This window comes from Lepus europaeus, chromosome 18 (genome assembly GCF_033115175.1).
Source record: "Lepus europaeus isolate LE1 chromosome 18, mLepTim1.pri, whole genome shotgun sequence".
In the NCBI taxonomy this organism is placed as follows: Eukaryota; Metazoa; Chordata; class Mammalia; order Lagomorpha; family Leporidae; genus Lepus; species Lepus europaeus.
Window position 1 is genome coordinate 61097014 of NC_084844.1, and position 133871 is coordinate 61230884.

Here is a 133871-nt window from a genome sequence, read left to right on the forward strand (position 1 = left end):
TGGGAGACCTGGAAGAAGCTCTTGGCTCCTGGCTTCGGATCGGCGCAGCTCTGGCCGTTGCAGCCAACTGGGGAGTGAACCATAGGATGGAAGATCTCTCTCTCTCTCTCTCTCTCTCTCTCTCCTCTCTCTATGTAACTCTGACTTTCAAATAATTAAACAAATCTTTAAAAAAAAAGTCTCACTAGATTGTCTAAAATTTTTTTAAAAAGAAAGATTTATTTATTATTTATTTGAAAGTCAGAGTTAAAGAGAGAGAGAGAGAGAGGTCTTCCATCCACTTGTTCACTCCCCAATTGGCTGCAATGGCTGGAGCTGCGCCGATCCAAAGCCAAGAGCCAGGAGCTTCCTCCAGGTCTCCCACGAGGATGCAGGGGCCCAAGGACTTGGGCCCATCTACTGCTTTCTCAGGCCATAGCAGAGAGGTAGATCAGAAGTGGAGCAGCCGGGACTCGAACCAGCGCCCATATGGGATGCTGGCACTGCAGGCAGAGGATTACCTACTACACCACAGCGCCAGGCCCTCCCAATTAGTTTTATACCTTTACACTTTGGGAAAAAGCATCCACAAAATAATTTCTATTTTTCCATCTTGGGAAATTAAAACTCTGCCTTGACAATTTTGTTTTCTAGCAACTTCTTTTATTTGTCGAAGGGATGATTTCATTCCTTGGAAAGTACTAAGCCAACTAAATTAATGTTGCCATTGAGGCTCAAGGCCAAAAAGGAGTGAGTTTCTCCTAGTATCAATTGTTTTTTTTTAAAGGTTTAGTTTATTTTTTTTTTTAATTTTTGACAGGCAGAGTGGACAGTGAGAGAGAGACAGAGAGAAAGGTCTTCCTTTTGCCATTGGTTCACCCTCCAATGGCTGCCGCGGTAGGTGCGCTGCAGCTGGCGCACCGCGCTGATCCGATGGCAGGAGCCAGGTGCTTCTCCTGGTCTCCCATGGGGTGCAGGGCCCAAGCACTTGGGCCATCCTCCATTGCACTCCCTGGCCACAGCAGAGAGCTGGCCTGGAAGAGGGGCAGGATCAGTGCCCCGACCGGGACTAGAACCCGGTGTGCCGGCGCCGCAAGGCAGAGGATTAGCCTAGTGAGCAGCGGCGCCGGCCTAGTTTATTTATTTGAAAGTGTTAGAGAGGGAGGTAGAGCCAGAGAGAGAGAGAGATCTTCCATCTGTTGGTTCACTCCCAAGTGGCCGCAGTGGCCGGAGCTGAGCTGATCTGAAGCCAGGAGCCAGGAGCTTTTTCCGGGTCTCCCATGTGGGTGCAGGGGCCCAAGGACTAGGGCCATTCACTAACTGCTTTTCCAGGCACATTAGCAGAGAGCTAGATCAAAAGTGGAGCAGCTGGGAGTCAAACCGGCACCCATATGGGATGCCAACGCTGCAGGATGCAGCTTTAACCGACTGTGCCACAGCACCGGCCCCCCTAGTATCAATTATATTAAAGACAACTGAAACTTAAGAGGAAAATAGAAAACAGTCGTCATCCACTACTGGCTGTCTTGGCTAACATGGAACAAATTGTAGGAAAATGTGGAATTTGTTTCCTGATACTTTCTAAACAGGTAACTTTTGTACTAACATATCCCCCAATTCCCCAAATTCTTACATGTTGCTTTTAAGGGTAAAAAAATGAGTCTATATAAATCTGAAAGTACTGGGGCCAGTGTTTTGGCACAATGGGTTAAGCCAACGCTTGCAAAAACGATATCCCATATCAGAGCACCAGTTCAAGTCCTGGCTACTCCACTTCCAATCCAGCTCCCTGCTAATGTGCCTGAGAATGCCCAAAGCCCTTGGGCCCCTGCTACCCACGTGGGAGTGAACCACTGGATGAAAGAGTCTCTCTCTCTCTCTCTCTCTCTCTCTCTCTCTCTCTCTCTCCTCTGTCACTCTGCCTTTCAAATACATATTTTTTAAAAAAAAAAAACTTTCTTGTAAACACTCTCATCAAAGACTTCACACATCACCCAAATGAAACTGCTTCTTTTCACCCACGAAATGGAGAAGCCATGAAGTAATAGGGACTGATAAGAGATCTATCATGGAAAAGAAGACACGCAGAGAATGGCATAAAAATGTCCTTTTTTCTCGGTAGGCATTGGAAGTCGTTGCCTTAAGTCGACAACTGCATTATAGACCTTAGCGCCGTAGAACTTGGAACTATTTTAGTTGACTCAGATTTATGATCCGTGAGGCTTTGGCAGATCCGAGTGAGGAGGACAGGAAAGAAGAGTGTTGAGTCATGGGAGGAGCCCTCGATGCAAAACACTCGTGCGGCTTGGTGTGCAGGTGTTCAGAGCAGCAGGTGTGTGTAGTGTGAGCCCTGTGAATGCACGCGGGTCTCCTGGGATGTCCAGGACCGGGGGCGGGGGCCACATTCTGGAAAACTAACCTGCACTCCACAAGCTGAACTTTTATCTTAGAGATAGTCACATCTCTGTAGACACCAGTACCGCAAGCTGCTACATAGCCAACTCAGGTAACTCGGTTTTTGATGATGTGATTAATCTTATTTGCATAATTAAATAGTCTTTTTTAAGGGAATTAAGTTGACAGGAGCTCAAGTACTTGGACAATCTTCCATTGCTTCCTAAACATATTAGCAGAGAGCTGGATCATAAGTGGAGTAGGGAGGCCTGCGCTGTGGCGCAGCGGGTTAAAGCCCTAGCCTGCAGAGCCAGCATCCCATATGGGCGCCAGTTCAAGTCCCGGCTGCTCCACTTCTGATCCAGCTCTCTGCTATGGCCTGGGAAAGCAGTAGAGGATGGCCCAAGTCTTTGGGACCCTGCACCCGTGTAGGAGACCTGGAAGAAGCTCCTGGCTCCTGGCTTCGGATCGGCGTAGCTCTGACCATTGAGGTCATTTGGGGAGTGAACCAGTGGAATGGAAGACCTCTCTCTCTCTCTCTTGCTCTACCTCTCTCTGTAACTCTTTCAAATAAACAAAATTTTTAAAAAGGAAGTGGAGTAGGTGGGACTCAAATCTGTCCTCTGGTATGGATGCCAGCATTGCAAGTGCCGGCTTAACCCACTGTGTCACAACACTGGCCCCGAGCCAGTGGTTTATGCAATCCGATGAAAATGTTTTCCTTTACTAAAAAAGGTCAGGGGAAAATGTGATGACTTTTCCATCTGTTCCCAACAATACAAGGCTGTCTATGTCCTTCCATAGCTAAACCATGTAAACATGCGACCAAGCTGTGCGTCTTACCAGAAAGTGGCCACAAAGGTCAACCACAGGCCAGCCCAGAGAAGGGACCTCCTGGGACAGATGTCACCTTCCCTCACTTTGTCCACTGTGCAGTGGCCATCCACAGAGTGCTCAGTGGTGTTTTATTTCTGATCTTCAAGATGTGTTTATGTCTAGAAAGAGAAGCAAGCAAGATCTCTATTCATCTGTTTCTTAACTATGATGGGAGCAGAGGTTCTCAGGGCAGAATCTGCCTCTTCCATCTCCTTCCGCTCTGCACACAGCACAGGGAGTGGTGAGAGGGGCTCGACCAAGTGTGTGCCGAGCACAGCCTGGCCCAGGGAGGCCCAGAACAGCCTTGACAATGGCAGCAAGGAGCCATGACTGTGGAATGTGGAGGGTGTGCTGCACTCTGTATTTTAAAGACACCGCTGTTTTGAAAACCATTCATTCCTTTATTATCTATGTCTTGTTTAGTTCAAAAAGTATTTGCGGGACCGAAGAAAGGTTTTAAAGTGTATGACGGGGATGAGTGTTTGGTCTAGCAGTTAAGACACCCGTGTTCTACACTGGAGACCCGGGTTCAATACCCAGCCCTGGCTCCTGACTTCAGCTTCCTGCTAAAGCAGACTGCAGGAGGCAGTGTGGATGGTTCAAGTACTTCAGTCTCTGCCGCCTACAAGGGAGACCTGGACTGGGTCCCTGGCTCTTGGTTTCAGCCCTGGTTATAGGCATCTGGGGAGTGAACCAGAAGATTCTCTCTCTCTCTCTCCCTCTCCCTCTCCCTCTCCCTCTCCCTCTCCCTCTCCCTCTCCCTCTCCCTCTCCCTCTCCCTCTCCCTCACAAATTTTTTAAAATGCCTTGACTTATTGTGACTTCTAAAAATATTTATAGGGGGCTGGGCTAAGCTGCTGCCTACAATGCCATCATGTCAGTTTGTGTCCCAGCTGCTCAACTTCCAATCCAGTTCCCTGCTAATGGCCTGGGAAAAGCAGAAGATGGCCCAAGTATTTGGGTCCTGCACTTACATTGGGGATCAGGACGAAGCTCCTATCTCCTGTCTTCAGCCTGGTTCAGCCCTAGATTTTGTGGATTTTGAGAACCAGTGGACAGAAGATCTCTCTCTCGCTCGCTCGCTCTCTGGCTCTGGCTCTCCCTCTCTGTTCATAGCTGTGCCTTTCAAATAAATAAATCTTTAACTATATATATATTTATAAAATTTTCTTATTAAGAGATACAAAATATATGACCTTGGATCAAGGGGATTACTTTTCAGGCTCAGTTTTTTTTTTTGTTTTTCTGGGTTTTTTAAAGATTGATTTATTTAAGAGGTAGAGTTACAGACATAGAGAGGGAAAGACAGAGAGAGAGGTCTTCCATCTACTGGTTCACCCCCGAAATGGTCACAAAGGCCAGAGCTGCGTCAATCCAAAGCCAGGAACCTGGAGCTTCCTCAGGGTCTCCCACTTGGGTACAGGGGCCAGAGCACTTGTGCCATCTTCTGCTGTTTTCCTGGGCCACAGCAGAGAGCTGGATTGGAAGAGGAGCAGCTGGGACACAAACCAGCTCAGCCTACTGCACCACAGCACCGGCCCCGAAATTGCTGCTTTCAAGGCAGAGTAGTCACTGCATTTGTGCTCCGGGCTGAGAGGAGAGTGCACACAGTTGGCCACGTCTCCAGCGTATACTGCAGATCTGTCCACTGCTTCTTCCAAGGTCACTGCCACTCCCAGGACAGAGCCCTAGGTATTGAAGGTCATGGCTATGGCCTTGGCTGATTGGGCTCCCTGCTTCACAATGGCCTTGCCTTCCAACCATCATCTACTGACAGAACCAGGCATGACAAACACTGACATGACATGTTCAGCCCCATGGTGCAAAACCCTGCAGGGTAACATTGTGGACCCTCACCAGGGCCTACAGAGACCTGTGTGAGCAAGGCACTGAGCGCACCTTGGCCTGGAGGTCTGACATTGTGCCCTGAGCACGCCTTCAGACTTGCAAGCAATACAGTGTCCCCATGCACTGGGCTCCAGTCGCATCAGCTCTGCATGAAGCTCTCCCTCCAGAGGGCTCAGCTGTATCCTCATGAGGCATGCTGATCACTCAGCCAAGAATTCTGGGGATGCCAGTGTGGCAATGGCAGCTGCTTCTCATCCGTGAGGTTGAGTTGAAATGCCGTCATCTCAGGTCCTCTCCTGTGATGTCTCTCCACAATGTCCTGGCTTCTTCTCCATGAGGTGCCCTGTCTCTCTTATCTCAAACACTAAGCACAGCCTGCAGTTCCCTCTCTCTTATTCATCACATGTCTGTAAGCTCCCTACCTGTCCCGTTCTTGATTGTATTCTCTATGGGGGCACAGTGAAGAACGGGCCCTCCATAAAGAGTCAAAACAGTTGCAAAACAAAAAGAAAAGGGCCAGCACTGTGGCTTAGCAGGCAGTGCCAGCATCCCATATGGGCGCTGGTTCTAGTCCCGGTTGTTCCACTTCCAATCCAGCTCTCTGCTGTGGCCTGGGAAAGCAGTGGAAGATGGTCCAAGTGCTTGGGCCCCTGCACCCGTGTGGGAGACCCAGAAGAAGCTCCTGGCTCCTGGCTTCGAACTAGCCCAGCTCCAGCCATTGCAGCCATGTGGGGAGTGAACCAGCAGATGAAAGTTCTCTCTCACTCTCACTCTGTAACTCTGCCTTTCAAATAAATAAATATAACCTTTAAAAAAAGAAAAAAGCCACCTTTTATAGTAAGGGATAGTGAAAATACACTTTATGATACTCAGGAGAGGAAATGTTGGCTATACACTTGGTATTAGACCCCCATAATCAATTGCCGAGTGAGAAGAGAGGCAGAGGCACTGATTCTGCCTCCCCTAGCCTCTCTTGAGCTCCATGGGATCATGGATCAGCAGGGTGTGATTGACAACTTCCAATGATGCGATGTCCTCATCTTGGGCGTCCACCTCGGGAGAAAAGAGCTCTCCTGGTCTGCATCCAGCACCATGGAATGCTGCGTCAGTTGTCAAACGCAGGGTGGAGTTTTACACCAAATTTCAGGGATGCCAGAATGCCAAAAAAAAATTAATAAAGTAGTCTCAGTCACTCCAGCAGGTCATTCAGGAATCACAGAGTTATAGCTGTTCAAGCTGTTGAAGAAGTGCAATCACTCAGTTGGAGGGAAAACAGATTCAAGGTCAGAGCCTTGGAGCCAGGCAGCTCTAGGCAGTGGGATAAAGCAGGAAGCAGCAGAGTAGACCAAGAGCTGTCAGGGACGAAGGCCGTAAAGGCAAGGGCTGAAACCATCGTGCAAAGAAAGGCATCAGACGGATCCGGTGTTTCCGGCGACACTGAGAACTGACTGCTGGATCTGGTAACGTGGAGGTCCTTGGTGACCCAGAAAGAATAAGTGTGGTGGGATGGCAGCAATAAATGCCTGTTTAGAGGACTGTAGTAGATGGAGTGGCCTCCCTAAAGAACCTCCAGTCCTTATCCTATGTCCTGTGACCGTGTCGCTGGGCAGGAGAGCCTTAGCAGGTGTCACTGATGTCACGGCCATGGGCCTTCCCAGAGGCGCTGCCACACCAGTGGGCCCAGTCTGATGGCAGGAGTCAGAGAACTTAATCCGGGCTGAGTGAGAGAGGAGACACAGAAGGGCAGGTCAGAGAGAGCTGAGGGGGCGAGAGAGAGACGGAGCCCGTGTCTGTAGACAGGAGCCACGTGGAAACACGCCACCAGCCCGCAGGTGACAGACAGCAAAGGGGTCCTCAGTACCACACCCTTGAGGAACGAGTTCAGCCCAAAATCTGGATGAACTCAGCAGCCGCCTCCTCCCCAGAGTCTGTAGTGCAGGGATGCAGCCCTGCCCACACCTGAGCAGGCTTAAGGGACCCTACGCAAGGCCGCCCGGCCAGGACCACCTCCACTGCTACCTGCACAGCTCTAACGTAGGGAATTCCTGTTGCATTACGCCACAGGATTCATGGTGCTTTGTTATAGCTGCATTTTTGTAAGTAATTTTGAGGAGCGTGTGGTGGCACGGCAGTTTAAGCCTTTGCTTGGGATGCCCACACCCCATATCAGCAGTGCCCATTTGAGTCCCGGAAGCTCCACTTCTAATCCAGCTTCCTGCTATTGCTGCACTGGGTGATGCTCTCAAGTAGTTGAGTTCCACCCACGGGGGAGACCCAAGATGGAGTTCCAGGCTCCTGGCTTCAGCCTGGACAAGCCCTGGCTGCTGTGGCCATTTGGGGAGTGAGCCACAGGATGGAGGATTTCTTTCTCTCTGTTTCTCATTCTCTCTCTCTCTCTCTCTCTCTCTCTGTAACTCTGCCTCTCAAATAGGTTTTTAAAAAAAAAAAAAAAAAGAATGTGTTGCTTAAGTTTCACATACTTACTAATTTCCTCAATTTTTTACTGCTACTGGTTTTTCATTTCATTCCGTGTTGGAAATGAACTTTATACATTTCTATCTTTTACATTTGTTATGGCTTTTTATAATTCACTCTAAGGCTTAGTTGAGTCTCCGGTCTGCAGAATGTTGTATTTGCACTTGATAAGAAGGTATATTCTGCCGTCGTTGGATGAGGTGTTCCAGAGATGTCTGTTAGATATAATCGGTTTATAGTGTTGCTCTGACCTTCCACTTCCTTGTTGACCTTTGTTCTGTGCATTTCTGAAAGCAGGCTGTGGAAATCTCCAACCGTTTTGGTTGACTTGTCTATTTCTCCCTTCATTTTGTCAATGCTGTTCCACGTAGCTTGGTCCTCTGCCGTTGGCTGGATATTTATCTGGGACTGTTATATATTTTCCACAGTATTAAATGTCCCTGTTTCTCTCTAGTAACATTTTCGTGTTATTTATCTTGCTTGATAGCACAGCAGCCACTCCAGCTTTCTTGTGGTTGCTACATTTTTTTTTTTTCATTCTAAAAGGCCCAATGCAGGTCTCTTTCTGCTAAGTCCAACATCTGAGCCCTCTCACAGGCAGTTTCCTGGCCTGCTTTTTCCTCCCAGTGTGTGGGTCATGCCTTCCTGGATTTTTTGCTTACTTTTTTTTTTTTTTTTGAAAAGACATTGTAGATCGTAGCAATGCTGGGTGTGATTCTCCCCCGCTCAAAGGCTGGTTGGTTTTTATCTTCTCATTTATTTGCCTAGTGACCAGCTGAATATTTTAATAAAGTCTATTTCCTCCCTGCACCTCTTGATTTTGCTCCTCAGAGAGGCACAGCTTTTTGCGTGTCTACAGACACTCAGGACAGCAGTGCATGGGTAGGGCTCTCTTCCTCTCTTCCCCTGAACACACCCAGCTGTTGAACTCCATGAACCACTGGCTGGTTGCGTTATCATTTCCTACAATGTCCTGAGCTATAAATTTTGTGCCCCGCAAAACTAATCCAGTCAATAACGGCTCTCCTGAAGGGACAGTGTGTGACACCCACCGCGCGTGATGTCTCTTTTTTGACCTTTCGGCTTCTTTTGATGTGATAGAAATAGGCAGGAAGTTAGTTTAGGATTGCTGAGATGCAGGTCACAAGCCCCTGTGTGTAATTCTATCCTCTCACTTGTCAATCAAGACACCCCCTTTCCTGGGATGCTGCTGCTTCATCCAGGACCTATCAATATTTATAATGAGCTCCACATGGAACTCGTGAAGGTGCCGTATAATTCATTCCCAGGTAGCTCCGTGCCTGGAAAGGCACTGCCCAAGCTCATAAGAGACCATAAGAAGGGAGGGGGTCTCTCTTCCACCACAGACCACGGCTGGAGGGACTGCCCGCTGCCCTGTCTGTCTTCCTTCTCCCACCCCTTCTCCTCGCAGGCAAATCTTCTGGCCCATTGTATACTCATGACTGCTACTGATTCTCTACGTGGGGCAACCCATGTTCACATGTGTGTGTGTCCACTTTCTCACCTTCTAAATAAACTTTATCCGATTGTGCTGTTTATTTGTGTCAGTGCTTAGAATGTCTATCTTTGTACATAACCAGAGCCTGGAGTAAAAAAAAAAAAATTAATACTTCATCACCTACATCACTCTTATCTGTATTATTCACAATTCTCTCTTGCTAACTGGCTGACCCTACAGTTTGGCCTGATCTTGACTCTGTTCCTAATTGCCTTTCACCACAATCCCCATGGTTCTCCAGAGCACCTAAAAGCATGTGTGCCTTCATTCTCTATTGCCAATGAGGTCAATTCCTTTGGGAAGCAACTGGGAGACGTCCAGTAAGATGTCTGTTTCTATCATCCCAGGCAAAGTCTCTCTCTTCAGTGCCCTGGGGCTGAGGCTAGACATAGTGGTCTGGACAAAATGAGGGCAGTGGCCTGGGGTCCCCAGAACCAGGGCTAGGGGTAGCAAGGGCCCCTGTATGTGCTGTGAAATTGCACCCAAGGCAGAGTCTTCATTCCATGTGTAGAGGCCCTGCAAAGAAGGTTGCCTCCACCTCTTGGCTACAGCACCTTGAACACAGGTGCTAGATCAGGATGCTGGCATCCCATATGGACACCAGTTCCAGTCCTGGCTGCTCCACTTCCGATCCAGCTCCCTGCTAATGCGTCTGGAAAAGAAGTAGAAGATGGCCCGGGTGCTTGGGCCCCTGCACCCATGTGGGAGAACCGGAGGAATCTCCTGCCTCTTGACCCAGCTCCAACAATTTGCAGCCATCTGGGGAGTGAACCAGAAGACGAAGATCTCTCTCTCTCTTTCTCTCTGTCTTTCTCTGTCTCTCTCTCTCTCCCTTCCTCCCTCCCTCCTTCCTTCTCTCTGTAACTCTGCCTTTCAAATAAATAAATCTTTAAAAAAATAATAATAAGTAAGGGAGTGGTGCAGCTGGCCCTACAATATCTTTAATCACTGGACCCCCAAGGTCATTTGTTTCTCCAGTGGGTAACGTCTTGAAGTCTTGTCAAGGGATTTCCTTCCCAGGAACCCCAGGCCTCAAACAAAAAGTAACCACCACCTGCAGGCAGCCCCCAGACTACCTGGAGCCCACGTTGCCATCGCCCACATTCCCTAAATGACACCGTGTGGCTGACCAATCAGAAGAAGCTCACCAGCACTGCAGACCAAGCAGGGATCTGGCCCTGAGCTGAACGCGCACCTCTCAGTCCCAGGTTTGGTCTACGACAACCTTGGCCCTCACCCCTCGGGGATTCCAGGAATTGAGTGACAGCTGCCTGGTGCCTTGTTCTGTGCTTTGTGTTCTTCCTCTCCCACCAAGCCGTGTCAATGACTAGCTTCCTGTGCTTTAGGCCAGGGGGCCCAGTTTAGGGGATCCTATGGCAACTCCTCTAACCAGTTTTGGGGATTATTCTGTATCCAATGTCCTTGAATACATATTCTTCCCAAGCAAAGATGGTTCCCCTTGTAACTTGGAGGGGGGGCTTTACAGTGATGCAAATGCACTATGCACTCGGCGAGAACTGTACTCTGAGTTGTGACCTTGCATCATTTCCTGGGCTCAGGAGATGCCACCCTACCCTCTCTGGCAGCCACGTGCTCACGAGAGGAAACCACCGGTGCTCTACAGCAAGCTAGGACGTGTGGGCGGGAGGAGTCGGTGCATTCCCCAGTCGAGGTATTTTCAACTTGCACAGGGTTTACTGGGACATTGCCCCGTCCTGGGGGGAGGAGCATCTGGAGACGTGTCTCCGCCTTTTTGTTCACTCTGAGGAATATTTCCAGACGTCGTAAACGCCTGTCTGATTGTTTATGAGTTTTTATAAACAGCAGAGCCCTTCATGCTTGTTAGGTGTTGGGATTTGTAGGGTTCAGAGGAGGCGCAGAAGCACCTGGTAAAGGCAGAAAACACTTTATTTTGAGGAGGGACAGGATAGTGGGTAAAGAGAGTGGGCATGGGGCTGGGGCACTGCAGAGAAAGCCGCTGCCCGTGACGCCAGCATCTCATGCGGGCACCGGTTCGTGTCCCAGCTGCTCCACTTCTAATTCAGCTCCCTGCTAATGCGCCTGGAAAGCAGCAGAAGGTGGCCCAAGTGCTTGGGCCCCTGCTACTTACCTGGGAGACCTGGATGGAGCTCCTGGCTCCTAGCCCAGCCTTGGCCATTGCAGCCATATGGGGAGTGAACCAGCAGATGGAAGAGCTCTCTCTCTGTCTCTCCCTCTCCCTTCTCTGTAACTCTGACTTTCAAATATATAAGTAAATCTCTGAGAGAGAAAGAGAGTTCAGCCCACCTGGATAGAGGGCAAGGGGTTTGAAGTCAGGCTACATCCCCCTGGGGCAGCAGGCAGAGTGCCTTTTAAGCTGCTTCGTGGAAGGGATCGTCTTTGTATTTGCTGAGGCCCAGACCCGTACAATAAGGTACATCTGAACAGGCAGAAGACCCCCTGGATATCTGTTTATGAAGCCAGTTCTTTACAATGTAAGCTGGTGCTGGGCCGAGTTATCTACTTGGGCCTAATTCTATGAGGTTTGGAGTTAACCCTTTGGGTCCCAGTGGCTTCCAAGTCCTAACAGTGCCGTCATTCAGAGTTTATCTCTGAAGGTGGAAACTTGGGTCTGGTTGTCATTTGCACAAAACCTCACAGAGAGCCCAGCACAGAATTTAGGCTCAAGAAATATTTGGGTGGGTGGCGGGGGGAGGCGGGCATTGTGGTCGGTCTCCGGTCGGTCCACAGTGCTCGTGGCCTTCCTTTGATTGGTCAGTCGTAGGAGGCTGGCGTGTTTTTTTTGTGTTCTTTCCTGGGGGTCTCCGGTGGATTGGGTATTACTGGGCTTTGAGCAGGACCCGGGGTCCCAGGGAGGCTTCTCAGAACACAGTCTACATTTAGGGTGTTTGCTGCACAGTGATCATTGAGTCATAGTGATTTGGGGTTTTTGCAAAGCCAGTGGGACCCTGGCGCCACTCCCCTGTTTCCGTGAGCTAATCTTCAGCAGGGAGTTGACTACAACCATCAAAGCGAAGGCAGAGGCACTGCGAGCCAAGAAGAGGAACCTGGGCTCGAGAAAGTCTACATCAAAGACCCCGGGGGTTGGGGCCCCGTTTTCACTCTACAGTTCTGGAGCCAGCCGGGGAGTCCAAAGCCAGTTTCTCTGGGTTCAAAGTCAAGGTGTGGGCAGGGCTCCTTCCTTCTGCAGCATGCCAGGGGAGACCCGGCTCGTGTCCTCTTCCAAAGAAGAGCTGTCTTCCCCACAATCCTTGCCTTCAGGCTCCCTCCTCATCCTTCTACAGCCTCGGGGCTCCAACGTGACACTCCTTCTCCTCCACGTCGCACCTCCCTGGCATTTATGTAACCCAGTGTTCAGACATCTCCCACATTGGAGCACCTGGGTTCAGTGCCTGGCTCCAGCTCCTAATTCCAGCTTCCTACTGGTGCAGACCCTGGCATGCAGTGGTGATGGCTCCATGCCTGGATCCCTGCCACCCACACGGGGAGACCTGGATCCAGTTTTTAGTTCCTTCCCATCCTTCTACACCATTCCCAACCCCCCTCTGCCCATATATTGCAGGCATCTGAGCTAATGAGTGGATCCATCTCTCTCTCTCTCTCCCACCTCCCTCCCTCCCTTTGCCTCCTCCTTAAGTCTCAAGCTCCCACTTGCACCCCTGACTCCAAGCCTCAGAATCTACCTCTGTTGGAGGGCCTGCAACCCTTCGAGGGGTCCTCTCCTCCAAGCCCCATTGTGGGTTCCCACCTGGTCTCTGGGAATTAGGGTGCACCCACCCCCCACTGGAGCCTGGCCACGCGTGCCTTCCACAGCTCTCGGCCAGCACAGCCTGCACTGCCCACGCAGGAATTCTCTGGACTGAGTGCACGCGGAGCAGAGGTAAGGGCACGACTCTTAAGCCCAGGCTGTACCTAGTGAGCAAGCCTGGTAGCCCTGCCACTTAGTAAGCTGTGGGTCTTCAGCAGAGTGATTTACCTCTTTGCCCTGGGGGGCTGAGCACTAAACAAATGCCTTTAATAAATAAATAAATAAGTGAGGCAGGTGTGTGGGTGTGTGTGTGTGTGCGCGCGCGCGCAAGTGCTTCTCTGCCTTTCCAATAAATAAAGGGATAAATGTTTTCTAAAAATAAACAGAAATTAACACAGGTAGAGAATCCCCCTCCCACATTTGGCGGGAGGACACCCCAAGACTTGGGAGCGGGGGTGGATCCCAAACCCCAAGGGAATCGCTCTGAGGCTGTGAAACCTCAGCTGAACCAGAGCCGGAAAGAGATACCTTATAACTTCCTGCCCCACCCCACTGCACCCCACCCTGCAAGCAGAAGACTGGAGGGGCGGGGGGCAGGGGCAGCAGGGAAGCCTGAGGAGCCCCAGGAGCCGCCAGCACAGGCCACCAGCTTGGGGCAGCTCTCCTTTCTCTTCCAGTTTTTAAAAAAATATTTACTGATTTATTATTACCTTGAAAGGGAGAGTTGTAAAGAGAGATCTTCCATCCGCTGGTTCACTCCCCAAATGGCCACAATGGCCAGGAGCCAGGAGCTTCCTCTGGGTCTCTCACGTGAGTGCAGGGGCCCAAGCACTCGGGCCATCCTCTGCTGCTTTCCCAGATGCATTAGCAGGGAGCGGGATTAGAAGTGGAACAGCCGAGACTCGAACCTGTCACAAGCAGCTTAACCCACTGTGCCACAATACCAGCCCCTCGTCCAATTTTTTTTTTTTATAAAAAGTAAACCCTTTGTTTTGAGATAACTGTAGATTCACATACAGCTGATCAAAGCTTCAGAAAACCGTGAGAATGGCAGGATGACCCCCTTATCTGCAGCCACCAGTGGACACTGATGGAGTCCATGGCTTTGGTTTATCATCCACAGCTGTGTAGATATAGAAGTAAACTCAGAAACGTAGAGATACTCTGTCCGCTTGGAAGCATAACTCTCAAAACTCATATGCATGTCTAGGTATATGTACTTGATATATGTTATTAGATATGCATATGTATATATATATATATATATCAATGAGTTCATGGAAAAATGGTCTTCAAAGATAAATTTGCAGGGGCTGACTCTGTGGCATAGTGGGTAAAGCCACAGCCTGGGACGCCAGCATCCCATATGGGCGCCGGTTTGAGTCCCGGCTGCTCCACTTCCAATCCAGCTCTCTGCTGTGGCCTGGGAAAGCAGTGGAGGATGGCCCAAGTGCTTGGGGAGACCCGGAAGATGCTCCTGGCACCTGGCTTCGGGTCGGCACAGCTTGGACCATTGCGGCCATCTGCAGAGTGAACCAGCAGATGGAAGACCTCTCTCTTCCTCTGCCTCTCTGTAACCCTGCCTTTCAAATAAATAAATAAGCTTTAAAAAAAAAAAAAGCAGGTAAGTTTGCTAGGGCAGGCATTTTCATGCAGGGGTTAAGACGCCACGTGGGTCCCGCATCTCCCATATCAGAGTGTCTGGATTCGAATCCCAGCTCCACTCCTGATTCCAACTTCCTACTAATTCACACCCTGGGAAGCAGCAGGTGACGGCTGAAGTAATGGGGTTCCTGATAGCCACAAAGGAGGCCTGGAGAGAGTTCCAGGCCCTTAGCTTCAGCCTGGACCCCTCTCAGCTGTTGCAGGTATTTGGTGAGAGAACCACTGGTCTCTCTCTCTCTCTCCCTCTTTCTGTCTTTAAAGCAAATAAAATAAATAATTTTTTAAGATACAAGAATTTTGAAATATGTGCTTAGTTTTAAATGGTAATATATTTGTAGTTTTTATTTTATTTTATATATAGGAAATGTTTTACATGAAGGTACTTCAAAAAGCTTGTGGAAATGAAATTAAAAGATAAGCTTGTTTTTGATGTAAGAAAATATTGAGGGGCCAGCACTGTGGCGCAGCGGGTTAACACCCTGGCCTGAAGCGCTGGCATCCCATATGGGCGCTGGTTCGAGACCTGGCTGCTCCACTTCCGATCCAGCTCTCTGCTATGGCCTGGGAAAGCAGTAGAAGATGGCCCAAGTCCTTGAGCCCCTGCACCCACGTGGGAGACCCGGAAGAAGCTCCTGGCTCCTGACTTCGGATCAGCGCAGCTCCAGCCATTGTGGCCATCTGGGAAGTGAACCATTGGATGGAAGACTTGTCTGTCTCTCTCTCTTCCTGCCTCTCCTTCTCTCTCTGTGTAACTCTGACTTTCAAATAAATAAATAAATCTTTTAAAAAAAAATTGAAGCTCTGTGCACACAAGGGGTCTTTGAGAAGATTGGAATAAATGCCTGTTCATGGACTTCAAAAATATTTTACACCAAAAAATAAACTTTAAAAAGCTCTCTTTATTCATTTGAGAGATAAAGAGAGAGCAAGATGGAGAGAAAGAAGGAAAAGCTCCCTCCACAGCAGCCAGGCTGGGTGGGCTGAAGCCAGGTCTCCCATGTGGGTGACAGGGACCCAACCACTGGAGTCCCATCACCTGCTTTCCCCCAGGGCCCACACTGGCAGGAAGCCCGAGACAAAGATGGAACCCAGGTACTCAGATATGGAACATGGGCATCCTAACCTCTGGGCCTAACCCCCCTCCCCCTAAGTGTATCTTTTAATTCCATTTTTTCCACAAACTTTTGGAAGCACCCTCGTGTCTCCCACCAAAGGTGCCCAGTGTTTGAACCAGAAGGGGAACCTTTAGGGCCAGGCTTTGGGGGGTGAATAGGAGTCTTCTAGAAGGAGAAGGAGCGGCAGATGCACAGGGAAGAGGAATGGCAGGTGCCCAGCACCAGAGAGGGGGTGGGTGACATGGACGCACGGCGGGTTCCCTACTGAAGGTGGGGTTTGTGGGTTGCTTTAGGGTGAAGAGGATGTGTTTGTTGTGCAGGGGGTGACTCAGAAGGGCTTCAAATGCCAGACAAGGAGCTTAGGGTTGAGAGAGCATGTGCGGAGGAATCATGAGAGGCAGGCGGCCAGAGAGCAGGAAGATGCCTTTGTGGCGTGTCTCCTCCAGACACCTCAGTGTTACCATCTGTAGCATGGGTACAATGGGACTCTGCAGGCTGACTCCCCCGGGGCCATCCCTGGCCTCTGGGGTGCTGAGGTGGGGGCCAGGCCAGCTCACACACGAGCTCCCCGTTCCGCAACACGTCTCCACTTCCTTTTTCTCCCCCCAACCCCCCACCCCCAGGGGCAGTTTCGGTCTCAGCGTCAAAGAACAAACGCAGTGCACTCAAAACAAAGGAAGTCGGTCCTCGACTGCGGAGGAAGCAGGAAGCCCCTGCGCCCGCTCACAGCCCGGCTGCTGGAGCCCAGGGACGGCGGCATGGAGTCCGTGGCCCTGTACAGCTTCCAGGCCACGGAGAGCGACGAGCTGGCCTTCCACAAAGGGGACACACTGAAGGTAGGTGGGCCCGGGGGACCTGGGACAGCCCCACACGGACTCTGGTCCCTGGAAGACAAGGCCCAGCTCCTCCAGCTTCCTGGCCCTGTGACTCTGGACAAGCCGCCTCTTCTTCCTGAGCCTCAGTGTCCCTGTCTGGGAAATGGGGAGATTATTAGTGCTGTGGTCTTAAAGGGGGAGGAGGGCGGGGAGCGGTCATTGTAAGAATTTAAGGCCTTGGCAGCAGTTGGCTCAATCCTCAGTTTCCCAGGGAAAAAACTTAGAAAAGATGGTCAGTGAGGGGAGAGGTGAGTGGGAGAGAGAGAGAGAGAGAGAGAGAGAGAGAGAGAGAGAGAAGGGCCTAAGGAAAGAACTAAGTTTACCCACTTACCCAGTGAGACCAAAATAGCCATGATTTAATCACCAGGGATGAGCTTCCCAGTCGTTTAGAGAAAAGAGAAAAGAGACTCATATCACAACTGTTCCCCTGTCCCCCAGCCTGGGCTCCTTTTGATCGACAGCACAGCTTCCCAAGACATCTAGACAAATGAACCTGCGGGCTCTCTCTCTCTCCCTCTCTCTCTCTCTCTCTCTCCCCCTCCCTCTCTTTCTCATTCTCTCTCTCCCTCTCTCTCTCTTTCTCTCTCTCTCACCCTCCTCCTCTCTGGAAACGTCCCTACTTAAAAGTTTACAAGCAAAGCCAGGGAGCCGGGCCGAGGACTCGGGCAGTGACCCTGCCAAGCCCTGGGCCCCGGAGCTGCCACCCACTCACCCTGAGGAAGTCACTGCCCCTCCCCAGGCCTCGGTCTCGCCCCCGGAGCAATGGGCGGTACAACTGGCTCTCCCTCCACTCTGGGCCCCGGGCCTCCCTCTTGGCCCCAAACTTCAAGCCCTGAAGGGACCAGGACTGCCCTTTGTCAGGTCCCTAACAGCCACATCGGCCAGCGTCTCGGTGAAGCTCCTTGTCTAAGGTGTGAGTGGACGCCTGGTGCACCCACATCGCATGGAGGTGTTGGCTGCTAAGAAAGGAGTTGGAGCAGGGCCCCCCAACGCCACCTGACACCCCAGATGGCAGTCACCATGAAGGCAAGCCCCACCCGGGGGGTGACAGGGCACACGGCAGTGCCGGGCACACGGGGCGGGCTGTCTCGGCGAACGGGGAACGTTGGAGAACCGCAGGAAGGCAGGAAGGCAGCTGGAAATATCAGCAGAAGCTGGGCACCAGCCCTTCCGGGGGCAGCCTAGGGGTTGGGGGCTGCATTTTGCATCCTAGGAAGTGGGTGGCATGGGGCAGAGTGGGTGTTTCAAGCTCAAGGAATGATGGAGGAATGACAGGGCCTGCCTATTCCTCGCCTTGTTCAACACCTCTTTAAAAAAAAAAAAAAATTAATGGCCAGCGCCGCAGCTCACTAGGCTAATCCTCCGCCTGCGGCACCAGCACCCCGGGTTCTAGTCCCAGTTGGGGCACTGGTTCTGTCCCGGTTGCTCCTTTTCCAGGCCAGCTCTCTGCTATATCCCGGGAAGGCAGTGGAGGATGGCCCAAGTGCTTGGGCCCTGCACCTGCATGGGAGACCAGGAGGAGGCACCTGGCTCCTGGCTTCGGATTGGCGCAGCACCAGCCGTAGCGGCCATTTGGGGGGTGAACCAATGGAAGGAAGACCTTTCTCTCTGTCTCTCTCTCTCTCACTGTCTAACTCTGCCTGTCAAAAAAATTTATTTATTTATCTGAAAGTCAGAGTTACACAGAGAGAGAGAGAGATCTTCCATCTGCTGGTTCACTCCCCAAATCACTGCAACAGCCAGAGCTGGGCTGAACTGAAGCCAGGAGCCAGGAGCTTCTTCTGGGTTTCCCACAAAGGTACAGGGGCCCAAGAACTTGGACATTCTTCCACTGCTTTCCCAGGCCATAGTAGAGAGCTGGATCAGAAGTGGAGCAGCTGGGACTCAAACTGATGCCCATATGGGGTGCCGGCACTGCAAGCAGTGGCTTTACCCACTACGCCACAGCGCTGGTCCCTGTTCAGCACCTCTTGAGCTATGGAGCACCTGCTGAGGACATGTGATAAATAAAGCCAAGCCCTTGCTGCCTGGAGCTGACGTTCCAGAAGCCAAGAGATACCATTATTTCCCAATTTTTATTTTAAAATTCATTTATTTAGTTATTTACTTATTTAAAAGTCAGAGCCAGAGAGAGATCCTCCATCCACTGGTTCACTCCCCCTGATGGCCACAACCACCAGGACTGGGCTAGGCTGAAACCAGGGACCAGAAGCTTCATCCACATGGGTGCAGGGGCCCAAGCACTTGGGCCATCTTCCGCTGCTTTCCCAGGTGCATTAGCAGGGAGCTGGATCAGAAATGGAGCAGCAGTGGGACAGGAACCAGAGCCCATATGGGATGCTGGCATCGCAGGTGGCACAATGCCACCTCCCTCCCCCACCCCCACAAACTTCTGTGTTAACAAGAATCTCCAGATATGCTGAGCAGGTGGGGAAATGGGCACTCACTCTCCTGCGTAGGCAGAGGACAGGTAAAGCAACACCACCATTGCAAGGTGCATCTGGGAAACATATAGAAAGCCCTAAAGATCTGTACACCTGCGACCCAGACCTCCTCCTCCTGAGAGAACAAGGCCCCGGGGGAGCAGGTGTGTGGCCTAGTGGTTAAGCACCAGTTAATACACCTGTGTCCCACACCAGGCCTACCTGGCTTTGAGTCCTGGCCCCAACTCCTGACTGCAGCTTCCTGCTAAAGCAGAGACTCTGGGAGGCCGCAGGTGAGGACTCAAGTGGGTGGGTCCCTGCCATCCGCTTGGGAGACCTGGATGGAGCTCCTGGCTCCTGGCTTCAGCCTGGCCCAGCCCTGTTGAGTGTTTGAGGAGTAAACCAGCAGATGGGTGTACTTTCTGTCTCTCTCTCTCTCTCTCTCTCTCTCTCTCTCTTCTGCTCTGTCTCCCTCCTTCTCAAATAAAGAAAGAAAGAAGTAAAATCTTCAGAAGCACTCGGGCAGCACCCAGGGTGTCCCAGGGCCCATTCTCGGCCCCAGGAAGCCATCAGGGAAGAAAACAGCCCCAGGCTCTGCCTTCTGCAACACCTGATCCACAAGCAGGATGCAGGATCGGTTGGATGAGGAGAGCGCCAGAGACAAAGACAGCAAGCGGGAGTGGAGGGGTGGAGCAGTGGAGGAGGGGAGCAGTGGGGCAGTGGGGCAGTGGGGCAGTGGAGCAGTGTCTATGACAGTCTGTCTTGTCTGATCCGCGTGGTACGAGCCACGAGCCAGCCTCGGAGATGTTTTCTGGAGGGTGTCTCATGATGTAAAATCCTCCATCTACACTGCCACTTGGTCCTGTGTGGAGGATCATGGATACCAATCCATGTGCTGGATTTTTTTAAGATACTTATTTATGGAGCCGGCACTGTGGCATAGCAGGTAAAGTCGCTGCCTGCAGTGCCAGCATCCTATATGGGCGCCGGTTCGAGACCCGGCTACTCCACTCCCAATCCAGCTCTCTACTATGGCCTGGGAAACCAGCAGATAATGGCCCAAGTCCTTGGGCCCCTGCACCCACACGGGAGACCTAGAAGAAACTCCTGGCTCCTGGCTTCGGATCAGCACAGCAGCTCTGACAGTTGCTGCCAATTGGAGAGTGAACCATCAGATGGAAGACCTCTCTCTCTCTCTCTTTCTCTCTCTCTCTCTGCCTCACCTTCTCTTTGTGTGTAACTCTTTCAAATAAAAATAAGCAAATCTTTTTTTAGAAAGATATTTATTTATTTATTTATTTATTTATTTATTGGGGAGGTAGAGTTACAGGCAGAAAGAGAGAGAGAGGTCTTCCATCCACTGGTTTACTCCCCCAAATGGCCGCAATGGCCGGAGCTGTGCCAATCCGAAGCCAGGAGCCAGGAGCTTCTTCTGGGTCTCCCACGGGGGTGCAGGGGCCCAAGGACTTGGGCCATCTTCTACTGCTTTCCCAGGCCATAGCAGAGAGCTGGATGGGAAGAGGAGCAGCCAGGACATGGACCAGCACCCATATGGGATGCCACAGCGCCGGCCCTCACGTGCTGGAGTTTTATACACAGAGAAAGGACCAGAAACAATCATTCTGACAAGTGCAGTGGAGCATCCAGGAACTTGATTCTTTTTGTTAAGTTTATTTGAAAAGCAGAGAGAGAGAGATAGAGAATCTCCCACCTCTGGTTCACCCCTCAAACGGCTGCAATGACCAGGGCCGGACCAAACGGAAGCCAGGAGCCTGGAACTCTATCTGGGTCTCCCACAGGAGTGGCGGGGGCCCAAGCTCTTCCGCTACTTTCCCAGGCACATTAGCAGGGAGCTGGGTAGAAAGCAGAGCCACTGGACTCGAACCGTCAGTCCTATGGGACGCCAGCAAGACAGGCAGCCGCTTAAACCCCCTGCATCACAGCAGCAGCCCGGTCTGGGGCTTTTGAACCATATCAACAGTAAGGACTCAGCAAACAGAACCCGCGAGAACACTGCTGGGCCCTCAGAGCAGACATGACAGGAGAACAAGACAAAACAGAAGAGGCGGGAGACTGGCATCCACATATCCACTCAGAACACACTGTGGTACACGAGACACTGCCACCTTCCGTGCAGGCCACAAATGTGCCCATTGAACAGATGAGAACACTGAGCCCAAGGGCACGGAGAAAGTCAGCAGCAGGCAGAGCCGTCCAGAGCCCCCGGGCTTCAGCACATGTTAACATCCTTGGCTGTAGCAGGCGGCCCTACAGGCTCTTATTTGCTCATTAGGCTTGGGGGGCGGGGGGTTATGTTGAGCAACAATTTTCCTGCCTCAGCCACCTGCTTCCGTCTCTCACTGAGGCTGCTGACCTTCCCCGGGCTTCAGGGACAGGAAGGAAGGGACTCAACCCAGCGTGACCGAGTAAATCTCAGCTCCTCTTGGCAAAACATCAGCACCTGCCTTGGAGCCCTGGCGTCAGCAGCCCCAAGCCTTGGGGGTTCCGTACCCAGTCTCTCTCTCTCTCTCTCTCTCTCTCTCTCCCCCCACCCCCCCTGCGTTAGCAGCCCCGAGCCTTGGGGGTTCCGTAGCCAGTCTCTCTCTCTCTCTCTCTCTCTCTCTCTCTCTCTCTCTCCCCACCACCCCCTGCGTCAGCAGCCCCAAGCCTTGGGGGTTCCGTACCCAGTCTCTCTCTCTCTCTCTCTCTCTCTCTCTCTCTCTCTCTCTCTCCCCCCACCCCCCCTGCGTCAGCAGCCCCGAGCCTTGGGGGTTCCGTACCCAGTCTCTCTCTCTCTCTCTCTCTCTCTCTCTCTCTCTCTCTGCCTCTCTCTCTCTCCAAGTATCCCCCTGGAGACTGCTCTAGTACAGGCAACAGAAATGTCCACCCACACTTAGATCCAGAGACAAAAATGGGAGGCGAGTGGGGGGTGACACTGGTGGGCCAGGAGACCCCCACACACACCCACACACACACGAATCAACAAAGCCCCAGGCCTCAGGGTCCTCGCTGAACACATGGGCCCTGCCTCTCCCTTCCTCTCTCTCTCTGGGCCTCGGTTTCAGCATCTAGAAAATGACTTGTGAAGATGTCCACCTTGGAGGGCTGTGTAAGAAGCGGGTGACAGATGCAAAGGGGACCCAGGGAGGGCGGAGGAGGAGGAAGCCCAAGTTTCGTGCCATCTCCTCCCTAGGCCCAGCTGGCTCCTCCCCTCGGTTGCTCGCTTGGTCACTCCCCACGCCCACTCTGGCTATTTCGGTTCCTCTGGGCCCATCTGTGGGGCAGAGGGGGCTTTGGCGCCTGGCAGCCCAAGGCTAGGGCCTGAGACCCAGTCTTTTCCCAGCCCAAGCCTCCTGCCTTTGTTCCCCAGTGCCCAAGCCGCCCTGAGTGGTCCCCCAAGCCCAGCCTGTGAGGGAGGACCCCAGGTGGCCCCCTAGCTCCTGAGCTCAGCTTGGGGCTCCCGGCCTGCCGGGGTGGGGGGCATCCAACCTGCAGCCCAAAGCTTTGGGTGCATGGCATGCAACTGCTATGGGACCCCCAGTCTTGTGGACACGGCTCAGAATCTAAGGCCCCCCAGATCAGCCTCCCAGAATCCCCTGTGGTCTGCTGGGCATCTGGGTGACCCAGCCAGAGTCTACCTCCAGCTGCCCCAAAACCTTGACCCCAAGTTTCCCCTGGTCCCCAACTGCCCCACCCCTGGGACACCGTGAACCTTTCAAGAGACGCTGTCCTGAGGCCAGGGAGTGGCAGGATCGCAGAATCCAGCAGCTGATTCTAGCGGCCCCATGACCTTGGGATCATTCCCCCGGGGCTCCCAGCCCTGCATCCTGGCCAGAGGGGCCTGGAGCCGGAGGAGCCCATCTGGGGCCCAGGGCACAGCAGGAGCTCAGCAGGGGACAGTTGTCACTCCTCTGGGCCTGAATGGCTGTTTCTCTCCCACCCACAGATCCTGAACATGGAAGATGACCAGAACTGGTACAAGGCTGAGCTCCGGGGTGCCGAAGGCTTCGTGCCCAAGAACTACATCCACATCAAGCCCCACCCGTGAGTGTCCTCTGTCCCCAGCCCTGCAGCTCTGTGTCCCCACCTGGCCACAGCTCCAGGAGGGTCCAGCCGGGGTGATACTGAAGACACAGAGGGTATCAAGAGTAGCCCTACTGTGTGGCAGAGAGGACATGGGAAGACAGTCAGCGCTGAGCGATGAACCAGGGTCGGCTTCTTAGAAGAGGGGGCAGTAAGCGAGGTTTTGAAGGATGTGTAGGAGTTGGCTAAGCAGAAAAAGAGACAAGAAGGGGATGAGCAAAGGGAGTGCAAGGAGTGAGAACCCCAGGGCATATGGGAATTGGCAAGGGGGCCTCAAATAATACCAGGCTCAGGATAGCAGGGAGCCACGGAGGAGTTAGGGCAAGGTAGACAAGTGGCAGACAGGGAGGTGAGTGTGTGTGTGTGATGAGGAAGTGAGCGGGGGTGGGGGTGCAGGGAGGGCCGGGGGAGGCTCGAGGGATATTCTCTCTTTACCTCTCTCTGAGTTATTTCCAATGCTGCCACCGCCTCCAGCCTCCTCTCTGCTGGGGGCGGGGTGGGGGGCTCCACGTGTCCCAGCCTGTGTCACAGAGCCACGTCCACCAGGCCTCCTGGGACGGAGCCTGGGGTCCAGGCCTGCCCCGTCCCTCCTAGCTGTGTAACACTGGACTGCTCAGGGGTGCCCAAGGAGAGCGGGAGGTGGAGAGGGCCCCGGGCAGGGCTGGTGCCAGCCAGGGCAGGCACTCCAGTGTCCATAAGTCAGGGGCACAGCTGGGCAACCAAAGGACGTAATGGGGGTGGAGGGCGGGGCACAGCTGCTTGGGAAAGCTGAGCGGAGGTTTCTATTTGTTGAGGGGCCAGGCCTGCTGGGCCAATGCCAGTAGCTACGGCCAGACAGTAGGGGATTGGGGACCCCTGGGGGGACTCCAGCCTCAGATGCCCCCAGAGGCCGCTCTGACTATTTGTGTCTGGGATGGGGGTAGGGGCCGGGCTAGGCCCCCAACCTGTGTGCCTGAGGCCGTGCCCAGGTGCATTCTTGGCTAACCTCAGCACCTCCCCTGCTCCCCAGATAGCGACTGGGGAACTCCAGTTCCACCCTTGATTCAGCCTGTGAAAGCCCCAGAGTGAGGGGGAAGCGGGGGGGGGGGGGGGGGGTGCAGAAGGCCCGCTGCCTACACCAGCCCCCCACCTCCACCCCCACCCCCCCGGCCAGGAGAAGCACAAGGCAAACCCTGCAGTGACCCCAGAGGTACCTGAGCCGGCTGTGAGGCCAAGGAAGGCATCACGGAGGGCTTCCCAGAGGCAGCTCAGCGGGCCTGGGAAGTGCCTTCCACTCACCAGCCTCTCCCGCCCCCCCCCCCCCCGCCTCCCCACCTCCGCCCTCACCCCGCTCATCGCTCATCACTCATCACGACAAGTCCCACTGACATCCGCCACCCGTGACCAGCCCCATCCGGCTCCGGCTTTGCTCCTGGCCCCGCCCCACTCTGTCACTGTCCCACGGTGACACCTCCAGCTGCTCTGACCTCACTGTGGTCATCAACAACACAGTGGGGGTCAGAGCCAAAGCTGGGCTGAACCCCGGATGCCAGGAGACTGGCAGGGGGAGGGGGTTCACGCAGCCCTTCGGAGGGTGGGCGCCTGGCCATGTCCTCCCTGGGGAGGAAGAGTGAAGCCACGCTCTCTCCAGGGTCTTGGTGAATTTCTGTTGCTATCACTGAAGACCCAAGGTCGGGGGGGGGGGCGCTCCTGGACACCAAAACCCCAGCAGGGACATCCACAGCACAGCAGCAATGCGGGGGGGCTCCTTGCTGCTTTACTACATGGCTGAGGGTGAGCCACCGAAAACCCATCCCGTCTCCACCAACCCATGAACCCGAAGTTTGTCCATTCACGGGACCCCTAGAAGCCCCAGTGCAAGCCCCATGAGAGGTCCTCTCTCCCAGTCCTCCCACGCTGAGACCAAGTTTCTAACCGGGGGACTCAGGGACACATGCCCAGCCACAGCAGTCACCGCCTCCAGGCCTCACCTCTGCCTTCTGTCGCCCCGGAAATTCAGCTTCAATGTCAGAACTTGGGGGAGGGGACCTAGATAATTGGTCCACAGCCACCAATGAGGCCACAGCTGGACGGGCAGGACTGGGACAGAACTTGGAGCCCAGCCTTTTACGCCTGGGCCCTAAGGATCTGGCAAGAATCGAAGCATTTATCAGGCGCCTGCTGTCTACCCTACTCTGTGTGGTGGGCAAGACAAGGAGTTTGTCCAGCTCAGCTGAGTCTGCCTCTGTGGAATGGGTACAGGGAGAGAACTTTCTTTGCCAGATTGGTGCCACTGTTTACATTTTTGTCCTTTGCTTTTATGTTTTTTAATTGTATTTATTTTTTTATTATTTAAGAGGCAGAGAGAGAGAAAGCTCCCATTTGCTGGTTCACTTCCCAGCCAGGACTGGGCCAGCCCAAAGCCAGCAGCTGGAAGCTCAATCCAGGTCTCCCATAAGAACTCAACTCCCTGAGCCATCACACTGCCTCCCAGGGTCTGCATGAACATTTTATTTTATTTATTTTACTTTAAAGAAGCTAGTGTGGTGGGCATTTGCCATAGTGCTTAACGTGCTTCTTGGGACACTTGCATCCCATATCAGAGGACCAGGGTTCAAGTCCCAGCTCCACGTCCAAGTCCAGCCTCCTGCTAATGCACCCTGGGAGGCAGCAGTGACGGCTCAAGTACTTAGGTCCCTGCCACCCCCGTGGGAAACCAGGATGGAGCTCCTGGCTCCTGGCTCCTCCTGGCTCCTGGCTCTGGCTATTGCAGGCATCCGGAGGGTCAGTGGCCAAATATCTCCTCTCTCTCTCTCTCTCTCTCTCTCTCTCTCTGGTGGTGCTGGTGGGAGAGAGCGTGGCCTCCCCAGCGCCATCAGCAGCCCTCTCCCCACAGGTGGTACTCCGGCCGGATTTCCCGGCAGCTGGCCGAAGAGATCCTGATGAAGCGGAACCAGCTGGGAGCCTTCCTGATCCGGGAGAGCGAGAGCTCCCCGGGCGAGTTCTCTGTCTCCGTGAAGTGAGCTGGGGCACCCAGGGTGGGTGGGAAGTGGGGTCCCAGCCGAGCCTCCGGGCCGTGGACCGCCTGGCGGGCTCAGTGTCGCCGTCCAAGCACCCCAGGTTGCGGCCCAGAGCAAGAGGGGGCGTGCTGGACAGAGGCCCCGGGCTGAGGGCTTCCTCAGGGGAAGGAAGGGCCGTGTCGCCAGGGGGCGCCGTGAGAGAAGGCACCGAGGCGCTACGGGCGGGTGGCCAGGATGTGCACGAGAGAGGTCCCACTTCCTGGCTTGTGACCTGGGGGAAGGCACTTAACCTCTCTGTGCCTGCTTCCTGTCGTGTGACATAGGCAATTGCAGGGACTCAGCGAGCGGATGTGTCCAGTCAGCCTCATGCCTGGCATGGGAGCTGTGTGCCATCGTCCTAGAGTGGCAGGAATGGGGGGGGGGGGGGGGAGTCGGGCCCCTGGCTAGTGCCAGAACAGCAGGTTATGCAGGTGCACAAGTCCAAGGACAATGTAGGGAGCTCTGAGCCCCGTGCCACGGAGAAGGACACTGAACAGACCATGCACAAGGGACAGATGAACACAGAAGGAGCCGAGGTGGGCAGTCCAAGGCCTTCTCGGAGGAGGTGGCACTCGAACAATCGGAACTAGGAGGCGGAGGCTAAGGACCTGGGAGGAGAGACTTCTAGGCAAACAGCAGCAAGTGCAAAGGCCCTGGGGTGGGGGCTGCTCTTGGGATGTGCAGGCGCCCAGAGGTGGCCACAGCGCTAGAGCAGGGGCAGTGGGCAGCGTTGACCAAGAGCTGCCCAGGACCTGGCGCAGGGCTTTCAGAGCAATCGGGAGCCACGGAGGGTGAGCCAAGCATGCTCAGATTCCATTATTTTTCTTCTCAAATCTCTCTGGCTGCTATGAGGAAGGACTGTTGGGGGCCAACATGGCAGCAAGGAGGCCAGGGAGGTCTCTGGGACTGCCTTGGACAGCAGCAAGGGATCAGAAAGCAGTGGCCGGGTCCCGCGGTGGAATGGCTCTTTGCAGTCAGGGCCACCAGCTCTCCGTGTGGTTCCGGGCACCGGCACCCAGCCCGGCACAGACCAGCTGCTCACTGTGCCAGCTCACAGCTAGTGCTGGGCGGGCAGTGCCACACGGGAGCACGGATGAAAGGCAGGGGGGGTGAGCCCGGAGCTCGCTGTGTGTCCTCCGGGAGGCGGCAGCCGCCAGCCTGTGTGTTGTCGCAGCTCTGCGGGGACAGCAGCTTTCCTAGGACAGCCGGACCCACCACCAGTGGCTCTGTGATTTAAATAAACGCATAGGTCGGCTTGGAGGGCTAACCCGCCAGTGTGAGAGCGCACAGGATGAGGGGACCCCAAAGCAGCAGAGAAAGAAAAGTTCAGATGGGGACAGCTCCGTCAGGTGGGCCACGGTGGCCCCTGATGCCTTCTGGCCGGCCAGAGCCCTGCGCGGCGTGAGCACCCTTTGTAATGAGCGGATGGGTGCTGTGGTCAGCGCCTGCGCAGTGAGCCTTGTGAGCCGGCCTTCGCCCCCACTGGGCTTGCCGTTCTGGGGGCAGCGCTGACGTCACGGGGTTCACCCACCCACCTGCTCCGCCTCCAGCGGCCTCCAGCTCTGCTGACTTCCTTGCGTTTGCATCCGGGAAGGGGCTGGGTATCCGGAGGGGGCAGGAGCGCCCTCTCTGAGCCTCTACGTGCTTATCTAAAAAGTGGGAGAGCATCGCCCACCACGGAGCAGCGTGTCTGCGCGCTGGGCGGGGCGTCGCGGTGGGTTCCCCTGGGGACCATGGAGGGCACACCCTCACCTCCACTGCCCAGTCCCCGCCACCCCTCCCCGAGGGCCCTGCAGACCCCCAGGGAGTCGCAACTTCCGCAGAGGCAGGAAGCGGCTGCATTCCCGGAGCTGGCTGTCCAGGGTCCCGGTCATCATCTCCTGGGAACGGCGCCCGCCAGGCGGGCTGGTCCGGCTTTGAGAGGGCTCCTGGAACCAGTCCCAACGTCCGAGGTCACCCAGCAAAGCAGGGGCCCAGGGGACCTCCTGAGCTGGGCGGTCCCACCCAGGCTTCCCCATTCGAGCCTCGCCACACTGCCCTCTTCCGGCGGCTCTCTGTAACTGCACTCTTTAACTGCGGTCGTACAGCAGGTGCAGGACCAGAGAATCGGGCTGGTCTCCCAACCCTCCCAGGCCACCGCCTTGTCTCTCCACGGGCAGGACGCTGGAAGCAGCAGACTTCTGGGCCAAGGAGAACTTCTTAACCCCTTGCCAGACCTGAGCACCTCTGCCTCAGGCCAGAGCTTGGGCATCAGCTGTGCGTGGCGGACGGGGAGAGTTTTGGCTCCTCCCCAGCAGCGTGGTGGTGAAGGCGAAATAGGCACAACCAGATGCAGAGCTGAGCACTGACTGAAGGAGGGTCAGTGGATTCATCAGGGAGGAGGTGGCTTCAGAGCCGGGCCCTGTAGCATGAGCAGGAGTTTGGTGCACAGGAGAGGGGAGAGCGTACCAGGCCCAGGGACTATGCAGAGACCGACCCAGAGGTGGAGGGTGAGGGATGTGTTTGGATAGCAGCCAAGTCGTCTGGCCAGAAGAGCGGCGGTAGCGGGAACCAACACCAATGTGTCCTAGCAAGGGACCTGGAAATGTCCCTAGGGAAGTCCTGGCTCATGGTCCCCTGGCCCCTGCCTCAAGGGATCCCGGCCACTCCTGCTCCAAGCTCAGAAGCTGGAAAAGGCTTCCCTGGGCCCAGTCGGGTGCAGTTAGTGCATGCTACCAGCAGGTGGCGTGCTAGACCCGGGGTTTCTCCCAGGCAGGGCCTTGTTTCCTGCTACGGTTCAGCGTGGCCCTCAGATGACCATCCACTGGGACTCAGAGGAGGCCTATGGCTAGGCGTGTGGGATTCTGAGCAAGTCTCAAGCTCTGACACCTATGAGCCGTGTAATCCTGGGCAAGTTCTTTGCGCCTTAGTATGCTGACTAGCACACAGTAAGTGTTTGGAAAATGCCTGTTACAGTAATCACCATTACATTAACCCCCAAGGGCCATGCAATATGCTGGCAAGGGGTTAAGAAGCTCCTCCTGGCCCAAAAGACTCCTGGCCCAAAAGGCTCCTGCTCGTGGAGCAACAAGGTGGTGGCATGGGAGGGCTGGGAGACCAGCCCAGTTCTCACCCCGGCCCTGCACCTGCTGTGTGACCGCAAGCCGGCCCTGGCCCTCTCTCGGCTGTGCCGCCCTCATCGCTGACAGGGAGACAGCCACCTGACAGCCATCCGGGCCAGGGATGGCTCGGCGGCTTGGTGTGCGAGAGCTCTCCAGCCCTCACTGGCTTGGCTCTGGGAAACTCTGACTCTGCTGCGCGTGGCCATGTCCCACAAGCACAGGCCAAGCCCCATAAAGCTGTCAGAGGTGGGATTTATGGGCCCCGGGCTGCCTCACAGAGCCACAGTGGCCATTGCAAGCTGCTGTTTACGAGTTTACAAAGGGCTGTCCCTCCCCCCCTCCTCCCCACCCCACCACCACCAGGAAACACACCAGCACCAGCAGCCGGCAGGCCAGGGGCGGCCGCGCAATGCCTGGGCTGCGTAGCCTCTGCCCCACTCTGCACTCCAGGCCACCATGGGGCTCTTCCATCATCACGGACCCTTAGTCCTCCCCAGGGTGGTGTTTTGCTTCCTGCTATGCAAAGGTGTCCCGGAGCCCGGGCATGTGTGTTTGCTGTGACCCCTGAACAGCCACTGTGTGTGTGTGCACCAGGCCCTGTCCCAGGCACCGGGCAGCTCCACCATCAACGGAACCAAAGCAAGATCCCCTTCATTCCAAATGGGGTGAAAATGCCCAATGATTAGTCCAGTACACCAAGTCTCGGACAACGATAAAGACTGGGGCAAATGAAGCAGGTGGGGTGGGGGGTGTGTCTGGGAGCAGGGAGGGGCTCGCAGCCTGCAAAGGCGGGGAGGAAACGTGCCTGCTCCCCAAAAGTCCGGCTTTCAGATAAGGGAGCTGAAGCTCAGAGAGGTGCATTAACCTGCCCGGGTCACACAGCAGCTCTGGCACCCCCAACCGTGTACCCTGACAGAGCTTGTCTGCCTTCCCTTCTGCACACCTCCCCTGAGACCCAAAGACCCCACCCCCACCCCCGCCGCCACAGTCAGAGTCATTCTATTTCCTGTCTGCTTTGGGACAGGGTATTCTACCCCTCCCATTCTACAGATAGGCAAACTGAGGCCGGAGTGGGGGGATGGAGATCCCCTGGTGGCAGTTAGCACCCTGCCTCTGCCCAGGCGGGTCCAGGGGCCTTGGCTGCGGGCAAGGGGAGTCCCGGGGCTCCCACTCCCACCCCAGCCTTATTTTTCCTCCCTGGGCTCCTGCTGTCACCTTTGCTGCTACTGTTGCTGCTGCCACCGGTTGCCACCAGGCCAGAAAAACCCGCTGGGCAGGACCAGCTGCTAGGCCCAACTCGGTCCCCTGGTGGCCCAGAGGCCTGGGCCAGCCCCTCACCGCCTGGATAGGTGTGGGGGTCGCACAGAGATGAACATATCCAGGAGTGAAAGACACACACGCAGAGCAGGAGGCACAGGCACACGCCACTGTGCCAGGAGCTCCAGTGAGGGGCGAGGGGGGCTCGCCTGTGCCCTGGGGTCCTGCCCACCACAGTGCACAGACCCCAGGACAGTCCATACTCCCTCCCCAGAACTCACCCTGGGCCCTCCTGGGTCTCACTAGGACCCGGGCTCAGCTCCTGCGATTGGGGGTGGGGGGGGGTCTGCCTGGGAGGTGGGGTGGTTCCCAGAGGCCCCCAGGCTCCACTCAGGCCTCCAAGGTGGCTGGGGAAGGGGAGGGGGGGGCCGATGGGAGATGGGGGCGGGCCTGCCCCCCCCCAAGGCTGTAAGGCAGGAAGTCTGCAGCCCGCGGGCTGTGTGCAGCCTTCTCTTCTCGGCTGCTGACGTCACAGACGGGCAAGCAGAGGCTCGTTGGGCTAGGTCGAGGAGCAGCCAGGCAGAGGGTTCACAGCCCGCGCTGCCCTTGGTGCTGGCCGCATCCCCGGGAGCCCCCGGGCTGCCACCGTGAGAGAAAGGAGTGCATGGTCTTTCTCTTCCGCTCCCTGCCTGGGGTTAGGGAGCCCAGGGGCTCAGCGTGGAGCTGGGGCTCCATCCTGATGGCCTCATCAGGGTGGACCACCTCCCAGAGCTGGCCAACACCGGGTCGGGTCGCATTCAGCCTCTGCCCTCTGATGCCTGGCGGTGGGCGCTTTTTTTTTTTTTTTCTTGAGAAAGGAAGAAACCCAGCACTTCCTGAGCATCTACTGTGCCCCTCCCACCCCGTGCATGTTCCCAGATTTGAGAATTCTCAGAATCGCAGGGTGGAAAGTTCTAGAATTCCCGGATGCCTTCCCCTTTTTCCTTATCTCCTTTGTCCTGGGGAACTGTCCAGGTCATGAGATGTCTGCTTTGGGGTCAAAGCCACCCCACCCCTTTTCTGTCCCCTGACCTAGAGGCGCAGGTGCCACCTGTCCCCAAGACACACACAGAGCCCCTGGGGTCCCCATTGTCCAGCTTCTCGCCCACCCAGCCATGGGGCGCCATCTCTCCACTGTAAGGAGAAAGGACGCTTCTCGCTATGCGCTCCACCCAAAGGCCAGGAAAACCCCTGAGCTTGTGAGCACACAGCCTCAGAGGCTGCCTCCAGGAGGTGCCGTGGCCTCTGAAAGGCTGGGGCGGGCCAGACAGGGCGGAGGTCCTGTCTCCTGCCCGCCCTTCTCTCCTTTGTGGGCACATGGACACACATGCCCCAATGCCAGGACTCAGGGCCTTAGTCAGCAGGTGCAATGCGTACAGGCGGCACACAGCTGGCCTTGGTGGGACCCTTGTTCCACAGGTCCAGAGCCCCGTCCTAGGGGAGGACCAGCTCCCTGCCACCAGTTGTGGGGTCAGGGCACCTGTTATAGGCTCAGGACCCCCGTGGTGGGCTGGGACCCCAGCTCAGAGGTGCTGGAAGAAGTTTCAAGAACAAAGCACCCCAGTGAGAACTGCTGAAGTCCCAAATGACCGGGACCCTCTCGAAGCTGCCACCTGCCCCCCTGCCTTCTCTGTGTTGGGAATACACGTCCTTGTGGGCAGTGGCTCACAGAAGGCTGTGAGGAGGCCTGGGGCAGTTCTCAGAGAATGGGCCATTTGACCTGGGCCTTGAAGCCTGGGTAGGAGTTCGAGGAGAATTCCTAAACGTGTGGACAAAGGCGAACTGTGTGTGTAGAAGTGGAAAGGGGTGGGATCTGGACCCCTTGACTCAAGCAGGGTGGGGAGAATCCCACCTGGCCCCATCCCCCCATACAGAGGGCGGTGAGTGACCTTGACCTACTCTGTGTCTTAGACATTTAATTCTAAACCTCTAACCAAGCAGCACCCTGGTCCCAAGACTGACAGGTGGAAGGAGTGATGGGACAGAGAATGCAGCAGGGCAGGGTGGCCGGGGGGCGGGGGGTGCGATGGTCCCTCCTGCTGGGAGAGAACCGTGGGAGTAGAGGAAGGCAGGCCACACCTGGTCGTGAGCACCTTGCATCCAAACTGTTTAAACAGACTCTTTAAGATTTATATATATTTTCATAAGACAGAGTTACAAAGAAAGAGGGAGAGACAGAGAGAAAGAGAGGTCTTCCATCTGCTGGTTCACTCCCCCAAATGGCCACAATGGCTGGATCTGGCCCAGGCAGAAGCCAGGAGCCAGGAGCTTCTTCCAGGTCTCCCACATGGGTGCAGGGGCCCAAGGACTTGGGCCATCCTCCACTGCTTTCCCAGGCCACAGCAGAGAGCTGGATCAGAAGTGGAGCAGCCGGGACACGAACAAGCACTCATGTGGGATGCCGGCGCTGCAGGGGACAGCTTAACCTGCTGTGGGCCATAGCGCCGGCCCCTAAAGAGATCTTAAATACAGGGCGCAGGCAGCCTGTGCTTGTTTGAACCATCAGTTCCCTGGGTTGCCAGTCAGAGCTCCTCTAGCTCCACATGTGGACAGGCTGTGGCCCCGGAGGCTTGGGGTCATCTCCTCCCCTGTCCCCTGCACGGCCCCGCCAGCCGCAAGGTGCCCAGCCCCAGGCTCTGGGAGTTGGAGCTGCTGCATGCTCTCCATAGCTTGCAGCCCAGCCAGGTGAGGCGCAGGCAGCCCCTGCACAGCCCCCAGTCCCCAGCCTCCCTCCGTGCACCAGCTAGGAGAGCACCCATGCTCCCGGCTGGCAGGGAGAGACTGGTGGGCTGGAACCCCAAAAAGAACACTCAAGGTTTGGCCAGACAGCGAGGGCGAGGGAGAGGTGGCCTCCTGGGGGGGTGCAGGCAGCAACAGGGCAGAGAACAACCCCACTTGGGCCGATACAATCTGGGGCATTGTGCGCGTCGTAATTGGAGTAATTATTTCTATTGTTACATAATGATAATCAATTAGGGAGCACACCTGGAGCTCAGAGGTGCCTCCGCACACACACCCCCCATCCCAGCCTTCTTGCTGTGGCTCCAGGCAGGCGATGGCTGCGTGGAGTGGCGGGGGGGGGGGGGTCTCAGTTTACCCTCTCTCCAAAGGCCACCCCTGCAGCTGGGAAGGGAGTTACAATAGTTAAGTCCCTCCCCCATGCCAGCGCTGCGTGGCTGCCCTGGCGTAAGGGTGTGCAAGCGTGGGAAGTACAAGGAAGATTCTGGCCGATTGGGGAGCGCAAATTATCTCCTTAGCACTTGGGATAATTTGGTGGTAGTGGGTTGGACAGCCGGGCAAAGGCCAGGAGATGAGAAAGAGAAGGAGCCATTGACCCTGTCGGGGTGGAAATGAGGCTGGACGTGTGGTCAGAGCCAGATCTGGGGTCTGAAGTGCTTCGATTTTGTCCCGAGGGCAATGGGGAGCCATAGAAGGTTCTTGGGGAAGGCGTGAGTATGTGAAGCGCCCAGTGTGTCCAGGGCTCCACTCACATCAGCACGGTTCAGGCTGCCCATAGGACCAGCACGCCAAGGTGTCACCACGCCGGGGAGGGGGCAGGGAGGGAGCACAGTTTCGGTGCTGAGGTCTCAGGGGTGCCCATCAAGGCCACCAGTAAGCCACAGTCAGCGACATCTGCGAGCTTAGCTGTAGGGAGCTGTCATGGGTAAGGGGAAACTGGGTTCAGAGATGTTAAGCAACTTGCCTAAGGTCACACAGCAAGAAGGAAAGCAGCCTGGTCCTTCACCCTGCATTTCTCTGTCTGGGGTTCTCCCCAGGCCAGTGGGGTCTCCCCGCTACGTGCACTGTCCCCCGACCCCTGAGGACCCTCGTGGGAGGCCCTGGGACGGGAGCCCCTGGGGGCGCCGGTAGAGGGCCACAGTCTCAGGGGGCCCGCGTCCTGTCCTTCAGCTACGGGGACCAAGTACAGCACTTCAAGGTGCTACGCGAGGCCTCGGGGAAGTACTTCCTGTGGGAGGAGAAGTTCAACTCCCTCAATGAGCTGGTGGATTTCTACCGCACCACGACCATCGCCAAGAAGCGGCAGATCTTCCTGCGGGACGAGGAGCCCCTGCTCCAGGTAGGCGGGCCCCGGGCTCAGGGGGCAGGCGGCGCACGGCTGGCCCGGGTGACCCCCACTGCATCTCCCGCCGTCTGCAGAGGGCAGGGGTCAAGGCTTAAAAAAAGGGGGGGGGGGACAGGAGGAAATCTTGGCTTGTTCTGTGTGTGGCACACAGTAGGCGCTCCATAAGCGCTGGATGCATGAGACCAGTAGGTGCTCAATAGGAGCTATAGGTTTCCCTGTATTTTGGGAGCCTCCCTGTTCCAATGGTACAGACACGTACACGGAGGCGCAGAGACCACCCTAACTCATCCCGGGTCTCTCTCCCTGTAGGGCTCAGTCCTGGTGTGTGCTCCCTCGAGGAGCCGGCCCTGAGTGCGGTGTGGGCTGGCCGGGCAGCAGGGTGTGTGGGAGGAGTCCATCTGCCCTCCTCTCACAATAACAGCAATTTACCAGGCAGCCCTTTCATCACTAGGATGACGACATCAGCCAGTACGGTTATTGAGCCGCAAACATATTGTTTTCCTGGAGAAAGGGGGTGTTGGCAGGGCCTGGGGCAACAGGGCAAGAGCTCATGACCGTGAGCTTGGGCTCTGCAGTGGACATGGGGGAGTGTGGCTGTGGCCAAGGCCTGGGCAAGGGGCTGAGTGACCACCAGAGCAGCCTCCTCCCCCACCCACCCGCACCCACACACCCTGCCACCACCTTGTCTTGTGACCTGGGCTTCAGTGTCCCCTCTGTCCAACAGGACAAGCGGCTGCTATGCCCCCAGGAGACAAACAGGGCACCCGCGGTTGCCTCCTCAGCCTCACCCCAGCAAAGTCAGCTGTGAGCTCTCAGAACTCCACCTGCTTGCTCTCTGTGCCAGCGCACGGGAGTCTCCAGGGACCAGGGGCTGCCCTGGTACCCATCGCCTCGCTCCAGCCTTGGGCCTCGGGGTCACCCACCCTATGGAGCGACTCGGAGCTGGCCCAGTCCCCCAGGCCCCTTCCTCGGTACAGAACTACTAATTAGAGCCTGCCTCTGCTCATCCTATGCTGGCCGAGCTCCGGGGCTGGAGGAGGAGGCAGGACCAGGTGCTGAGGCTAACATCCCAGCGCCACACTGCAGAGAGCTCCTGTCCAGATACCTCGCGCAGGGGGACAGCTGAGCTCCTGCAGGGCAGGAGTGCACCCCAGGTCACACACAGACGGGGGCCCGGATAAGGGTGGAAGCCAGGCCTGAGTGCCCGGGGCGTCCCGAAGTCCCAGCACTAAACACTGCTCTCCGTGGCATCCACCCTGCACAGTTTATAAGGCACATTCCTGTGGTCCCACGCCGGCAGGCAGAGTAACTGCTGCAGAGTCAGGGAGCTGAGAGAGACCTAGACCCCACCCTCAGCACCTGGCCCACCAGCCCTGTGGTCCCAGCTGGGCCACCAGCAGCGCCGCGTTCTGCCAAAAACACAGACAGGCAGGACCAAGGTTCAACTCCGATGCTGCCCCAAGACTCCGCCCCTGGGGGAGCTCGGCGGGCAGGGTGGCATCTCAAAGGCGTCCCAAAGGCGCCCCCGCTGACCCCCGTGCCCCCACCCCCCCAGCAGGCGCCCCGGGCCTCCTCCTTTGCCCAGGCCCAGTTTGACTTCTCGGCCCAAGATGCCTCACAGCTCAGCTTCCGCCGCGGTGACATCATTGAGGTTCTGGAGCGCCCGGACCCGCACTGGTGGCGGGGTCGGGCCTGCGGACGCGTCGGCTTCTTCCCGCGGAGCTACGTGCAGCCGGTGCACCTGTGACCCGTGCGGGCGGCCCACCAGGCCCGCGGGCCATTGCACAGGAACTGAGCGCGTGGACACTCCCACTGGGCCCCGCGGGGGGCTCATCCGGAAAGTCTTGGACTGGACCTGGCTCCTGACTGCCTTTGGCCACCGTGACCACGTGCAGGTGAGGGCGGCTCCCGGAGCTCCCAGCTGGCCGCTTCCTATTGGTCGCCAGCCGTGTGACGTCATAGGGAGGCTTGCGCAGAGGCCCCACCCACCCACCTCCTCTGGCCAATCCCTGCGCAGGCTTGAGGACTTCTAGGCTCCACCTTCCGTGGACTCAACCCAGGGAACTCAGGGCTTCTGGGGGCTGAGTGGCTTACCCTGGACTGCTAACCTGCTGAGCCTGTCTCCCAAACGACCCCTCCCAAGTTGTACAGAACGCTCCGAGGGGCAGGTGCACCTGTCGCCCAGGACTTGTGGGACAGACTCCAGGTGGACACCAGTTCCTTGGCAGCCCAATGACTTCAGGACATACCTGGGGCACCCAGCCCCCACCACAGCCCCTTTGGGGAGGGGCTAGAGGCCTGCGACCCTGAGACGGGGGCTGACAGTGAGGAGCGACATGGTGGTAGCAAGCTGTTGGCCCGCTGGACACATGAGCCTGCAGTGGCAGGCAGGCCCTGGCCCCAGCCACACAGACTCTCCAGGCCCAGGTTCTGCCCGGACCAGGGCACTGGGGAACTCCAGCAGGCAGGTTAGACGGCAAGCTGGGGCCAGAGTGAGGTGCTGGAGGCCCAGCGGCACAGCTGGGATGTCCAGGTGGAATGTGCACCCCGCGGGGTGGGTCCCAGGCAGCACCTGCCCAGCACCCAGCATCCTCCGGGGCAGCAAAAGTGAGATGGGGCGTGCGGAGGCCTGGAATGCTGGGTTGATGATGGAGCATCCATGAGCGGGAAGAAAGGCGGGGGGACTCCCTCTGGCCAGCAGAAGCAGGAGGGGCATGGCGCAGGAGGCCCTTTGAGGGGGGCCTGTGTCCTGGGTGTGTGCGGCTCCGCCTCCATCCAGGCTGGCCTTAGATCCTGAGCCTTGAGCCCTGCCCTTGACTTGTGAATTCCAAATAAAAGCCATGAAGCCAGTAGAAGAACATCCACCAGGAATCTGATTTTCTTCCCAAGGAGGACGACTTGGGTGGTGTGAATTCTGAAATAGCATGTTCTTTTGTTTGGTTGGTTTTTTGTTTTTTTTTTCCTTTTCTCCCTACCCAGTTCCCTGCCTAAGTGCTGAGGGCTCTGGCTATCATTGCTGGCTGAGCCAGAGGAGACCCTGGCCCCCTCCCAGGGGCCTCTATGAGTTCCCGGTGGTGACCTCAGGCAAAGTAGGCGTAGAAGAAGATGTTGACACACATAAGCAGGATGGCATTGAAGCCGCAGACGCGAGCCCAGAAAGTGTATCTCTGTGGCGTTTGGCCGTCACCTGGAGGTGGGGGGGGGGGGCAAAGAAGAATGCAGCCCACACCTGGCACCTGCGCCTCCAGCGCCGGCCTCACTCAGCTGCAGGAGGGAGGTGGCAGGGGGAGCGGCCAGGGGCACCACTGACCTGCTTTGGCTCCCAAGGACAGGTCCCGAGTCAGGGTCCACCAGGTGAGGTTCTCGACCTGTAAAGAACGAAAGGGGACAGGGACATGGCAGGCGGGGTGGACCCAGACAGGGCATGGATCAGTGATGGGAAAAAAAAAAAAACCAGAGACAAGGTTCAAGGTCAGCCAGAGCCAGGGAGGATTAAGGACTAGACAAATCCTTGAATCCAAGAGGGCCCGGGGGTCGGAACAGGTCCAGAGTCAGATACCCTTAGAGGCTGGGCACCGGGGCGGGCTCACCTGATGGCGCCGAGGGGGTGGGGTCAGCAGGCTCCCGACCACGGCGACAGCACCGGTGAGCACAAAGAGGGCCACAGCGAAGTGCAAGTAGTGCAGCTGGCTCAGCACGGCCGGCCGCGTGTCTGCAGCCCCGCAGGGTGGGGCCGGGTGCAGGAACTCCAGGACCAACCGCGTGGCACCCACCGCCAGCCCCACAAGCAGGCCCCAGAAAGCCCCCTGAGAGGAGAGAGGCAGGGTGTGCGGAGCTGTAGGGAGAAGGCCAAGGTATATACACACACACACACACACCCCACTGGGAGAGGCTGGCCGGCCTCAGCGGGAGTTGGGAGCCGCACCTGCTCATTGGCACGCTGCCAGAAGATGCCCAGCGTGAACACCGCAGTCACTGGGGGCGCCAGGGAGCTGGTTACCGACTGCATGTAGATAAAGAGCTGCCCGCCATTGGAGCCCTGCAGGACGGGGATCCAGGCCACGCTCACGCCGATGAGCACCACGATGACCAGCCTGCGGGCGGCAGGGGCACACGGCCGTGGTCCCCAAGACCCCCTCCTCACCCCTCCCTCCAGGTCCCTGAGACCTGCTCTCTCGGCCCCTGCTCCCCTTCCTGGTTTGTGGTCCGCTCCACCTGCGTGACCTGGTCAGTCCTGCCCGGGCTCCGACACCCCGTCTGTGACTCCCGCAGGCACAGCTCCGGACTCTCAGCACATGCTCCGCCTCTTCCCTGGGGCTCTGCGGAGTCGGCCCTCAGCCACCCCCTGCCCGCCCCAGCCACCCAAGGGTCTCCTATCTGCCCTTTCCAGCAGTGCAGTCCCAAGAGGGCAGCCACTGGCCTTTAGTTCGCTGCTTTGTCCTCCTCAGGCGTTGGTGGCTGTGGGACCTGTGGCCCTAGCATCAAGGTCTGGGGCCAGGCAGTCTGGGCTGGGGACAGTGGCACCCGGGCCCTTCTGACCAGCCCTCACCCCCCTGCCCACCTGCTTGGGCACCAGGCCATGGAACAGCAAACAACAGACAAGCCCATCACCTGCACTGGGGCTAGGGCCAAGGGGACCCAGAGGAAGCTGCAATCTTGGAGGCCGTCAGGAGGAAGAGTCTTAAAGGGGACACAGGACTCGCAGCTAAGGGGACAGGGCTGGGTAAGCTGTTCCATCTGCTCCTTTGTGGCTGAGAGTGTCCCGATCAGCAGTGCCCCTTCCCCATCCCACCCCACCCCCATGGTGAGTGAGACCCACGGGAAGCCCTCCAGGACCAGCAGGGGCTATGCGTGCAGCTGGACCGGTCCCAGTCCCGTCCCGCCACACCTGCACCTGCCGCCTGCCTGCCTCCTTTTCTTCCTTTCCGAGCCTAAGGGAAAGGGCGGAGGAAGGAGGTGGCACCTTGATTAAGGCTAATTAACCCTTCGCCTGGCAGGCGGACCAGTGGGCGCTGCCTCTTCAAAGGCACGGAAGGGCTCCCATTAACACCCGGCCCACCCCGCCCTGCAACACCCAGAGTCAGCATCTCTGCAGCGGGGAGCCGTTCCCCGACCCCAGGGTTGCCATGGGGACCTCCAAACCCAGGGCAGGCGGAACACCTCTCTCCAACCTCTGGCCGGCGACCGCCCCTCCAGCCTCCCTCCAGCTGCAGCCCCACGGCAGCTGTGGCTTCTGGGTTCTGCGTTCTTCCCTCTGCAAGCGCCCGCATCTCCTGGGTCACAGTCCTGACCCCGCTACTGCACCGCACCGGAGCAATGCTGCTGTTTTAGATCAGGGGCATCTGAGTGGCTGGAGGGGTTGGGAGGGGTGAGGGGTGGTCCCGCTGCCTCCAGAGAGAGAGAGAGAGGAGTGGTGGAGTTGAATTCACTGTGACCCCTAGCATTGGACCCTTTCTATGCCACTGAATGGGTAGCTAAGAAAGTCAGGCCCAGAGAGGGTGAGCCACCTTGCCAGTATCACACAGCCTTGTGCCCTGCCCCACAGGGAGGCTGACCCTCAGGCTAGTAGGGCATGGAGCAAGCATGGATGGTGGGCAGGAAAGTCAAGAGCACTGGGAGGGTGGGTGAGCCTGCACAGAGGGGACACCAGGCCAGGACTTTGGCTTAGGGTGGGAGCAGGCTGAGGAGTGGCAGGCAGAGGATATGAGGGCTATCGGGCAGGTACTAGAGCTTCCAGTGGCCCAGGCCAGAGCCAAGACACACAGTGGACAGCAGAAAGATGTCTAGGTCCCAGTGCCCAGCATGCCGGAGCATAGAGAGGCTTAGGGCCACAGAGCAGAGGCCACCATCCGCGACGGGCAGGGTCTCCAGGGCCACACAGCAGCCGAGGAGGGCAGGGGAACCAGAGAGGCAGTCAGGGGCCAGGTGCACCGGCCACGCAGACACGTGGGGAGGCAAGAGGCTTCTGTTTTGGACGCAGCTAACCTAGGATGAGCTCACCCCTGCCTGCTGCCTGGCAGGTCCTGACAGGGCCGGCTGACAGAGGCCCCGCTGTTTTGCATCCCTGGGACAAGTGCCTGGAGCTCCCGGCAGACCCCGCCCCAAGGATGGGCACGCTGGGCTCCTGGGCTGTTGGCCGAGTCAGCACCAGAGAAAGGTTGGGCCCCACCCCCAGCCCAGCAGGGACCTTGTGGCCTGGAAGGAGAGGCCCCAGGAGGCATGCACACACCCTGTCCGTGGCGGAGTCCACCCCTGCAGGACTCCCAGGTCCCCGGCCAGGCAGGGGCCACTCAGAGAGTGCTCTGCCCCATGGGGTACAAGACGAATCAGGCAGTGTTCCTTAGGGGCATAAAGGAGAAAGGGGCTTATGCTTTGGTTAAGGGTATCAAGGAGGACTGCCCGGAGGAGGGGACTCTTGGGTAGAGTCTAGAAAGATCCAGGTGGGCCACTGAGGTCAGGAGGAGGAGGCAAAGCTGGGAGGAAACAGGCAGAGGCTTGATGTTGCCTGGGGCGTGAAGCAATGGCTTGGGGAGCTGGGGCTTTCAGAGACTGGAGGAGCAGAGATTCTGGAAACAAAGAGATCTCCGGTGTGGCTGGGGAGGAGAGGCTGCCCCCCGCCCCAGGACAAGCACCAGAGGAGAGCTGGGACGGTGATGTGCAGAGAGATGAGCAACGCGGGAGACGGGCCGAATGGGACCTCTGGACTTCTCCTGCGACCGGCCAACTCCTCATCCCTCAAAGCCCGCGGCCAGTCTGGCACCCCTCCAACCGTACCGTCCCACCAGGAGCAGCTCGCGCTCGCTGGCGCGGGGCCGCAGCCGCCGCCAGATGTCCATGGTGAAGAGCGTGCTGCTGCTGTTGAAGATGGACGTCAGCGAGGACATGAGCGCGGCCATCATCACAGCGATCATGAGTCCACGCAGACCTGCGAAGCAGGGGGCGGGGCTTCCGGTGACCCCGCCTGCGGGGTCCTGGCCTCGGGAGCCCGCCTTCCACTGCCACGCACAGCGCTCAGCTGGGGGTGCTCAGCCCGCTGGTTCCTGCAGCCGGGGTCGTTGCTAACCCATTGGACAGATGGGGACATAGATGCTCAGAGAGAGCGCAGCCCAGGAAGCCAAACCCTTGGGGTGGGGTGGGGATGGCGAGGAAGGCTTGGGGCGGACCCTCCCCTCTACGTGGTTGTTTCACCCCCGGGGGCAGGGAGCAGAGAACGCCTCCCTCCAGCATGCCCTGGCCTCAGCTTGGAATTTCTCGCCACTTGTCCGTGTGCGTGCATGCGTGCGTGCGTGTGTGGCAGGCCCCAGCAGGCAGAGCGGGTCCTCTTTCTCGTGGGTTTCCCAGGGGAGCAGGAAATTGGGCCAGGGTTACTGCCTGAAACGGAGGGAGGGGTCCTTCGTTAAGTCATGGGGAGACAGGGCAGTGCAGACTGGAGCCCTGGGTTTGTGTCTCAAGTCGCTCGGTAACCTCAGGAAGTCACTGCTCCCCCAGCTGCGAGCCGGAGCCAGCAGCCCTAGCTTGGAGCGCGACCTGAGAGGCTTTGGAGGAGGGTCTGGTACCTAGCTGAAGAGGCAGGGGGTCCTCCAACAGGAAGAACCCGCCCCTGGCACTGTCCCGGCCCCCAGAGCGTGGATGGCGTTCAAATTTCTTCTCCTAGGAGCAAAACGCCCCCAACCCCAGTTGTCTCCGCCCCTCATGGCGCCTGAGGTCCCGCCCTCGCCCCGCCCACCTGCCCCGCCCCCACGCGCACGACCTCACCTACGGGCATCAGCTCCATCACCAGCTTGGGGTAGGCGATGTTGGAGCAGCCGATCTCCACCCCGCAGGCCCGCAGGCACTCGGACGGCACCACGCAGCCCACGTCATCTGCACGGAGAAGGGATGATGGTGGCGGTGCCCATGGTCAGCCTCACCCCAACTCCCAGGCCCTCAGACCCCGACCTTCTGTCCTGGGCCTCAGTTTCCCAGGGTGAGTGACGGTGGGGAGAGGATGGCCCCTCGGCCACACACGGAGGTGTGGGCGACGGTAAGCTCTGTTGAGGAGCGCCCAGGCCAGGGTCTGCCAAGGCCAGACCCTGGTGAAAAGCCTAGTGCCAGCCCGGCCTGCCTGCTGGACCTCCCCGGAAAAGGTATGGGGTCAAAACCCATTCAAGGGGCCGGCGCTGTGGCATAGTAGGTAAAGCCACCACCTGCAGTGCCAGCATCCCATATGGGTGCCGGTTCGAGACCCAGCTGCTCCACTTCTGATCCAGCTCTCTGCTATGGCCTGGGGAAGCAGTGGAAGATGGTCCAAGTGCTTGGGCCCCTGTACCTGCATGGGAGACCCGGAAGAAGCTCCTGGCTCCTGGCTTCGGATCGATACAGCTCTGGCCATTACAGCCAATTGGGGAGTGAACCAGCAGATGGAAGACTTTCTCTCTCTCTCTCTCTCTCTCTCTCTCTCTCTCTCTCTCTGCCTCTCCTCTCTCTGTGTAACTCTGACTTTCAAATAAATAAATAAATCTTAAAAAAAAAAAAAATCCAAGTTCCTGTCCCACCCTTGGGGTCGGGGCTGTAGGCCAGGCCATTTCTAGCCACTATGCAGCTGTGGGGGGGGGGGGGGGGGGCAGGTCCCATGCTTCGGCCCCTGCTGCCTCCAGCCCCCAGCTCACTCCATCTGAAGCCTCAGCTGACTTGCTCCACTCCCACCCCCCTGCCCCAGGGTTGCCTCCTCCTCTGCCCCCCACCCCCTGCACCATGAGGCTTTTCCTGGGCACTTGGGCTGACTTAGGCACGAATGGGGCTGCCTGGCCTGGTCATCTGTGCGCCCAGTGAGGAGGGGACTGCTGAGTTTAGCCCTAGATTCACCTGTCCCTTGTGGGCGCTGGCCGCCAGAGCTCCTGCCTCTCTCCCGCCCTGTGTGTGGGTGGGGGAGGGCGGGGGGAACAGCCCTCAAACCCTGGGCCCACAGCTCTCCCAGGACAGAGCCACTCCCTGGCAGCCCTGGGCCACCAGCACCTGGCTCACCAGCAAGAGGCAGAAGAGGAGGGTCCACATCCCCCCCCCGCCCCTCCCCCAGGACAACATGCCATCTAACCTTTGGCCCTGCCCCCTGGGGATTTCAGCAGGGCCACTGGCTGAGCACAGAGCAAACCCAGAAGACAGCAATGAAGCCGTTGGTGGGCGGACACACAGGCGCCTGGGGGCGGACAGTGTCAACACAGCCGCCTGGGCCCTGCATCCGTTTCTCCTCTCCTGTCCAGCCCCTAGGATGGCCCGGCCCCGGAGACAGCCCCCCAGCCTGCCTCTGCCCCAGCCCTCCAGCCTCATGCAGCCCCGCCCCCGCCCCGTGCTCTGTCTCCTCTCCTGCCTGTCACCCATGCCCAGCGCTCTTACAAACTTCCATGTTCTCGTTATACCACCAGCTTCCCGGCACCCCCCAACTCTGCAGCAGAGGCCTCCTGGAAAAAACAAATGCTTCCTACGGCATTCCACGCCTCAGATCCTCCCGTGTGGGCACCACGGCACCCGTGCACCTGCCACCCGACCGGCTGGCACTGTCTCATACCCGCCCAGCACGTTGCCGCCTCTCCCAGCATGCCACAGTGCTGGGAACACCCGCCCCCGTCCCTGTTTGCCTACAAAGCTCTTTGCAGAGAGCTCGAGGCCTCCTGAGGGCCCCCCCCCCAGACCCCCAGGCAGTAGCAGCTTCCTCCACAGGGCTCAGGGAAGGCCGAGGATTGTATCACAATGGTTTGTTGATTGATTCCACCCTCCCCAGCAGTCCTGGAGCTCGTGGAGGGCGGACACCAGGGTTGAATCATCTCAGGTATCACCCAGCCCAGGGCTGGGCCCAGAGGAGTCTGAACCTGTGGACAGGGAAGGGACCAGATGGCAGGAGGAATGGGAGAGAGGCTCTCAGGATCAGCCATACAGGAGTTCAGGTACTGCTTGATCCAGCCATCCTACAGGACACAATGGCTGCAATTGCCTGGGACCTCCCCCTCCCCCAGACGCCACGGCAGGGCTCCATGGGGTCCAGGATTCCAGGGCAGGTGGTGGAGCCCTTTCTGATGGGCCCTGGGCCTGATGGGGCAGGCTCCAGTGCTTGGAAGGCCCTTCCCTCCTGGGAGGCACAGGGGAGGTGTCACAGCCACATAATGGCTCAGAAAGCCGGAGTCAGGAGATTCCTCCCGAGTTTATTTAGTCCATGGCAGGCTCCCGGCATGGGCATGGCCTCTGGACACCGCTGGCTCAACCTAGCGTTTGTGCTGAACAGCAAGAAAAGAGCAAGTGGCAGCTGCGTGTCGCCATTTAAACACCGTCCCCCAGTGTGCCAGCTCGGCTCCACTTGGGCGCCCAGCCCTCCCCGCCCGGCCAGCACCCACGCCAGATCCTGGGAGTTGCCCCTCTCCTGGCCTCCACAGCCTCCCTGCCCACGGCCAAGGCCACGTCCAGCTTAGTTATAGGGAGAGGCGCACCACCACCTCATGCCCCTCCTAACCTACCTGGGCCCCTGCAAGCCGGCAGAGGGAACTTCTCAACCCACTCGTGTGGCCCTCCATGCCCGGGGGTGGGGGGGGTCACGAAGCTCTCACTGGACCAGGTAAGGCCTCTGCCCCCTTCTCCACTTTCACCCCCACTGGTTTCACCTAGACCTCTGGGGGGCACTCCAGGCTCTCTTGGATACCTCTGGGCCTCCGTATGTGCTGTTCCATCTCCCCAGAAACCTTTCCCTGCTTTATAAAGCCATACTCACTCCTCTCCACTCATCGTGGATATCTGGGCTTCCCAGATTTGGGGGCCACACAGTAACTCTGTGACCTGTGTCTGCCTTACCAGTTTGTGACTACGGGGCCCTGGGGAAGCCAGCACAAGCCCACACGTGGCAGCCTCTGCCAGTGTTTGTTGATGGACTAAATGATCCCATCCCAAAGATACCTCAAGGATCCACCCTGACAGATAATCGAGGCGTTCACAGACAGGCCTGTCCCCCCGGGAGCCAGCTCAGATGCTGCGTCATGTGGCGAGCAGGGGACAGGCACGCAGATCCACCTGTGAGTGCAGGTCTCCTGGTCCCTGGCTGTGTGACCCCAGGGTGATTATGGAAGTCTCTGAGGCTGTTTCCTCCTCTGTAAAGACACATCTGGAGGAGCCGACGCTGTGGTGTAGTAGGTTAGTCCTCCGCCTGCAGCGCCGGCATCCCACATGGGTGCCAGTTTGAGACCCAGCTGCTCCTCTTCCAATCCAGCTCTCTGCTATGGTCCAAGTCCTTGGGCCCCTGCACCCACGTGGGGGACCTGGAAGAAGTGCCTGGCTCCTGGCTTCGGATCAGCTCAGCTCTGGCAGTTGTAGCCATTTGGGGATAGAAGACCTCGCTCGCTCGCTCGCTCTCTCTCTCTCTCTGCCTCTCCGTAACTCTGCCTTTCAAATAAATAAATAAATCTCTAAAAAAAAAAAAAAAACAGTGAAAAGTGAACAATCTGATTAGAAAGTGGACAGAAGACCCAAGCAGACCTTCCCCCGGGAGCACAGGGGAGACTCTCACTGCACCGGCTGAGCACAGCCACTGGCAGACTCCGCACACCTGTCAGCACGGCCCAGACAAAGCTGTTGGTGACAGCAAATGCTGGCAAGGGTGTGGCGACGCCCCGTTGATGGGAATGCAGAGCGGTGCAGCCACTCGGGGAAGCTCGGAGGTCTGTTGAAGAGGGTGCGAGCACCATGGGAGCCAGGGGTGACACTGGGAGACACTGAGCCCGGAGAAACGAGGCCTTGTATTGACACACAGAAGGTGCACACCGATGTCCACAGAGCTGTACCTACAGTAGCTGGAGCTGGCAACAAGCCACGTGCCTATGCTTAAACGAACAGTGGTGGCGCCGGTACCATGGCCCATGGGGTTAAACCGCCACCTGCAACGTGGTTCAAGTCCCGGCTGCTCTGTGTCTAATCCAGCTCCCTGCTAATGCGCCTGGGAAAGCAGCCAGGATGGCCCAAGTGCTTGGGCCCCTGTCATCCACGTGGGAGATCTGGTTGGAGTTCCAGGCTCCTGGCTTCAGCCTTTGCAGCCATCTGGGGAGTGAACCAACAGATGGAATCTCTCTCTCTCTCTCTCTCTGGAACTCTGCCTTTCAAATAAATGAATAAATCTTAAAAAAAAAAAAAAACTGGCGTATATCTTGGAATACTACCCAGCGTGAACATGACTTAACAGTGCTTTGCCTTACAGTTTGTTGATTTAACCATGGTGCAAAAGCCACATGCATTCGTTAAAAACGGCCCCTCCCCTTTGTCCTGGGGATTTGCATCTTTTCCCCAGCCTAGCACTCTGCGTCTGATTCTCTGCAAGTGTAGCTCCTAGGCACCCCGCTGGTTCACTCCCCAAACGGCTACAATGGCCGGAGCTGTGCTGATCCGAAGCCAGGAGCCAGGAGCTTCTTCCCAGTCTCCCACGTAGGTGCAGGGGCCCAAGGACTTGGGCCATCTTCTACTGCTTTCCCAGGCCACAGCAGAGAAGGTGTGGCTGCAGAGGAGGGGTCTGTGTGGTGACCAGCCAGTCCTGGACCTTGTCTGTGACAGTGCTCATACCAGTCCACCCCCAGGGTAAGGCAGCTTGCACTTGCGCATGCGCGCACACACACACACACACATATATATATATACACACACACACTCACACACGAGAACGCAGGAAAAGCTGGGGAGTCTGAACAATCCGTGTGGATTGCACACGGGTCAGTCCCCTGGCTGTAATGTCACGTACTAGGGGTCTGCCAGTTACCACTGGGCGCTGGATGGAGAGGACGGGCAACCTCCGGCTCTTTATTCCTAATCTCTTGTCCGTGGGTAATCACGTGCGGGTAATTGTATCAGAGGCCCCGATGGCCGGGGCTCCCACTGTGATCCCTAGAAGCTGAGGCTCACAGAGGGCCTTGGCAGGGCTAGAAGAGGGGGCAGGGCGGGGCTTACTCCGGGGACCAGCTTCCTGCTTGGCAGGTCGGGGTGGGGGGTGCTGCATACATGGCGGAGGCAGGTGTGTGGGCCTGGATGGGACAGGAGCTGGGGCAGTGTGCAGAGGCCCAGGCTGTGGTGCCTCCGGCTGTACTGCCGGGATCACAGGACTGGACGCGTGAGGGCGCACGGATGGGGATCCCAGCGGTGCTGAGCCTGGGAGAGCTCAGAGGCTCGGGGCCGTGGCCCCCCGGAGCACGTATGAATGAGTGATGTAAGTCAAAGCGCTGCTAAGTCAGTCGCTGAGACTGTTGGCTGCACCCGGTTTAATGGGCTTTGCCTTCAGATGTGGTCCCCACACGCTGCCACATCCGGGGTCCCAGGCCCCAGGGACGCAGTGGCACGGAGAGCTGCTTCAGGGCTCAGGAGAACCCCTCCCAGCAGGAGAGGCCACCGGGCACTGGCTGAGTCCACACTGGGCTCCGTGAAAGACCCTCACTAGGAGAGAGCCTGCGCCCTACCCCTGCCTGCCGCTTCCCAGCCCAGGCCCCCCCACCCCACTTCCACCATCCCCAGCGGGCCCTGGGGACCAGCAGGGGCTGCCAAGGCTGTGGACGGTGCTGTGTGACCCAGGGAGGAGGCCAGCGTCCCTTTCTGGGCTACAGTGTTCCTCCCGGAGCGCCTGGTCTCTGGTCCCTTGTTCTTGGAGGAATTCAGCAACCAGAATCCAGCCGGCCGGCCGCGCAGGCGAGAGGGCGCGCACCTGGCTCGCGTCGGTCCGCGCCGTCCGGGGTGAATCAGCTTCCGGCCCCGCCCCCGGCGGCACGTGACCGCAGGTGGTGTTGGTGGTGGTGTTGGTGGCGGCGGGGTGGGCGGGGCGGCACTTAGTCACCCAGCCGCCCCCGCCCGGCCCCGGCGCCCGCCGCCGCTGCCGCCCGCCCGCGCGCCTCCGATCGCCCGCTCCGCGCTGCGCCCGCGCCCGCCCGGTAAGCACACACCGCTCCCCTACCCGCAGCCCCCGGGACCCCGCTCCCTGCCAGTGGCCCTTCCGGGTCCCGAAGCGGCGGTCCTGGAGCCGCCGGCCTCCTCCGCGCAGGCCTCTCGGGTTGCCCGTGCCCGGGGATCTTAAGACCCTCTCCCTTCCCGGAAGCCCTGGGAATGCGGGGCGCCGCTCAACAGCGGCCCGGACGCCCAAGTTCGGTCTCCTGCCTCTCCCTCTCGGAAACTTGGAGGGGAAAGGGGTCCTGCCTGCCTCAGTTTCCCGAAGAAGTTGCCTAGGGCTTCAGGCAGTGGCTCAGAGAGCTGCCTTAGGGCTCGAAAGTGGGGCAAGTGGGCCCACTGCGCCCCCTCCTCCCAGATCCAGGCACGCCGGACCCTGGGGATGCGGCCCCCGCCCCCGTCCCCGGGTCCCCAGCCCCTGACTGGTCCCTTCCCACCTCCAGCCCCTCCGCTCCCCCTCCCCACTTCCCTTCCCGGCCACACCCCCTGCCGTTGCCCCTCCCCCGCCGCTGCTCTCTGACCTGCGTCCTGCATTCATTACTTCATTCTCTGCAGGTTCCTTATGGGCACAGGAGCAGGGAGGCTCCACAGCGCGCCGGGGCCCGGTCGGGGCTGGAATTAGGAGCCGGCTGTCAGCCCCCCGCCCCCCGCCCAGCGGCGGCAGGCGCACCCGGCGCAGGTGGGCACCATGGCCTTCTCCCAGGTGCAGTGTCTGGACGACAACCACGTGAACTGGCGCTCCAGCGAGTCCAAGCCCGAGTTCTTCTACAGCGAGGAGCAGCGGCTGGCGCTGGAGGCCCTGGTGGCCCAGGGCCCCGAGGCCTATTACGAGGTGCTGAAGCGGGAGAACATCCGGGACTTCCTCTCCGAGCTGGAGCTCAAACGGATCCTGGAGACCATCGAGGTGTACGACCCGGGCTCTGAGGACCCTCGGAGCACAGGGCGCTCCCAGGGGGCGGAGGACAGCGGCGGAGGAGGAGGTGGTGGTGGCGGCGATGGCGGCGTTGGGGTCCCCAATGGCGAAGAAGCCAGTGGGGCAGGAGGGGACCCCACGGAGCCCGAACCACTGCCCTCGCTGGAGTATTGGCCCCAGAAGTCCGACCGCTCCATCCCACAACTGGACCTGGGCTGGCCCGACACCATCGCCTACCGCGGGGTGACCAGGGCCAATGTCTACATGCAGCCGCCCCTGGACGGCCAGGCCCACATCAAGGAGGTGGTGCGTAAGATGATCAGCCAGGCCCAGAAGGTGAGGGGGCACTGGGCAGGGGGCCTGGCCCTCACACGCTCACTATGGGGGGAAGAGGCGGGGTCTGTCTATTGATTGCCCCGCCACCTCCCTGGAGGAGGTGTCCTTTCGGCCTTAATGGAGTGCCTTCATTCTTGGCCTTTGGCAGGTGTCAGTGGGCTGCCACCTCTCCCCCGGCCTTTGTATGTTGTCCGAGGGTGTATCCGGTTTCCCCAGACCTGGTGAGCAGGTTCCCCAGAAGAAGGTGCTGCAGCCGGCGGGGTGGGGTGGGGTGGGAAGGAAACCCATAGCTTTCTCTCTCCTGCTCTGTCTTAGCGTGTCGCTGATTCACCCTGGGGAGGAGGCAGCTCCTCGCACACGGCACGAGCTCCAGGCTGGGGAGAGATTTTGTTGGACCGTGGGATATGTGTTTGGAGATTGAGGCTGGCCTGCAGGTGTGGGTTCCAATCTGCCTGTTTCCTGGTCATGCTGAGCTCCCCAGAGGGCATCGCTCACCCTCTCTGAGCCTCCCCGTGAGCTCTGCAGTGGCCAGAGCTTTCCAAGCCTGATGAGCAAGGTTGAAGTGGCGTGTGTCCAGCTGAGGCTCGGCTGGATGCTGGGCCCTGCCGGGCGGTGCAGTCCCCCGGTTGTGGTGGCCGCTCCGGGCTGACACACTGACATACATTCTGAGAAGCAGTGCTTATCATCACTGGCCGAGACAGGCCCTGGCTGGACAGCGGTGACCCTTGCTGAGCGGAAGTGCCTTTTCCCGATGTGGGTGATAAAGCTTGCTGTGCGGAGAAGGATCCTGAGGGCCGTCCGGCCCCGGGTTGTAAGATGAGCTATTCTGGCCCAGTTAACCATCCCCATCCTGATCCCAGAACTGGGCAGCTGACTGACCGAGACCAGGACGCCGACTTTCGGGCCCATTCTGGCTGACCGGGGGGATTGTGGGGGACTCTTGGGAGCAGAAATAACAGAAACGGGTCTGGAGCTGACGAGCTGGCTCCAGCTCAGGTTCCCACAGAGGTGGCTCCCGACCCACCCACTCTCGGCTCCCTGGCCCGCAGCTCTGCGGCTTCGGGTTTCTGCTCCGTGCAACGGAGGCGGTGAGGAAGAGAGAGCTGTGTCTTTGGCTATTGTCAAGACGGACTATCCGGTGACGGCGTGAGAGAGGAGTTGGAGGAAGAAGGGGAGGAAGGAGCCCTCATAGCTTTAAGGCTGAATAGCCTGGCCCACACCTGCCATGGGGGTGTTGGTGACATCAGTGACATCAGCGCCAGATGGGGCTGGAGGTGGCAGAACAGAGTTCCCGGAGAGTGGCTGTTGTGATCCCCTTAGCCAGCAAGTGCATGGGGGAAACTGAGGCCGGAGGGGCAGGGCCAGTGCTCCCCGTTCTCTAGGCCTCTCCTCCCCTTAGCCTGGCTTGCAGGATTCGAGGGTCTTATCTCTCGCAGACATCGAGGTAGACAGTGATGGGGCCGGGTAGGGGTGCCTGGGCCAGTCCGGGCACTCAGGGCTGTGCCCACAGAGCCCCACTTCCTCCCCCACGTGTCTGTAGCACAGGTGAGACGCAGCCACACCGTGGAGGCCCGTGGGCTCCCCGCCTCGTGCTGGAAGAAACGTTTGCTCTCGACAAAAACCCCAAAAGGCTGTCGGTGTCCCCTGTCTATGGTGACAAGCCCTTCTCGGGGGGGTGGGGGCTGCTACATGTGTGTGTCAACCCCAGGGGACGTCCCTGCAGTCCCCAGCAGATGGGCAGCACCCTCTGCTTTCAGACCCCTCGAGGTGGGGCAGCCACTGCTGAGACAGCATCGTCCCGCTTAGCAGGGAGTCCTCCAGTGTCCCCCGGGAGGGCCTCAGAGATGGCCCTGTTGGACAGGGACCCTGGGGCACGGGGAAGGGCAGACCTGTTCACAACCCCACAGTGCCATGGGGAGCCATGCCCCCACTTGCTTCCCTGTCGCATCTGTGCATGCGTGGGCGGGCGGTAATGACAGTGGCTACCGTGCCCAAAGAGTGAGGTGCTTTATAATCTCAGGCAGTGTTATCTGCCCCATTTCCCAGATGCAGAAACTGAGCCCCAACCGGCTAAGGCCCTAGTCCAAGGTCACTGAGCTAGTTCTTGGGTGGAAGAGCGGGCACCAGGCCTGTGTTGCCCTCCGGCCCTGGCAGGATGGGGTGACTGGGAGGGGTGGCTGATCCGGGCAACCTGCAATCCTCTGTCTCCCCTGCCCCGGCTGCTTCCCAGGCTCATGGGCAGGGCCAGGACGCCACTGGACGCTGACGGGGCGCTTTGCCCACCCGCCAGGAGCTCACTCTGAGAATCACCTTGTGTCCCCTCCTCACGCAGGTGCCTGGTGTAGGGCGAGCCCCACGCCCACCAGACCTGAGATGGGGGATTCACTAGGGGGCCACTTGGCTGAGATGCCGGGCCCCCTTCTCATGTTGGGGGCTCCTGGGCTTGGGGCTGCTGGCGCTGAGTCAGGGCGGCAGCCCAGCCCGTCCCGCCACCTCCTCACTCACCCTGCCGTGTCGTCGTCAGCACAGCAGGCAGAGCCTGGGGCAGGGAAGTGATACAGCGAGAGCACTCAACCCACGCTACCTGGGCCGCCGGGAGCGGCTGTTCCCGGCACGGCTCCCGCCACGCCCCCTTCCCAAGGCTGGAAGCCAACTGGTGGGCAAAAAATCCCAAGAGCCAGGGTGCTGGGTTCCACTGTCCCCCACTCTGCCTGCAGCTGGCTCTGAGCCCCGGCCATCCCATCTGTGAAATGGGTACAGGCGTTGAAGATTCTTAAGCGTCCCTTCAGCTCTGATGCCCCCTGTCCTGTGACTCCAGACCCCTCCACGTGGGCCCTGAGTCTTACCGCCCTGGCTGTGTGTCCCCCCAGGGCAGTGGCTGGTGCTCTCCGAGCCACCCTTCAGCCTCAGGGGGCTGCGTCTTCGAGATGGGAGGTCGCCTGCTTGCCCTTTTCCCAGCAGCCCCCTGGAGCCACTGGCAGGGGAGAAACCTGCCGTGGGCTTCAAAATGCATACCAGAGGCTGGGCCTGTAGAATCACGCCTAGCAGGGCCGAGCCGGCCTTCCCCTGCTGCAGCCTTGGCGCAAGGTGAGGCTGAGCCAGGTCGGGTCTGCCGCAACCAGAGAGGGGTCCACATAGGCACCAAGCCGCCCTCCCGGCAGGTGCCGAGCCCCAGCACACGCATGCGCACACGACACGGAGCCGGGCCCCTTCCGCGATCCCTCCCTAGCCACCTCCAGCCCAGAGACAAGGACACCTTCCCCCCCATTTCACAGTTGAGCAGACCGAGAGGGGCCGAGGTGCAAGCGGCGGCGGCTGGACAGGAGCCTGGGGCTTGGGAACGAGACTCAGAGCGGCTCAGTTTCTTGCTCAGGGGCACCCAGCAGGAAAGGACTTGAGCCAGGTTCCAGGGTGCCCGATCAGCCCTCGCCTTGTCTGTCAGGCCCCCGCCTTCGCACGCTCGGGTCCTGGAGAATAAAAGCAGCTTAATGAGGCGTTTATTCAGGGTGCCAGCCCTGTGCCAGGTGCTGAGCGGGCACTGACCTGCACCGGGTAATCCTCATCTCAGCCCCATTGTCCAGAGGTGGAAACCGAGACTTGGTGGGGCTCAGAGAGGGAGAAGAGTTTGCTAGAGGCTGAAACCAAGGATTAGGCCCTGCACCGCAGTCTGCAGCCCTGAGCACCCCCCACACACACACACATCTGTGAGGAGGAGCAGGTGCTACTCAGTGGAGGAGGCAGTCTGGCACCCAGCGCCCAGCTTTGGTTCAGGACAGCCGATCCGTTCCCAGGAGGCTCCAGGTGCACCTGCAGGAGGCACAGTGTGACCAACCCGGGGCCGGCGACAATGGCCAGCCATGGCCTCTGCTGGTCCCTGGGGCCCGGGAGTTGTCAATACCTTTCCGAGGGCACCAGGCAGAAGGGTCTCATTGCAACCCTTTGCCAGGTAGTACCAGGACGGGCCCCCGCTCCCAGCCCCACGGGAGCCTCCGGGGTGACCCGGCTGGAACCCCGGGCTCACACGGCAGGCTTGGGGAGCTGCTTTTATGCCTTTCTGCCTGCTCTGGCAGTTCCCAGGCCAGGAGCTGCCAGGGTGGGGAACCATCTGATAACATAATCCCAGGTGTTGGCCGCTCCCGTCTCCTGCACGGGCTCCCTACCCCACGGCGCTTGCGTCTTAATTAGGAGTTTAGGGGTTGTCAGGGCGGCCCTGCGAGGCGGGAGTGCCAGAGCCTCTGAGCTCTCAGGCCGACAGCCCCACCCCCGCGGGCTGCCCCCGCCCACGACCCCCGGAGATGAGCACCTGCCATGATGCTCCCATCACAGATGAGGGGTCTGAGCCCTCCCACGGGGCCAGCAGAATGGCTGGTCCTCGCAGAGGCCCTGGCTCACCTGCTTTGATCAGCCATTCCCATGCTGCACAGCTGTGGGCCTCAGTTTCCCCATCTGTAGAATGGGCATTGCCCAAAAGTCCTGAGTGCACTGAGCATGCTCAGTCAGTGTACAGCTAGTGGGGGATGTGGGGTCATGCCAGGACCCTGGCACAGGCTAGCCCCAGCCTGGCAAGCCCTGGCCTGCTGTGTAGGCTGCACCAGCTCCTAGGTGGGGTTTCAGTGACCCTTGGGCTTAAGCACCTTCCCGGGTTAGACACCACGTGGGGCCGTGACTGTTCCGCCTTCCAGTCTCCCCACCCCCTCCACGGCCATGTGACACTCACCCCTGCTCTCTAAAGTCCACCTGCTCTCTAAAGTCCTGCTGAAATGTAAGCGGGAAGCAGAGGGGCCTGGGGGTGGCCTGGGTTGAGAAGTGGTGAGCTCCCCATCCTGGGAGGCATTTAAGCAGGGGCTCCGTGGAACACAGCAGACAGGACGGGGTGCCCAGGGGACCTCGGCTCCATGCCGGCTCGTAACTTTCCAGGCAGTCAGGGCACTCCCCGGCCCCCGTGTGTGTTGCTGACAAAGCTAAAGTTTCAAAGACTCTTTCTTCCTGGCCATGAGCTCTTGCAGCGTGGAAATTCTGGCGCTTACTGCCTGCCAGCTCCTACGCTCCCAGCAGGAGTCTCAGGCCCTTGTGGCCTGCTGGGACAGGAAGCGGTCCTGTCCTCTGGCCTCATCCACAGGACGCAGCCCTGGTCACCTGACACCTTGCCGAGGTCCCTCAGGGGGAGCCAGAAGACCCGGGGCACTGGGCCAGGGTGGGCTTCTGGTCAGAGGCGACCAGCAGGCACTTCTTAAGCCTGACCCACTGCAGCCTTCTTTCACTGGGCTTCGTGAGACCCTAAACTTCATAGTCAGAGGGAGGAGAAGGTGTGCTTGAAGCTGGTGACAGTCAGAGAGGGGAGGGACCTCAGAGCTCAGAGGCCCTGCAGCCCTACTCCCACCTTAGTGAGAAGAGAAACTGAAGCTTAACATGGGGAAGTGACTCACTGCAGGCTAACAGGGGAGGCGTGGCAGAGGCCAGGGCCACGGTCAGGGCTGGGGGTGGGGGAGAGGGGGACACCTGGGCATTGACCTTTCAGGTCAGCACTGAGGCGGCAGGTGTTTGGAGATGCGAGGTGGGCTTCCAGAGGCCCTGGGTGGAGGCAGGGGCAGGAATGGACCCACAACACCCTGTCCGTGGAGGAAGGGCCGAGAAACAGCGTGAGAACTGTGCAGCCTGGAGGTGTCCACTGGCTGTTCCCAAAGCCAGTCCTCTCTCAGTGCCACGCATGGGTTCGGAGAGTGCCAGGAGCCAGTGGAGAGCACCACCCGGGGGACCCCAGGAGGCCTCCCGGACATCCCGAGAGCCTGGCCAGGCAACAGCACCTCAGGAGGGGAGGAGAGGAAGTGGAAACTGACTGTCCCAGCCCTGCTGCTGGGGGGAGGGTGCTGGGGCAGGAGCTGAGCTCTTCCTGTGTCCATGCCACGCCCCCTCCCCAACCCTCCAGGGAGAAGCTGCCATCTCCCAGCCTCAGTTTGTGCGTCTGTGCAAGGGGTTGGTGAGAACCGCAGGACAGCTCTGCCAAGTGAGTTCTCTTAACTTGTGTGTGTCCATAAGGTTACTTCACTGGGTGTAAAATTCCCGTGGGCCTTGCTCTCCATTTAGTATTTCACAGGTGCTGCTCCTTGTCCTGAGCTTGTGTTGATCCCCATGGAAAAGCTGCTTATTTTGGTTCCTCGGCAGACAGTGGCTGTTTTTCCCTGTGTCTGCTGTTTAAGATTCCCTCTGTATTACTGATCTGAAGTGATTTGATGAGGAGGTGCCCCGGGTCATCTTCTTCCTGTCTGTTCTGCTTGGAGATTATTGAACTTCTTGGCCCTGGGGACCTGGTTGGTACTGTTTGATCTCTTCCCCCACCCCCAACCCCGGAATCTTCTGAGACTCCAATTAGAGGTTTATTGGACTGCTTGAGCTGCGATTTGCTGATGTTTGATCTGGTTCTTCAGCATCTTTGGTATTTTGCTTAGCTCCTGTTACTGTATCTTCAAGTACCCTGGTCTTCTCTTCTACAGTGTCTAATCTGCTGTTCTACTTGGTATATTTTTTTTATCTTAAATGGTGCATTTCTGACCTCTTGAAAAAGTTCAAGTTGGTTTAAAAAAGCATCTTCCATATCACTACTTGACCTTTTGAACACATAGAATATGGTTACAACTGATGTTCTGTCTTTGCCAGTTCGTTCTAACATCTGTATTAGTTTTTGGTCAATTTTGACCGACTTTTTTCCGATTTGTGTGTCTGGTAATTTTCAGCGGGGTACCTGACATCGTGGATTCTGTTTGTGGGCTGCTTTGTTTTTTGTTTTTCCCTTTAAATATTTCAGAGCTATGTTCTGGGATGCACTCAGGTTACTCGGAAGCCATTGAACACCTGCACTTAAAGTTTATTAGGCGAGACCAGAGATGACTTCAGGGTGAGAGATGTGGCTGTGGGCCATAGGCCAGACGGAACCTGCTTGTGTAAGCGATGGGAACACGGACCTGCATTCATTTCTGTACTAGCTGTGGCTGCGTCCTGCACAACAGCAGATCTGAGTCCTTGTCACAGAGATCACACGGCCAGCCAAGCCCACCATGTCCATTTTCTAGCTTTTTGTGGACTAAGGGCTCTTGGCCTATGACTTAGGCAGTGTCCTGAGAGCTGCCCTGCAGGCCCAGTGTGGCAGGGGAGCCTCCATCCCAGCTGAGGGGACACAAGTACCCCTGGCCCCACGTGAGCACCAGCAGCTGCTCTAGTGGTCGTCCCCCAGCCCCAGAAGTTGCCTCTCAGGCATACATCACACGGTAACCAGCTAAGCCTCGAGGGGAGCCTCTGCGAGCCCCTGGGTCAGCTCGGTGCAGCCCTGTCCCCTTTGGTGCTCTGTCCCCCGCATCTCTGCGGCCACACTCTGCGGGAACCCTGTCCCCTCTGCACGGGGAGACCACTGGGCTGCCCTGGCTGTCCCCTGCCATCAGGGTGTCTCCCTTCTCCCAGGGCTGCCTGCTGTCCCTGGCAGGACACTAAATTCAGTCTCTGTTCCTCCCTCACGGCAGGAAGTGGAAGTTGAACCCAGGCTCTTGATGCAGGGTCCCAAGCTTAGAGAGTGCCCAGGTCCTTGTGTTGCTCTGTGGCCAATCCCTCACAGTTGTCCACAGCCTCCCAGCTGGCCCTGGGGAGGCGAGAGGTGGGGGGTGGGCAGTGACCATTCCCGACCTGTCCACCCCAGGCATGTTGTGGATCTGGGGGGGGCACAGGACTCAGGATGGTGGCGTGAGGAGGAGGAGGAGGGCAAGGACAGCTGCACCTGCGGCCCTGTGCTGGTGCGTCTACAGGAATTCCCTGTAGGAATTCACTTGATCCTCCCATGACCTTGGACCTTGTGGGTGGGGATTGTTATGAAGAAACCAAGGCGACAAGATCACACACTTCCCAGGAAGAGCTGGGGTGGGAGCTAAACGGTCCAAAGCCCGCACTGCCACAGGCTGGGTGTCCACCGGCAGAGCCAGAGACCCAAGACTCTTCCCATACCCCTTGCCCAGGTGGGGTCACTGAGGCTCTGTGAGGGCCAGGACCCAGGCTGCAGCCATTTCGGGGCACAAGCTCAGGCAGGCAGGGGTATGTCTCTCCCCACCCCCTGCAACACTGAACAGAGGCCAGAGCACCCCCCAGGCTCCCCAGGACAGGGGTGGGGGCCCCTGCAGACGGTGCAGGTTGGGAATGCTCCCTGCTGACCCGGTCTCGGGTGCAGGTGGTCAGGAGGCGCAGCACCATGGCATCTCCAGATATGCAGGAGTGACACCTGCCAGACACCCAGACAGACCCGAGCAGCAACCGAGGGGCCAGGGCAGCATTTGCATAGGGTTTGAGGACAAGGAGGAGTCTTGTCCAGGTAGAGCCAAAACTCAGAAGCAGCTTGGTAAGAGTAGCCTGTCTGGGAGCTACAGGCTTGAGGCAGGACATTTTGGGATGAGGGGTCTGGGGAGTCAGCCCCCCCCCAGCAGGTCCTCTGCTGTGTGCAGACCCCCTGTCCTCACCAGTGCTTCTGCAGGTTCCCCCCTCTGACCCCCTCAGGCGGTGAGGATGCTTCTGTCTGCACAAAAGCCTCACGGGGCTGCTGGGAGCTACAGGCTGGTGTCAGCACCCAGCCAGGCAGGCAGGAGCCTCTGGGGCAGCAGGGAGGCAGCTGCTTCTTCTCCCAGCCCCTGGGCTCAGTGAGATGCTCCAGCCGGCCCCTAGGCACAGGGCGGGGCACAGGGAGTCTGGATGTCAGAGAGCAAAGGCCAGGAGACATCTTGTCTACCTCCCAGAGAGCACCAGCCCTGGACCCGCACTGCTCTTGCCCAGAGACTCAGGCTGGGGCCAAGGGAGTCTGAGCAGGACACCTTGCAGAGCGCCCCCACCTAGGATCCAATGCCCCCGCCCACTCCACGGACACCTGCACCAAGGTTTGCAAGGCTTCAGGCCATGCTGGTTACGGGACGGCCGCAGGTGGAGGCTGCTCCTCTGGGGCTCAGAAACTGCCCTCTCACCAACTTGGGCCTCTTCAGTAACCTCCTGGGGATGGGGGGGTGGGGCCTCATGGCAGGGCAATGGAGACCCGTGTGCATTTGCCCTGCTGGCTCAGGGGAGACCTGGGGCTGATCCTTCCCCTCTCTGGGCCACAGCATCCGTGTCTCTCACATAGAGGGGATGGGGGGGGGTGGGGAGGCGCGGATGTCCACCTGTCCCATGGATATCTTGGGGATCCTGAAGCTGTCAGGGGTTGGGAGAGGGCTGGTGGGCCCTGCAGATGGAGTTAGCTGGCAGCAGGCAGGATACAGTGGCAGGGCCATGGGTTGGCAGGGGGAACGAGGGTATTGGCAAGGGGGCACTGGAGGAGGAGGCCATTTGGGGGCTTACACGTATGCACACCACCTGGAAAGACCTGCAGGAGGACCAGACTGGGGCTGGGGGGCTTGGGGACCCCTAAGGAGGCATGAGAGCTCTATGCCGTTACCACAGCCCTGCGGGTGCCCCGCCTCTGTGCAGCCCAGCCCCCTTCTGCCCCTTGCCCGCACTGGCCCTGTCCCCAGGAAAGAGCCATCCTTGCCCTGGCCCCCTTGGGTCCAACCAGCAGAGGCCTCTCCCGTCAGCAAGATGGTCAGGAACCACTTCCTTCTGCTGATGGGGCTGGCTCCTGGCCATGGGGCCCGCGGGGCCCTGGGCATGGGACACGCACACGCCTAGTTGCCATTGTGCCCGCTGCTTATGTGGACATGGCTGGTGCCTGCCGTCACCAACAGAGCAAGATCAGCGTGGGAACCCTGCTGAGCCACCTGCCTCTTGCTTGGTGCATCCCCCAACCCCACCTTTGACCGGTCCAGAACCCCAGGAGGGCACTGCGCTGGGCTGCAGGGCACGGCGGGTGTGTGCTGTCTGCAGGGCCAGCTCCGTGGATGTCTGAACTGGGTTGAACCACCAGAGCGAGCCGGGCCCACATCTGCATTTGGCTGTGACCTGTGTCATGTGTCCTGTCTCTTGCAGGTGCTCCTGGACAGCCAGCCAGCTGTTCTTGGTCTCAGTCGATAAAAACTTCCTGAAGACTCACCCTAGGCCACACCCTGAGCTGGGCTCTGCCCTAGATGAGCTCACAGTGTCGTGAGCGGGCGAGGAGGGCCTCAGTGTACTCTTCTGTAAAATGGGACAGAGAGCCTGTGCTGCTCCGTGTGTCTGTGAGAACCAAAGCAGACAGGGGTTGTTGGGGACTGGTGTGACCCATCAGGTTGTGCAGGGGCTGGGGCTGGCTCCCAGGCTGTGGAGCAGAGAGTGGGGGGAGGGGAGACAGTCCCTGACCATGGCCTTGGTCACCGTCTCCCCTCCCAGCTTTCCCAGTTGCAGGGAGGGAAGCCAGAACAGGGCTCAAGGCCTCTGGGAAACCTTGGTGGGTCTGACTAGGGGCTGCTGATCGCTGCTGAAGAACCAAGCTCAACACCTGGGGGCCCCATGGGGGAGAGGGGGGCAGGCCCAAAGGGAGCCAAACCCACAGCCGGCAACACGGGGCCAAGGCAATGCCGGGAACGGAGCACACGGTCCTGCTGGGGCATGTCCCCCTCTGCCAGCCCTGACCCCGCTGCCCGGGTCAGGCCTCGCTCCAGGGCGGCCCTTGAGGCTGTTTGCCTGCCCAGGAATGGCTTTGGGGCCATGGGGTCTGCTGCCCACCCCCACCCTGAGTCTCATCACCCACATCAGGTAGTGAAATCCAAGGTCATTGGGAGCCCACCCCCTCCCCTAGCAGTATTGAACATCTAGAATGGGGAGCTCACTGCACCTGCTTAAGCTCCTACCCGACCAGGGGCAGCCCCTCCGAGGGGGTCACCTTCCCTCAGCCGGTCCCTGCCAGTGCCAGCCCCCACATCCACTATTCCCATAGCCCCCCCAACACCCCTCAGAGACACAGACACAGCAGGCGGCTGTCACCTCCCAGAGCACAGAGAAAACCCAAGACCCCAGCACCCAGCTGCCCCCACACCCCCACACCAGCTGCACCTGCATCTACTGGGACCACTGAGACTGAACCCTGGCCTGGCCCCGCCCCCTGCAGCCTCAGTTTGTCCAGCTGCACACGGAGCTCTCAGCCCCATGGTGCTTGAGGGAGGGCACAGCTGGGGACCTGTGCTGAGTGAGCAAGGCTGCCCGAGGCGGGAAGGCAGCCGTGGGCATCTTGGTGTGTGTTGCTGTATCACAAACGGGCAGAGCCGTAGGGTCGCGCAGTAAGGTTCACGGCAGGGCAGGCGTGGAGTTGGGGTTTCGGTGCCAGGTGAGCAACAGGCATCAGCAGGGGCCTGAGGCCCAGGAGGAGCCCAGCTGGGCCTGCAGAGGCCAGCCCGGTGAGCTCACCGTGGGGCGTGCACACGCGTCCCAGCAGCATCCGGGCTGTCTCCCGTCACCCTGCGAGGGGCGCCCCCCAGGCCACCCTCCCGGAGGTTTCAGCCCGACCATGCCCCCCAGGTCACTGTGTGGCCTAGGGCTCGGCCCTGGCCCCTCTGAGCAAGGCTCCTCCAGATGCTTTTGAGACCCCCCATGGGGTGGGAGGGGCAGGCGGCAGCCTCGAGCCCTGGTCTGGCCCCCTGTGCTGTCAGTGGACAGGGAGGGGGCGAGCAGAGATGCCGGTTGGGCTTGGCCAGGCTCAAGCTGGACAGATGAACCTGACCTCTGGGACCCCACCCTGAGCCAGGTCCAGGAGACTGGGGACAGGTGTGGTCAGGTGACAGGAAGAACACTCATGCTACTCTGGGCTCTGTCTAGACCAGGTGAGAGTGACGGCGGCACGGGGCACCTGCCAAAGTCCACACAGGCCCAAGACATAGGGGGGCCCCGGCAAAGGCTGGAGCCCTCCTCCCTGGTTCCCTCAGCAGCCTGGGTGTGGGGAGAAGGGTCAGGTGACATCTGGCCCTGGCTCAGGAATGCAACCCAGGAGTGAAGCGACCCCGGCACTCTGGGCTGAGCCTGGAGCTGGTGCTGCACGGCTCGGCTGCAGCAGGTGCCAGGGAGGCTGCCCCGGGCTACCCAGGCACACTCCAGACAGTGCTGGAGCCATCCACCAACTCTTCCCGGGCCTTTAGCCCCAGGCTCCCTCCTAAAGCTCCCTCAGCCTCCCCTGTCTGTTCCTCACCCCCCCCGCCCCCCCCCCCCATGAGCCGGGCTTTGTTTTCTGCGGTCTTGTGTTACGGAAACAGCAGGCAGGCAGGGGTACCACTCCTGTATTCCCTGCGGCCTGGTGAGTCCAGCCTGCGTCGCCGCCTGGGAACCTCTGAGCCCTGACCCTATCGCTGCCGGGGAGCGGGCGGCCGCGGGCACCCGGAGGGTGTGGGGGTGGGGAAGGCCGTGCACCCTGCTGGAGCTGTGCCGTCTGACATCTCTCTTCCTGCACCCAGGTCATAGCCGTGGTCATGGACACGTTCACCGACGTGGACATCTTCAAGGACCTGCTGGACGCCGGCTTCAAGAGAAAAGTGGCCGTGTACATCATCCTGGACGAGAGCAACATCAGGCACTTCCTGCACATGTGTGAGCGGGCTCGCATGCACCTGGGGCACCTCAAGGTGGGCCGGAGGGCAGAGGTCTTTTAGTCAGTCCACAAACACGCTGAGTGCCTGTCCGCTCCAGGCGGAGCCCCGTGCCGGGCACGGGCACGGGCACACCAAGTTCGCTCATCCTAGCGCCTTAGCTTCTGCTGGAATGCCCCCAAGGGACGGGATACTCACTGCCTTCCCCGGGCAGAGATAAGATAAACACTGATTAGGCGTCTGCCGGCCAGGTGCTGGGGCTCAAGCCAGATACTGCATCACCTGTTGTTCCAAGCAGCCCCTGCCACGCAGGCCACCTGTCCGATTGCGTAGCTCCTGGGACAGGTGGAACGCTCACCACCTCCCCTGGCAGCTCCTCACGCCCGGAAGGTTCTGTTTTGGGTTAATCCAGAAATCCCTGTCCTTGTCAGTGGCGCTAGGATCCAGCTCAGGCAGAGGAAGCCCCGTGGGGCTGTGGTTAGAGAAGGCTGGAATGGATTTGAGGCTCACGTGTGGAGCGGAGGTAGAGAGGGACCGGGCTGTGCACCCTTGAGCCGGTCACCGCCCCTCTCTGGGCTCCCGGATCTCATTTAGTCCAGCAGAGGGGCGGGTGAGCCCGTGTGGTCGGCCCTTCCGCTCAGACCCCTTGGCATTTGGCGGCTTCCTGGGGGTTAGATGGGGCCCTCCTTCTTCCACCCAGCCATTGTTTGACACCTACTGTTTGCCCAAATAATGCCAGCTGCCACTTCCACAGTGTGGGCAGTGGGATGGGGCAGGTGTTCCCATTATGCAGGTTGGGGGGACATGGAGGCACGTGCCCAGGTGTCTCGGCTAGGGAGTTCAAGATAAGGGGAGTGGGCCCAGCTTCCTTGGGCGTCAGGCCTGTGAGCTTCACAGAAATCCCAGGAGAAGGGGGGGGGGGGGATTGCATCAGGCAGGTTCACCAGGGCTGAGGCTCCCATGCCAGTCAAGCGCCCATCCCCCACCCCTGCCCCCGCCCCAGCTGAGTCCTCTCCAGTGGGTGTGAGTGCTCCGAAGCGAGTCTCTCGCCCTTGGGAGGTTTTCATGTGGTCTCCCTCAGGGTGGACCCTAAGCTGCACGCCGTCTGCCCGCCTGCCCGCCGTGTAATTAGTGCCAGGGGTTGACCCTGGTGACAGCTCATGCCAGAGAGAGCGCAGTGTGGGAAAGGCCCTGGCCCCGTGGGCAGCAGCTTGGAGAACCTCAGGGCTCTTTGTCCAGCCCTCCCCTGGGCCTGGGAAGAGACCCCCATACCCCTGGCAGGGGCTTTGAATCACCCTGTGCATCTACCACACACCCAGCGGGAGCCTGGTGCATCATGCCGTGTCGCTCAGCCCCACGCCATCCCTGGCGTCCTGGCGGGAGAGGCAGAGACGCGGTGGTTTAGGTGCGCACTGCAAGCTGGGGAGAGCTGCTGGCAATAACCATAAAGCCCAGGCCCCGGGCTGGGACTGGCGTGGGTATGACTCCTTCCCCCGTCCAGCCTCGGTCCTCTGCTTGGCCCACAGCCACCTTCTGCACTGTGGGTTCCTGGCCCAGCCTGTCCTGCTGTGGAAGGTGGCAGGGTCAGCGGGGGTGACAGACCCTTCCTAGGAGAGTGCGACCCCAGCTTCCTCCTGCTCACCCCTGGACCTGAGCTTACTCCGTCTGCAGTCCTGGGCAGATGGGCCCAGCCCCGACCAGGTGGCACCCTGCCAAGGGCCTGCTTGCCTGGCCCACCTCCCTGTCCTTGGGCCGGTCGGGAGCACTTCCATTGCCTGTAATCCCTGTGCCCGCCCTGGGCAGCCCCTGGCTGGCTCTGCACAGACCCTGGGAGCAGGGTGCCCGCTGTGCCTGGTGGGGCCATGCTTGCAACCCTGCAGGTGTCAGGGGCCCGTCGGAGGCGACACCAGGGGCGGTGCTCAGCTCAGCCACCTTGAGCAGAGCCGCTGCATCTCTCTGGGCCTCTGTTGTCTCTGCAAGACGGGACTGGCAGCAGTTACTTGGCAGGAAGGGTGGTCATTATAGGGAGGGCACTGGGCCTCTGGCTGGGGGTGGGCCATGAAACCCCAGCTCTGCTCCCGCCCCCCCCACCCCAGCAAGTGCCCAGGGGCTTCTGGATCAGGGTCTGGTGGGGCCCACCTCACTTGCCCCCTCCAAGCCTGCACAAACCCAACTGGGAAATGCTGAGCATGGCTTGGGGCCAACTCCACCTCTGGTCTCTCCAGGGTAGGACACATTGGAGGCTGATCCTGGGTGCTGAGGGGTGCCCCCCAAATCCCTTGGGGGCCATGGCTCAGACAGAACAGGAGCTGGTCCAAAACTACCTTGCTCTGTGCAGCCAAACTGGAAAAACCAGCAGTCACTTGGGCGATAGCCGGACAATGTCTGACGAACAAAGAGACATCAGGCCCGTCGCCGTGGGAGGGCACGCGGTGCGGATGCTGGGTCAGCTGCAGCTCGGTCCCACGTGGACAGGCCAGGCCCAGCTCCTCCGGCCTGGGGCTCCTTCCTCCCTTGTCTGCAGCCTTCTCTGACCTTGCTGGGTCTGATAGATCTAGGGTGTAGGGCAGGGGTTCTCCGCCAGGGGGCACTCGCGTTGGCAACGCCCAGAGACACTTTTTGTTTTTTTGGCAGAATGGTGGAGAGAGAGATCGCCCACATGCCTGCAATAGTCAGGGCTGGGCCAGGCCGAAGCCAGGAGCCAGGAACTCAATCTGGGTCCCCCCACGTGGGTGACAGGGCCCCAGCAACCTGGCCATCGCCTGCTGTCCTCCAGGATCTGTACCAGCAGAGCTAGGACTTGAACCTGGGCACTACATGATGGGATATGCATGTCCGCGGCAGTGTTTTAACTGCTGGGAGAGAGATATTTGTAATTGTCACGAAGGGGAAATGGGGGGTGGGGTCCTGGTGGCCCAGGGGGATGGCAACCATCAGCAGAGCATCAGCCAGCCCATGTCAGTGCTAGCCTGGCCCTCCTCCCCAGCCCCCTCATCACCTGCCTTGGGCCACAGGTGGGTCACAGAGGGCCCAGGGTGAGTGTTGACCCCAGGTGTTAGAGTACAATGGGACTTTGGGGAGCCTGAGGCTGGCTCGGGGGCCCAGGCCCCCACCGCCCACGTCAGGCTCTGCTGCACCCCAGCACCTGGCCCCACTTCACTGGTCCCGGCTCAGGCCTGGCCGAGATGCAGCTTCAGGTCTCCCCGCCCCACCTCTGGCCTTCATCCTGTAGTCTGCTCTGTGAGGTGGGCAGCAGGAGACCCGTCCTCAGTGCCTGGGTCTGGGTTGCACCCTGCCCACTGGGAGACTCTGGGCAAGTCACTTCCCCTCCCTGAGCGCCCCCAGCCATCCACCAAGTACATCCCCCTATGGAGTCCATGCCTCCCCACACACCGCCCTGCGTACAGTCACAGCCCTGCGGTGACCTCCTGGAGGTCTTGGGCACCCCCCACCACCACCTTGCAGGCCCCCTGCACTTGAACTTCACTCGGTCCTCATAGCAGCCCTTACAGCACAAGGGTGGGTTAGGCCCACTTCACAAATGAGAATACTGAGGCATGCAGTGGCATGGTCGACATCTGCTTGGCCCCGAGATTGGCGCCATGGTGGGCCAGGGCTCGAGAAGGCTCTGCCCCCACTCTGCTTCCAGGTGGTCTGAGCTCAGGTGGGCTTGGCACAGGGTCAGGCCAGGAGAGCTCAGGTGTCCCAGAGTTCCCTTGGGGGTGGTCTGGGGGCAGGTACAGCAGTTTCTCAGCCCTGGTGCCTCGTCCCCCTTGCTTGTAGCACTTGGGGCAGAAGCTGTTCCCTTAGATGAAGCCATGCCTGGCCCTTCCCACCCCCCGACTTGCCCTTGACCTGCTGAGATCCAGCAGGGTCCAAGGACTTGCCTGGGCCACCCCGCTTCGGCCAGCGCAGGTGAACCCCAACCCCGTCTGCCCAGGCCCTGCTGGCTGGGGGTGTCCCAGGAGCCCAGAGACAATGTGTCTTTGTGGGATTCTCCACCCTTGCTCATGTGAGCAGCCTCCTGCTAGCTCATCCAGGCCAGGCCCCATGGGTGGAGTCCCTGAACGGGCAGAGGACAGCCCACAAAGCTGGCCATGGAGGGGCCCTGCCACAGCCCTGGCCACGGCTGCCTTGCGCTAGAGTTCGCTGGGACAAGACCCCAGCGTGCAGGCAGGGAAGCTGAGGCCCGGAGGAGGCCAGGGGCTTGCATGCATCCAGCCACCCAGCAAGTCGGCGCACGGCCGAGGCCTGCCTCTCACGCTCAGGCTGAGTCACCAGAGGCCGGACGTGTCAGGGTTCGGGTGGGCGGGGACTAACTGCGGTGGGAGGGGCATGGAGGCTGGAGGCTGGTCTCCCAGGCAGAGGACCGGTGTGTGGTCCCGATGTGCACAGCGCAGGCCCAGGAAACCACGGAGGCCGCGGGGCTGGCCTGTGGTCGGCACAGGTGCCAGGGAGGCCTGCGAGATCTGTGTTCCAACTTCTTGTCCCCAAGCGTGCTCCGTGCCCGGTACAAAGTCACGAGCACTAATTGTCCTGGGCGGTGGCCAGCTTCCTGCTGAGCTGGCTGTGTGCAGACAAGCCCGGGGGTGGGAGGAGGCCTGGCCCTGGGAGCAGAGGCTTATCTGCCTCCTGGGCTGGGCTCGGAGACAAGTGTCCACCCCACAGCTGGGTGGGCAACTGCTGGGGACCCACCCTGGAGCCCACAGACCCCGCCAATCTCCGTGGACACTGATGCCAGGAGCGTCCTTAGGGGCACAGGCAGGGCTGGCCGGCCCTGTGGCTCTCAGGCACCCGGCCCTAATTCCTGCTCCGTCTCCCCACTGGAGATCCAGCCTCCTCCCTCTCTGCTGTGAGCCCCCCCACGCACCCGGGGACACACAGCCCAGGCCCCTCGGCAGGTGCCAGGCCACCCATGAGTATCTGGCTCAGCCCGTTCTACAGCCTGAGCCTCACGCCAGAGCATGGTGTCGCCCACCCAGAGTCCTTCTCCCTCTCCACAGCTGCCCATGCCACCCCCACACCGGGACTGACTCCCGTGTGGTCCCCAGCCAGCCCGGACTGGCTATGTTTACTCGTCCTCCTCTCGCTCACCTACATGGTGAGATCTTGTCAAAGACATCTCCCTGTCTGTCTGTCTGTCTGTCGCTGGGGGTCTGTGAACAAGGGGACGCGTGGGCAGTTAATAAGCTGGGGTCAGTGAGTGGGTGAAGGGACAGACGAGTCGGGGACAGCCCAGTCTGATGAAAGATGTGTCAGCGCCCAGAGCCCGACGCCGAGGCGCAGAGCCCTTCGGGAACGGGGTGAGACGCCCGTCACAGGAAGAGTACACGCATTCCAGCCAGGGTGCCCTGGAGGGGGTTGCTGCCCTGGCCAGGTCTCAGACTCCCCAAGGGCTTGTGTGAAAACTAAAATTCCCAGCCTGACCACAGGCCTCCTGAATCACACTCCCCAGGGCACCCAGGAACCTGCGTCTGGCGCCCTGCCCTGCTGGGCTTCTGCAGGGTGCCCTCAGCCACCCCACAGATGTCTGGGTCTCAGCCAGGCGTACCCTGCCCTTCCTGGGGTCTGCACTGGCCTCTCGCGCCACTCCCACCCCACCTCTGCAATGAGGGGCGCGACCTGGCCCTGCACCTGCTGTGGTCCACGCTGCACTCCTCTGGCCTGAGAGCAGTCTCTCTCTCTCTTTTTTTCTCTGGGTCTCTGGTCCCATGCCGTGGCCTCCCAGGGCCTCTCTGGGCCTGCCCCATAGCCAGACAGTGCCAGCTTAGTGAGGAACTGGTCTGACTATCAGCAGCGTCCCAGCCATGGGGAGCAGGAGCCCTGCCCTGGGGAAACTGAGCCCACCCCAGGGGCAACGAGCCAGGGGTGCCGGTCCCTCATCCTGGGAGGCCACAGGTCGGTCGGAGTACGAGACCCCGATTCCTCAGGAGACACCCCCCACATCCTGCCGCACAGCCCCAGCCGTGCCTGGGGGCTCCCTAATGCAGGTGCTGCACGGACCCCTGAGCACCACCTCCACCTGCTGTGCTGTTCCCCTAACAGGCCTGGCCGTGCAGGTCTTGTCCTGCCTGATGCTGTGCCGCGGATGTCCTTTGAGGCCAAGGCCCCTCATGGGCAGCCTCATGCGCCACCTGCTCCGGGCCCTGCGGTCCCTTTTCTCTTGGCCTCCCAGCCCCTCCCCGCCCCACCCATGCTCCTCACCACCCTGTGTGCTCAGCGCTGTGGTTCTAACTCTGGCTCTCTACCTCCCCCCAACACACACACACAGAATCTCAGAGTGCGCAGCAGCGGGGGAACCGAATTCTTCACGCGGTCGGCCACCAAGTTCAAGGGCGCCCTGGCCCAGAAGTTCATGTTCGTGGATGGAGACCGAGCTGCGTGCGGCTCCTACAGGTGACTCCTCTGGCTTTCTGGGGGCCCCGGGGGAAGTGGCGTCCCAGCTTCCCGGCTGGTTGCTGCCTTTAATCCCAACCTATGACACCCCGGTTATTCCGGTTCTTTGCTCCTAAAAAACGCTGCGGGGGGGGGGGGGGGGTGCTGAGTCAGACCCATCCGTGTCGGCCTTTAAGCAGAGGGGGGCTTTTGTCCAGGGAGGCTGCTGTCCCAGCCCGAAGTGTCCCTGGCCCTGAGGAGGGGTGTGGGCTGAGCCAGGCTACACCTCCCCATGCTCATGGGTGGTCACCGTGGGAGCCGTCTGTGGGGAGCGGGATGAGGATGGGGGGTGATGGCAAGAGCCAGAGGCAGCCCAGCCATCAGAGCTGGGTGACCTCGTGTCTGGGCTATGCTGGAATTCTCAGCCTTACTGAGTGCTATAATAGCCCAACATCCCAGGCTCGGGTTTGACCCCTACCCCTCAACCCTCGCCCTATGCCCCCACTTGACCCTGGGGTCCTGTAGCCAAAGTGAAACACAGGGAGCTGCAGTGTGCAGCGGGCTCATTCCATGGGGGGCGGTCGGTGGGCATGACCAGCGCTGCCCACCCCCTGCCCCGCAGCTTCACGTGGTCGGCGGCGAGGACGGACCGGAACGTCATCACCGTGCTGTCGGGCCAGGTGGTGGAGGTGTTCGACCGGCAGTTCCAGGAGCTGTATCTCATGTCACACAGCGTGAGCCTCAAGGACATCCCCATGGACAAGGAGCCTGAGCCGGAGCCCATTGTGCTGCCCTCCGTGGTCCCCCTGGTGCCCGCAGGCTCCATGGCCAAGAAGCTTGTGAACCCCAAGTACGCGCTGGTCAAGGCTAAGAGCGTGGACGAGCTGGCCAAGACCTCCTCGGAGACACAGGAGACCAAGCAGCCCCCAGGGCTCCCCGGCCTGGCACCGGCCGAGCGGCCAGGGGACCTCCCGGAGCCGCCCCTGCCCATCCACCCGGGACTGCTCAACCTCGAGAGGGCCAACATGTTCGACTACCTGCCCACGTGGGTGGAGCCGGACCCAGAGCCCGGGAGTGACATCCTGGGCTACATCAACATCATCGACCCCAACATTTGGAACCCACAGCCCAGTCAGATGAACCGCATCAAGATCCGAGACACGTCGCACGCCAGCGCCCAGCACCAGCTGTGGAAACAGAGCCAGGACGGCCGCCCCGCCCTGGAGCCCTGCCCGCCCCCACAGCCCAGCACTCCCCAGGACAGGGTCCCGGCTGCCAACGATCTCCTCCAGGGCCACCCTGAGCCTCAGCCCCCGGTACCCAAGCCCCGCACGGTTCCCGTAGCACAACTGCTTGCCCAAGACAGTGATGACAGTGGCGGCTTGGCCCCGGACACCCCAGCGGAAGAGCCCCCCCAGAACGGAACTAGCCACAGGAGGGCGGAGCTGCGCAGCCCCCTGCAGCGGCAGTCATCTATGACACAGGACGATGCCAGCGACCCAGGGGCAGGGCTCCCCAATGGGCTGGATGGAGAGGAAGAGGAGGATGACGACGACTACGTGACCCTCAGTGACCAGGACAGCCTCTCGGGCAGCTCTGGCCATGGCCACGGTCCCCGGCGGCCCTCGGCGGCCTCCTCCATGTCCGATGAGTACTTTGAAGTGAGGGAGCGCTCGGTCCCCCTCCGGAGGCACCACTCAGAGCAGCTGGCCAATGGGCCCGCCCAGCCGCCCCGCCGGCAGCTGAGTGCCCCACATGTGACCCGAGGGACCTATGCCGGGCCGTGGGCCCAGGGTCGCGGCAGAGAAGAGACGGAGCTGCCGCGGAAGACGCAGGCGCCGCGCCCCCCAGACAAGGAGACACAGGTGAGTCCGGGGTCCCTCGCGTCGGGGCTCCCATGTTCCCAGCGCACCTGTTCCACATGGGGGGTGGAGAGGGATGGATGGTGGGCAGGGCAGGGGCCATTTTTGGCCTCCACCAGGCTGACAATGCACATATCCATACCCAGAGATTTCAGACACCTGCTGCGTGGTGGCTCAGCCCCTGCTTGGCGCACTGGGAAGCACAGGGCACAGAGACGCTCCCTTGTATCATCGCGGTCACACAGCAGTGAGCAGTCTTTCTCCCGACCCAATGCCAAGACAGCTCCATGTGCATCCCTTGGACCGTGGCCCCGGGGGCCATTTCTCCCTGCCGCCACCACCGCCCCAGGCTGGGCAGCTGCTCACGTCCATGCATTCCTTGTACTCCGCCAGTACCGGAACGCTGGGCGCCTGAGGCTGAGCCTCGGCAGCCGCAGCACGTCTCCTACCTGGGAAGAGCGCACGGCTGATCATGCCCGGCATAATCATAAGACCCATGGGCAGCATCTTGAGGTAGCTGGCGAGGATGGAGCCCGCCTTGGCGTGGTTCAGGTTCCGGGCGGACAGGGACCGCTGCACGATGACCTGGGGTGGTGACGGGGAGAGGAGTGAGCCCAGCCCTGGGGGACTTCTCTCTGCTGGCCTCAGGGACTGAGTTCCATGGCCAGTGATAGGCAGGGCTGAAGCCAGGAGCCAGGAACTCAAACTGGGTCTCCCACGTGGGTGGTAGGGACCCAGGAACTTGAGCCTCCCAGGATACATCCTAGCAGGAGCCAGAGCTGGAACTTGAACCCGTGCCGTCTGCTGTATGAGATGCACCTGTCTTAACCCGGGTCTTAACTGTTAAGCCAAACGCCTACCCCAACTCCCTTTGAAAAAAGCTTCCTGGTGGAGGTGTCCCTCGCAGGGTGCAGCTCCCAGGCCTGTCAGGTGGCTTTGAAGCTCTCGCAGTCATGCAGCCTCTAACTCTGGCTTCTAAGCATTGCCCCTTGGCTGCCCTGCACCAAGCCACCCTCTACAACTTCTGTCCCGAGTGTGCCGGCTCCAGCATGGCTCTTACTGAACCTTACTGTGTCACACACAGTAAGGAGGACAGATACCGCAGCATCATCAGCACAGGGCAAGCCGCTTCTGTCCTGCCTCAGCTGGCTTGTGCTGACAAGCCCGTGCCTCAGTTTCCCCACCAGGGGATAGAGGAGATTCTGTCTGGGCCTTTCTCTCTGCTGTCCTGTGATTGCAGGAGCCCCCGGGGTTGGAAACGTTTACCCAGAACCCTGCGCGCCCTGGTACCTTGGACAGGCAGCAGCTGCCTGCTTTGTTTTGTTCCATATTCTCTGGGCTGCTGCTGAAACTCCCAGGTGAAAACACTTGAGGCAGGAGCTCTGAGACTCACCAGCAGCCCACACTGCCAACAGCAGCTAGGCTGAGACCCTCCCCTCGGGGGTCAACAGATCACAGCCTGGCCCTGCTGCCTGTGGGAAGCTGGCACTCCCTCCCCAAGCCCCTACCTGTGAGCCACTGTGCCCCACTGCCTCTGACCCGCAGGCTCGCTGCAGGGAGCGCGTGAGACGGCCAAGCCATCGGCAGCCTTTCTCTGCGGGGTTCGGATCAGCTGTAGGGTGAGGCTGTCGAGGACAGGTGCTGCACACAGCAGGGAGTCACAGAACTGCAAGGGCCCCCGGGAGAAGCCATGCTTGCTTTTACCAACAGGGACTTGGAGGCCCCTGGAGGGCCATGGCAGGTGCCAGATAGGAGCCCTCGCCTCGCATACTGGTTTCGTTTCTGATGACAAAAAAGTGTGGACGAGCCAGAAAACAACACAGAGCACGGTGCAGCCAACGGGCAGCACCCATGGTTCCCGGCACGTGGCACAGAGAGGCGTGAACCAACAGGTGCACGTGGGGGCCGCCCAGAGGCCAGGGGGCCCTGGCGGCCTCAGGCAGACCCAGCCCCAGACCCCACTTGCTGGCGTCCACAGGTCCCTCCCTCCTCGGCCCCGTCCAGCTCTGACCCTGAGGCCGGGATGTGCTGACTCATGTGGCTTCATGGGAAAAGCTTCTGAATCGTGTTCCACCCACACACACACACAGACACACACACCTGTGCCGGGCAGGCGGGGGGGGGGGGGGGGAGGCAGCTGAGGTTAAGGGGCTCAGCCCCAGCACCACCCCCCACCCACCTCGGTGACACCTGCCGTGGGTCCATGTGTGCCCTGGACAGGCTACCTCGGGTTCAGGATGCCAGAGAGGGAGGAGCCCTGCTTTAGGTCAGCATGTTACATGTGGGGAAACTGAAGCAGCCTCCCAGGGCCTCTGACGTCTCCCTTCCTGGACTTCCCACTGCTGGAACCCAAGGAGGGTCTTTGGGCTGCTCCATCTCGCAATCTCAGTGTCACAGCTAGTGAACGGGGCTGGCTGGATAGAGCCTGGCCCCATGCTGTAGTCTCGGAGGCCGGAGACAGGGTCCACTGGACCTATGCCAAGAGCCACACTCCCTCCTGCAAGTTCCCTGGAGCCTCCTTGGGCAGGAGGACCCGGGGATACCATCTCCTTCTTCCCAGAGAAGGCAGAGGCCGCCCAGATGGTGTGTTGCCAATCCTTGCCCTCAACAACCCTGTCCATTTCCCAGCCGTGTGCAGCTAGAGGTGGGGGCTAGGGAGCAGGTAGCTACAGCAGTTTGCCCTACGACCCCAAGGAGCAGACGCATCTGCAGGACAGAAGGGGAAGCCGAGGCCCTAAGTGGGCAGACAGGTCTGGACCAGCACACACTTCTCACTCTCTCTCTCTCTCCCTCTCTCCCCACCCCCCAGCAGGGTCAGCAGTTCCACCACTATGGGGGCTCTGCCTCAGGGACCAGGGATAAAGATGGTTTCGTCCGGCCGTTGAGGACCCCAGGAACCCCCCGTTTCCGCCCTGCTGATGGCGCCCAGAGCTCTCCCAGGAAAGCTGGCCTGGCCCCAGCAGGCCCCCACCACTGGCAGCCCAAGCCTGGTCCCGTACCCCGCGTGCTGCCCGACCCCGGCAGCCCAAGGCCGGCCCGGAACAACGAGGAGCACACGAGTCCCCTCGGCATCCCATACTCCAAACTGTCCCAGGCGAAGCACCTCAAGGGCAGGACGGGCGGAAGCCCGTGGGCCTCATCCGACTCAAAGCGGAGGGCCCAGGCCCCCCGGGACCGCAAGGACCCCTAGCAGCCTGGCCCAGCCTGGACCTCCCCTGCCTAGAGCCTGCCCTGGAGGGCAGCAGGGCGGGGCGGGCGGGCAGCGCCGGCACTCACCTGGTCAGTGCACCAGTACCAGGTGGCCATGATGGTCAGGCCGAAGGTCATCCCGGTCCACGGGAGGTCCCCGGTGTAGGGGTCCCGGAACATGTGCATGGCGTCGGCACGAGGCAGGTGGCAGGTGGTATTGGCAACGGTTCTGGACGGGATGGCCCGGGCGTAGGCTGCCTCCAGCTGCCCGTAACCGCCGATCTGGTGGAAGGCTGGAGGAGTCGGGTGGGCAGCACCTTGGGATGGCTGGGTGGTCCTGGCTCCTCCCACCACCGCCACCACCACCATGCCCCCAGCTCACCGGTTGCACCAGACTCCAGTTTCTTACCTTTCCCAGCTCTTGGGAAGGTATGCAGGGGATTTGGTTTTTTTTTTTTTTTTTTTTTTAAGGGGGTGAACTGAATGTATATGTTATTGTATTTAAGATAATACTGTTCAATGAGTGTTTTGCACCCGGGCACCGCGGTGTCCTCTGGGCCTCAGGCATGGGCCTCCGTGCCAGCTCTGTGGACTCCCACACCTGGGGTTTCTGACGGGTCTGACTTAGGCAGAGCTGGAATGGCCATCAGGGTGGGTGGGGCTCTGCCAGGGGTCTTCCCCTCCGTCACTGTCCTGTCTACCTCACAGCCAGGTCCTGCCCAGCCTGGTCACTCCCCTCCTGTCCACGCTGGGCTTTGCTGGGTGGGTTCCCCCGGGTGGGGCCAGGGTTCCCCTGGCCTGAGAGGAGAAAGAGTGGGTATAGGAAGCCCTCCCCTCCTCCCACCCGGGCCTGTCCACAGCAGAATCTGGGAGGAGGAGCCAGGCCAGGGGCTGTGTCCAGATCCCAGATCCCTGTGAGGCTCAGAGCAGGTGCACAAATGCTACACAGGGCTCCCTGTGGCTCTGCTTGCACACTTCCAGAGACGGGGAGCTCACTACCTGCCTGGGTTCCCAGGCTGCTGCCGCAGATCCGTGTCAGCTCCTGGCCCCTCCCCTGCCTTTGTGTAACCGAAGACAGCAGCAGCACCTCCTGGGATTTTGTACAGGATTTTCAAACAATGGGAGGAGGCGCCCCGGCACTTCTGTGGTCTCCTAATTGTGTTGCCTCATCCACACCCACCTCGGCCCCACCTCAGCCGCCAAGCCCCGAGCCAAGGCGGGCCAGGCTCGCCCTGTGTTCCTGAGTCAGCTTCTGGCTCGGATGTGACGCTGTCACATCCCCGCCCCCCCACCCCATCCCCACCCCCACCCCACCCCCCCCCACCCCCCCACCCCGTGTCCAGCAGCAGGAGTCGACAGAGTGGCTGGACCGCAGGGTGCTGGGACAGCCCCGCCCCTACCCCCACCCCCACCACGGCCTGCCCGCCCTCACCTTTGATGGCCAGGATGACAGCCCCCACCACCATGATGAGCGTCTGTAGGGCATCCGTGTAGATCACAGCCACCAGGCCCCCTGCGGTGGAAACAGCTGCTGGGAGGCGGAGGGGACACAGGGGCTCCTGGTGGGGCCACCCCCCCCCCCAACACACCAGGCCCAGGGCCTTTAGACCTGGGCGAGCTGTTAAGACCAAGCCCACGGAGCTGCCCGGCTGTGCCCGCCCCGCGCTGCGCATGCGTCCTGTGCACTCGGCGTGCCCTGCCACTGGGTCAGGCCCTGCCCCCTCGCCCCCGACCCGGCCCCTGCTGCAGAGCCCCTTACCGGTGATGGTGTACAGGGCTGTGATGGTGAGCGTGAGGATGGTGGACAGGTAGAAATTCCAGCCCAGGCAGATGTGCACAAAGAGAGCCCCCGCGTACAGGTCCAGCTGCGGAGGGAACGCAGGTCACCCCCAGGCCCCCGGTGCTGCTGCTGCTGCTCGCCAGATGACCTCGGGCAAGGCCCTCCCTGGGCCTCTGTGCCCCCATCCCCCCCAGGAGGAGGTGCAGGGGAGACCACCTGCCCGCACCCCGCGGCTGCTGTGAGGGTGATGGGGCTGTGTCCAGCCGTGCTGGGGGATGTTTCTGTTCTTAATAAAGTCCAGAGTGGCCACTGCCCCCCGAGAGCGGTGTTGTGATTGAACCTGGGGCAGGGGGTGCACATGGGAGCCCGGTTCTCCTCCATCCCAGGGGTCCTTGGGCAGGACTCCGAGAGGTGGGGGGTGGGAGCTTGCAGGCTGGAAGACCCCAGGAAATAGGTGTGCCAGGGACCCCCAGTGAGGCTGGACTGATGTGGAGTCCCGTGTTGGGGGCTAGCCTGGACACAGCCTCTGCCCTTGTGTGCTGGCTCAGTAGAGGGGAGATAGCCCCAGATACCCTGCGGGATTGAGAGGCTCCCGACAAGGCTGGGGCAGGGCCATGTGGGTCAGCTGAGCTGGCTAGTGACTGCACAAGGCCCGCACCTTCCTGGGGTCCGGGTGGTGTGGAGCCCACCCCTCCTTGTGCTCCCTCCGTGGCCTGGCCCAGCCTGGGGCCATCAGTACTGCCAGAGCCAGGCTCCAGGGACTCTTTCCCACCAGCCCCAGGGTCCCCAGGCGGGATGGGATCCCAGCTCCCAGGCCAGCGCGCTGGAGGGGAGGGGCGCCTGCCTCTAGCCCAGGCGGAGGAGCCCAAGGCTACTGAATATCCAAGCAGGAGGAGAAACTGAGGCCCAGGGAGTGGGCGAGACTCCCCCACCCCCAAGGGAGGCCCCTGGCCCTTGTCCAAGGATGGAGTTGGCAGGCAGACAAGGGCAGAGCCCAAGACAGGGCCAGGGTGAAGGGGGTAGGGGGCATTGTCTCGGGAAAGGCGGCTACACAGGCCTCCTCCCCCAGCCCTGGCCTCTAGACACTGCACAAGGCCCCTGCTGGGCCCCAGCCACCCCAGGACAGAGCCCCGGTCTCACTGTCCACTCCATGCTAGGACTGTAGTACCTCCAGACTTCCACTTGGCCCTCACTCCCTGCCCCTCCCTCCCACACAGCCCCCAGGAGCAGGAACAGCACAAGCAAAGGCCCTGGGGTAGGGCTCTTAGCTGTTGTCTCCCCCTCCCCCACCCAGCCCCCCAGGATCGGGTACAGTTTGCCTGCTGCCACAGCAGATGCAGCAAAGTACAGGGGGCCCTGCAGGCATCACCTGCCCCTCCCCCTTCCTTCTGCAGCCACGGCTCTCATTCCTGCAGGTCCAGACGTGCTTTGGCCTGGCAGAAGCTCAGGGAAACAAGGACCCAGCTCTGTGCTCCTGGTCTGCCGTGTCCCAGACGTGCAGCTTTGAGCGGGTCACTTCACCCCCGAGCCTCAGTGGCCCTTATCTGTGAAATGGGGGAGCAGAGGTGGCCTGGCAGGGGCACTCAGCCCCTGAGCCCCCGCCTGCTGTGGAGACACCCCCGGGAAAGGTCAAGGGGCCCCTGAGGTGGCCACCTGCTGCTGCTGCACCTTTCAAACCCCCTGGGGTGGCCGAGCCACTTGTCCACGATGGCGAAACCCTGGAGCAGCACCAGGGAACAGCATGTCCCGGGAGAGGCAAGCCAGGGCCTCCATCCAGGCCACCCAGCAGGGCCAGCCCACGGCACCATGCTCAGCCCAGCAACTTGCCCGCTCCTGCTGCTGCACGCAGATGAGCTGAGTCGATGCCTGCCCCGTGGTGTGGAGTGGTGTGGTGTGGCCAGCACCCACCCCCACCGCTGTCCTCCACTGCCCCGCTCTGGTTGGTCCTCCCGTGTCCCAGGCTGTCCCCCTGGGGAGCCCCGGCTGACCACCACCTCTGTCAGCAGCCCTGCTCGTGTGCCCCGCTTGGCGTCTCTCTTCCACCATGAGGCCGATGTGATGAGCAGCCGCACGGCACAGAGAAGGGACATTAGGGTGCAGAGACGCCAAATAGCCTGCAGCCCTAAGCGACAGGGCCTGGGGGCTGCACCCCAACTTCAGACTGAACCCCGAGGCCTGCAAGCTCATGGCCACCACCTACCCGGAGAGCACAAGGCTGACAGCAGCCCCATCCAGCTGTTCTAGGGCCACGCAGGGCTGGGAGCCCAGTACCCAGGGAGGGGGCAGTGCTGGTGGGGCTGCACCTGCCCGGCTGGGGCTGACCTGCAGGGCTCACACAGCCTGGAGCCCTGAGCTCCCAGCATGCACCAGGCAGTGGATGCCACTGGCTCCAGTGTGTTCCAGGCTGAAGGATCTCGGGGTCCCCATCTCCCCAGCTTCCCGCCTCCGGGGACTTGCCTTGCCCTGTCCTGTCTGGGAAGCAGCTGCATGGCCACCCCCTCCCACCCCCCAGCTCCCTGTCTCAGCCCTGAGTTTGCTTCTGAAACTGCAGACGGGAGCCCCAGGGGACAGACAGTCCACGCTGTCAATTATCCAGCCACCCAGAGACACGGAAGTTGGCAGAAGGGCAAGGGCAAAGCAGGAGAGGTTGGAAAGACTCAAGAGACGGGAAGGGAAGATCGGTCCAAGAGGAGGCTGTGGGAAGCGCAAAGGCCCTGTGGCAGACCCGTGCCTGGGGTGTCTGGTGACACAAAGCTCAGTGTGGCTGGAGTGGCAGGAGGTCAGAGCAATGAGGTGGGAGGGGCCACACCGCAGAGGACCCCAGTTGCCATGCTTTCCAGTGGTCTGGCCCAGAGCCCCTCAGTGATGGGGTTCCCCGTCTGGGGGCCGCGGCCGTGCAGGTCCTCTCTGCGGGCCACTGGGACGGCAGCAGGCTGGCCCTTGTGGTTCTGTCCAGCGGGGTTGCTGAGCTCGCAGGGTTCAGATGAGAGAGCTGGAGGGGAGGGGCTCTGGGGGCCGCGGGAGGGACGCACGCACTTCAAATGGCTTCGCTGCACAGCCGTCAACCAGGGCGGCCCCAGACCAAGCCTGGCAATTAGTGTCCCGCAGCTTCACCCTCCGCTGCTTCCAGGCAGCCCCGGCGGCGTTGGCTCGCCAGCCGGGCCTTGATGTGAGCGGTCGTTCCCCGTTTTATAGTCGGGGGGCACTGAGTCACCCGTCCCAGGTGGAGTTGTGGGAGCTGCCCCATCCTGGCTGCCCCGGGACAATCGTGCCCTGGCTGGGTCCCTGGGCTGGGAGGCAGAGGCCTGGGTTCTGACCGTGCCCACGGCCTGATGTACCTTGACCTTGAGCTGAGCCGGCGGCGGGGAAGGGGTAGATGGACAAAATTGTCTCTGAGACCCTCCCACTCTCTGGAGCTCCTCCCTGGAAGAGCTGCCCTGGAATCTCAGCTTCAGGGCCATGCGAACCTGACTGTGTCCGTCCCAGGGCTCCAAGTGCCCTAAAGTCCCCCTGCATTTTCTTTCAGCCCTGCCTGGCCCCAAAGCACCCATCAGTGACGCCTGAGTCTACAAGGTCTCCTGACTCCTCCCCCACAACATGCCCCCTGCACGTCCTGGGCACATCCTACGCTGCCCACCTCTCTCCCGGGCTCTCGTGCCCCTACGCCATCAGCGTCCCCTACTCCATGGAGCCCAGTTAAAGGCCAACCTAGCAAGCTCCATCACTCCCTCCTGAGGCCCACACACCTGTCTGCTTCCCCTGGCAGGCCGGGGTCTAGATTTGATTTGTTTCTGTCTCTCCGGCTTCCAGGCAGATGGCTGGTGGGGATGGGAGAGGGAGAAGAGGGGAGGAATCTGAACTCCAGCCTCAAGGGCCGCCCAAGGCTGATTCCAAAGGGAGCCCCAGTGGCGCTGCCGGTTAAGCATCTTCTTGCAGCACAAGTAGCCCATATGGGCGCCGGTTCGAGTCCCAGCTGCTCCACTTCCAACCCAGCTCTCTGCTTATGTGCTTGGGAAAGCAGTGGAAGATGGCCCAAGTGCTTGGGCCCCTGCACCCATGTGGGAGACCTGGAGGAGACATACCTCTGTCTTTCAAATAAAAAAAAAAAAAAAAAAAAAGGGCTCGTTTAAAAAGAAAAAAGAAAACCAGAAAACCCGACGTCTTCTCCATTCCCTCTCCATAGCATCACCGGGACCTGCGCTCCACCAGACTCCCATGTCCAAGGTGTGCTGCGCCCTCTGAAGACACCAAGGGCCGGTTAGACACGCCCCGTGGAGGCAGCCCCCTGAGCACCGACACAGAGCTTTGGTGCCCCCTAGTGGTCAGTGCTGGCAGGCTGCCCCTAACACCCCCATATCCGCAATGCCCGTCCCCTATACCCGAGCCTACCTACACCCTGGAGGCCAGGACTAGGCAAACCAGTGCCACTCCGTGGGCCTCAGTGTCCCCAGCTGTTAAAAAGGCAGAAGCTGGGGCCAGGCGCGGCTCACCGATATCTTGGTGAAGATGGACAGCAGCAGAGACAGGACCGACAGGTACATGCGGATGCGCTGGCCTCCGAAGCGCTTCTGGATGTACTCAGGCAAGGTGACGATCTGGGGACGTACCGGGGCAGGCGCTGTAAGCACTCGTCCCCGAGACCCTCACCCAGCATCCAGGGCAGGGGGCAGTTCCCATGCTCTGCCTGCCCGCCTCCCCCTGGGAAAGCCCCACCAGCTTGCAACAGTGCCAGCCCTAGGCCTTGAGTTGACTTCTAACTGCATTCTAAGAGCGTGAGCTGAGTGGCCTCTTCAGGGCTGAGATGAGTGATGGCTTGGAGGAGCCACCGCTGGGGACGGGGGGACACATCTGGAGGCTGGGAGTACCAGGGCAGATGGGCCGTGGTGAGACTGGAGGGGGAGGTGACAGTGAGGGCCCAGAGCAGGGGACAGACTGGGAGGTACCCAGGAAGTGGAATGCACTGGATTGTGTGGCAGCGTGGCTGGGACTGAGGCAGTAGGCTGTCGGGGATGGTGTAGACAGGTGTGCAGCACAGGGGTAAGCTCAGGTGTGCAACTCAGATACATAGCCCAGGTGAACAGTGTAGGTGTACAACACAGGCGGGCGGGCCGCCCATCACCACCACCAGCTCAGCCCCTGTTTGCCCCCCCCCAGCCTGGGGGGCACTGAGCAGACTCACCTCTGAGGAGATGTAGATGGGCACGAACACCCAGGCCAGCGCCAGCAGCACGTATGTGGCCTGCAGGACAGAGGTGGGTGAGGGCTGCAGGTGCAGCTCCCACAAGCCCTGCTCCAGAGCCGCGGCTGGGCATGGGGACCTGGAAATCTGGTGGTCCGGCTTCCTGCAGGCCCCCTGGCTTGTCCAGGGAACCTGCGCAGCCTCCAGAGCCCAGGACGACAGCCGCCTACCGGCTGCACTGCCCAGTGCTTTGGCATGGTGACAAGTGCCCAGGGCTGCCACCACTGCACAGCGCCCTCTAGGATGCTGGCTGCCCCCCATCCCTGGGAGCTGCCCCAGCCCTCCCACGGGCTCTGCCTATCCCTAGGACTCACGTGCCATTCAAAGCCAGCCACAGCCAGGCCTCCAGCAGCGCCTGAGCCTGCCAGTCCGATGAAGAGGCCAGAACCCTCACTGCTGGCAAAGAGGGAGGCTCCGATCTGGGAGGGAGGGAGGAAGACATCGGTACTGGCCCCCGCGACCCCTGCACCCTCACACCTAAGCCGAGTGCCTATCCCCACTTCCCAGGTGCGGGGGGGGGGGGGCTGATGTCCACATGGCCGGCTGCACGGCACGGCCAGCAAGCCGGTGCAGGTGCAGACAGGGGGGCCCTGCATTTGCCATGGTTTCCAGAGAGACCTCAGGGATGCAGGAACTGGCTGACCTACAGGTGGACAAAGTGAGGGGTGGGGGTGAGAAGTCAGGGTGCACTCACCGGCCACCACGTCATGTCCCGGCCTGCCAGGAAGTAGCCGCTCACCGTGTTCCTGCTGGCCCGGCAAGAGGACTGGGAAGACAGAGAGAGGCAGAAACGGGAACCTTGTGCGTTGCTGGTGGGAAGGTAAAATTCTGCTTCTGTTATTGCTGCTGCTTTGGGCACCTCCCAAAGCTAAGCACAGAACTAACACATGGGGCCAGCGCCGTGGCGCAGTTGGTTAATCCTCCGCCTGCGGTGCCAGCATCCCATATGGGTGCCAGGTTCTAGTCCTGGTTGTTCCTCTTCCAGTCCAGCTCTCTTCTGTGGCCTGGGAGGGCAGTGGAGGATGGCCCAAGTTCTTGGGCCGCTGCACCCTCATGGGAGACCAGGAGGAAGCACCTGGCTCCTGGCTCCGGATTGGCGCAGCGCCGGCCATGGCCGCCATTTGGGGGGTGAACCAACAGAAAGAAGACCTTTCTCTCTGTCTCTCCCTCTCACTGTCTGTAACTCTGCCTCTCAAATAAATAAAAATCTTTAAAAAAAAAAATAAGAAGAAGAAGAAGAACTAACACATGGCCCAGGGATTCCTAGTTTGATTTCTGAAAGAATCGAACCTGTGCATCCACCCTAAAGCCTGGCCTGGCCAGGATCGTCCGTGGCAGGCGAAAGTGCAAACAACCCAACTTTTCATAGACTGATGAACGAATCGAGAAAATGTGCTGTGGCCATGCAGTGGAATAGTATTCAGCCATCAAAAGGAATGGGGTTATCCCACGCCTGACCCCAAAGAAGGAATGGAATGCTGACCCATGCTACGACTTGGAGGCACCTCCAAAACAGGATGCTAAGTGAAAGCCATAAGGTAGAGAAGGCTACATTGTGTACACTTTCATTTCTATGAAATGCCGGAAGGCGACAATCCATAGAGACAACCAGAAGGCATGGTGGTGGATTCCAGGGACGGGGGAGCAGGGAGGATGAGGAGCGACTGGTAAGAGACACAAAGTTTCCTTTTGGAGTAACAAAAGATGTTGGAACTTGATGGAGATAATGGTTACACAGCATTGTAAAAGTGCCATACATTGTGTACTTTGGAATGGTTAAAAAATGGTGAGTTTTATGTGATATGAATTTCACCTTGTCAAAGGATAAAGTTACAAAAATTTAATGATTAAAAAAAAAATGTGTGAGGAGGGCAGCACTCTGGCCTGAAGCGCCGGCATCCCATATGGGTGCTGGTTCTAGACCCGGCTACTCCACTTCCAATCCAGCTCTCTGCTATGGCCTGGGAAAGCAGTAGAATATGGCCCAAGTGCTTGGGTCCCTGCACCTACGTGGGAAACCCGGAAGAAGCTCCTGGCTTCGGATTGGTGGAGCTCCAGCTGTTGCAGCCAATTGGGGAGTGAACCATCGGATGGAGGACCTCTCTCTCTCTCTCTCTCTCTCTCTCTCTCTCTACCTCTGCCTATCTGTAACTATGCCTTCCAAATAAATTTTTTTTTAATTGCTTGGCCGGCGCCGTGGCTCAACAGGCTAATCCTCCGCCTTGCGGCGCCGGCACACCGGGTTCTAGTCCCGGTCGGGGCTCCGGATTCTGTCCCGGTTGCCCCTCTTCCAGGCCAGCTCTCTGCTATGGCCCGGGAAGGCAGTGGAGGATGGCCCAAGTGCTTGGGCCCTGCACCCGCATGGGAGACCAGGAGAAGCACCTGGCTCCTGGCTTCGGATCAGCGCGGTGCGCCGGCCGCAGAGGCCATTGGAGGGTGAACCAACAGCGAAGGAAGACCTTTCTCTCTGTCTTTCTCTCTCTCTCACTATCCACTCTGCCTGTCAAAAAAAAAAAAAAAAATTGCTGCCAGCTTACTCGTTACTCTCCGACTCGCTGGTGAATTCCCCCTGGAAGCAAAGTCCAGGGCCCGGCTGGCCACACGGGGCAGCCCTCGCTGTGTGGCACCACCACCATGCTCACACATCTCTCAGCCACAGCGAGGGCCACCCAACACCAGCACCCAACAGACACCTACATGCACCCATGACAACTTTGCAGCGCCCAGGCAAGCCGGCTACAGAGACCGCCAGGCACGCTAAACCCGCGACAGAGATCTCCCGTCCACTGGTTCACCCCCCAAATGCCTGCCACAGCACTGCACAGGGCCAGGAGCCTGGAACACTTCCATGGGTGGCAGGGGTCCAAGTGTTTGTGCCACCACCTGCTGCCTCCCAGAGCGTGCATTAGCAGGGAGCTGGGGCCGGGAGCAGAGCTGCCCCCCTGTGCCAAACACCTGCCCCCAGGACAGCTCCCATGGCTTTTGCTGAAGAAGAAAACACCGACGGTCTGGAGCGCCCCCCCCCCCCCGCCATGGGGCTTAAACTGAGGGCTTGCTCTGCTCATTAATTCTTGCAAATTAATGTCTGAAATGACATTAATAATAATTAATAGTTGTTAATCAATAATAATTACGCTCATTAATGCTTGCAAATTAATGTCTGCAATGACGAACGTCTGTCTGCGTCCCGGTGCAGCGGCGACTGGTGTCGGCCGGGGCCCCACGGCTCCCAGCGCGGCGAGCGGGTGGCAATGCTGCCATCTAGCGTCCCAAACTGGGATAGCTCCCTACAGAGTGGTCCTTTTAGAGAATCTCTAAGGAAGACCCAGTATGCTGTGCTAGGGAGAGCATTGCTCACTTCAGCCACTGGGTGGCGCTAAGGACCGGTAAAGATGAGGATTTGACGCGACAACCCCACGTGAATTTTTTCAGTTGATTTTAGAATCAGAGACGGACTACTCTCTGATTCATAGGAGCCGCAAGGGCTCATGCTGGGAGCTGGGGACTCCACCCAGGTCTGCATTAGCAGGAAGCCCGACTCAGGAGCTGGGTCTGCAAATTGAGCCCAGGCACCCCAATGTGGAACACCGGCATTGTGACCGGCACTTTCACTGCTGGGCCGAACGTCCACTGTTCAAAGTTTTTGCTGTAGCTCCTGCCCTCCTCTTTCTAGCCCTTCTCTCTCTGTGTACTGTGACCTTGTGGTACTGACGCTAGCCTAGTCTGCAGACTCTCGAGTCCTTGGCTGGACTGGCCATGGCCAGCTGTTCAGGCTGCGCACTCCACAACTGTAACCCTAGCCTATGATTTCCCCTAACACAAGTAGGCATCGCCAGGTGCTACTGAGTTCCCCTTCCTTCCCTAAACGGCCTCGTCTTTCCCAGAAACTGGCTTGGGAGGTCCCAACGCCAACCCACTGTCCAGCTACAAGACATCCGAGCCACAGAGCCCACCCCCGTCCTTAGCCACTGTGCCTGGTGCAGTCAGGGCACAGCTGGGATTGTACCCTGGTCTCCCTGGAGAAGAAGGAGGAAGCCGAAGCCCTCTCTCAGTCTCTCCCCCTCACTGTAACTCCGCCTTTCAAACAAATAAATCTTTTAAAAAAAAAAAAAAGTTTCACGAGGGGCCAGCATTGTGGTACAGTGGGGTTGAGCCACCACTTGCGACACTGGCATCCTATATCTTGGAAAGCAACAGAAGATGGCCCACATGCTTGGGCCCCTGCACCCTCGTGGGAGACCTGGATGGAGTTCTGGGCTCCTGACCCCATTTGGGGAGTGAACGAGCAGATGGAAGATCTGTGTCTGCTTCTCTCTCCCTATCACCCTGCTTTTCAGGTAAATAAATCTTAAAAAGAGACAAAGAGGCACTGGTGCTGTGGCGTAGCGGGTAAAGCCGCCACCTGCAGTGCTGGCATCACGTCCATCGAGTCCCGGCTGCTCCTCTTCTGATCCAGCTCTCTGTTATGGCCTGGGAAAGCAGTAGAAGATGGCCCAAGTCCTTGGGCCCCTGCACCTATGTGGGAGACCCAGAGGAAACTCCTGGCTCCTGGCTTTGGATCGGCACAGCTCTGGCCATTGCAGCCATCTGGGGAGTGAACCAGTGGATGGAAGATCTCTCTCTCTCTCTCTCTGCCTCTGCTTCTCTCTCTCTGTAACTCTGACTTCCAACTAAATAAATATTTTATAAATAACTAAGTCTTTGGGACTTAGTGTTTGCAGACTACTGACATGTGCTCTGGGTCCACACCGAGGCTGTTCCACTTCCCCACCCCTCATGCACTCCCAGGAGAGATTTGTGTTTCCTCAGAGAGATTCTGCTTCGCAACCACGCCTTGGCTAACCGCCTGGCACATCCACGCCTTGGCTAACCGCCTGGCACAAGAAGTCTCGCTTCTTGCCTCTCTGTCTCTGCTTTCCACGTGCCTTTTCCTTAGGCTTAATCATTTCTAGCTTTTGACTGAAAGGGAGCTATGAGCAGCTCTTCCTTCTATGTGGACACTCGGAGGCCTTTGGAGGGCTCTTTGCTGGCCTGGTTTCAACATGGTTGTTGTCTCAGGGGGACCGGGGGCTTGGAGGAGAGGGAGGGACGGAGGTGGGGAGCAGCAGGGCACACACGTGGCGGATTTGGCTATCATCTTGTATGAGTGATGGTGCCCCTAAGCATGACCTTAGCAGCTTAAAGGAGATCTGTAGTGCCCGTAGTGAAGATGGCCGTGTTGGGGCCAGCACTGTGGCACAGCAGATTAAGCCGCTGGCATCCTGGGCCGGTTCGAGTCCCGGCTGCTCCGCTTCTGCGCCAGCTCCCTGCTAATGTGCCTGGGGAAGCAGTGGAAGGGGCTCGAGGTCTTGGGCCCCTTGCACCCACGTGGGAGACCTGGATAGAGCTCCCACATTGATCCTGGCCTTGGCCTGGCCCAGCCCTGGCCGCTGTGACCATTTGGGGAGTGAACCAGTGGATGGAAGATTGCTCTCTCTCTCTCTCTCTGTCTCTCCCTCTCTCTCTCTGTCACTCAGTCTTCCAAATAAATAAATAAATTTTTTTCTTAAAAAAATAAATAAATAAAGATGCTCATGTCTCATGTCAGAGTCCCTGGGCTCAATGTCCAGCTGCGACTCCCAGTTCCAGCTTCCTGCCAATGCAGACCCGGGGAGGCAGCAGGTGACGGCTTAAATAATGGGGTTCCCGCCACCCATGTGGGAGATGTGGATGGAGGTCCCAGCTCCAGGCTTCAGCCCTGGCCATTAAGGACATTTGGGGAGTGAACATTTGTTGTGGGAAGATGGCACGGACAGACACCCAAACCTTTGCTGAGCCGGGACTAGAACCCCGCTCCGCCAAGACCAGCACGGGGGCTGTTTGTGATGTAACATTCAATCACGTCCAAGTTCATGGCAGGTACAGCCGTAGCTGCCACCAGCAGCAACCCCTGGGACCCGCCTGGCAGTACCGGGGTTTGAGGGGCAGCTCTTGCACCCCAAGTCCTTGGGCTTGGCTCAGGGGCTACAGAGGGTGAACCCTGAGCATGTCAGGGCTCAGGGGCTCCAGCCTGGGCACCTCTGGGACCCTCCCTGCTGGGACTCTGATCCATAGCAAGGCTGCTCAGTGTCTGATGCTGTAGTGTCTGAGCCTGGGCACAGTGGGCTGGCACCAGGCCGCCAGCCAGACTATGGCTGTTAGAAAACTCCCCCACTTCTTCTCCCTCCAACACCAGAGACTTGCCCATGAGCGGAAGGGACGTGGTCAGGGTCTCCAAGCAAACCTGCCACAGCAGACATCCGGCTGCTCACCGTCAGGGGATGCCAAAGCTGATGCCACACCCAGACCCAGATCCCATCCCGGGCACCCACCCTACAGCCCGGTTGGCCCCTGCCACCACGGGTCCTCTCACCCAGATGCCCACGGCCACGTTCAGGGCAAAATATATGGTGATGACCACGATGTCCGTCACGCTAAGCTGCTGGCCAGGAGCGTGGGGGTCGCTGGTGGAGTTGTCGGCCGCCATCCTGCCGCAGGTGCCGGCTCTGAGCCGGCGCAGCTGAGGGGAAGCAGGTTGGGAAGAGCCTCGCACGGGGCATTCATTGATCATTAAACCGAGTGGGACCGTGGCATCTGCAGCCTGGGGCACAGCTGTGGGCAGAGCCCCTGTTGCAAAGGGCGGCGCTGTCTCCCTTGAATGGGGGCAGAGTTTGGGAGGAGGGGGAGGGGTGGTCCTTGAACTTGGAGAGGTTTGCGGGGGGGACAAGAGAGGGGTTCAGTGGACCTAAAGGAGCATCAATAGTCCCAGAAAGAAAGGGCTGGGTGGCCCAGTGGGTGGACTCGCTTGTATTTAATTTGTCTAAGAAGCATGGAGAATGAGGGGCGGGCTCTCGCCTCCCGGGGCTTTGCTGTGGGCCCCTGTGTCGAGGTTCCTCCCAGGCATGGCAGACAGGAAGTCCTCCTGCCACGATTTCCGTTCTTTTTCTACACCAAGTGCGACAGGCATGAGCCCCTGAACTTGACCTTCCATCCGGCCTGCTGGGGCCCACCGAGGAACCCCATGTCCCTCACACACACAGTACCAGGCTCTGCTCTGCACACACACACACACACACGTCACACTCTGAGCAGCCACATCGTGTGAGCGAGGTCTTTTCCTAGTCGCAACATCAGGGGCTGAGAGGCTGAACCGTCTGCACCACGCAAGGGGCAGAGCGGACCCTGGGGTGTCCACAGTGACAGCTCTGCCTCCATTTGGAGTCCAGCAGGGCCTGAAGCTGGCTCACTGATTAACCAGCTCGAGCCTCTGCCGGGGCGGGGGTTGGGGCATGCACGGCTCAGGGCTTTGCAAGGCATCTCTCTCTCTCTCTCTCTCTCTCTCTCTCTCTCTCTCTCTCTCTCTCTCTCTCTCCACCTGTGGAGTTTAACCGGACACTCGGCCCTCCCTGAAGTGTTCATGAGGTAGCGGCTGCACCTGGGAGGCACTGGCCTGAGACCCGGCCGTGCCTGTTACTCAGTGACCCCGAGGAAGGAGGCAAAGGTCAATCCTCTCACGCCAGGGCTGGACAGCGGAGGGGAAAGTAAAGTCGCCGCTGCTAGCAACTCCGGCGGGCTCAGGCCAGCCCCCTGCCCAACGCCCCTCGCCTCCAGCCCCCCTGCCCTCAAAAGCTCGATGCCAAGGCTGCCCAGGCACTGTGGTCAGCGGGCCCAGCTGAAGCCAGGCGCGTGTCGTGGGCGTGTGTGACTCCAATGCACTTGGCCGATAACACACACCCCTGCTCCTCTGACCTCTGGAGCAGGTTGTTCCTGACCGGGGCAGGGGGGAGGGGACAGCAGTGTCCACGGTGCCACCTCATGGGGGAACCGTGGCTCAGTGTCCCCAGCTGGGTCCACCTCAGAACTCCAAGGAGTCACACGCATCAGCCTGTGAGCCCCTGTGACAGCAGCGAACTTGCTGCGCCCAGAGCTGTGCCAGGACGCTGGGCTGCTCCTGTCAGGGGCGGCAGTGCGGGCGCCAGGGCGGTACGGGGCGTGGATGTCTTCCACACAGCACACGCCCAGTCAGTACTTTAAGTATTTATTTGAAAGGTAGAGTTGGGCCAGCACTGTGGCGTAGCGGGTAAAGCTGCCACCTGTAGTGCTGGCATCCCATATGGGCTAAGCCTCCCTAAGAGGCAGCCCTGGGGGCCCTGACAACAAAGCCCCTGAGCCACCCTCACCCTTTAAACCCCTTTAAACCCTTTAAACTCGGCCATCCGCCGCCCCTCACACATGGCTCTGGGGGTGAAGCTTACAGCATATGAAACCTGGGGCGCATCCACCCGGAGGGAGCTTCCCCCACCAGGGGGCGCTGTCTCCCAGGGGTGGGCTGTGGTCTTCTGTGGGGGCGGGGTCATCTCATTTAGAGCCTCCACATAGAATGGGCGTGGCTCAGGGAACTCCAGGGTCTCGATGGAGAGGGTGCAGCAGGGGGCACTGAATGAAGTGTGCACTGAGCCCTCCTAGACCCTCACACAGGCCAGGCTGCCAGAGTCACTTCGGGCTCAGCTGCTGTCCCGGCTGCTTTGGCAACAAATACAGCACAGATCATTTGTTCCTGCTATCACTTCTTCCTGCTAGCTGTCATCGGCCTGTCATAAACTCCAAGTGCCAGGATGCTCAGGGAAGTTTCCCCCATGACAACCAAGAGGGGTGGTCGAGTGAACCATGCACCTCCGTATCATGGAGCCCCACGCCCATTGAAAGGTGTCGGGGGCACTGCACCACCTGCAGCACCGACATCCCATATGAGCCCTGGTTCAAGTCCTGGCTGCTCCACTACCGATCCAGCTCTCTGCTGTGGCCTGGGAAAGCAGTAGAACATGGCCCAAGTCCTTGGGCCCCTGCACCCATGTGGGAGACCTGGAGAAAGCTCCTGGCTCCTGGCTTCTGATAGATTCACTTCTGGCCATTGCGGCCATTTGGGGAGTGAACCCGTAGATGGAAGACCTCTCTCTCTCTCTCTCTCTCTCTCTCTCTCTCTCTGTCCCCCCTTCTTTCTCTGTAACTCTGCCTTTCAAATAAATACGGGCGCCGTGGCTTAACAGGCTAATCCTCCGCCTTGCGGCGCCGGCACACCGGGTTCTAGTCCCGGTTGGGGTGCCGGATTCTGTCCCAGTTGCCCCTCTTCCAGGCCAGCTCTCTGCTATGGCCTGGGAAGGCAGTGGAGGATGGCCCAAGTCCTTGGGCCCTGCACCCGCATGGGAGACCAGGAGAAGCACCTGGCTCCTGGCTTCGGATCAGCACGATGCGCCGGCCGCAGCGGCCATTGGAGGGTGAACCAACGGCAAAAAGGAAGACCTTTCTCTCTCTCTCTCTCTCTCTCTCTCTCTCTCTCTCACTATCCACTCTGCCTGTCAAAAAAAAAGGGGGGGGGTTAAGCAGCCTGCACCCCACATCATCAGAGTGCCCGGGTTCAGTTCCCAGTTCCGGCTCTCAATTACAGATTCTTGATATCGGACATCTTGGGAGGCAGCAAGTGACGGCTCACGTTCTGCGTCTCCACCACCCAGGGGGAGTTCTCAGCTTCTGGGTTTGGCCCAGTCCAGCCCTGGCTATTGTGGCCATGTGTGGAGAAGAGCAGTACATAGGAAAGATCTCTCTCTCTCTCTCTCTCTCTCTCTCTCTCTATATATATATATATATATATATATATATCTTAAATAAATAATAGATAGCTTTGAAAGACCGAGGGTGCGCATTTGATGCAATTGGTTAAGTCACTGCATTGGTTAACGCCCACACCCATCATAGTGCCTGGGTTGCGATTGGTTAAGCCACTGCATTGGTTAACGCCCATACCGTCATAGTACCTGGGTTCAATTCCGAGCTCTAGCTGTCCATTCCAGCGCCTGGGAGGCAGAGGAAGGCTCAACTACTTGGGAAAATGGCCCCACGGCTAACCAGACTCGGAAACCTGGCCTGGGAACCCCTCCGTCTGTGGGCAGTTCCTTCATTCTTCTGGTGGGCATGCTGAGGGGACTCCGCATGGCAGCTCCAGCCCCTGGGAACCCCGATACCGCAAACAATAAATTACTGGACCAGCGCCATGGCTCACTTGGTTAATACTCCGCCTACGGCGCCAGCATCCCATATGGACACTGGGTTCTAGTCCCGGTTGCTCCTCTTGCAGTCCAGCTCTCTGCTGTGGCCCGGGAGGGCAGTGGAGGATGGCCCAAGTGCTTGGCCCTGCACCCGCATGGGAGACCAGGAGGAAGTACCTGGCTCCTGGCTTCGGATCGCCATAGCTCCAGCCACAGTGGCCATTTGGGGGGTGAGCCAACAGAAGGAAGACCTTTCTCTCTGTCTCTCTCACTGTCAAATAAATAAATAAATTACTAATCTCCACTTTGCGCTCAATCAACGGCGACTTTATCCCAGATCCTAACAGGGACAGTGAGCAAAGGTGTATGGCTTCACTGGAAGATAAGCTCATTCTAATAAGAAGGTGCTCATTGGCTTCCCCAACACCCTGGACCACTCACCAAGGGAGCAGAGCGCGGGCGCATGCACTGGCCTCACTCTGGGGACCCTCCCCCGCCCCGTGGCCCCTGGGAGCCTTGGCCACTGACTCTAGAGATCAAAGTTGACAGTTCCACCCTCTTCTCGGTAACGGACAGCCCCTAACCCCGACGAGGGTCACACCCCCTGCCCTGGGGATGCTGCCCAGAGCACGCGGTGCGCCAAGCCACACCAGCCCCCAGGCGCCAGCACAGACCTCGCCTACTGAGACCCAAACTCGGTCCGCAGCCCGGTGACCACTGAGGGCGACCACTGAGGGCGGCGCGTCTCTGCAAGGCGGCTGTACCCACCCTCACCACCCCTACCACGCCTACCACCCCCACCCCTGACCCCGAGCTGCAGGAGAAAGAACAGCCAACGAGTGCTTCACGTCCACCACGCAGACTCAGCCTCCGTTTTATTGTAGAAAACCATTGCCCAAACACAAAATTTTAACACACGCACGTCCACACACACACACAGGTAAGGTTCTGTTCCTTCTTCGGTTGCAGAAAATAAATACGCCCACGTGGTCCGCACACCTGTCTAGAAAAGTCATTCCGGATCGCACAGGATAATCAGTCCTTTTGGCTTCTCCTCTGCTGTTTTATGGGATTCACTTTTCTAAGCACTTCGGAGGGGGGAAAAAAAACTGCTTGTGAGCTTAAAAATCTTATTCCAAGTGCTATTATTATTATTATTTTTTTTTAGCAAACTAAAAACTACCCGGTCATAACTTACTTATTTAAGAGGAAAATCAAGGTTTTTTTTTTTTTTCTTTTATAAAAAGATTGCCTGCAAAACTCATAAGTACCCAAGCTGACATGAAAGGCTGCTCTATGTTGGTAGGAATCCCGGAGCGGGCGCGGGGCGGGGCGGGGGCGGGCGCGGGGCGGGGCGGGGCGGCTCCCGCCCCGGAGGTGCAGCTCCGGGCTGCCTTTCCGGCGCGGCCCGGCAGGCCCGGAGGCAGGCCGCTCAGTCGTCCAGGCCGATGTTTCTGAAAAGGTAGGACATGGACTCGCCGTTGTGGATGCGGCGGATGGCTTCCGACAGGATCAGGCTGATGTCCACCGTCTTAATCTTGGGGCACTGCAGCTTCTGGATCTCGTGGGGGATCGTGTTGGTCACCACCACCTGGCGGTCAAGAGAGGGCAGCGGGCGTGAGATCCCCCGAACACGCGAGACGCCCCCTCCTCCCCCAAGCACCATGAGGCCGCCTGCGCTGCTCGGCCTGGGATCTGATGACCTCACACCCACGGGGACACCTGAGCCGAAACAGAGGGGCCGAGGACACCCTCTGAAGGCAGCCGTGGCGCTGGCTGTGCGACTCTGAGCAGGCCCTGAGCCTGCTATGTGGCTCCCATGACTTACACACTCAGTAAAGCTTCTGCTTGAAAAAGTGGCACCTGGGCGGGCGCGTGGCACAGCAGTGCAATTGCTGCGTGGGACCCCCCCACCCCGCCCCGCCCCGACTCGGTGCCCGGGACAGCCCCTGCTCCCCTGCAACTGCCTACGGTGGCACCTGCTTCCCATAACTAAGGGGTGGGCGCCTTACCTCATCAATGGCCGACTCCTCGATCAGCCGGGGGGCGTCAGACGACAACAAGCCGTGCGTGGCCATCACGAAGATCTTGTAGGCGCCTCTTTCCTTCAGGGTCTCTGCGGCAGCAAGAAAACTGTCAACGTCATCGATGATGTCATCCTGTCAATCACAGGTGGAGCACAGGGCACGTGAGCGCCTTTGCATGGACCAGTTAGACACCCGGCCCAGGACCAGCTCCCAGGCAGCCCTCCGGGGTTTCCCGCGGCCCCTCGGCATTGCACCTGCCACGGACAGGGCTGCAGGCCCCCACCCCTCAGCCTCCCTGGGTAGAACACTGCTTCCACCTCCACACCTGGTGGGCCAGGACGGCAGCCTCACAATGCAGGAGGCTCCAGAAATGTTTGTGGAATTTTTTTTTTTCTAAACATACAGAACCGGTGCTGTGATGTAGCGGGTTAAAGCCACCACCTACAGTATCGGCATCCCATATGGGCCCTGGTTCCAGTCCCAGCTGCTCCACTTCTGATCCAGCTATGGCCTGGGAAAGCAGTGGAAGATGGCCCAAACCCTTGGGCCCCTGCACCCACGTGAGAGACCCGGAAGAAACTCCTGGCTCCTGGCTTCGGACTGGCGCAGCTCCAGCCAATGCAGCCAACTGGGGAGTGAACCAGCGGATGGAAGACCTCTCTCTCTCTCTCTCTCCTTCTCTCTCTCTAGCTGTTGTGGCCATCTGGGGAGTGAACCAGCAGATGGGAGCCCTCTCTCTCTGCCTCTGCCTCTGTAACTCTGCCTTTCAAATAAATAAATAAATCTTCACACACACACACACACACATACACACACAGAAAACGCATCAGAAGCCGCTTTCACCCTGGGTAATGGGACCATGGGTAGCTCTCTCTCTTCCCTTCCTCTATTTTTCCTCATTTTCCAAATTTTCTGCACTGAGCCTGAGCACGTGGGGACCACGCTTTGTGTGCATGTTCTCACAACAGGAAAATCTACTGCTTTTAATAATAAGACTCGCAGGCCAGTGTGTCCCATCCTGTAGCCCGGCTGTAAGCAGGCACGTACTTCTCTTGCTTACATACGTGAGTTCTGACTGCTCATATGTACATCGATATTACCATGGTCAAAACTGGGGCCAGGCACTGGGTACGGTGTGAAGACGCTGGGGAGGCCATCTGTGGCAAGGCCCTCCTCCCTCACGCCAAAACCCACATGTGAACGCCCACACCAGTTTTACGTGTAACACCAGAAACCTGGGAAGAACGCCGACGTCCGTCCCTGCAGCATCTGCCCACACGGGCCACCGCTCAGCCATAAAAAGGGATAAACCACACACACCTAAACCAGCCTGCCGGCTCTCAGGGGCTCGTGCTAGGTGACACAGCTGCGCACACGGGCAGGGGCCGGGGCACCACACAGCCCAGAGGAAGTGTCCAGGGCACCCACGTGTGTGTTCCATTCTGTTCTGCCCTGGCTTTAAGGCGTGTGAACGGGGGAGCGTGTTCTCAACGAGTCATTACCAAGTTTGTACCCTCCCGTTCTCACAGAACAGTTCCCCAGGTTATGACAAGCAGTTGTGCAATGTGTTAACTGGTTTTAAGGGAATTCCAATAAGTTTGTGGGAAAATGAGATTTAAAAATAAGCTTTATTTTGGTGCAAAAAAATTCTGAACCTCATGCCTTTTTTTCACAATATACCTCTTCCGTGAACTCTTTGAAGACACATCAAATGCATGGATTTCAAATTTTTGCACCAGGGAAGGCACTGTGCATCGGTTCGAGTCCCAGCTGCTCCCCTTCAGATCTAGCTCCCTGCTAATGCACCTGGGAAAGCAGTGGAAGATGGTCCAAGTGCTTGGGCCCCTGCACCCAGGTGGCAGATCTGGATGGAGTTCCAGGCTCCTGGCTTCAACCTGGCCCAGCTCTGGCTGCTGGAGCCATTTGGGGAGTGAAGCATTGGATAGAAGACCTCTCTCTCTCTCTCTCTCTCTCTGTAACTCTGTCTTTCAAATAAATAAAAAAATAAATTTTTTTTCAAAATTGTAAATTCTAAGATTAATTCAAATTCATGGAAAATGGAATTAAAAGCGGTATTTACTTTGGTGCAGAAATTATTTTAAGAAGATGTATTTGAAAGGCAGAATCATTGAGACAGCCACGCACTGCCCGGAGCCCTTCTGTATGACACAGGTGAGCAGTCAGTCAACAGAACAACAAAGGCCAGATTAGCAACAGTGAGAGGTCCACTCACCACAATGATGGCGATCCTTCCGCCCACGTCACCAACCACCGTGATCGGGGGCTTCTCCTTAGGAATCAACACTGGTGGGAATAAAACATACACCCCCCCAAAGGCTCTATATGAAAAAGTACGACACAGCTTTAAGAAGGTAAGGTCTCCTGATAACCCCCCCCACACACACACACACAAACCAGGAATAGGAGGGAACGCCCTCAACCTGATGAAGCCCCCCAGCCCAAGCCCCTGGCTCAGATCGGGAACCTCGTTGTACACCACCCCCTCGCTGTGCTGGCCACGGGCTCCGCGCAAGAAGAAGACATAAAAGAAAGCAGCAATCGCTCTCTGTCCAGCGGAAGACCTATCCTCCATGTAGCTAGTCCCAAACCATCCGCCAACACGTGAATCCCCCAAAGCTGCAAGGGGCTGGCCTGACCGAGACGCAGGGGTAGAGGGCGGTCAGGGGAGGCTGGACTCAGCCTCGAGTGGATGCTGGGGCTAAGTTAGGACCGAACTGGAGGTAAAGACGGAGCAAGGGCCGGCGCTGTGGTGTGGCGGGCAAACCGGCATGTGGGCGCTGGTTCCCGTGCCAGCTGCTCCACCTCCGACCCAGCTCCCTGCTATGGCCTGGGAGAGGCAGCGGGAGGTGGTCTGCGTGCTTGGACCCCTGCCACCGTGTGGGAGACCCGGATGGCGCTCCTGGCCTTGGCCTGGCCTAGCCCTGGCTGTTGCAGCCATTTGGGGAGTGAATCAGCAGATGGAAGATCTTTCTCTTTCCCTCTATAACCCTTTAAAATTAATTTTTTTTTTTTGACAGGCAGAGTGGACAGTGAGAGAGGGACAGAGAGAAAGGTCCTCCTTTTGCCGTTGATTCACCCTCCAATGGCCGCCGCGGTAGGCGCGCTGCGGCCGGCGCACCGCGCGGATCCGATGGCAGGAGCCAGGTGCTTCTCCTGGTCTCCCATGGGGTGCAGGGCCCAAGCACTTGGGCCATCCTCCACTGCACTCCCTGGCCACAGCAGAGAAAAATTAATTAATTAAATTTAAAAAAAAAGACTCGGCGCCATTGGGATGGTGCGAAGGTGCTCTCAGTGTGAGACGATGTGAACTGGGGGCGCGGGGAGCAGAGGGTGTGATGACCTGCATGGTCCTGTCTCGCCAGATCCACACTGAACTCACTGCGGGCCGTCAGAGGGGTCCCCTGGGAGGGGCTCAGCCCTGGCAGGAGAGGCCTTCCACCCTTCCACCCTCTGGCACCCCAGGGTGCGGCAACAAGGCGCCGACTGCATGGCCAGTGCTGACCCAACAGCATTCACCCCTGCCCTGCAGGCCGCGGAGGTCTCTCCAGGGTACCGCACTAAAGACAGCACCGCACCGGGCCCAGAAGCGCTCTTGGGTGGCGCTAAACAGCGCGGCAGGTGCACCGCCCGGTAGCTCGCTAAGTCCCTGGGGTGCCCGGCGCATGCGCAGTGTGCACAGCCGGCTCCACAGCCCACCAGCACAGGCGCAAACCCTGCATTCGGCCAGGAAAGGGGTTAGCCGGGTTTTTAACCAACTGAAAAAAAGCCGAGTGAAAAGCGGAATGCACACTTTTTGGTAAAAGCCCAGGGCGGAGCGGCCCGTAAGTGGGAGGAAGGGGACCTAGAGGCGCCCGCGCACTCACTGGGGATCTCCAGGCTGGGGTGGATGGCGGCCGCGCTCCGGACCATGGGCGGCGAGTGCCGGCCGTCCACCAGGTCCGACTCGGCGTCCTGCGCTTCTCCGTGGATCACCGCGATTCCCAGGCGCAGCCGCTCCGCGAAGGACTGTGCCCTGGGGGAAGCAGCACACCGTCAGGAACCCCGCCCGCGCCTGCATGTGTCCATGCACCTGCGGGGCGCAGCTTAGGCTTAGCTTGACGACACATCCTGCGGCTGATTCCAGGGTGTCGGTCTCCCCAGGCAAGCTGCTGTGGGCATTCCCGTGCGGACCTCGGCGTGGGCACCTGCTTTCTCGTCCCCCCGGGGGTGAGTAGCTAGGGGTGGGACGGCCAGATCGCATGCAGGCTTCTGCTGAAGTGTCAGAAACAGCCGTTGGGCGTGACGCTGCCGTGAGCACGGCGTGAGCGCTCGGGCCACTGCACGGTCACTCCCTGTGCGCGCCGAGTCCCTCTAATACAACCGCTCTAAAGGTGCGCCCTGGGTGCACTGTGGACTTCCCTAGCGACAGGGGACACTGGACACCTGTCCTCGTGCTTGTTAGCCACCCACATCTACTCTGACATAAGGGCATACCTACTGCTGATTTTTGAAACGGGCTGATTGTGACGTTGAGTGGCCTCCCTTTTCACTCTCTTCATGTCTCTCTTGAAGAGCATCTTTTAATTTAAAAAAGTTATTTACTTGAAAGGCAGAGAGAGAGAGAGATCTCCTATCCGCTGGTTCACTTCTGAAATGCCCACAACAGTAGGGGGTGAGCCAGGCCAAAGTCCTGACCTAGGCATTCACTTTGGGCCTCCTGTGTCAATGGCCCACCCGCCTGAGTCATCACCTGCCGTGTCATGTCACAGCGGGAAGCTGATCAGGAACAGAGCTAGGACTCGAACCCGGGCACTTGGATAGGGAACACAGGAGACCCATCCCACACGGCATCGTAACTGCTACACCCGATGCCTGGCCGGCATCTTTGAATTCTGAGGAAGTATGATTTCTCAATCTTGTCTCTCCCGGCGGCCCATCAGAAACCCTCACTTAACCCGAAAGCCACCGACGTTCTCCGCTGTAAGTCTGATCATTTTAGGTTGCAGATGTAGGTCTGTGATTCGTTCTGATTTTTCTTTGCATGATGTGTGATATGGTTCTTTTTTTTTTAATTAATTTATTTTTTTTGACAGGCAGAGTGGACAGTGAGAGAGAGAGACAGAGAGAAAGGTCTTCCTTTGCCGTTGGTTCACCCTCCAATGGCCGCCATGGCAGGCGCGCTGATCCAATGGCAGGAGCCAGGTGCTTCTCCTGGTCTCCCATGGGGTGCAGGGCCCAAGCACTTGGGCCATCCTCCACTGCACTCCCGGGCCACAGCAGAGAGCTGGCCTGGAAGAGGGGCAACCGGGACAGGATCGGTGCCCCGACCGGGACTAGAACCCGGTGTGCCGGCGCCGCAAGGCGGAGGATTAGCCTAGTGAGCCGCGGCGCTGGCCAGTGATATGGTTCTCAATTCATTATTTTGCACTGGAACAGCCACTCACCCCAGCACTGCTGGTTAACGATTATCCCTCTCCACTGAGCTGCCTTTGCGCCTTTACTCAAAATTGGTTTTCCAGAGGAGTGTGGGTCTCTCTGCACTGCCTGATTTTCTGTCTCCATCCTACGACCACATTTTCCTAACTGGATTCAGGCGATGTTGTAGCACAAACTCCGTTCCTCTGTTTCCAAGCTGTCTGGGGGCTGTTCCAGGTTCTTTGCGTTTCCGTGTGGTTTTTAGAATTCGTTTGTCCATCCCTACCGAGGGAACCTGTTGACGTTGTGCCTGTGGTGGTGCCAGTCCCACGGATCACATGGAGAGCAAGGCCTCCTGAACAGCACTGACGGTCTCTACCCCTGAACACAGACCCTCTCTGTATCCAGCTGGAGTCTTTCACTTCTCTTAGCAATGTTTTGTAGCTTTCAGTGCAGAGATCCTAAATATTTTCCTTAGACTTTGCCAACAAGGAAATTTTACAAACAACAGAAAAAAAGTAGATAAAATGAACTGCATCAAAATAAAAAAAAAAGAAAACTTTTATGCATCAAGGGACACTACCACCAAAGTGAAGTCACCTGCGATGCTGGCATCTCTAACAGAACGCCGGTTCAAGTCCCGGCTGCTCCGCTTAGGAATGAACGCCCTGCTGATGCACCTGGGAAAGCCGCAGAGGATGGCCCGAGTGCCTGGGGCCCTGCCACCCGTGTAGGAGACCAGAATGGAGTTCCTGGCTCCTGGCTTTGGCTTGGCCTTGCCATTGCAAGCCATTTGGGAAGTGAACCAACAGAAGGAAGATAGCTCGCTCTCTCTCTCTCTCTCTCTCTCGCTGCTTTTCAAATAGATAAAATCATTTTAAAAGATGTAAATATAGTTACTACATGACCCAACAATTCCAGTCCCAGGCACACACCCGTCATCCGTGAAAACATGCCCGTACGGAAAGTTACACAATGTGCGTAGCAGCACTGTTCGCAACAGCCAAAAGGGAACGACACACAAACACCCTCAGCAGACAGATAACTGTAGAGCAGCGAATGTGGAATATTACTCAGCCATGAAAAGGAGCACTTGACCGACACAAGCTTTAATACGGGTGACCTTTGGAAACCCTGAAAGGAGCCATTTATACAAAATACCCGAACAGACAAATCCACAAAGAAGGCAAAGAGAGGCTGCCGGGAGCCGGGGGAGACAAGGAGCGACTGCTTCACAGGGATGCTTGTTCCTGAGACAATGAAAAAGCTTGGAACGCAGAGGCAGGTGGTGTTCCTACGACGCTGTGACTGCGCTACGATGCCAGTGAAAATTATGATTTCTACCCTATGTAATTTTAACTTTCATTTGTTAAAAAGCATATAAATCAGAAAAAATAAATTGCTCAACTAAAAGTCATTGAGCCTTGGAACAAGTGTTTGGAAACGTTTTCTGATGGGGCTGGGTGTTGTGGTGCGGAGGGTTAAGCCATGACTTGGGACACTTGCATCCCACATTAGAGCACCGGTTCGAGTCCCAGCTCCTCCACTTCCAATCCACTTCCCTATTAATGTACCGGGGAAGCGGCAGACAAGTCCTTGGGCCCCTGCCATCCACATGGGAGACCCAGCTGGAGTTTCTGGCTCCTGGCTTCAGTCCGGCCCAGACCTGGCTGTTGCGGCCATTTGGGGAGTAAATCAGTGGACAGAAAATCTCTCTCTCTCTCTTTCATTTTGCTTTTCAAATAAATAAATAATTTTTTCCCCAAAAAAGCTGTTTAAAACATAGACATTTTCCCAAAATGAGTCAAGGTACCCTACAACTTAATCAAAGGACACAAGAAACCCAAGGGCACAGCTCTCTGAAAGACATGGGGGTGGACAGAGGCCTGGCTACACCCCAGAGGCCACCTGTTTTATTAAATACACCACACACACGCACTGTTGGTCCTAATTTATAACTGCAAACAGCCGTCCGACTTCTATACCCAACAGCTCACAAGGTGCACACTCCGTGGTTCCTCCATGTTCATGGCCCGGCCCGAGACCAGGTCAGAGCTCAGCAGTGACCCAGTGAACACAGGTCCACATGGGAACATCACCTTACAGGGCACGGAGGAGAGAGAGCCTCTCCCCCTACCCAGAAAACACTGCCTATGGGACCCTCACAAACTCAACCCCACACCCTGCACAGCGGGCCACGGCCACCCAGGTCACACCAGGCCACCCCCCACCATGGGACCCTGGGGAACAGATCCATGTGGGCCGGGGGCCCCCACCTACCTCTTGGCCGAGGCTGGAGACTTGGCCACGATGACAGCATTCCTGTAATCCGGGATCTGTGCCAGACAGAAGGCTGAGGGTCACTGCGTGTCTCCGAGAGGCCGTTCCGACAACCAACACCAAGAGAGACAGTCCATAGACTCAAAAGTGCCATCTCATTTACTTGCAAGTTTTTGCAACAAAAGGAGAAGTTCAAAGTAAAGCTTTGTTTGGGAAAATGAAGAGATGCCTGCCTCGGAAAAAAATATTACTAGCGCGTTCAGCCACACGGATCTCTTTTAAGAAAAAAGTATAGGACAAGAGCAGGGGATGAGCCAGCAGAATGGTCACCATCACCGTCACTGAGGCTAGGAGTCCCCTCGTGAGCCCCACGCACAGGGACCCTCACGGTACCAGGACGATCCCCAGCCAACCTGAATCCAAATTAATTGTCAAATCCCCAATCAACACAGTCCAAACAGAAGACAACAGATCGGTCACAGTGTGTCAAAGACACCAACGCCTTTTTTTTTAGATTTTTTTTTTTTTTTTTTTGACAGGCAGAATTAGACAGTGAGAGAGAGACAGAGAGGAGAAAGGTCTTCCTTCAGTTGGTTCACCCCCCAAATGGCCTCTATGGCCGGCGCGCTGCGCCAATCCGAAGCCAGGAGCCAGGTGCTTTCTCCTGGTCTCCCATGCGGGTGCAGGGCCCAAGCACCTGGGCCATCCTCCACTGCCTCCCCGGGCCACAGCAGAGAGCTGGACTGGAAGAGGAGCAACCGGGACAGAATCCGATGCCCCGGCCGGGACTAGAACCCGGAGTGCCGGTGCCGCAAGGCGGAGGATTAGTCTAGTGAGCTACGGCGCCGGCCGACACCAACTCGTAAAGAACAATACACCCAGCGCTGTTTTTAAAGATATTAAGAGTGAGACAGAATCACCATATGACCAAGTAGCTCTAATCCTAGGGATATACACAAGAGAAGTGAAAATACATGTCTGCCTGGAAACTTGGACATGAATGTTCCCTGCACCCAAGTGATAAACGGGCCAGTGTCACGGCGCGGCTGGGTAACCCGCCACCTGTGAGCACCGATTCGAGTCCCAGCTGCTCCACTTCCGATCCAGCTCCCTACTACGCACCTGGGAAAGCAGCAGAAGATAACACAAGTGCTTGGCCCCTACCATCCATATAGGAGACCCAGATGGAATTCCAGGCTCCTGGCTTCGGCCTGGCCCAGACCTGGATGTTGCAAGCATCTGGGGAGTGAACCAATGGACTGAAGATAGATCTCTCTCTCTCCCAGAACCCTGCCTTTCAAATAAATAAACTCTTTTTGCTTAAAGATTCATTTATTTATTTGAGAGACAGAGTTAGAGAGAAGGAAAGACAGAGAGAGAGAGTTCTTCTATCTGCTGATTCACTCCCCAAATGGCTGCAACAGCTGGAACTGGGCCGATCTGAAGCCAGGACCCTGGAACTCCATCAGGGTCTCCCACGTGGGTGCAGGGGCCCAAGCACTTGGGCCATCTCCCACTGCTTTCCCAGGCCACAGCAGAGAGCTGCATCAGAAGTGGGGCAGCCGGGACTCGAACCAGCATCCACATAAGATGCCAGCACCTCAGGCGGAGGTCCAGCCTACTACGCCACAGCACCAGCCCCCGAATAAATAAAATCTTAAAAAATAATAATAATAAACCAACTCTGGTACACAACACATACAATTCCAATCAGGGACATTATGCAGACATAAAAAGGAGTTGAGTGGGGGCCGGCGCTGTGGTGCAGCGAGTTAAAGCCCTCGCCTGAAGCACTGGCATCCCATATGGGCACCGGTTCGAGACCCGACTGCTCCTCTTCCAGTCCAGCTCTCTGCTATGGCCTGGGAAAGCAGTGGAAGATGGCCCAAGTCCTTGGGCCCCTGCATCTGCATGGGAGACCCAGAAGAAGCTCCTGGCTCCTGGCTTTAGATCGGCGCAGATCCGGCCGTTGCGGCCATGTGTGGAGTGAACCAGCAGATGGAAGACCCCTCTCAATATCTCTACCTCTCTCTGTAACTCTGTCTTTCAAATAAATAAAATAAATCTTAAAAAAAAAAAAAAAAAGGAGTTACTAATCCATGTCTCTCCATCTCTCTCTCTGTAACTCTGCCTTTCAAATAAATAAATAAATAAACCTTTAGAAAGAAAGATGTTTCTTTTGATGCAAAACATCTTTTGAAATCCACAGTGTTTTCAGAATATGCATTTTCTACGAACTTTCTGAGGACCCCTCCGACCCAGAGGAGCTAAAACTCCATAGAAGGTGGCTGGCGCCGCGGCTCAATAGGCTAATCCTCTGCCTTGCGGCGCCGACACACCAGGTTCTAGTCCCGGTTGGGGTGCCGGATTCTGTCCCGGTTGCCCCTCTTCCAGGCCAGCTCTCTGCTATGGCCTGGGAAAGCAGTGGAGGATGGCCCAAGTGCTTGGGCCCTGCACCCCATGGGAGACTAGGAGAAGCACCTGGCTCCTGGCTTCGGATCAGCACGGTGCGCCGGCTGCGGCGGCCACTGGGGGGTGAACCAACGGCAAAAAGGAAGACCTTTCTCTCTCTCTCTCTCTCTCACTGTCCACTCTGCCTATCAAAAAAAACCAAAAAAACAAAAAACAAAAAACTCCATAAAAAGGAGACGGAGGGACAGAAGGAAGGAGACTCACACGGGCGGTTTCCTTGGGCTGGAGGAGTGGGGGAAGGACCAGCCCACATGAGCAGATGAGAGTTAGTGTGGGGGGGCTGGGATCACAGGTGCTGACCACCCCAGACAGCTGGACGGAGCGGCAGGGTGGAGAGAGGGGCTTAGAAAGGCCAGGGCCACACTGGGACCAGTGACCAGTGAGTTGCTCGTTAGTGACTATGGCTAATCCAATCATGCTTTAATCCTATCAGGGCCGGCCCAGCGACACGAAAAGAAGACACACGTTAATCAGAACGGTTTCCCACTCACCTCTTCCTGAATGTACTGCAGCAGGAAGGGAGAGGCTCGTAAATTATCCACGGGAATGTTGAAGAAGCCCTGGATCTCCTTCTGGTGCAGATCCATAGTGATGAGATGCGTGAGGCCTTTGAAACAGAGCAGACACAAGCACCGGGCCCTTTATAGCAGGTGGCGCCGCGGGAAATAAGTTCCGTTCTGAAACAAAACCCTGCACTGTGACCCGAGAGCGAGGGAGAAACGGCTCTCCCAGCCCCGCCCCCAGCACCTGTCCTAGCTCGGACTGTGCTAACACTGCCAGGTCCCCGATCTTCCCACCGGTTTAAAGCCACCACACAGTGAAGGTGACGGCAGCGCACGGCTGCGGTGAACGCGGCTCGGCCACAACGCAGGACGCCGTCCTATCACCCGCGGCGACATGGATGGTGGGCCTGGGGGACGTCACTTTGAGTGAAATAAGCCAGACGCAGGAAGACAGCTCCTGATCGCCCTCCCACGTGGGAGTCTTTTTTTTTTTTTTTTTTTTTTTTTAACACAGAATGGTGATTATTTAACTGGGAGAGGTAGGGTGGACACACACACACACACAAATAGAGAAGCTTCGAGAACAATCCCCGTCCATAGGGTGAGACCGGGTCCCTGCAGGAGCAAGGGCTTCTGCCCCTCCTAACAACTTTAAGGGAACTGTAAATTGTCATTTAATGCAATTTTCCTTTTTAAAAAGAAAGGTGCCAGTGTTGTGGCACGGTGGGTCAAGCCACCACTTGCAATGCCAGCTATGCCATAGCTGAGTGCGGGTTCGAGTCCTGGCTGCTCTGCTTCAGACCCAGCTCCCTGCTAATGCACAGGAGGTGGCCCAGGTGTTTGAGCCCCTGCCACCCACAGAGGAGACCCAGATGGAGCTCCTGGCTCTTGGTTTCAGAGTGACTCAGCCCCGGTTGTTGCGGTCATTTGGGGAGTGAACCAGTGGATGGAAGATCTCTTTCTTTTTCTCTCCCCTTCTTTCTCTGTCATTTGTCTTTCAAATAAATAAAATAGAAGTAAAAAAAATACACCTCATGAGCTTGATATTTAAATACTGAATATATTTGTTTTATATATATATAATATATACAAATACTAATTCATTGAAAATGAAGTTTCGGGGCTGTTTTCTCGCCACAAACTGGCTGTCTGTAGAAGCTGCGAGCACTCTCTCTGGTCAGCGTTCTCATTTAGCCAAGACAACACTGAAACAGTCTAAGAGGGGCAGGCATTTGGAATAGCGGTCAAGGTCCCAACCAAGATCCTCGCAGCCCGTATCAGAGCATCGGGGCTTGATACCAGCTCCACTCCCGACTCCCACTCCCTGCTAATGTGCAGCCTGGGAGGCGGCAGTCAGGCTTCAAACACTTTGGTCCCCTGCCACGCACATGGGAGACCTGGCCGTGTCCTGGCCCAGCCCTGGCCATTGCAGGCGTTTGGAGACTGAACCAGCAGATGGAAGATCTCTTAGTCTGTCTCTCTACCCTTCACACAAATTAACTAAATATATATTTATATACATTTTTTTATTTTATTTGAAAGGTAGACCTACAGAGAAGGAAAGAGAAAGATCTTCCATCCACTGGTTTACTCCCCAAATGGCCACAACAGCCAGGGCTGGGCCAGACTGAAGCCAGGAGCCAGGAGCTTCCTCCAGGTCTCCCACACAAGTGCAAAGCCCAAGCACGTGGGCCATCTTCCACTGTCTTCCCAGGCCATTAGCAGGGAGAGGGGTCAGAAGCAGAGCAGCCAGGACTCAAACCAGAACCCATATAGGATGCTGGCTTCCCAGGTGGTGGCTTAACCAGCTACGACACAGTGCCAGCCCCAAGAAAGCTTTTTTTTATTTATTTTTTTTTCCACATTTCCAGGGTACCAACGAAGCTCGCGGGCTGCTCACCGGCTTTGCACATCATGGAGGCCAGCAGCTTGGAGACGATGGAGCCCCGCTTCCTCATCTTGCACTGCTTACTGTAGGGGAAGTAGGGGAGCACGCCGGTGATGCTCTTGGCACAGGACGTCTTGCATGCGTACACCATGATCAGCAGCTCCATGATGGTGGTGTTCACGTCCCTGCGGCCACCACACAGAGAAAGCCCACAAGGGGCACAGAAGCTTGGCAACGCGTCCCCCTCCCTTCGGGTGCCAGCAATGCCTCTGCAGGGTGCCACCCACACCCCTAACCCGGGCTCCAGGCACAAGGCACAACAAAGAGATCCTCAGTCCTTCTCCACCCCCAGGGGGGCCTCTGGGTGCACCCCACATTCCTGCTCGGTCAACAACCCTGCTTTCTTTTTCATGGGGGCGGGGAAGAGATTTCCAAGCCCCTGCACCACATCCATCTGCTCCCAGTCATCAGTCAGACGGGAACTGTGCATGCCAAAGTCACCCTAAAATTAACCCCTCCGGGGCCGGCGGTGTAGCAAGTAAAGCCTCCACTTGTGACGCCAGTGTCCCGGCTGCTCCACTTCCTATTCAGCTCCCTGCTAATAATGCATGCCTGGGAAAGCAGCAGAAGATGGCCCAAGTGCTTGGACCCCTGCACCCACCGCACCCATGTGGGAGACCTGGATGGGGCTCCTGGCTCCTGGCTTAGGTCTGATCTGACCCTCATTCTTGCGGCCCTTTGGGGAGTGAACCCATGGATGGAAGACATTTGTCTCTTTCTCTCTCTCTCTCCCTTTCAAATAAAATGAAAATAAATAAAACTAAAGAAGAAAAACTCACAGCCAGGTCCCTAGCACCCCCTTTCCCCTCTGTGGCACAAATTGAGAGCTGCCTCTATCCACTCTCTAACTCATCCCATCTCAGCCCCTCCCAGACACATTCCGATGACACTCTTGTCCCGAGGACCCCGTAACCTGTCACCGAGGTCATCGGTGGCCTCGGCAAGGCTAACTCCACCTGCTGATTCCAGGACACAGCTGCTCAGCCCTGCTGCTCCCTCCTGGGACGCCCCCTGCCCGAACACGTTCACTGGTCTTCGCATCCTGCCACCCCTCATTCCTGGGGCTTCTCACCCAACTCCAGCGCCTGGGCTCAACACCTGCCTCTGGCTCCTGACTCCAGCTTCCTGCCAACGGAAAGGCTGTGCTGATGGTCAAATGGCTGGGTCCCTGCCGGAGACCCGGGCTGAGTTCCTGGCTCCCAGCTTCGGCCTGACCCAGCCCCTGATATTGTGGGCATTTGGGGAGTGAACCAGCAGATGGCGCTCTCCCTGTCTGCGTCTATCAATAAATAAATGACCATGAATAACATAGGGAAAGAAAGGGAAGGGCTTGTAAATGGGAAAGATTACCAAGGTCGCCCTTCAGAAATCCAAATTCTAAGCCCAGCAGGGCCTCCGAGGCCTGCTTCTGCCCTGGTAATCCAGCCAGCATCTAGGCATTGATCAGAAGGAACTGCACCTGTCTCTGGGACGCCCTGGAGCCACACTTCCCCAGCCTGGGACAGACAGCAGCGGCAGAGGCCGAGGACGCTCAGTGCCCCAGCGCCCAGCTGGCTGAGGACCCAGACTGTCACGGCAAAAGGCCAGCCACACCCTCCCCGCGTCACAGGGTGCAGTGACAGGTCCCCTGCCACTTCCCTTCTCAGCAGAGGCAGGGTGCTGTGACCTCAACCCGATGGACCAAAGACCAGGACAGACATGTCGGAACTCGGGTGGAAGCATGCATGCTCTCAGGCTAAACTCCCTGAAGTTCCGTTCTTCTTCCCCTTCTTTGGTTATCACACACGCGCACACACACACACACACAAATCTAGCACGCACCAATCTTCAGACCTGCTAAGCTAACACATGATTTCTAGGCCTTATTAAAAAAAATCACTGGTTGAGGCCGGCGCCGCGGCTCACTAGGCTAATCCTCCGCCTTGCGGGGCCGGCACACTGGGTTCTAGTCTCGGTCGGGGCACCGATCCTGTCCCGGTTGCCCCTCTTCCAGGTCAGCTCTCTGCTGTGGCCATGGAGTGGAGTGGAGGATGGCCCAAGTGCTTGGGCCCTGCACCCCATGGGAGACCAGGAGAAGCACCTGGCTCCTGCCATCGGATCAGCACGGTGCACTGGCCGCAGCGGCCATTGGAGGGTGAACCAACGGCAAAAGGAAGACCTTTCTTTCTGTCTCTCTCTCTCACTGTCCACTCTGCCTGTCAAAAAAATAAAAATAAATAAATAAAATCACTGATTGAAAAACTTCCAGAAGGCGGGCTCTCTGTGCTCACCCTCCCTCGCCAGGCTTAGCCTGACTGACTGACAGGTGCACACAGCGTCCCTGCACCCAGATGACTTCTTGGGACCGCAGCACCCACAGGCCAGCGTCCCGTCAGACTAGCCGTCTCTGTTTCCAGCTCCCTTCATTTATGCACCATACCCTTTAAGTGGTGATGATTCTAAATGACCCGCACTGCGAGTTCAGGAACCCGAGGAAGGAAACTTCCCTCCCCCAGCCACTGAGGGTCAGGGGCCTCCATGGGTCCCAGCACCCCCTCCGAGTCTCCACTGCAGGAACCAGGGGCTTCCCTACACCAGGAAGAGTCAGCAGGTGGCTAGAGCGGAGACGCACCAACCCCGAGAACGTCACGGCTCTTCCTGGGTAGACAGCTCTTAGCCGCCTGAGCACTCGGGCCCCACATGGCCAGAGGACAGCACCTCTGTTGACAGCTACTCACTTGGACACGGTCTGGATGATGAACACATCCTTCCCTCTCACAGATTCCTGGATTTGTACTCTCGTTTCTGACAGGAAAAGAGAGAAAAAAAAAAAAAAAAAAAGAGGAAAGAAGGAAAAGACATGGTTCACATTTTTAAAAAGACACGAAGGATTTGCATCATCCCCCAATGCCATAAAACACGGCAACTGGACTGCCTGCCACACGCGCCAACAGACGACAGATGCAGTAGTAACGACACTACGGATCACCCCTACGAGGGAATGACACTCTGACTTACGTCAGCTTCCCACCCTCCCCCATAAGCAGCGTGTGCTGCAGCACTCAAAGCACTGTGTCTTTATAAGAATGTATACACTCAGGCACGGGAGCAGCATCAACTGAAGAACTGATGGGGGCCGGCGCTGTGGCGTAGCGGGTAAAGCCGCCGCCTGCAGCGCCAGCATCCCATGTGGGCGCCAGTTTGAGTCCCGGCTGCTCCACTTCTGATCCAGCTCTCTGCTATGGCCTGGGAAAGCAGTAGAAGATGGCCCACGTGCTTGGGCCCCTGCACCTGCGTGGGAGACCTGGAAGAAGCTCCCGGCTCCTGGCTTCAGATTGGCCCAGCTCTGGCTTCGTGGCCATTTGGGGAGGGAACCATTGGATGGAAGACTTCTTTCTCACTCTGCCTCTGCCTCTCTCTTTAACTGTCTTTCAAATAAATAAAATAAATCTTAAAAAGAAAGAAGAACCTTGTGAGGCCAACTGGGGACATTTGCATCTAGCCTGGTGTTAGGGAACGAGGTATTGTAGCTGCGCAGGAGAAAGAACGGACTCTCGGGAGACACAGTGTCAGCATGTAGAGTCTCCAGCTTCCTTTCGAATGGTCCCACACATGGATTCTCAGGGTAAGGCGCTAAGTGTTGAGCCAAGGTACAAGGCACTCTGGTACGATTCTTTCAACTCTCTTGTATGTTTGAACATTCCAAGAAAATTTGGGGAAAAAAAATATAAAACAAAAGCGGAATGCATGTTTACAAAAGGATGTGACAGGGTGTTAAGAAAGTGGGCTTTGGGGCCGGCGCCGTGGCTCACTTGGTTAATCCTCTGCCTGCGGTGCCAGCATCCCATATGGACACTGGGTTCTAGTCCCAGTTGCCCTTCTTCCAGGCCAGCTCTCTGCTGTGGCCTGGGAGTGCAGTGGAGGATGGCCCAAGTGCTTGGGCCCTGCACCTGCATGGGAGACCAGGAGAAAGCACCTGGCTCCTGGCTTTGGATTGGCGCAGCGCTGGCCGTTGCGGCCATTTGGGGAGTGAACCAACGGAAAGGAAGACCTTTCTCTTTCTCTCTCTCTCTCTTTCACTGTCTAACTCTGTCAAAAAAAAAAAAAAAAAAAAAGAGAAGTGGGCTCTAGCGGCCAGGAGATGAGGTCAATCTCGACCTGGTTTCCTGTGGGCCCTCGTACTGAACGTCCCCTTTATCTCAGCTTTTCAAACTGGGTCTGGTACGGGAGAGGCCTCCCCATGGGAAACATCTGGGACCGTGCTTTGGCTGCCAAGTTGTTCAGGGTCTGCAACATCTACATAGACGTCACTAGCTGAGCACCCTGAATCCAAAAACCCAAAACCTGAGCTTTCTGAGCACTGATCTGACTCCAAAACGTTTGGTATTTTTTGTTGTTGTTAACACAGCTGGATTCCAGATGTTCAGTTAGGGATGCTCCAGCTGCAACATCAGGGACCTACGCGTGTCAGTCTGTCCCACAAGACACCAAGCATTTTCCTAGCCTTCGCTCACACACTGGGGAGGGGCCTTCTCGTCCTGAGTAGTGCGCCACTGTGCCCCCACCCCTGCTCCAAGCTCCCCAGACCAGGCAAAGGACAGCATCCTACGTCCCTTGGAGGCGAGGCGTTCTCCTAACCACCCCCACAGTTTCTTCCATCATACGTTTTCCCTATGGAAGCCATAGTGGGTCTTGAAGAGGAGGCGGTAGCAGAGTTAAACGGGGAACAGCAAACCTGTGCGTGTATGTGTGTGTGCATGTATGTGTGTGTTTAAGATTTATGTGACAGGCTGAGACACACAGAAGGAGTAAGTGCCCATATACTGGTCAGCTGGTGACTTAGGCCACCGTCACTGCCTCCCATGCTGGGTATGGGCAGGAAGCTGGGGACAGGAGCTTCCAGCGCCACGTGTAGAACCCCGGCATCCAATACGGGACACTGGCATCGTAACCACTAGGCCAAGCACCTGCCTGCCCCCAAATCATGTCTTCGTTATCAAAGCCACCTGTAAGCTGTACAATATTTAAATTGACAAAATTGGAGCCAGTGTTGTAGCACAGCGGGTTAAGCCACTGCCTGTGAGCCAGCATCCCACATAAGCAACTATCTGAGTCCTGGCTGCTCCCCTTCCAATCCAGCTCCCTGCTAATGCGTCTGAGAAAGCAGTGGAAGATATGGTCCAAATGCCTGGGTCCCTGCCACCCAGGTCGGAGACCCAGATGGAGCTCCTGGCTTCAACCTGGCGCAGCCTTGGCTGTTGCAGGCATTTGGGGAGAGAACCAGGGGATGCAAGATTCTCTCTCTGTCTATAATTCTGCCTTTTGATTAAATAAAATAAACAAATAAATGGACAAAATCCTATAGTGGAAAAGGAAAGAGATAAGTATTGAATATAACGAGCACAAACGAGGTGCTGAGAATCACTATGCACACAAATCAGCCCAAGCAATCCTCACCGCAGCCGTTCCCATGTACAACTTAGAGAGGTCACATCACCTGCCAGGGACGAGGTGCAGGGCTCTCAAGCCCCTGCAAGCTGTCCAAAGCTCCTGCTAGAGCAATTTTAAATATCATTTCTAAAGAAATTACGACTAAACGACTCATGTATTTTACCATCTGGGATGCTTACAGAATGACATAGATCAAGTAGCAAAAAGTATTTGCTAACAAGACTTCATCGAATCCACGGCAGGGGAAAAGAACTCCTGACACCAAGGCCGTGGGGGCACGCGCCTTAGGTGGCGACAAGCGAGCTGCCGGTGGGTGGGTCCACGTTTTCAGTCCACGGACCGGCTGGCTGGTGGACTCAGGTCGTTCAGATTGAATGCGGAGCTCAAGTCCCAAGAAGTGATTGGCACCAGGGGTTATGAATCCAGCTGGTATCCGTGAGACCACCCTTCATCAGCCCGGACCACAGCAGAGGGGGACAAGCTGAGCCCAGGCATCCCACGCGCGCGCGGCGGCTCACCTCGGTTCGGCTCCTGGTAGACCTGCACCTTGCCCATCTCCACTCCCAGCCGCCTGGAGGAGAGAAAGAGGGAGAAGCTGAAAAGGTAACAGAATGGACCCCATTGCTATACTGCTGATAGGTGACTCCCAAATGGATAAAAGTAGAAGAAGACGCAGTTGTTCGTTTTATGAAATGTGGAGTCAGTGTTACGTGGCGTGTCAGGCCAGTGCCTGGTACCCCGATACCCACCCCATCCACGCCCTGCCTCGCCAGCCAACCTCCCATGCCCGCTGCCTCCAGCCTACCTTGCTGGCTCACACCCGCGCCTCCTCCTACACACCACAGGGCCTTTGAACCTCTCTGCCTGGAGGGCTGTGCCCCAGGCCTGTGCTTGGTCAGGCTGCTCCATCCACACAACCCCAACCCGGCCACCACACTGCCGTCTTTGCAGTATTCCTTTCTTTCTCCTCTCCCGGAATTATCTCGTGGCTTCTGCTGGCTTGCTTTCTTGTCTGGCTCCCATACTAAAAGGCAAATCTGGCTTGCTCACAGCTAACTCCCAAAGGCTAGTACACAGTTGGGGTCTAACACTTGCCCAATAAATATCTAAAATTCCCCCTGACCTATAAACTATGTCCTACCTAACACAAGCCCTCAACCAGTGTCTGCTGCATCAATTCGGAAGGAGGTACAGCAGGTTGCAAATGGTTCACAGCTGACACAAATTGCCTAGACATCGCCTCCTTCAGTTCCAACAATTACTGCTAACCTGATGCTCACATTCAAGGCATCACCCGCGAACAGAGCGGATCGGGGGACACTTCTAACTCACTCGGCGATTTTCTTGGAGAGCTCCATGCACGACGCGTTCGAATTCGCTGAAAACAATACCAGCCCTCCTTTGGTGATGTTCATCTTGGTGTCCAATTCAGGCGTCGCCACACAAAACATCAACCCTTCTTGGTTTTCCAATTCTCAGAGCCTGGACGGTTACAACACACACACACACACACACACACAGAGAAACACACATTAAGAGCTGCCGTGCGCTATGGGATACAACGTGAACAGACAGTATGCTTTCACAGCAGGTGACTTTAGCCGAAGGAAAGTCAGTTGGCACCACAATGGCGTCTTGGATGGCTCCCAGCTCTGTGTGTGGACAAACAGAAAGTGCGCGTGGATGTGAGGGCTCAGTCCAGGGCAGCAGACATACGCTATCACACGATCCGCTTTCCAGAACCCCTGGGAATAAGTGATACAACTTACAAGAAAGGCGGAGCTGAGGACCTCAGGGTTTTACTGTGTGCTGTTGAAAGGCAATTATGGGCAACCTCCTTTTAGTCTCTGACAACAAAATTCCTCCTGGATTAACACACAGAAAAATGGCAGGGCCATTAGCAAGGACACAAACCGGTAGAGCCTCCAACAAAGAATAAATTGACTCATCTATGCCCCAGCTTTCCCTAGGAAGCCTGCTGACCGTGCATCCTCCCCCGGTCTCCCGGATGCTCTGAGTCCAGGCCTATAACTGGCCTTGTCATCTGCAGTGTCCCCCAGCTGGACCCCAAGGTTGTCCAGCTAACAGCCCCCCCCCCCCCCCCCCCGGAGAAGCAAAGTGAGCGGGCCCAGATGACAGACAGCAGGGCACAGATATAAAGGACTCTGGCCTGGAGGACATCAGAGCCGAGGTCCTCAGCCACACCACCCCGGGCTGGACCGGATGGAAGAGCAGCACCCGTGCAGGCTGTGGGGTTGGGGGAGTCTTCCCAGCACGTCCACCCACCTCCCCCGCTGCATGCTCACTGGGGATGGCTCCGGGGAGGCTGGTGCATGTTAGAAATGGGTTGGGGGCTGGCACGGTGGCATAGCAGGTAAAGCTGCCTCCTGCAGAGCCAGTATCCTATATGGATGCCAGTTCGAATCCCAGCTACTCCACTTCTGATTCACTCTGATTCTGCTGTGGCCTGGGAAAGCAGTAGAAGATGGCCCAAAGCCTTGGGCCCCTGTACCCACATGGGAAACCCGGAAGAAACTCCAGGCTCCTGGCTTTGGATTGGCCCAACTCCAACCATTGCGGCCATTTGGGGAGTGAACCAGCGGATGAAAGATCCTCTCTGTCTCTCCCTCTGCCTCTCTGTAACTCTGCCTTTCAAATAAATAAATAAATCTTAAAAAATTTTTGAAAAAAGAATAGAAACAAGTTGACACAGAGCTGGCTGTGTTTACTACCCTTACATTTTAACTATGCAGATAAGATGCAAACCTGAAACACGATATGAAGATCAAACTCCTCAGCCCACCCAGGCTGCCCCCCCCCCACCTCCCTAGCAGCAGAGGTCCCGGTGAGTTGGGTGTGGGCACGGGGAGTTCTGGCCAACTTCCCTGAGCATGCTCTCACACAGGCAGGCCAAGAAAAATACATCCTGAAAAGATACACAGTGTTTCCAAAGCAGTACAGTACCTACAAATCCATTCAGCATTGGCTTTTAGTCAAACAGGATCATTTGACCAGGCAGACCTAGTTTGTAATTCCTAACTGCTGCCTGTCTTCCAGTGTGGCTAGGCCACTTTCAGCCAGGTCGCCAGGCCCGGCCAGGCCTCCCTGTGCATGTGTGCAGTGGAACCCCAAGGGCCACAGGCAGCACAGCACACACAGTGCCACCAGCAAGTGCGGTGAGCCCGCTTCCCACACAAGGCCTCTCAGGAGGCATTCCAGCTAGGCCCACCCAGGATTCCAGAATGGGAAATAGAGCATGAGATGCAATTGGCCTTAAGCCTATGAATCACAAACAGAAACGCAGCCACAGTTGACCAAGGCCCCGGAGACCCAGGGGGACCACTGGTGCCTACCACAGCAAGTGGCTTTTGGAACAGGGATGAGCAAACCCCGGCCCCCGGGTCAAGTCAGGTCCCTCCAATGCACAAACACAAGCAGGTTTACAAAACACAAGCAGGCTCACTTGTTTACAAATGTCTCTGGATGAGACACTGAGGTCGACCAGCTGGGATAAATGCAGGAAACGGGCCAGCCTTGTGGCGCAGCGGGTTAAGCCTCCATCCTGGCTACTTCTACTCTGATCCAGCTCTCTCTGCTCATGTGCCTGGGAAGGCAGTGGAGGACGGCCCAGGTGCCTGAGCCCCTGCCACCCATGTGGGAGACCGATAGTGTTCCAGGCTCCTGGCTTCAGCCTGGCTCAGCCCTGACTATTGTTGGCATTTGGGGAGTGAAGCAATGAATGTTAGATCTTTCTCTCTGTCTCTCCACCTTTCAAATAAATAAATCAATCTTAGAAAATAAAAACAGCACATTTAATCAATCGCAAGCATTGGAAGAGGCCTGAGGTGTCTCCTTACTCCATCACTCAACCCATACACGCTTGGGCACAGCAGGGCCAGGTGCAAGACAGGAAACAGAAGCAAATCTAATTCTCTCCTTGTCACAAATACAGGCTTCCGGGTCAACTCACGAATGCAGCTCTCTCGTTTTGCCTTGGCTGACTGCCAGGCCTCAACCACACCAACGCCAGCAGTGCAGGCGGACCCCTCAGGGCTACTGCAAAACCTCCACGAAGCACTTCACACCCAGCTAGTGCCTTAGTGACCGACCAAGTTCAAGGACAGCAGGAGGGGTGGGGGTGGGGGGAGCATCTTCTTCCGACCCTTAACCTTCAATAAGCTCCAAAGAGTTCAGCACCATCCGGGAACACTGAGGAGCGGGAAGGCACCTTAGGGGAAGTGTCCACCTCTAACTCTGGCCACAGAAGCCCACCTGCAGGGTTCCTGCCACGGAGCCACACCCCAGGCCCCCTTACAGCCCAGGGCCTGATGCCCGTGCTCCAAAGACACCCCCCACCCACTTAGAACCCCCGCAGGTTCCTCCTGCAGCCTCCACCCCATGGGCTCTTGTCCTAACCTGGAAGACAGACCCCAGCTCCTTTTCCATAAGGCAGTCCCCAACCCATCCTGGGGGCTCTCCGGCCCTCATCCAGCCCCAGGCTGACCGAGGGTGCTGAAGTTCCGGGCCTCGGGCCTCGTTAATCCAGCTCTAACCGCTACACCTGCAGGATGTCAGATTTCTAACAGGTGTGAAATCACCTTCCCAAGAGGACCGGGGACTGCAGAGCCCAGGAATGGAAACACAGGCTCAGCCGGTAAACTTCAAAGTTCAACAAATGCCGCAGGCTAACTTTACAGCAGATCATTCTGGGTGGCCAGTGAACCCACTGGCCCTCAGCAGAACAAAGGTTCCCCACCCCCACCACCCAAAGCCTGACATTGGGCAACAATGGACTTGGCCTCAGCGACCTCCTGAACTTGCCCAGGGCCCCAGCCTACACAACTTCCCCACGAGTCTGGCTAAAAAGCTCCGCCCACAGGAATTTATGCTCTGGGCAACATTCTTTTTCTCTCTCTTTTTTTTTTTTTAACAGTCTAGAACAGCACCCAGCACGACAAACGTATACTAAATAAAGTCTGACCTCACCAAGCTGCAGTAATTAACAGATGGAACCACAGTTCTTTGTAGACTAGAAGGTATCAGAAAGAATAAAAGATTATTATTTCTATTAGTGCTACAATAAAATGTGCTTTTTTTTTTTACTAGCAATATCGAGGAGAATTTTGAACGGCAAAATCTAGGGGCTGGCATTGCGGTACAGTGGGTAAAGACACTGCCTGTGACACTGGCATCCCATATAAGCACCAGTTTAAGTCCCAGTTGCTCCACTTCTGATCCAGTTCCCTGCTAAATAGGCCCGGAAAAACAGCAGATGATGGCCCAAAGCGCTTGGGTCCGTGCTACCCATGTGGGAGACCCGGATGGAGTTCCAGGCTCCTGGCTTCAGCCTGACCCAGCCCCCGGCCATCCCAGCCATTTGGGGAGTGAACCAACGGATGAAAGATCTCTCTCTGTCCCTCTCTTTGTGTGACTCCGCCTTTCAAATAAATAAATCCTTTTTAAAAGGAAGGGCAGGCTGGCGCCGTGGCTTAACAGGCTAATCCTCCGCCTTGCGGCGCCAGCACACCGGGTTCTAGTCCCGGTCGGGGCGCCGGATTCTATCCCGGTTGCCCCTCTTCCAGGCCAGCTCTCTGCTATGGCCCGGGAAGGCAGTGGAGGATGGCCCAAGTGCTTGGCCAGGAGAAGCACCTGGCTCCTGGCTTCGGATCAGCGCGATGCGCCGGCCGCAGCGGCCATTGGAGGGTGAACCAATGGCAAAAAGGAAGACCTTTCTCTCTGTCTCTCTCTCTCTCACTATCCACTCTGCCTGTCAAAAAAATAAAATAAAAGGAAGGGCAAAATCTCAATCACTTCCCCACTCCTCTTGTAACTGCTGAGGTCACCTCTCTTAAGGTACATGCTCAACATTTTCCAAGGGCTCTGACCCCTTATGACGACCAGTGAGGAAGGTACTAGAATGACACCGGGTTTTAGTCGCAGGAAACTAAGGCTTGCAGAGGACAGGGACTCCCAGCGGCAGGCACAGCTGTCTGAGCCCGATCTGCGCACAGTCAGCTTCTACCAGGAGGCTGTCCACTCTGCCACAGAACAGGACCTGCCGCCCTGCCACATTCCGCACGGGGTGCGAAGCCTCGGACAACCAGCCAGCTGCTGTCAACACGCCTCGTGTGGACACCTGCTATCCAGGGCCGAAGAAAGGACAGAGAACTCTGCTGCTGCATGTTCATTTCCACTTCTGGGAATGCACCGTGAGCCAGAAAAAGCGATCTGCTCAGTAGTGCTGGGTGCACGACTCGTTTTCAAGATCCGGGTAAAGATCCCATCATGAATCAAGTAATAAAGTCTCAGGATCTACACCGAATATAAAACACGCTCAACACTATGAACAGTGCCTGCGAGTGAAGGGCCCAGAACTGCCTTCCTCAAATCACAGCTGGGAAAAAATCAGTACCAAGAGGGGCCAGCGACAGCATCCCATATGGGTGCCGGTTCTAGTCCTGGCTGCTCCACTTCTGATCCAGTTCTCTGCTATGGCCTGGGAAAGCTAGTGGAAGATGGCCCAAGTTCTTAGGCCCCTGCACCCGCGTGGGAGACCCAGAAGAAGCTCCGGCCGTTGTGGCCATTTGGGGATTGAACCAGCAGATGGAGGACCTCTCTCTCTGCCTCTGCCTCGCAAATAAATTTTTAAAAACGGTACCAAGAGCAAGACAGAAAGAGATGCCTTCGTGGGGCTCAGCCATGCGGGTGAATTTTTTTTTTTTTTTTTGTAAATTTTTAAACACTAGAAATCACACTTCCTCACGCCCTGAACAGCTCCAGTCTATATTTGCATGTTCCCTGCAAAAACTAAAAACTCAAATTGTGTCCATTTTAGAAGAAAGGGGAACAAAAAAAAGTCTTATCAATGTAATACCTTGGGGCAAAACCTCTTGAAGCAGAACAACACCTAAAAATCACATCAGCCTTCCGTGGGTAAGGGACAGCCGGGCGGCCAGGCAAATTCAAATCAGCGGTCAGGCCAGCGATGGGAGGCGCCCGGAGCAGCTGGGTTTGGGCACTGCTGGCCGAGCTGCTAGCTGCAGGGCCGTAATGAGGGCTGCACGGAGGGGGCGGGGAGCCTCAGGGCCACGCGCAGGCCCGGGCCTCGCCGACCCCCGCGCGGAGACCGGGGAGGGAGGGAGAGGCCCGGGCTGGCGGCGCGAGGCGGGGGTCCCCGCCCCCTCCGAGGCGCCCCCACAAGCCGCCGCCCCCGGGCCGCGATCCGGCCGCCGATCGGCACCGCGGGGCTCCCCGCCCTGTGCACCTGCGCCCCGCAACGCCGGAGCCCGCCGGTCCGCGCCGCCCCTCGCCGCTGGCTCCCGCCCGCCTACCTGGCCCTGACCCCAGCCCCGGCCCCGCCGCAGCCTCCGCTGCCGAAGGAAGAAAGCGCCGAGTCTGCAAGGCGACGTTTCTGGGAGCAAAATGGCGACCCCATGCGCAGGAGCGGCGACCGAGGCGACTGCGAGGCAGGTGGGAGGGGCAGGGGGCGGGGCCGGGCGGGGGGGCGGGGCTGGGGCGGGGCCTAGCTAGAGGGCGGGGCGTGGGTGTGGCCCGCCCGACGGGGCGGCTGGGGATGGGCCCTGGCGGCATGGGGGCGGGGCCGGGGCGGGGCCTTGGTGGGTGGAGTCTAGTCAGCAGAGAGGCGGGGCCTCTTTGGACCCCCGGAAAGCAAGACGCAGAGCCATGACTAGGAGCGTGGGCTGAGCTTGGGTTTTGGAATGACTGCTATCCGGGTTCCAGTCTTTACCGGCCTGTAACCGTGGGCAAGTCACTTCCCCTCTTTTCTGGAAAGACATGGTGACAGCAGCCATCTCACAGGGTTGCCACGCGTGGTCAATGACATGGCACCACCAGGCTCCTGGCACAGTTCCAGGCAGACTGTGCCCAGTGACTGTGTTTGTACGATTTATGTTGTGTGATTGGCTTCCTTCATTGTAAAGAAACCGATGCTTTCGGGATCCATTGCTTTGGGGGAACCAGAATTAAAAGATGTTTGGATGTAAAAAAATTTAAAGATTGATTGATTGATTGATTTGAAAAACGGAGATACAGAGAAAAGGAGAGAGAGATATCTTCCATCTCCCATCCCCTGCTTCCCTCTCCAAACGGCTACAACAGCTGAGACTGGGCCAGGCCAAAGGCAGGAACTGGGAGCTTCTTCCAGCTCTCCCACAGAGGTGCAAGGGCCCAATCACTTGGACTATCTTCCACTGCTTTCCCAGGAGCATTAGAGGGAGCTAGATCAGAAGTGGAACAGCCAGGACTCGAACCAGCGCCCATATGGGATGCTGGCGCTGCAGGTGCAGGCTTAACCTTCTGCGCCACACTGCCAGTCCCATGCAAAAAATTTTTAAACCCGTGCATACAGGTGTCTTCAAAAAGTTCGTGGAAAATGCATATTATGAAAAAACTATGCATGGATTTCAATTTTTTTGCACCATGGAAAATAGACAAGAATAAGCTCTTGTACCAAGACACTTAGTTTAGGGGTGCTCTGTTATACAGCGATGGGTAACCAACAAAACAGAACAGACCAGGATTTAAATTCCAATCACAGTTCTTTTTTTTTTTTTTTTTTTAAAGATTCTATTTATAGGCCAGCGCCGAGGCTCACTAGGCTAATCCTCCACCTGCAGTGCCGGCACTCCAGGTTCTAGTCCCAGTTGGGGTGCCGGTTCTGTCCCGGTTGCTCCTCTTCCAGTCCAGCTCTCTGCAGTGGCCCGGGAGGGCAGTGGAGGATGGCCCAAATGCTTGGGCCCTGCACCTGCACGGGAGACCAGCAGGAAGCACTGGCTCCTGGCTTCGGATCAGCGCAGCACGCCAGCCGTAATAGCCATCCGTTGGGGTGAACCAACGGAAGGAAGACCTTTCTCTCTGTCTCTCTCTCTCACTAACTCTGCCTGTAAAAAAAAAAAAAAAAGATTCTATTTATTTATTTGAGAGGTAGAGTTACAGACAGTGAGAGGGAGAGACAGAGAGAGAGGTCTTCCAACTGCTGGCTCATGCCCCAAATGGCCACAATGGATGGAGCTGCGTCGATCTGAAGCCAGGAGCCAGGAGCTTCTTCCAGGTCTCCCATGTGGGTGCAGGAGCCCAAGCACTTGGGCCATCCTCTGCTGCTTTCCCAGGCCACAGCAGAGAGCTAGATTGGAAGAGAAGCAGCTGGAACTAGAACCAGCGCCCATATGGGATGCCGGCACCGCAGGCAGAGTATTAACCTACTATGCCACAGTGCTGGCCCCCAAATACAGTCCTTGGTTAGTCCATGGCTAGACCTGATCATCCTTTGCCCTCTGGGAGGTGTGCCATCAGAGTCTGCAGGGGATGGAAGCGCTAAGCTTGTCTGTAGCATATCACATCGTTAGCCACATCCAAGGGCCAAACAGGTGCTCAAGTCTAAGACAATTTTCCTGGGACCAGCCTTGTGGCGTAGTGGGTAAAGCTTTCACCTGCAATACCAGCATCCCATAAGTGCCGATTCATGTCCTAAACTTCTCCATTTCCTATCCAGTCAACTAATGTGCCTGGGAAAGCAGCAGAAGATGACCCAAGTCTTTGAGCCCCTACCACACCACATGGGAGACCCAGATGGAGCTCCTGGCTCCTGGTTTCAGCCTGACCCAGCCCTGACAATTGCCGCCATCTGGGAAGCAAACCAGTGAATAAAAGATCTGTCTGTCTCTCCTTCTCTCTCTGTAACTCTGGCTTTCAAATAAATAAATCTTTTATTTAAAAAAGGGGCCAGCGCTGTGGTGCAGCAAGTTAAAGCCCTAGTCTGAAGCGTGGCATCCCATATGGGCGCCGGTTCGATTCCCGGCTGCTCCACTTCCGATCCAACTCTGCTATGGCCTGGGAAAGCAGTAGAAGATGGTCCAAGTCCTTGGGCCCCTGCACCCACGTGGGAGACCCAGAAGAAGCTCCTGGCTTCTGGCTTTGGATTGGCACAGCTCCGGCCATTGTGGCCATCTGGGGAGTGAACCAGCGGATGGAAGACTTCTCTCTCTGTCTCTACCTCTCTCTGTAACTCTTTTTTTTTTTTTTTCTTTGACAGGCAGAGTGGATAGTGAGAGAGAGAGACAGAGAGAAAGGTCTTCCTTTGCCGTTGGTTCACCCTCCAATGGCCGCTGTGGCCGGCGCATCTCGCCGATCCAAAGCCAGGAGCTTCTCCTGGTCTCCCATGGGGTGCAGGGCCCAAGGACTTGGGCCATCCTCCACTGCCTTCCCAGGCCACAGCAGAGAGCTGGCCTGGAAGAGGGGCAACCGGGACAGAATCCGGCGCCCTGACCGGGACTAGAACCTGGTGTGCCGGCGCCACAAGGCGGAGGATTAGCCTGTTAAGCCACGGCGCCGGCCCTTTTTTTTTTTTTTTTTTTTTTTGACAGGCAGAGTGGACAGCGAGAGAAAGAGACAGAGAGACAAAGAGAAAGGTCTTCCTTTTGCTGTTGGTTCACCCTCCAATGGCCGCCTCAGCCAGCGCACTGCAGCCGGCGCGCTGCGCTGATCCGAAGCCAGGAGCCAGGTACTTCTCCTGGTCTCCGGTGGGGTGCAGGGCCCAAGGACTTGGGCCATCCTCCACTGTACTCCCGGGCCATAGCAGAGGGCTGGCCTGGAAGAGGGGCAACCGGGAGAGAATCCAGCGCCCCGACCGGGACTAGAACCCGGTGTGCTGGCGCCGCAAGGTGGAGGATTAGCCTATTGAGCCGCAGCGCCGGCTGTAACTCTTTCAAATAATAAAAGTAAATCTTTAAAAAAGAAAGGCATGTTCCTCCTGCATTTCTTTGCAGGAAGGAGAATCTGCAACGGTCTGATATGAGATTTCTAGCTGTGTGCATTGCCAACAGAAAACAGATGTGCCCTGCAAGTAGTGGCTGCAATGGAAAAACAGAGACTTGGGTGCCAGGGTCTGGGCCTTAGTGTCCCGCCTCCTCCTCACTGCAGAAATGACCTGAGAGGGATCCCTTCGCCACGCTGAGAAGCGGCTTCAGTAGACATATGGGCGTGGGGTGAGGAATGACCTTTCCGTGGAGCGCATGATTAAGAGGCCACTGGAGGAAGCCGTTGAGCGGCTGCCTCTCCGCCCTGGCCTCTCTGGCCATCGGGGTGGAAAACAAGGCTTCCACTTCCCCGAGGGGAGGGGCGGGGCAGTGAGTGGAGTGTGGGAGGCAGCCAAGGCCACGTCACCAGTCCAGCCAGCCTTGGAAGTTTCTAGCACTGAGTCCTTTGCTTCATCCCTTAGCTTCTGTCCTTTGTCTACTCCCCTCATCCTTTGCGAAGAAAAGGACTTCATTGTTCCTTTCTGGTTATAATAATTGCATGGTGCAAAAAAATAAACCCACAAGCATGCGAAGAGAAAAAACATGTAAGATATTTGCCATTGTTTCATGTTGAGAGGTAAACATCCTTTATTTAAGAAAATATATTTATTTATTTATTCATTTATTTATTTGAAAGGCAGAGTTACAAAGAGAGAAGAGAGACAGAAAGAGAGGTCTTCCTTCTGCTGGTTCACTCCCCCAATGGCCACAATGACCGGAGCTCAGCTGATCCGAAGCCAGGAGCTTCTTTCTTGGTCTTCCACACAGGTGCAGGGGCCCAAGCACTTGGGCCATCTTGTGCCTTCCCAGGCCATCCATCAGCAGAGAGCTGGATCCAAGGTGGAGCAGCCGGGATTCAAACTGGCGCCCACTTCACCACTGGACACCACACCTTTGCACCTTTGCCCAGTTATCTCCTCATGTTGAATTTCTAGATCTAAGCTTGTCTGGTCAAAGGGATATGCTCTTTTAACACTTTGCTGGGGAGCACTGTGGTGTGGTGGGCTAAGCCTCCACCTGTGGCGCTGGCATCCCACATGGGTGCCGATTCAATTCCTGGCTGCTCCTCTTCCAGTCCAGCTCTCTGCTGTGGCCCGGGAGGGCAGTGGAGGATGGCCCAGGTGCTTGGGCCCCTGCACCTGCATGGGAGACCAGGAGGAAGCACCTGGCTCCTGGCTTTGGATCGGCGCAGCACGCTGGCTGTAGCAGCCATTTGGGGGGTGAACCAAAGGAAGGAAAACCTTTCTCTCTGTCTCTCTCACTGTCTAACTCTGCCTGTAAAAAAAAAAAAAAACTTTGCTGGGATGCTGACCCTGTTGCATGGTGGACTAAGCCTCCACCTGTGGCGCTGGCATCCCATATAGGTGCCAATTTGAGTCCTGGCTGCTCCACTTAGATCCAGCTCTCTGCTATGGCCTGGGAAAGCAGTGGAAGATGGCCCAAGTCCTTGAACCCCTGCACCTGCGCGGGAGACCCGGTGGAAGCTCCTGGCTCCTGGCTTTGGATTGGTGCAGCTCTGGCCATGGCAGCCAATTGGGGAGTGAACCAGCAGATGGGAGACCTCTCTCTCTGTCTCCCTCAATCTGTCTGCAACTCTACCTCTCAAATAAATACATAAATCTTTAAAAAAAATTTTTTTTGCTGAGGGTCAGGCAGTGTGATTAGGCTAACGCTTAGGATGCCAGCATCCCACATCGGAGTGCCTGGGATTGAGTCCCGGCTGCTCCGCTTCCAATCCAGCTCCCTGCTAATGCACCTGGGAAAGCAGTGGAGGATGGCCAAGTGCTTGGGGTCCCTGCACCCACGTGGGAGACCCCAGTGGAGTTCTTGGCTCCTGGCTTTAGCCTGGCCCAGCCCCAGCTGTTGCAGGCATTTGGAGAGTGAACCAGTAGATGGAAGATCTCTTTGTCACTCTGCCTTTTAAAGAAATAGTCTTTTTTAAACAGAAATCAACTTTGTTGACCAGAAATTTTTGTCCTAATCAGTGTCCCCATCTCCCCATCAGCACCAACGTCAGACTTGAGCCCTTTACTAACATGTCTGAAGTGGGGTCAATGGGTCAGGGGCCCAAGCACTTGGGCCAAGCCCTTTCCCAGGCACATTAGCCAGGATCTGGATTGGAAGTGGAGCAGCAGGGACTCTAACCAGCACCCAAAGGGATGCCGCCATCACAGGCGGTAGCTTAAATCAGTAGGCCACAATTCCCTGGGGGCAGCTAACGCGGCCACTCTGTAGGGTGCAACTCAGGGTGAATGTGGGTAGCTGGGGCGCCCCCAGGCCTCGTCCCTGGACGCTCACTCCACAGCCCCACGCACCCACCAACCCAGCACAAGGAACGAGCCCAGGGAACAGAACTCTGCTGTGAAATTAAAAAAAAAAAAAAAGAGAACTTTCTGACTTTGCCTCTGAGCTCACCGGCCCCCTGTGACTCACTCTGCGCAGGACCCGCCCTGTGGTTTCCACAAAGAATCCTAGCAGCGCTGGCCAGAGATGCAGTGTCCGGAAGTGGCCGCTCCAGGGGGCGGGGCCTCCCTCCTCCCTCCTCCTTCTTCCCTCCTCCCTCCCTCTGGGCGGGGCGCCTGTGCTTCCCGCTTGGTCCTCAGCCCTCAGCGGGGCTCCCTGAGAGGCCGTGGGACCTTTAAGAGGAGGGGCCTAGTGGGCGGTCCGTAGGCAAATAAGGGGTGTGGCCTAGAAGGGGCGGTGCCTCCCGACTTCCTGTTTGGCAATGAGGTACTTCCTGTTGCCTAGGGTTCCGCCATGATGGCTTCATCGCCGGACTGAACGAAGCCTGGTTCTGGGTCTTTAGCCTTTCAGCTTCCAAAACTGTGGGCCAAACAAACTTCTGCTCTTAAGCATAGTAACAAAAATGGACGAATGCACCCCCTCTTTAACCCTAGGGCCCAGCGGGATGTGGTCCTTAATGATGGACAGCGTGCACGGTCACCTGCCTTAGCTCTCAGGGTCCAGGGCTGGGCTGGGCTGGGATGAGGAGGGTGAATCAAGGAGTCCCACTTTTGGGTCATCGGCCTCAGACTCCACAGTCAGAAGGCAAGTCTTCAGCCAATGGAAAGATCTAGTTGGCGATTCCCCGTATGAAGGGTCCAGCCTCCTGTGGACTAGGAAAAGCACTCCTGGGAACAGAGCATCTGAGATCCTGCACACACTCTGGGTTGGTCGGTAGATGCGGGCTGCAAACGCAGAGGCGGGGCCAGCAGCCTCTCTGTTTTCCAGGCCCCTTGGCTTCCAGGGTGAATGCACCGAGGACTTCCTATCTCTCACTGGCCCGGGGTATCCTGGGCCCCGTCCGATTGGTTGCTGTGAATCTTCTATTTTTGGAAAACTGGCCCATTTTAAAGTCCAGTTTAATTATGTGATATTTTACTTTATATATTTTTTAAAAGATTTATTTATTTGTTTGAAAGGCAGAGTTACAGAGAGGCAGAGAGATAGAGAGGTCTTCTTCCACTGGTTCACTCCCCAGATGGCCGCAACAGCCAGAGCTGCGCCAATCCAAAGCCAGGAGCCAGGAATTTCTTCCAAGTCTCCCACACGGGCACAGGGGCCCAAGGACTTGGGCCATCCTCCACTGCTTTCCCAGGCATAGCAGAGATCTGGATGGGAAGCGGAGCAGCCGGGACTTGAACAGATGCCCATAAGGGATGCCAGCACTGCAGGCAGTGGCTTTACCTGCTACACCACAGTGCGGGCCTCTTATGTGACATTTTAGCACACGTAATCCCATCTCCATTTGGTCTTTCGGGGCTGGTCCCCCAACAATGGCATCCCATCAATTTCATTCAACAGGTATTTTGGGCTCGAATCTTCCATAGTTCTCTTTTGGAAATAATTTTTTTATATCATCTCTTGTATCTGCAAAGAAACTTAAAATGGCTTCCAACTTAGAACCTCTGAAATATAATAGGAGCCTGCTTTCCCGTGTTCCAGCTGTATTGAGAGGTAGGCCAGGTTCACCCTGGGTTACAAAAACTGCGGTCATGTTAAGAGGGAGACTGGGGTGGTGTTAAGGGGGAGAAAAAGGGCCCCAGAGAAGTGACCACCAATAGCCCCTTGCATCTACCCTACGCCTGGTCTGCCATTGTGTTTTGGGGTAGGAAGGTACCTTAAAAACTCACAGACATTCCAAGACAAGTTTTATTTGGGTGCCAAACATTTTTGAAATCCATGAGTACAAGGGTCTTTTAAAAAATTCTTTTTTAAAAAGATTTATTTATTTATTTGAAAGTCAGAGTTACACGGGGTGGGCGGTGGGGGGTCTTCCATCTGCTGGTTCTCTCCTCAATTGACCAAAATGGCCAGAGCTTTGCCGTTTCGAAACCAGGAACCAGGAGCTTCCTCCAGGTCTTCCCATGTGAATGCAGGGGTCCAAGGACTTGGGCCATCTTCTACTGCTTTCCCAGGCCACAACAGAGAGCTGGGTCGGAAGTGGAGCAGCTGGGACTTGAACCGGCGCCCATATGGGATGCACTGCAGGTAGCGGCTTTACCTGCTATACCATAGTGCCAGCCCTCCTTGAAGATGCATACCATGAAAAAAACTATGCTTGGATTTCTTTTCTTTTCTTTCTTTCTTTCTTTCTTTCTTTCTTTCTTTCTTTCTTTTTTGACAGGCAGAGTTAGTGAGAGAGAGAGAGACAGAGAGAAAGGTCTTCCTTTTTCCGTTGGTTCACCCTTGAAGTGGCCGCTATGGCTGGCACGTTGTGGCCAGCGCGCTGTGCCAATCTGAAGCCAGAAGCCAGGTGCTTCCTCCTGGTCTCCCATGCGGGTGCAGGGCCCAAGCACTTGGGCCATCCTCCACTGCCCTCCTGGGCCACAGCAGAGAGCTGGACTAGAAGAGGAGCAACTGGGACAGAATCCGACGCCCCAACCAGGACTGGAACCTGGTTGCCTGTGCCACAGGCAGAGGATTAGCCTATTGAGCCGTGGCACCAGCCCTGTGCATGGATTTCAAAAAGTGTTTTTCTTGGCCGGCGCCGTGGCTTAACAGGCTAATCCTCCGCCTTGTGGCACCGGCACACCGGGTTCTAGTCCCGGTCGGGGCACTGATCCTGTCCCGGTTGCCCCTCTTCCAGGCCAGCTCTCTGCTGTGGCCCGGGAGTGCAGTGGAGGATGGCCCAAGTCCTTGGGCCCTGCACCCGCATGGGAGACCAGGAGAAGCACCTGGCTCCTAGCTTCGGATCGGTGCAACACGGCCGCCGCAGTGGCCATTGGCGGATGAACCAATGGCAAAAAGGAAGACCTTTCTCTCTCTCTCTCTCTCTCTCTCTCTCTCTCTCTCTCACTATCCACTCTGCCTGTCAAAAAAAAAAAAAAAAAGTGTTTTTCCCATCTAAATAAACTTGTCTTTGGACTCCATGCTTTGTTTTGTTTTCACAAACCGTGGGAAGCACCCGTGTAGATAAATTGAGAGATGTTTGGGTCATGAGTGAACACTGCATGCGCACGGAGGGGTTGACAGAGCTGGGGTAATTCCTGCAGCACCGGGTGAGTGACTGCAAGGGCAGCTTGCTGTGAAGTCGGGGCCGCCCCTGTGCTCTGAGCCTGCACCAAGCTTCCACTCTCCAGCATGGCAGAGTGCAGCGTGAGACCCTGGTCAGAGGCAGCTGGTTGACCTTGGCCTTGCAGCTTCCCGAACAGACGACTGTTCCTGATGAATCGCTAGGGCTCAGGTGTTCTGCCCTAGAGCGACAGAACACAGGCGGACACCAGCAGAGCTCCACCTGTGTACCATGAGTGCCTCCTAGTCCTGGCTACTCCATTTTCTTTTTTCTTTTTTTAATTTATTTATTTTACTTGAACGTCAGAGTTACAGAGAGAGTAGAGGCAGAGAAAGAGAGAGAAAGAGAGAGAGAGGCCTTCCATCCGTTGGTTCACTCCACAGATGGCCACAACAATGGGAGCTATCCTGAACCGAAGCCAGGAGCCAGAAGCTTCCTCCAGGTCTCCCACGTGGGTGCAGGGGCCCTTGGGCCATCTTCCGCTGCTTTCCCAGGCCATTAGCAGGGAGTTGGATTGGAAGTGGAGCAGCCGGAACTCAAACCAGCACACCTATGGGATGCTGGCGCTGCAGGTGGAAGCTTTACCCGCTATGCCACAGCACCGGCCCCCATTAAGGAAATTCAAACATGGACATTAAGTGATATAGAATTTAAGGATTCTAGGCTGGCGCTGCGGCTCACTAGGCTAATCCTCCGCCTGTGGTGCCGGCACACCAGGTTCTAGACCCGGTCGGGGCGCCGGATTCTGTCCCGGTTGCTCCTCTTCCAGGCCAGCTCTCTGCTGTGGCCTGGGAAGGCAGCGGAGGATGGCCCAAGTGCTTGGGCCCTGCACCCGCATGGGAGACCAGGAGAAGCACCTGGCTCCTGGCTTCGGATCGACGCAGCGTGTCAGCCGCAGTGGCCATTGGGGGGTGAACCAACGGAAAAGGAAGACCTTTCTCTCTGTCTCTCTCTCTTACACACTGTCCACTCTGCCTGTCCAAAAAAAAAAAAAAAAAAAAAAAAGCTTGCATGCAGTAATGTGTTTCTGGGTGTTTAGATTTCTCCCTATTTTGAGGAGCTGCTTGTGTACGTATTTAGATCAGAATGGTTGCTGCAGGGTCACAGGGTTAGGAATGACACTTGGTCTCACAGGCTCCGGTCGGCTCACCCAGCACTGATGTTCTGGGGAAGAATGGACCGTGGAGAACCACAGCAGCAGCCTCCCAGAGATCCCACACACACTCGCCCCAGCCTTCAACCTCAGCCAGTGCATAAGGGGTGCATTCTAGTTCCAGGCCTGGCCAGCAAGGGGAGTGGGGTCGCTCAGCCTGCAGCCCCTTTAGGGCGGTAGCCTGCAAAGCTAAGCAGCTGCTCCCCATTCTTTAGTAGCACCACGATGCTTGAATTACGAGGTGTTCCAGGCCTCACTCTGGGTGCCAAGCATAGCAGGCCCGCGGGCATTCTAGGGACAAGTACTGCAGAAAACCAATCTAAATTCAGAGCGGAGGTCAAAGCCTTGGGCAGGAGGACAAAGCCTTGGGCAGGAGGAAGGGGCTTTCCGTCCAATCCAGGTGACTCACAATTTCTTTCCATGGGATGTAACAAAAAATCTAAGTAACGCTAACAACCGCGACTCCAGGGGCTGGGACGGCATTTATCCGACTCTCCGTCCAGATGTTTGGACTTTTCCACTATAGGAAATTGGAAAATAACTGAGAGTAGAGGAAATCACCGTTGGCTTTTCTTTCCTGTGTGGTTTGCCAGTTAATTCTGCGTGCACCTGCAAGTCACAATACACATCACTCTTTTTTACACACACACACACATGCACGCACACACATACCTGCTTCATCTCCAGACCACAGGGTCCACCTCCCACTCCAAGCCAAGCACCCATTCTCAACACTTGGCCTTGGACGTTCCCTGGCAGCTTCCCGCAGGTGCATGGTACAGAAAAAAGGTCAGACAAAAGAAAAAAAAAAAAAACCCCACATTGCCTTAAGGAAGAAGGAACTGGATTTTTCACATAACCAAAGAGTGTCCTGGATTCCATTTAAAGGAATATTCATTGATCCACAGGCAAAATAAATAAATAAATAAAATAAAATGTGGCCTGGCTCCTGGTTCCCTCTCTTCAACCTTGGCCATGGTTCTGGTGCCTCCGTGTGCAGTAAGAGCATTAGGGCCACCATCCTTAGAGAGGGACATGTAGCAATCTGTGTTCTATCACACTCAGCGCAAATCCCAAGTCTCACTGTGATTGGCCAGGCTTGGTCACATGCCCAGCCCTGAGCCAATCACTCAAGCCAAAGGCGCTGACTGGCCCATGCTGAGTCACAGGCTCCACATGTAGATCTGAGTTGGGCAGAGACCTTGGGCACAAGGAGAGAAGATGAGGGGCTGACTGGGATCTGTGGCATTTGTGAGGAATGTCAGCCGGAAACAAGCGGCTTGCTTGGTTGTTGACCTGATCCTGGTGCTCACAGGGGACATTCGGATCCTAATTGTTTCTGAGGGCTGTTTTGTATGCTATGTCCACAAAGTGACTCCTTGTGACAACCAGTCTTAGCTGGTTGGCTGGATATTATCTTCTAGCGCTGTCATTAGGTATTGTAGTTCACAGAGTGACCACCAGGTGGAGACAGAGGCATGAAAACCAATCGCCACACTTTTTTTTTTTTTAAGATTTATTATTATAATAGCATAGCCAAAATAAGAACTTAAATAATAATCTCATAGCTAGATTTACTTCGCCATCAGCAAAATATACAGTAAGTAGAGAAAACCTCCCTTTCAGACCAAAGGGAAAGAAAGTTTTAAAGTGAGAATATAATTTTCCTCATGGGCATTGTCTACCTTAGAAAAACTACTACAGAACATGCCTGTGACTATAGACGTGTAGTTCAGGCCACCGAAGATTAGAGATGGGACATGGGCACTCCCTTGACTTGCATCCTCTGGTCTGCTTTAACACAAACCAGGAGGAAAAGAAAGCTAGGCATCAGAAGCAATGGGTGGCAGGCCTATTAATGGCTGATCTGTAGAGTGATCTGCCCTCAAGGAGACCCAACAGGCCAGTCCACTGCAGTGACTTTCAATGTGGTAAGCCTGGGCTTCAGCAGAAGTCAGCTTGTGAAGAGCCCTGGCAGCTCTGCCAAGAGTTGGATCACTGGAAATGGACCTGCCCTGGAGTCGAAGGATGCCCAGGTCAGAGCCACAGATCTTATTGGCTCTAAGCTGAAAAGCCCTTCACTCAGCCCAGCTTCCAAAGTGACTACTGCAGCTGAGGGGATGGTCAAGTAGGGTCAGCAACATTGCAGGCAGAACTGTAAATTTCTTGTTAGAGATGCCACCTGCCTTTACCTGGCCAGCTCTCCTCCCAGGCCAGCCAAGTAATGAAAGTCAACAGAGTGCCTTCCCCTAGGAGGTTCACACCTCCCTTAGGATATACCCCATGTGAAGAGATAGATAGGTCTGGGCCTCTTAACCTACAAGGCCTAAAGCCCAACAGATTATTATCAAGCCCCTTCTGTCAGGTTCTATTTGCCTCTCAATCAGAAAACTTAATTGTAGCTTAGACAGCACTTTTCTTAGCTCCTCTAATAATGACTCTGTCCTTTGTTCTAGACCCTGTCTAGCGCACTTGGGCCTCATTCCTTTGTAATCATAACCTCTACTCTACTCTACCACCAATGGCTCTACTCCCAACCTGTGTGTACTGATGGTCCTCTTCCCCACTTAATGCTGTATAATTGTTCAGACCTGGTAAATGCCACTCTTAGGATCATTGGTTACTATCCTCACCCTGTCTTTTATGACCTTGTTTAAATATGATCAGAGTCGGCAAACTTGGAAGGCTTCCATAGCCTTGGCAACTCATGACGAGAGCCTAGGGTGGTTACTGGCACCATAAACTAGAGTGTCAATTTGTTGGGTCAACAACAGGAGTCACTGTGCACTTGCTCCTCATGTGGGATCTCTGTCCTTAATGTTCTGTACATTTTGATTTAATGCTATAACTAGTACTCAAACAGTATGTTTCACTTTGTGTTTCTATGTAGGTGCAAACTATTAAAATCTTTATACTAAAAAAAAAAGATTTATTATTTGATTTCAAAGTCAGAGTTACAGAGAGAAATGGAGAGACAGAAAGATCTCCCATCTTTTGGTTCACTCCCCAAATGGCTGCAAGGGTCAAGGCTTGACCAGGCTGAAGCCATGTGCCAGAAGCTTCATCTGGGTCTCTCATGTGGGTGCAGGGGCCCAAGTACTTGGGCCATCCTCCTCTGCCTTTCCAGGCACATTAGCAGGGAGCTGGATTGGAAGAGGAGCAGCTGGGACATGAACCAGTGCCCATATGGGATGCCGGTGCCACAGGCGGAGGCTTAACTCACTCTACCCAAAACGCTGGCCCTATGAACTTTTTTTTAAACAATCTATTTAGGGGCTACTGCTGTGTTGTAGCAGGTAAAGCCACCAACTGCAGTGCCGGCATCCCATATGGGTGCTGGTTCAAGTCCCAGCTGCTCCACTTCCAATCCAGCTCTCTGCTATGGCCTGGGAAAACAGTAGAAGATGGCCCAAATAAATAAATAAATAAATCTTTAAAAATCCTGAATTTATATGTAAAAATTTATTTGAAAGAGAGAGAGAGATCTTTCATCCTCTGGTTCGTTCCCCAAATGGCCTCAATGGCTGGGGCTGTGCCAAGCTGAAGCCAGGAGCCAGGAGCTTCTTCCAGGTCTCCCATGTGAGTGCAGGGACCCAAGCACTTGGACCATCTTCCACTGCTTTCCCAGGTGCAAGATGCACCCACATGAGAAGACTTGGAGGAAGCTCCTGGCTCCTGGCTTCAGATTGGCTCAACTCCAGCCATTGTGGCCATTTGGGGAGTGAACGAACGGATGGAAGACCTCTCTTTCTCTCTCTCTCTCTCTCTCTCTCTCTCTCTCTCTCTCTCTGCCTCTCCTCTCTCTGTGTAACTCTGACTTTCAAATAAACAAATAAATCTTTTTAAAAATCTATTTATTTGGAAGGCAGAATGACCCAGAGAGAGAGAGAGAGAGAGAGAGAGAGAGAGAACCTCCATCTTCTGGTTCACTCTCCCAAATGGCCACAGCAGCTACAGCTGTGCCATGCAGAAGCCAGGAGCCTGGAGCTCCATCAGGGTCTCCCACGAGCCTTCCCAGACCCATTGACAGGAAGCTGGATGGGAATCAGCAGCTGGGACTTGACCCGGGGACTCCGGGTTGGGAGGCCAGCGTTGCAAGCAGTGGCTTAACCTGCTGTGCCACAATGCCAGCCCCTGACCTTTTTTTTTTTTTAATGAAAAATAACTTTTAAAGTGTAAGTTACAGGGCGGGCGCTGTGGCGTAGCAGGTAAAGCTGCTGCCTGTAGTGCCAGCATCCCATATGGGGCACTGGTTCAAGACCCAGCTGCTTTACTTCCAACTCAGCTCTCTGCTGTGGCCTGGGAAAGCAGGAGAAGATGGCCCCAGTCCTTGGGCCCCTGCACCCATGTGGGAGACCTGGAAGAAGCTCGTGGCTCCTGGCTTCAGATCGGCTCAGCTCCAGCCATTGTGGCCATTTAGGGAGTGAGCCAGCAGATGGAAGACCTCTCTCTCTCTCTCTCTCTCTCTCTCTGCCTCTGCTTCTGTCTCTCTGTAACTCTGCCTTTCAAATAATCAAATCTTTTTTTTTTTAAAGTGTAAGCTACATAAAAAATTTTTACCTGTTTCAGCGTTAGCTGTCAATGATTCTTAGTAAATTTACAGAGTTGTGCAACCACGACTATCGTCCAATTTTACAACATTTCCATGACCTCGGAAGGCTCTCATGTGGCCATTTTGTTTGATTTTCATCCCGTGCTTGTCATTAGTCTTGGGCCATTGTGTGCCAGGAACCTGCTAAACACCAAGAGTGGTTACATAAACCCATAAACCCTAAAGCCTAAGGGGGACAGGTGTGTAACTTGATCGCTGTGGCCTGTGCCCTGACCCAGACAGAGTCCGGTGCCTGCAAAGCTTTCACTAGAAATGGGAGATGAAGAGATGCCAAAGCCGGCAGGGCGGTCATGCTGAGCCCAGTATGACAAGGCCAGAGAGGGCCAATCCTGCCTCCCTCGTGGGACAAGGGGCTCGTAAGGACAAGGGGCTCGGCTACATTCTTCATGACTGTGGTCCCCAGCGCTTGGCTCAATGTCCAGCATACAGTAGAGGCTTCTGTCCACTTCCCAGGGCCCCCTCAGCAGGTCACAGGTCACAGTTGAGTGGCTAGAACAACAGAGACATGTGCCCGTGTGGGCCGGAGGCTCTGAGCCAGAGCTGAAGATACTGGCAGCATCATTCTCCCGACCCGGGCCTCCAAGGAGGATTCTTCCTCCCCACCCCCGCCCGCTGGGGGCTGCTGCTGGCCTGGATCGCCAGGACTTGTAGCTGGCACTGTGGCACAGAAGGTTAAGCCTCTGTCTGCCGTGCCGGCATCCCATATATGGGTGCCGGTTCGAGTCTCGGCTGCTCCACTTCCAATCCAGCTCCCTGCTAATGCTCCTGGGAGAGCAGTGGAAGATGGCCCCAGTGCTTGGACCCCTGCACCCTTGTGGGAGTAGATGAGGTTTCAGGCGGCTGGCTTCTGCTTAACCCAGCACCAGCTGCTGTAGCTACTGGGGAATGAACCAGTGGATTGAAGATATCCGCCCCCCCACTTCCTCCCTCTCTCTGTAACTGTGCCTTTCAAATAAATACATCTTTGAAATTTAAAAAAAAAAAAAGTTTGTTGGA

The 133871-nt window shown here is 57.5% G+C and overlaps 4 protein-coding genes across 10 annotated transcripts; 2 read left to right on the forward strand and 2 right to left on the reverse strand.

Annotated features, from left to right (window-relative positions):
- The first annotated feature begins 16325 nt into the window (after nt 1-16325).
- Nucleotides 16326-36814, forward strand: LOC133777177 (GRB2-related adapter protein). Of its 2 annotated transcripts, none has more exons than XM_062216658.1 (5): nt 16326-16455; nt 22864-22961; nt 25876-25998; nt 34345-34513; nt 36075-36814. In XM_062216658.1, exons 1-5 carry the CDS (start codon nt 16378-16380, stop codon nt 36264-36266), a joined length of 660 nt encoding a protein of 219 aa, XP_062072642.1. In that variant the 5' UTR covers nt 16326-16377; the 3' UTR covers nt 36267-36814. The 2 variants fall into 2 exon arrangements, with proteins under 2 accessions (XP_062072642.1, XP_062072643.1); XM_062216659.1 differs by having other exon boundaries at nt 36078-36814.
- Nucleotides 36815-37599: 785 nt separating this feature from the next.
- On the reverse strand, nt 37600-87150 carry LOC133777162 (sodium/mannose cotransporter SLC5A10-like). Of its 3 annotated transcripts, XM_062216634.1 has the most exons (15): nt 87037-87150; nt 81340-81411; nt 80960-81064; nt 80586-80645; nt 79897-80001; nt 75386-75491; nt 75059-75139; nt 73714-73919; nt 70887-71022; nt 42275-42382; nt 41294-41444; nt 38445-38613; nt 38110-38325; nt 37830-37887; nt 37600-37706 (listed from the first exon to the last, which is right to left on the reverse strand). In XM_062216634.1, the coding sequence occupies exons 1-15, from the start codon at nt 87148-87150 to the stop codon at nt 37600-37602; spliced, it is 1794 nt and encodes a 597-aa protein (XP_062072618.1). The 3 variants fall into 3 exon arrangements, with proteins under 3 accessions (XP_062072618.1, XP_062072619.1, XP_062072620.1); XM_062216635.1 differs by lacking the exon at nt 75059-75139; XM_062216636.1 differs by lacking the exon at nt 42275-42382.
- Nucleotides 49022-73711, forward strand: FAM83G (family with sequence similarity 83 member G). 2 transcript variants are annotated; one of them, XM_062216616.1, is made up of 5 exons: nt 49022-49697; nt 62069-62236; nt 68472-68596; nt 69198-70440; nt 73247-73711. In XM_062216616.1, exons 1-5 carry the CDS (start codon nt 49137-49139, stop codon nt 73625-73627), a joined length of 2478 nt encoding a protein of 825 aa, XP_062072600.1. In that variant the 5' UTR covers nt 49022-49136; the 3' UTR covers nt 73628-73711. The 2 variants fall into 2 exon arrangements, with proteins under 2 accessions (XP_062072600.1, XP_062072601.1); XM_062216617.1 differs by having other exon boundaries at nt 73250-73711.
- Nucleotides 87151-91555: 4405 nt separating the features above from the next.
- LOC133777168 (phosphoribosyl pyrophosphate synthase-associated protein 2) lies at nt 91556-118241 on the reverse strand. Of its 3 annotated transcripts, XM_062216641.1 has the most exons (13): nt 118113-118241; nt 117656-117838; nt 112551-112646; nt 112114-112263; nt 111300-111352; nt 108069-108135; nt 105304-105476; nt 103392-103507; nt 100429-100484; nt 96618-96766; nt 94967-95037; nt 92719-92865; nt 91556-92297 (listed from the first exon to the last, which is right to left on the reverse strand). In XM_062216641.1, exons 4-13 carry the CDS (start codon nt 112230-112232, stop codon nt 92139-92141), a joined length of 1110 nt encoding a protein of 369 aa, XP_062072625.1. In that variant the 5' UTR covers nt 112233-112263; nt 112551-112646; nt 117656-117838; nt 118113-118241; the 3' UTR covers nt 91556-92138. The 3 variants fall into 3 exon arrangements, with proteins under 3 accessions (XP_062072625.1, XP_062072624.1, XP_062072626.1); XM_062216640.1 differs by lacking the exon at nt 117656-117838; XM_062216642.1 differs by lacking the exons at nt 112551-112646; nt 117656-117838.
- Nucleotides 118242-133871: the final 15630 nt, after the last annotated feature.

Excerpts from the sequence above, each read along its gene's own strand:
- LOC133777177 (XM_062216658.1), top strand. The coding sequence starts at position 16,378 with ATGGAGTCCGTGGCCCTGTACAGCTTCCAGGCCACGGAGAGCGACGAG. Across the intron at positions 22,962-25,875 it reads ATCCACATCAAGCCCCACCC|GTGGTACTCCGGCCGGATTT; the intron begins GTGAGTGTCCTC and ends CTCTCCCCACAG. Across the intron at positions 25,999-34,344 it reads GAGTTCTCTGTCTCCGTGAA|CTACGGGGACCAAGTACAGC; the intron begins GTGAGCTGGGGC and ends CCTGTCCTTCAG.
- FAM83G (XM_062216616.1), top strand. The coding sequence starts at position 49,137 with ATGGCCTTCTCCCAGGTGCAGTGTCTGGACGACAACCACGTGAACTGG. Across the intron at positions 62,237-68,471 it reads TGCACCTGGGGCACCTCAAG|AATCTCAGAGTGCGCAGCAG; the intron begins GTGGGCCGGAGG and ends ACACACACACAG. Across the intron at positions 70,441-73,246 it reads CCCCAGACAAGGAGACACAG|CAGGGTCAGCAGTTCCACCA; the intron begins GTGAGTCCGGGG and ends CCCACCCCCCAG.
- LOC133777162 (XM_062216634.1), bottom strand. The coding sequence starts at position 87,150 with ATGGCGGCCGACAACTCCACCAGCGACCCCCACGCTCCTGGCCAGCAG. Across the intron at positions 38,614-41,293 it reads GAGCTGCTCCTGGTGGGACG|GCTGGTCATCGTGGTGCTCA; the intron begins GTACGGTTGGAG and ends TGCCGCCCGCAG. Across the intron at positions 38,326-38,444 it reads GGCAGCGTGCCAATGAGCAG|GGGGCTTTCTGGGGCCTGCT; the intron begins GTGCGGCTCCCA and ends CTCTCCTCTCAG.
- LOC133777168 (XM_062216642.1), bottom strand. The coding sequence starts at position 112,232 with ATGTTTTGTGTGGCGACGCCTGAATTGGACACCAAGATGAACATCACC. Across the intron at positions 111,353-112,113 it reads CTCTCCAAGAAAATCGCCGA|GCGGCTGGGAGTGGAGATGG; the intron begins GTGAGTTAGAAG and ends TCTCTCCTCCAG. Across the intron at positions 103,508-105,303 it reads CTCCATGATGTGCAAAGCCG|GCCTCACGCATCTCATCACT; the intron begins GTGAGCAGCCCG and ends TCTGTTTCAAAG.